The 136,954-nt window shown below is 34.2% G+C and overlaps 19 protein-coding genes, 1 long non-coding RNA gene and 2 other non-coding genes across 33 annotated transcripts; 9 read left to right on the forward strand and 13 right to left on the reverse strand.

The window, feature by feature from the left end:
- The first annotated feature begins 4,538 nt into the window (after positions 1–4,538).
- Positions 4,539–13,255, forward strand: LOC105164049 (respiratory burst oxidase protein F). The gene is made up of 14 exons (XM_011082597.3): positions 4,539–5,797; positions 5,906–6,065; positions 6,336–6,384; positions 7,223–7,336; positions 8,759–9,181; positions 10,071–10,457; positions 10,538–10,633; positions 10,799–10,914; positions 10,999–11,166; positions 11,254–11,413; positions 11,516–11,713; positions 11,795–11,923; positions 12,304–12,382; positions 12,468–13,255. The coding sequence occupies exons 1-14, from the start codon at positions 5,134–5,136 to the stop codon at positions 12,575–12,577; spliced, it is 2,853 nt and encodes a 950-aa protein (XP_011080899.1). The 5' UTR covers positions 4,539–5,133; the 3' UTR covers positions 12,578–13,255.
- Positions 13,256–16,050: 2,795 nt separating this feature from the next.
- LOC105164223 (late embryogenesis abundant protein At1g64065) lies at positions 16,051–16,849 on the forward strand. Its single transcript, XM_011082835.3, has one exon. It carries the CDS (start codon positions 16,144–16,146, stop codon positions 16,792–16,794), a length of 651 nt encoding a protein of 216 aa, XP_011081137.1. The 5' UTR covers positions 16,051–16,143; the 3' UTR covers positions 16,795–16,849.
- Positions 16,850–18,478: 1,629 nt separating this feature from the next.
- On the forward strand, positions 18,479–19,664 carry LOC105164048 (late embryogenesis abundant protein At1g64065). The gene has a single exon (XM_011082596.3). It carries the CDS (start codon positions 18,664–18,666, stop codon positions 19,339–19,341), a length of 678 nt encoding a protein of 225 aa, XP_011080898.1. The 5' UTR covers positions 18,479–18,663; the 3' UTR covers positions 19,342–19,664.
- A 4,811-nt stretch (positions 19,665–24,475) lies between these two features.
- On the reverse strand, positions 24,476–26,299 carry LOC105164222 (putative membrane-associated kinase regulator 2). The gene is made up of 2 exons (XM_020694274.2): positions 24,983–26,299; positions 24,476–24,857 (listed from the first exon to the last, which is right to left on the reverse strand). Exons 1-2 carry the CDS (start codon positions 26,202–26,204, stop codon positions 24,730–24,732), a joined length of 1,350 nt encoding a protein of 449 aa, XP_020549933.2. The 5' UTR covers positions 26,205–26,299; the 3' UTR covers positions 24,476–24,729.
- Positions 26,300–28,666: 2,367 nt separating this feature from the next.
- LOC105164046 (Metal-dependent phosphohydrolase) lies at positions 28,667–32,590 on the reverse strand. 2 transcript variants are annotated; one of them, XM_088881796.1, is made up of 7 exons: positions 32,264–32,590; positions 31,682–31,712; positions 30,924–30,942; positions 30,329–30,426; positions 29,635–29,733; positions 29,209–29,381; positions 28,667–28,986 (listed from the first exon to the last, which is right to left on the reverse strand). In XM_088881796.1, the coding sequence occupies exons 1-7, from the start codon at positions 32,426–32,428 to the stop codon at positions 28,909–28,911; spliced, it is 663 nt and encodes a 220-aa protein (XP_088737922.1). In that variant the 5' UTR covers positions 32,429–32,590; the 3' UTR covers positions 28,667–28,908. The 2 variants fall into 2 exon arrangements, with proteins under 2 accessions (XP_088737922.1, XP_011080896.3); XM_011082594.3 differs by having other exon boundaries at positions 28,667–28,995; positions 32,264–32,588.
- A 1,105-nt stretch (positions 32,591–33,695) lies between these two features.
- LOC105164045 (glycosyl hydrolase 5 family protein-like) lies at positions 33,696–35,790 on the reverse strand. Its single transcript, XM_011082593.2, has 3 exons — positions 35,080–35,790; positions 34,352–34,943; positions 33,696–34,188 (listed from the first exon to the last, which is right to left on the reverse strand). The coding sequence occupies exons 1-3, from the start codon at positions 35,659–35,661 to the stop codon at positions 33,755–33,757; spliced, it is 1,608 nt and encodes a 535-aa protein (XP_011080895.1). The 5' UTR covers positions 35,662–35,790; the 3' UTR covers positions 33,696–33,754.
- Positions 35,791–39,411: 3,621 nt separating this feature from the next.
- On the reverse strand, positions 39,412–43,491 carry LOC105164044 (glycosyl hydrolase 5 family protein-like). Of its 2 annotated transcripts, none has more exons than XM_020694567.2 (3): positions 42,775–43,491; positions 41,978–42,575; positions 39,412–40,163 (listed from the first exon to the last, which is right to left on the reverse strand). In XM_020694567.2, exons 1-3 carry the CDS (start codon positions 43,336–43,338, stop codon positions 39,817–39,819), a joined length of 1,509 nt encoding a protein of 502 aa, XP_020550226.1. In that variant the 5' UTR covers positions 43,339–43,491; the 3' UTR covers positions 39,412–39,816. The 2 variants fall into 2 exon arrangements, with proteins under 2 accessions (XP_020550226.1, XP_088737343.1); XM_088881217.1 differs by having other exon boundaries at positions 39,958–40,128.
- A 2,128-nt stretch (positions 43,492–45,619) lies between these two features.
- On the reverse strand, positions 45,620–48,621 carry LOC105164043 (Ribosomal protein L25/Gln-tRNA synthetase, anti-codon-binding domain-containing protein). Its single transcript, XM_011082591.3, has 3 exons — positions 48,112–48,621; positions 47,140–47,269; positions 45,620–45,954 (listed from the first exon to the last, which is right to left on the reverse strand). Exons 1-3 carry the CDS (start codon positions 48,532–48,534, stop codon positions 45,734–45,736), a joined length of 774 nt encoding a protein of 257 aa, XP_011080893.1. The 5' UTR covers positions 48,535–48,621; the 3' UTR covers positions 45,620–45,733.
- Positions 48,622–49,659: 1,038 nt separating this feature from the next.
- Positions 49,660–52,647, forward strand: LOC105164041 (reticulon-like protein B2). Its single transcript, XM_011082590.3, has 5 exons — positions 49,660–50,046; positions 51,265–51,445; positions 51,535–51,676; positions 52,008–52,077; positions 52,166–52,647. Exons 1-5 carry the CDS (start codon positions 49,836–49,838, stop codon positions 52,333–52,335), a joined length of 774 nt encoding a protein of 257 aa, XP_011080892.1. The 5' UTR covers positions 49,660–49,835; the 3' UTR covers positions 52,336–52,647.
- Positions 52,648–53,731: 1,084 nt separating this feature from the next.
- TRNAL-CAA (transfer RNA leucine (anticodon CAA)) lies at positions 53,732–53,815 on the forward strand. The gene has a single exon. It is a non-coding gene; the product is annotated as a tRNA-Leu (tRNA).
- Positions 53,816–54,153: 338 nt separating this feature from the next.
- LOC105164040 (uncharacterized) lies at positions 54,154–57,085 on the reverse strand. The gene is made up of 4 exons (XM_011082589.3): positions 56,709–57,085; positions 56,103–56,252; positions 55,323–55,394; positions 54,154–55,155 (listed from the first exon to the last, which is right to left on the reverse strand). Exons 1-4 carry the CDS (start codon positions 56,928–56,930, stop codon positions 54,487–54,489), a joined length of 1,113 nt encoding a protein of 370 aa, XP_011080891.1. The 5' UTR covers positions 56,931–57,085; the 3' UTR covers positions 54,154–54,486.
- Positions 57,086–59,184: 2,099 nt separating this feature from the next.
- On the reverse strand, positions 59,185–63,980 carry LOC105164039 (calcium-dependent protein kinase 1). 5 transcript variants are annotated; one of them, XR_016065998.1, is made up of 11 exons: positions 63,343–63,980; positions 62,544–62,687; positions 62,090–62,242; positions 61,632–61,747; positions 61,397–61,564; positions 61,098–61,225; positions 60,917–61,016; positions 60,265–60,463; positions 60,026–60,064; positions 59,711–59,909; positions 59,185–59,631 (listed from the first exon to the last, which is right to left on the reverse strand). XR_016065998.1 is itself a non-coding variant. In XM_088881852.1 (8 exons), the coding sequence occupies exons 1-8, from the start codon at positions 63,905–63,907 to the stop codon at positions 60,392–60,394; spliced, it is 1,446 nt and encodes a 481-aa protein (XP_088737978.1). In that variant the 5' UTR covers positions 63,908–63,980; the 3' UTR covers positions 60,066–60,391. The 5 variants fall into 5 exon arrangements, 1 of the variants encoding a protein (XP_088737978.1); XR_016066000.1 differs by lacking the exon at positions 60,026–60,064; XR_016065997.1 differs by lacking the exon at positions 60,026–60,064 and having other exon boundaries at positions 59,711–59,976.
- Positions 63,981–64,027: 47 nt separating this feature from the next.
- On the reverse strand, positions 64,028–64,099 carry TRNAG-UCC (transfer RNA glycine (anticodon UCC)). Its single transcript has one exon. It is a non-coding gene; the product is annotated as a tRNA-Gly (tRNA).
- Positions 64,100–65,604: 1,505 nt separating this feature from the next.
- LOC105164038 (aluminum-activated malate transporter 9) lies at positions 65,605–68,175 on the forward strand. Its single transcript, XM_011082586.3, has 6 exons — positions 65,605–66,033; positions 66,203–66,343; positions 66,421–66,690; positions 66,776–66,915; positions 66,994–67,140; positions 67,456–68,175. Exons 1-6 carry the CDS (start codon positions 65,739–65,741, stop codon positions 68,050–68,052), a joined length of 1,590 nt encoding a protein of 529 aa, XP_011080888.1. The 5' UTR covers positions 65,605–65,738; the 3' UTR covers positions 68,053–68,175.
- Positions 68,176–68,883: 708 nt separating this feature from the next.
- Positions 68,884–74,162, reverse strand: LOC105164037 (WRKY transcription factor). Of its 2 annotated transcripts, none has more exons than XM_011082585.3 (2): positions 73,992–74,162; positions 68,884–71,473 (listed from the first exon to the last, which is right to left on the reverse strand). In XM_011082585.3, the coding sequence occupies exon 2, from the start codon at positions 71,197–71,199 to the stop codon at positions 69,196–69,198; it is 2,004 nt and encodes a 667-aa protein (XP_011080887.1). In that variant the 5' UTR covers positions 71,200–71,473; positions 73,992–74,162; the 3' UTR covers positions 68,884–69,195. The 2 variants fall into 2 exon arrangements, with proteins under 2 accessions (XP_011080887.1, XP_011080886.1); XM_011082584.3 differs by having other exon boundaries at positions 68,884–71,478.
- Positions 74,163–79,363: 5,201 nt separating this feature from the next.
- LOC105164036 (dirigent protein) lies at positions 79,364–80,228 on the reverse strand. Its single transcript, XM_011082583.3, has one exon. It carries the CDS (start codon positions 80,099–80,101, stop codon positions 79,526–79,528), a length of 576 nt encoding a protein of 191 aa, XP_011080885.1. The 5' UTR covers positions 80,102–80,228; the 3' UTR covers positions 79,364–79,525.
- A 1,534-nt stretch (positions 80,229–81,762) lies between these two features.
- GPX2 (glutathione peroxidase 2) lies at positions 81,763–85,960 on the forward strand. Of its 2 annotated transcripts, XM_011082582.3 has the most exons (8): positions 81,763–81,926; positions 81,997–82,161; positions 83,163–83,239; positions 83,959–84,020; positions 84,103–84,221; positions 84,468–84,635; positions 84,728–84,765; positions 85,704–85,960. In XM_011082582.3, exons 2-7 carry the CDS (start codon positions 82,027–82,029, stop codon positions 84,755–84,757), a joined length of 591 nt encoding a protein of 196 aa, XP_011080884.1. In that variant the 5' UTR covers positions 81,763–81,926; positions 81,997–82,026; the 3' UTR covers positions 84,758–84,765; positions 85,704–85,960. The 2 variants fall into 2 exon arrangements, with proteins under 2 accessions (XP_011080884.1, XP_088737881.1); XM_088881755.1 differs by lacking the exon at positions 81,763–81,926 and having other exon boundaries at positions 81,947–82,161.
- Positions 85,961–87,187: 1,227 nt separating this feature from the next.
- Positions 87,188–89,038, forward strand: LOC105164221 (UDP-glycosyltransferase 83A1). The gene is made up of 2 exons (XM_011082833.3): positions 87,188–87,809; positions 87,997–89,038. The coding sequence occupies exons 1-2, from the start codon at positions 87,293–87,295 to the stop codon at positions 88,884–88,886; spliced, it is 1,407 nt and encodes a 468-aa protein (XP_011081135.1). The 5' UTR covers positions 87,188–87,292; the 3' UTR covers positions 88,887–89,038.
- Positions 89,039–92,653: 3,615 nt separating this feature from the next.
- Positions 92,654–93,483, reverse strand: LOC105164033 (dirigent protein). Its single transcript, XM_011082581.3, has one exon. It carries the CDS (start codon positions 93,437–93,439, stop codon positions 92,876–92,878), a length of 564 nt encoding a protein of 187 aa, XP_011080883.2. The 5' UTR covers positions 93,440–93,483; the 3' UTR covers positions 92,654–92,875.
- Positions 93,484–98,850: 5,367 nt separating this feature from the next.
- Positions 98,851–104,116, reverse strand: LOC105164032 (cation/H(+) antiporter 18-like). 2 transcript variants are annotated; one of them, XM_088882137.1, is made up of 4 exons: positions 103,905–104,116; positions 102,049–102,286; positions 100,330–101,328; positions 98,851–100,240 (listed from the first exon to the last, which is right to left on the reverse strand). In XM_088882137.1, the coding sequence occupies exons 2-4, from the start codon at positions 102,241–102,243 to the stop codon at positions 99,032–99,034; spliced, it is 2,403 nt and encodes an 800-aa protein (XP_088738263.1). In that variant the 5' UTR covers positions 102,244–102,286; positions 103,905–104,116; the 3' UTR covers positions 98,851–99,031. The 2 variants fall into 2 exon arrangements, with proteins under 2 accessions (XP_088738263.1, XP_088738264.1); XM_088882138.1 differs by lacking the exon at positions 103,905–104,116 and adding an exon at positions 103,681–103,831.
- Positions 104,117–117,545: 13,429 nt separating this feature from the next.
- Positions 117,546–122,661, forward strand: LOC105164031 (uncharacterized protein At5g41620). 3 transcript variants are annotated; one of them, XR_847982.3, is made up of 4 exons: positions 117,546–118,222; positions 119,086–119,211; positions 120,425–122,107; positions 122,434–122,661. XR_847982.3 is itself a non-coding variant. In XM_011082580.3 (3 exons), the coding sequence occupies exons 1-3, from the start codon at positions 117,815–117,817 to the stop codon at positions 121,958–121,960; spliced, it is 2,070 nt and encodes a 689-aa protein (XP_011080882.1). In that variant the 5' UTR covers positions 117,546–117,814; the 3' UTR covers positions 121,961–122,250. The 3 variants fall into 3 exon arrangements, 1 of the variants encoding a protein (XP_011080882.1); XR_847981.3 differs by having other exon boundaries at positions 122,437–122,661; XM_011082580.3 differs by lacking the exon at positions 122,434–122,661 and having other exon boundaries at positions 120,425–122,250.
- Positions 122,662–127,578: 4,917 nt separating this feature from the next.
- Positions 127,579–128,750, reverse strand: LOC148787891 (uncharacterized). The gene is made up of 2 exons (XR_016065815.1): positions 128,561–128,750; positions 127,579–127,918 (listed from the first exon to the last, which is right to left on the reverse strand). It is a non-coding gene; the product is annotated as an uncharacterized LOC148787891 (long non-coding RNA).
- Between the last annotated feature and the right edge of the window lie 8,204 nt (positions 128,751–136,954).

The raw sequence follows: 136,954 nt of genomic DNA on the forward strand, positions 1-136,954 counted from the left end.
TTTTTTATTTTTATTTTTGACATTATTTCATCAATTTTTTTTTATTTTCTCCCTCTTTTCATAACTGTGCACTCTTGTCAACTTTCACTTGCTTTAACTTCTTATAACTTTCTTAATTTATTTATTTTTAATATTTTAATTTCTTTAATTAAAATAAAAATATAATTTTAAAAATAAAAAATAATTTAAATAAATTATTTATTTATGCACACTCAATTGAATATGCCACACTATTAAATATATTACCTTATTGAGTCAATCCGGTATAATTTCCGTTAAATTTGATTATTACAATATTTGTGTTTCAAGTCTTGTTGATATTTGTGTGTTCCACGCGTTTGAAATTTCTCTACCTTTTAAAGTAATCCAATATAACGTATTAAATATATTTTCCGTTAATATGAAGAATATTAGTTGGTATTTACTTAAACCATAATCTTAATAATTAAAATATGAACCAATTATTGATGTGTGGGATATAACGTGTGACAATAGATAATTCCTATATTATTTCATTAATAAATCTCGCATATAGTTAAATGATTATGTGTATACAGATGTTAATCATTAGGCACATACTTGTGGATCAAATTAACCCTAAATAGCGAAAGCATATCGATTCACACTACAGATCAACCTCGTTTACAAGATCATGTCTTTTACAAATCACGAACACATTATATTTCTCGTCCATTCAAGATTACCCTACAAACATCTTCAAGATCTACCCCACGTTGATTCTTGCTCCAAATCTTGTACGCACCATATACCTTACTCACTTTTATGGATCACGACTAGAGTAATCCACTCATTTTATACACTTCAAATCCAAGAAGCCTATGGTGATGCTCCAAGAAAGAATGTAGAGAGAGAAAGGGGAGAGAGAAAGAGAATTGAAGAGATTATTGTGATGAACTGTATCACATCTGTGACTCCAACCTGTGATCTAATTTGATCACAATCATGTACTATATTTATAGGTATACATAACCTTATCCTAAGAGGAGCCCATATGTCAATGCCTAATTGAAAGACTATAAACTCTATCCTAGATAGGGCTTATTTTAGAGAAGTCCTTATCCCAACATGTATTTGGAAAACTCAAACTCTATCTCAAATATAGATGCACATTGGGTCACGGGTCCACTAACCCGACCCAATATCCAACACCGTGAAAAATGGGTAAAAACTTATTGGTGCTACCTTGTTATAAAATACTAGTAGTTAGGCGCTCTATCTTTGTGTCCATATAATAAATAATTATTTATATTTTAAACTATATTATAAATAAAAATAAAATATATGAACCAATATATTATATTTGTAAAAATAAATAAATAAATCAAATAAAATTAATTTAGGGATATCAACACATAAAAAAAAAGTAATGTGTGTGAAAATTTTATATTAATATAGATAGGTAGTATAAATAATATAGATGAGAAGAAGAATTTGGGTAGTAGCGGTTGAAAATACAACAGGATATTTTTGATAATTTAAAAATTAGTGTCATGGTGTAAGTAACCGCTATGTATGAGTAAAAATAAAATATTATTTTTTTACATAGTATAAATACATAAAAAAATCAAACTTATGTATATTAAGAATTTTTTTCTTCATACTTATTGAGGAAATCATAATAAATATTTTATATATAAAAGTAAAATGGTCACGGTTTAGAATTAAACGAAGTAAAGAAAAATAAAAAAAAATTGTTTAATACTTAATATTCATCAATTTATATTGGTTGGGAGGGCTTGACACTCTCATACGCGGGGAGGGTGCAAATTATTAAATCTGTACTCACAACTCTGAGTGTTTACTGGGCTTCAGCATTCATATTACTAAAAGGGGTTATTAAGAACATTGAGAAGCGCCTCTGGACTTTCTTATGGAAGGGAATGGGCAGCAGTGGTTACGCCAAAGTGGCATGGAAGGAGGTTTGTAAACCATTGGTTGAAGGAGGACAAGGGCTGAGGGATATTAGCACAATGAACTGTGCTCTCATTACAAAAAATTATGTGATATCATCCAGTGTGATAGGACTTCCATTTGGATTGATTGGCTATACCAGGGGCGACTATGTGATGCTTTAATATGGAGTATCCCTGATCATAGGGCTCGTGGGATTGGAAGAAAATGGTCCATTTGCGAACGTGGCTAAGACCAATGGTGGAACACCATATTGGAGATGGAGGTGACTTTTATTTCTGGAAGGACCCATGATATCAGCTCGGTCCTTTTATGGAGAGATTCCCGAGGGGGCCGATCACCCTTGGTTTTCATAAATCCATCAGACTTAGCTCTGTCATCCAGGGAGGTCAATGGTAGTGGCCTCTCATTACTAACATAGAGTACTTGGAGATTACTCATACGTTTCCACCGATTCATGGGGATAATGATCGAATTGTTTGGAGAGTTGCCGGTGGAATCCCGACGACCCAGGCTCTATACCGATTATTTGATCCACTAGGCCCTAAAGTAGGTTGGGCTTCACTACTTTCGGGCGCTTTAAAAATACCTCGCCAATGCCTTCACGCTATTAGACGAGTTGTACGCTTTGTGTGGCCTAATAGAGATTGGATGACAGATGTTGAGTGGGCTGCAAGGAAGTGGAGGAGTAAACATATCGTCAATGTGGCCTATCGCACATTACTGGGTGCGTGTATCTACCATATATGGAGAGAGAGAAATCTTAGACGATTTGAGCATACTGAGCGGTACCTGAATATTGTAGCTAGCTTAATTGTGGAGGATGTTAGACAGCGTATACTTAGCATTACCTTAACTAGCTCTGTTAGTACACATACACATTATAAATTGTGGCGCATCCCTTAGCTTGTCGAGAAAAACACTACCTGATTCATAATTGTTATATTATATCCTTTCATATTTATGAAAATTATATTTACCGAGCAATTTATACTATTTAAGGGAGAATCTATAAGATACATATCTTGGATGGTTAAATATATATTTACAAAAGTACCCTTAAATGTACTTATTTACTTACAAGATATTTTTTTATTTTTAAATAAACTAACTCTTTTAATAGTTTTGTTTTATGTTCATTCACATTTAATATTAATTCATTTTTTTATTTTTGAATAATTAATTATTATATTTTCAAAAATGTTATCAATAAATTAAAAATATAATAAATTATTATATTATGCACATGAATGGAATGTATATTTTAAAGCCGCATGTGAGCGAAAATATAATATGAGTTGCAGGGAAACAGAAACGGGCTAAAGTATAAGCAAGGCCCAAGCGAATCACTTGTTTGATTCATGGGTGGGTCATGCTCTCCACCTGACCCTTTGAGTTTCGGGTACGAAAATTGTTGTTCAAATCATGTTAAATTAATTACATAATAAATATATTATTTTGAATTATTTATTAAATATAAATTAAATATATTATATTTATCATATAAATAATTTAAATTTTACCAAATTTGATTTTGACAAAATTCGATGATAAATATATATATATATATATATATTAAATTTATAATCTTTCACATGTGCCATAATCTATATTATTTATTCTTGAAGAAAACTCTATTTGAATAATTAATTTAGATTCGAACATAGGTTTGGACTAAAAGTTTCAATTATATTCATCATTCTAGAAAATGATCATGTCTTTAAAGTTAATTCTCTATTAATAATTTCTTTTTCATACATATCTAAATTAATGAGTTGCTTATTTCATATTTTTTCTCTTTCATTTAGTATAATAGATATATGAATTATGTCCGTATTCAGTGTGCTTTGATCGTGAATATAAATAATAGATTTGCGATGTTCCATTCAAGCAACTAAGAAAAAATAAAAAAGAAAATATAATAAATTATGAACAACGTAAACTTTTATGTTTTGCTTAACTTTTTTGCATAATTTCACAACCTATCGTATAATTTTCTGCACTTATGTAAATTAATTTAAAAATATCGAATAGAAAGAACGAATACTACATCAAAACAATGTAAATATGCTTCTTTACACCATCCCTTTTGATGGTAATTCAACGGTGACATCTCCTTATAATATACACATACATCTATTTTATACATGATTATTCATAAAAAATATTCATGTGCTTACTAGAAAATACAACATAATTTAAAATAGAAAATTCAATTCGTTTTAGTCACTAATCTACTTCTCCTTGTCATATTTAAAGCGCTTATATTAGTAAATCAAATCGACTAATTTATTGTATTATTTTTTAATAAAATTTGAAGTTGGTGAAATATTCCGACATAAATAGCATGTTATGCAAAATATAAATCATCACCATATTTTAGAAACAAATAAAAGTGCAACATTTGACATCAAATCAAACTCACAAGTCACAAAAATAGGTAATAATAATAGAGTAATTTACATTTGGTTCCAGACAATCCACACCTCCAATTTATAAAAAAAAAAAGAAAAAGAAAGAAAAGTAGATTCCCTCGGCCATTTCTTGTTCCCTTTTCATCACTTCCCATTTCCCACCTTCACCTATACCTATCTCTCTCCACACTACTATTGTCTACGCGTCACCCCAATACACACACTCTCTCTCTCTAACATACATACATATATATAATAGTATATATAAAACACACACTCCATATACCCAGAACTATATTTTACACACACACACACACACATAGAGAGAGAGAGAGAGTGTGTTGTGTGTTAAAAATGGCACTACTGATCACCAACAAAACCACTTCTGATTGCGTTTTCTAGCTAACACATCTTTCCTTCCATCACACCGAAAAAAACAAACATATTTTTTAACAATACCACCAAAGTTGAGAGAAAATACTGACAATATTATTCATTCCCTATAGTACCAACACAGAAATTCAAACAAAATTAAGGCTTCAGTTTCAGTTTCTGCAGTGGGTTTCTTTCTTTGGTCCCCCTTTCATCTTTGCTCTTTCTACCTCCGCCTTGCATGTCCTTTTACATATATTCTTGACGCGTTTAGTTTGTTCTTACCCAATTTCGTTTCCTTTTTTTAGTATATATTGATTCTTTCAGGGACTATGTTTTTGTTCATAATCATCAAATTGTTATGCTGATATAAGAAGTTGAAGAATAGGAATCACATTTTTTGGTTGTTGGTTCAATGAGGGGGGTGGGCAAGCACGAGCGGCGGTGGGGATCAGATACCGTACCTGCCGGAAATTCGGTCAGCGGAGGATCGTCTCCTGGAACGGAGTATTCCGGAACTTCGGCCACGAATACGGCGGAGGAGTTCGTTGAAGTCACGCTCGATCTTCAGGACGATGATACCATCATCCTACGCAGCGTTGAACCGGCCACGGTCATCAACATCGACGGCAATGACGTCATCTCCGGAATCACAGGTGTCGAGACTCCGGCTCCGGCATCGGCGTCTACTTCCCGGTCTCCGACGATGCGGCGGAGCACATCCAACAAGCTGCTCCAGTTTTCTCAGGAGTTGAAAGCGGAAGCACTTGCGAAAGCGAAGCAGTTCTCGCAGGAGCTGAGGAGGTTTTCATGGAGCCACGGGCACTCGTCGCGGATACTTTCCGGCACCGGCGGATGCAGCAGCGGCTTGGACTCCGCGCTGGCGGCGAGGGCGATGCGCCGTCAGAGGGCGCAGCTGGATCGCACGCGCTCCGGCGCTCATAAAGCTCTCCAGGGGCTTAAATTCATCAGCAACTGCAAAAACAACCGCATCGACGCCTGGAACGAAGTCCAGAGAAATTTCGAGAAGCTCGCCAAAGACGGTTACCTCTATCGCGCTGATTTTGCACAATGCATAGGTTAATCTCATTACTTTCAACACATAATCTTCTTGATTAACGAGCTAATCTACGCCATTAATTACTGTTTTTTAACTCTCCTAATCATTGCATCTTACTTTAATCCAGGGATGAGAGACTCCAAGGAGTTCGCACTGGAATTATTCGATGCATTAAGCAGACGGAGAAGATTGAAGGTCGAGAAGATCAGCAGAGATGAGCTCTACGAGTTCTGGTCACAAATCACGGATCAAAGCTTCGACTCCAGGCTCCAGATTTTCTTCGACATGTACGTACACACCCTTTAGTTAATTAATTAATTAATTAAGCTAAATCATAAGTTAATTAATTGAGTAATTAGGCTACAGTAAAAAGTGGAAACGGAAATCAATGCTATTATGCAATAATTTAGGCAAGTGTCGGAAGAAAAGGCAAAAATTACTATGGGTTTCTTAAGACAGAAGAGTTTCGTACAAGTTGATTATTGAAATAATTAACTACCTTAGATAATCTAATGTTTTACTTAATTAATTAATAATTAATAATAATATGATTGCAGGGTGGACAAAAACGAAGATGGCCGCATCACCGAAGAGGAAGTTAAGGAGGTAACCCAAAATTTCTTTCTTTTCATTTAATTAATCAATCATTTTAATTTAAAATATTAATTAAAATAGTGGGTAATCACTCTTTTCATCAGAGTTTTAAATTAATGCAGTAATGATTAAGGGGGTAAACCACAGTCTGTGAGATTCCGGTCGCATAAACAACGTAGCCGCTGACCTTTTTATAGTATATAGTTAGATACAAGATAGGTATACTGAGATGGAATTTAGTGTTTTTTTTTTTTTTGCGTATTAAGATTTAGTGATGTAGTAGATAGGGGTACCCTGTGCTAGAAAAGTTGTTCATTTTAGGGGTTAGGCGTGACTAGGGACCGTACTTGAAATGTATTTTCTAACCAACAACTCCAATTCTTATTGGTATCATTGTCTTGGTCCAAAATATTATCTGTTTGGCTAAATAAATTATATTAATCAAAAGTGGGTTTATTTGGGTACCAAAGTAGTGTCAAATGTATCTTATCTTGGAATTGAATTCTCTGGATTGCACCTACCTCTCATTGAGGATTAAGTCATCTACTAGGGATTTGGTGGGGGTAAAATTGTAATTTGACTGTCACAATTCGACTTTTTTTTTTTTTTTTTCGGGTTTGAGATATGGTGTGGTTTATATTATTCAGTATATTTAAATATAAAAATTAATTGAATGTAAATAAACTAGAAAATAATACAAATATAGTAAATTTGTATTTATTTTGATGTGACTCAAATTTATAACTTTGGAAAAATCTTAGTAGTTAACAATTGGATGAGGAGGAACATCAAGAATGAATTAATTCACCGACCTCACCTTTGTTTTTTTTTCTTCTTATTTTACTTGTAGATTATTATGGTAAGTGCCTCTGCAAATAAGTTATCAAGATTAAAAGAACAGGCGGAGGAGTACGCAGCGTTGATCATGGAAGAGTTGGACCCCGAGGGGCTTGGCTACATTGAGGTACTTGCATGCTACTCCATTCCATAGCATTAATAAATTGCATTAATCAACACCAACCGCAGCACTTAGACAACGGCAGTATGAAAAATGGTTGCAACTAAAATTACGATGTTGGACTTTTGTTTCCAGAAAGTCAGTAGTTAGACGACGAATGAATGATCATTCGATCATCTTATTTGTTAATATTCGATTACAGTGTTGTTCAACTATACACGTTGAATAAAAAATAACACAGATTTTAAACACATAAACATAAAACCAATACAAATTCCAATACCCATACTTTGGTATTGTCGCAAGTAGAAAGTTGGATCAGCCAGGCAGATAATTAACAAAATACATTCAAAATAGAAAAACGAAATATTTTAATTTTAGTACGGTAAATTTTATAATTTAAAAAAAAAAAAGAAACTTGTGTATTTTGGTATAAACATATGTTGTTTATCCCGACAGTTCAACAACCCGCCTTTTTGCTTGACTTAGCGGGCGAGTATATATACTTTACGTTTACCAATTATTTTAGTGAGTAATTAATTGATGCTCTAATTTTTTTTTTAAAAAAAATCTAGTGAAATTTGTCAGTTATACTTCACGAGATGAGGATGATTAGTTTTGTATAAAATCGAATTTAGTCAGACATTCATTTGGGATTACAGTTGTGCGAAGATATAATATAGTTAAGTGAATGATGTCCTGACGTAGCTTAAATTCTTGATTAATTTTTTCTTGGAGGAAATGATTACTCACCTAACTCCTGTTAGTTGAGCTTGAGAAAAAGACCAAGTTGATGAAGAAAGTTTCAACATATGATTAAATCAACAGTTGATTTGGAAAACTTGGTAAAGGTTCTTGAGTGCTGTCATGTCTTATTTTAGAAAATTTTAGCACTCGTGTAAGCTGGAATTTGAATTGCATTGCCGTGTTCTTGTCTAGTGTGTGTTGGTAAATGAACAAGTTTGGTTTAATGTCAACAAGCCAATCAACTAAACACACAAATGGAATGATTATAGGAAATAGTAATTTTGCTAACTGTTTCATCCACGATTAGAATCAAATAAACCAGAATTAAAATATAGGTAAGACATTTTATTTTAATCTTTAAGGCCCAAATTTAAAAAGTAAAAAAAAAAAAAGCTCATAAAATCAAAGCCAAATTCAAGAATCAAGATCAAATCTTGCCTGCATGCGCTTGATTTACCATATTTGAGCAATGGATCTTATAAGCGAAGACTTTTTGGTTGTATCATTTCCCATGTGGACATTCTGTTTTCCATAGCAGGAAAGCGTGTTTTCAGCACTCAAACACATGTAGAAACATATGGTCCAACATTATTGCTTGATGTCCCTTTAAGGGAAAATCCGCATGATCCAACTTTTTATCACCATATCTCATGCATATTGTTTTGTCATACAATGATGCAGCTATGGCAGCTGGAAACACTATTGCTACAGAAGGACACATACCTAAACTACAGCCAAGCCCTGAGCTACACGAGCCAGGCCCTGAGCCAGAACCTTCATGGGCTCAGATACAGAGGGCGGTTTAAGAGAATGAGCTCAAAATTGATTTATTTCTTGCAAGAAAATTGGAGGAGAATTTGGGTCTTAACGCTCTGGATTATGATAATGATTGGGCTTTTCACTTGGAAATTCTATCAGTACAAACAGAAGAATGCGTTCAGGATCATGGGTTATTGCCTTCTCACGGCTAAGGGCGCAGCCGAGACTCTGAAATTCAACATGGCTCTCATATTATTGCCTGTGTGCAGGAACACCATTACTTGGCTGAGGTCCTCTAAGATGGGGTATTTTGTGCCCTTTGATGACAACATCAACTTTCACAAGGTATACATACACGGCCACAATTACTTTCCTGCATAAAGATTTTGTGAATCAGAATTGGAATAATGACACCTCATCAGCATTACAAGCATATGGCCCATGGGTATACTCGTAGAAGAAACATCCCTTTAATTACATACTATTTCAAGTTTAGTCTTAGTAATGAAGACTAAAAATAGGGAGACAACTTAGGGGAAAAAAATAAAATAAAACTTAAAATCACATGAGAAATATTCTTTGTGCCAACAACCAAAGTGTTCACAGCCATCACCTACACCTACTCATCATGATGCTTGTTATACTTTTTTTTCTTGTTTCATACGGTTATGCGTGGACCCACTGGCATGACTTTGTGAATAAGTCAGCTGTCATTATTTGATCCTTTGCAATGGAAGCCCGACATTTAGCAGGTCAACTTAGCGTCAAGCAGAAAATTTTGACATTTGCTGATTTACCTCTTCTCTCTCAGCCCTTTTTCTCTTTTATGCCTTGTCCATTGGTCAATTAGCCCGTGAAGTATTAATAATTACCAACAGCATAAGATTAAAACTTGTAATTATCTGTTTGATCATTCCAACACTAACCACGTGATAAAGTGCATTGAATTTGTTATATGATTAATTTGTGTTTGCCCAACTATAATTTGAGAATGGATTGAAATGGACAAAAGTAAAAATGAAGAATTGATTATCTGATTTATCTCAACAATGTTATCTATTTTAATTTGATTTGCTATTTAAATAAGGAGGACGAAATTGGTTCTCTGATTTACCATTATGTCATTGAGTTCTTGGTTTTAGAGTAAGTGCAATATATTTTTGTTTTTCAAAATATGAGAGTTCTGATCAGTTTTTGCCTTTACATTTTGGTGTTAAATATTGGATATGAGCAGACCATTGCTGCAGCCATTGTAATTGGTGTCATACTCCATGCTGGTAACCACCTTGCATGCGACTTTCCAAGGCTTATAAACGAACCGGATTCAACATACCGACTTTATATGATTGATGACTTTGGCAATCACAAGCCTAATTACATGGACCTTGTTAGAGGGATTGAGGGTGTGACGGGAATCCTGATGGTGATCTTCATGGCAATTGCTTTTACATTAGCAACACGGTGGTTCAGACGGAGTCTTATTAAGCTGCCTAAGCCATTAGACAGGCTCACCGGCTACAATGCCTTCTGGTACTCGCACCACCTGTTCGTCTTTGTCTACATCTTGCTCATCATCCATGGAGTTTTCCTTTATCTCGTCCACCACTGGTATAAAAAGACGGTATGGATATATATTCCCGAATTTTTCACTTGGAATCAGTAAAATTTAAGCTGATAGTTAAGATTTTCCTTTGGTTGCAGACATGGATGTATCTTGCGGTCCCTGTACTTCTTTATGCAGGAGAAAGGACCCTCAGATTCTTCCGCTCAGGTTTCTACAGTGTCCGGCTTTTGAAGGTGAGCACGAGCATGATGATTATCGTGCTCTCAATCTGATCAAGTTGATTAATGGACGAAGCTCTAGAGAAGACATGGTCTGAAATCGGTTACATGTGATGGACTCAGCATGTGGGACTTAAAGTTGATCAAATATCCTAACTATTTTCCTTTCTCCATCTTCAGGTTGCCATTTATCCAGGAAATGTCCTCACATTGCAAATGTCAAAGCCTCCACAGTTTAAATATAAGAGCGGACAATACATGTTTGTCCAGTGTCCAGCTGTTTCTCCATTCGAGTGGTAAATTACAATGACTATAACATATTCGAAACATTTTTATCTTTGTTTTTTATGTTGATAATGCTCTAAGTTGCAAATTCCCAGGCATCCGTTCTCAATTACCTCGGCCCCTGATGATGATTACCTTAGCATTCACATACGTCAGTTAGGTGACTGGACACATGAGCTTAAGAGGGTATTCGCTGAGGCATGTGAGCCTCCTGTTGGTGGGAAGAGTGGCCTACTCAGAGCTGATGAAACTACGAAGAAAAGGCACGCTTCTGTTTACATCACAGTATAAGCATGCTACTTGTAGATGTACTTTTCTTCCCATAATCTAAAATTTACCTCTAAATCCAGTTTGCCAAAGCTATTAATAGATGGGCCTTATGGAGCTCCAGCGCAAGACTATAGGAAATATGACGTCCTCTTACTTGTTGGTCTTGGAATCGGAGCAACTCCCTTCATCAGCATCCTAAAAGATTTACTCAACAATATTGTCAAAATGGAGGAGCAGGCTGTGAGTACATTTCTCTTTTCCTCGCCTTCTGATTCTCCTATATCTTCAATGTCCTAACTCATAAACCCGTTCAACTTAAGACAAACTGTTTATTCTTCGCAGGATTCAATATCAGATTTCAGCAGGTATTCGGACCAGAGTGCTGGTTCTTTTGACTCTTCATCTCACAACAAGGTTTCTCCTAAACGGAAGAAAACTCTGAGGACAACTAATGCTTACTTTTACTGGGTCACGAGAGAGCAGGGGTCATTTGATTGGTTCAAAGGCGTCATGAATGAAGTTGCCGAACTTGATCAAAGGGTAAATCAGCATGGTCAACACTGCATTTCTACTCAGGACTCATATATATTACTGATTACAACCTTGAATTATCGATTTTAGGGTGTTATCGAGATGCACAACTATTTAACTAGTGTCTATGAGGAAGGGGATGCACGTTCGGCTCTCATCACAATGGTTCAGGCACTTAACCATGCTAAAAATGGGGTCGATATCGTATCTGGAACAAGGGTAAGATCTTCATTCACTACAAGAAAATAGTTTAATAGCAGCAAAAAAAAATTAGCGTCGAGCTAATTAGCAAGTAAAATTCTCGTTGCTAATCTATATTACTTAATATAAGAAATCTATTTGCTAATGAATTTTGCAACTTAAATTTACTTGCTAACGAATTTAGTAAGGATTTGTTTAAACTATATATTAGATAATGTAGATTAGCAATGAAATTTTTGCTTGCTAATTAATCCGACATTGTTTTTAACATCAAATTTTTTCATAGCTATTGAATAATTTTCTTGTAGTGATGGTCCTAATCATACACACAATTCTACGTTTTCCACGACCAATATGAAAAAGCCATATATTTTTAATCATGCCACTGCTTCTAACAGGTCAGAACGCATTTTGCAAGGCCTAATTGGAAGAAAGTTCTCTCTAAGATCGGCACCAAACATGCCAATGCAAGAATAGGTCAGTATACCATTCACAATCTTGTCAAACTATATTTCAGTTTCTGTTACTGTTCATGTCTTATTGGTACTTACTTTCGGTGCAGGGGTCTTCTACTGTGGGGCACCAGTATTGGCAAAAGAACTCAACCAGATGTGCTACGAGTATAATCAGAAGGGCTCGACCAAATACGAATTCCACAAAGAGCATTTCTAAGAGACAACAACCACATGCCTAATAGCACTACCATTTTGTCCCATTTTTGGCTGACCCCTGAGTTAATATATACGAAGTCTCCCTTGCACACAGTATGCTGAAAAGAGAGGGCCAAAGTGTCAAAAATGCTACGAAGGAAATAATATTTGTATAGTCCTTGGTAGGAAATTAAGATAGCTAGAATTTACAGGAAATGTACACATACAAGTCTATATAATATATTTTGATTCTATAGTACAGTTTTTCATGAGCCAACATAACCAAAAATTGGTTGTGGGTGGCAAAATGGCTCAAAGATTTTGAATAAGGCGGCAACATCACGACGACCACTAAGCATCCGCCAGGCAGCAGTATCGAGCACGTGACAGCTGAATGACGAGGAAGATGTAAGTGCAGTACAGCATTAAGGGCATTGAGCTATCCTGATAATGGATTTGGAAAAGAGACATCTGTGGAAGAGATGAGGTTTGTCTTTGTGGATTTAGGGGACCGTTGCTTTGGTTCAAATCTTTCAATTATTAGAATTGGACCTCGTTTCTTTAGGTGGGGTAGAGACATCCTTGTACAACAGCATGCCTATGCTTTCCACTATGAAAAATATGCTGCCATTTTATTCCTGGTTTCGTGTTTTCTCCATGGAATAGAAGAAGAATACGTAAATGTGAAGTTCACAAGGGATCGCACGTTGTTCTGTGTTAATCTGTTAAAGAGCTTTTGATTAGGTTAAGATTGCAAGACTATATTGTATGCTGATGCAGTGCGGATGATATGTGTAAATAAAGGGATGGATAGTGCAGTTGATCTGCTATTACTTTTTACAAGAGGCCGTAGGACAAAAGCAACAAAAAAACAAAGGTGTAATATTGGTATCTTCTTTACTAATAAAGTGAACTTGTCCAAATAGATGACGTAGCTTTTATATACCCGTGTACTGTATTTATTGAATATAATAAAATACGTCAGCTGTATTCGAATATATTTGAAATTATGAATTTTAAATATTTAATTAAAAAAAATTCGATTTATTTGGACAATCCTAAATGGAAAGTATTTCGAATCCTTTAACACTAATTTTAATCTATCTTTTTCTTCTAATAATATCAATAGAGTTCAAATTATTATAATATGGTTTATTTGAAATTTATTTTTTAAATCATTCCCTCACTTTCATATTCATCCATTCAAATATAGCTTAATAGATTTAAGAAGAAAAAAAAAAAAAATCAAACCCCAGCCAAATCTTATGATGTTGAAATAATCTCAATAGGCCAATTATTAGAACCTTTTATACGTTTACCTATGCTTTACTAATATAGTTATCCCGGCACGTAATATTTATACATATATAATCAGATATATATGAGACATACGATACAGATTTTAAAACAAAAATCAATATATAGTTAAAGCGGACTAAGTGATTATCATGAATAAAAGTGGATATTAAATATAATAGTATGTTGGTAATTAAAAAAATGATGTGAACACACAAATCTTCAGTTGTAAATGAGAAACAACTTTTATTTTTACTAGCCATCGAGGCACGCTGTTCCAGCATGTATATAATAAATAATACATTACGTTTTAAAATATATTATGAATACATTATATATTTCTAAAAAAGAAAGAAAGAAAGCAACAACCAGAAAAAAAAAATCAACTTAGGGGTATTATTAGCATAACAATAAAGTTGGTGTTCTGCTGTCATAACCGCTGTTTGTGAGTGGGTAGTAATGGGCCTAATATATTATTGTAGCCCAGTAGAAGATTTTAGCTACTCCTGACAGCCCACTGGGCCTTGGATTTCCATTACCACTGCAGGGGTTAAATTGTCTGAATGAATGCATTCATTTCCCACATTGTAATATAATTTACTTCAAAATTCACATAATTAGGATGAAGTGATTCAAATTCGAGCAGCTCCATAAATTCTTCACCAATTTTGAAGAACTTTCCTACTTACGAAAAACAATACACATGTTTAATTAGCTAAATTGAGCTTGAATTTACTGTAGCTGAGCCCAATATCAATAATAGAGGCCCAATTTCATGGGATTACAAATTCTTCCATCCCACCATGGCTGGGTTAAATCTCTCCTCAACCTTTCTGTCCGAAGTTTTGAGTAGAAAATGGGAAAATTGTGGGCCGGATTCAATTGGGTCGAATATGAATTAATTATATAATAAGTGCAATACATTTGTTATAATATAAAAAAAATATAATTTATTTAAGCAATCAAAATTTTCAAAAGTAAGAACAATGTAATAATTACTTTCACTAATTATCATAGTAATATAAAAGCAATTTTGTTCAAATATTTATTTAAAGTGGGTAAATGATACATATTCTATTTGTTTAAGGACTTAAATGTGACATAATGTATAGTTGAAGTGAACAAATTAAGTTCACTTAACCCCAAAAATAGCAGAAATTTTCTTATTTAAAAATTTATTTGTCAAAATATTATAACATTTCATGTAAAAGTAATACACATAAGAGAGAGAAAAAAAAAATAACGAAATGGTTCTTGAATACATATTATATATATTGTCAACAATTAAAGAAGCCAAAAATATATCTTAGATGAAAATGAAACTATTGAATTCTTGGACCCTTCTTCTTCTACAACTGATGCTGCGTCTCAATAAATAAATAATGATAATAGTAATAATAATAAACATAAACATGGAAGAAAACGTAAACAGTACTAAAAGCGTAATGAATGAAAAGGAATAATAAAAGTGGAAAATTGAAAAGTCGTCAACGACTATAGTGATGCCAAGGAACGCGACACTTGATTGAGACCAGCTTTACGTGTGACTAATTAATTTTGAACATTAAAGAATCATGCATTTTATTAAATATCTTGATAGTAATATACTCCAGAATTAACCTTTTCCTCCTTGTTTTGATGGTTTTTTAATTTAATTAGCTGCCGGCATTGCCACTTGCTCAACTCATCCTCTATCTCCAATTCCACACACATCATCATCACATTTCTTCCACACACTTCCCTACCTACTTATTAATTATATATGTAGCTTAAGTTTTGGAAATAAGTACCCTTCTCCTTGCCAAAACTACAATAAAAACTTGATCATTCATTTTAATTTTTTATTCCAAATCATATTGCATCTTTTAAATATTAAATATATTAAATGATGTAATCTTTGATAAATGATTAGGAATGCTGTATTTTGTGAGAAATGACGCTTGACATTTCAGAAACCAGTCTTGTATTATCATCAGAATTAATTTTAGTTGTTCTAGGTACTATCCATGAAATACTGTCACTGTTTTAATATTTTCAAATTTGGAAAAAATTAGTGAAAAACACCAAAAGGGCAAAACAAACAAACAAAAAACAAGAATCTAAAAGGGTCAAACATAGAGAAAATAAAAATAGGGATGGTAGGGAGTGTGATATGAGGGAAGGGGAAAGAGTTTTCTAAGACATGTCTTGTGGGGGAGGGGAAGGAGTTTTTAAAAGACATGTGCTCTCTCTCTTAATACATACCATATATATATATATATCCGCAATTTCCCAAGCTAATAAACAAAGGAGATGGAGGAAGAAAGCCGTCTAAATCCACTAAAACCAGCAAGAAAATACCACACGTCCAACGAAACATTCGCGACGGACGAACTGATCAAGAATCCGTCGCCAAAACCCCAGACCCGTAGCAGCAAATGCTTGGTTTACATTCTCCTCGCCCTCGTCCTGCAAAGCATAGCCCTCCTAATATTCGGGCTCGTCGTGCTGAGAATCAAGACTCCCACTCTTCAGTTATCAGCCGTCGCTGTAAAAGACCTCCACAACGAACCCACGTCGCTAAATGTGACTTTTGTCGCTGAAGTTCGCCTGCACAACATGAACTTCGGCCGCTTCAAGTTCCGCGGCGGAAACACGACTTTCTTCTACGAGAAGGCGACGATTGGGGTGACGGGCATTTACGACGGACAAGTGGGCAGTCGAGAAAAGAGAGAAATGAATGTGAGCGTTAAGGTGATGGCGTCTGATCGTCAGCTGTCGGAGAATTCCATGGATTTTAGCAGAGATATCGATTTGGGTTTGATCAAACTGAGGAGTTTCGCCATGTTGAAAGGCGAAGTGCGTGTGGTGAAGATCATAAATCGGCATACAACTGCTGTTATGGATTGTAACATGGCTTTGAATTTGACGAGCCAAGCAATTCAGGATTTGTTGTGTCAATGAATAATGTAATCGTTTCATGATTTTAACAAGTTTTTTGTTAATTAGTAGCTCTTAATTAGTTTATTTTCGGGGATGTTTATATATATACTCATATACATTTCCGTTTCTGTAGAATGAATTTCTTGATTGTTGTGTACCTTTATATAGTTTATAGTTGGGCAAACATTATTTTCGGTCTCATATTTCAGGATTTGCACACTTCAGGAGTGGAAATCCTAACTTAGATCCGAATATATTAAATTTGAACTAATAACATTATAAATGTAATATACTTATCGTATCACATTTATTCTATGATTGATTTAGTTCGATTAAATTTAATTCGAGCAATTTTTTTTTCTTTTTGAGGTATTAGTTATGTAATTCTCATTAATATTTTTTTAAGTTACAAAACTCTCATTTCTAGTTTTTTGTTTTATTAGTATTTTTATGGAAACGGTCACGTGCCCTTTAACTTTTTGGCCTTTTAAATAATATTAGCAGAATTGATGAAAGACCTAAAAGTGAGATCCGTATTTTATAATTTCATAAGAAAATGAAACAAAAAGTGTATTTTGTGTATTTTGTGACCTTTACAAGAGTAATTATTGATACACTAGTAATCTAAGGTGTATTTTGATGAAATAATTTAGAATTTGAGGGTGATGACTTAGAAGAGTTTAGAATTGGTACCATTATGTTTATTTTGTGTTTTGAAGTGTTTTGTTTTGTATTTTGGAGATAGAGCGAGAAAAATAAAGATAAATAAGTATGTGTTGGAGATAGAATGTATATTTGGATTTATTTTTAGAGGTAATTTAAAATTCTTTAAAATAAGTGGTGTATGTTTGTTGTTGGAATTTGAGAGAAAAAAGTCACTATTTATTATCAAATTGTGTCTCTTTTATATATAAATATTGTATGTTTAATATTATCTCTTTCTTTGTTAAATTATGTTTCTTTTGTATTATATTCATAATTATAGATTTTTGGAAAACCCATTGATAAGAAGCAGGTGAGAGAGAAATAATATGTGACATCAGCCCAGAATGCTTCTTGAATTATTATTACCATATTTGACTCAGCAATTCCCACTTTCTCACTTGTCTTCTTTCATTTCCACACTTATGTTCCCTAGAATAGATTGCCGGATGCATTAGATCCCTTTCCCACCTATCTATACTTTTGTAGTTCGGATTAAATTTGAACTACTTAATATTCACGTACGAGTTAAGTATATGGTATTTTTTGTTAAAGTATCTCGGATCGATTATCAATCCAAAAAATTCAATGAATTATGGGACACTGGTTCAACCGTCGATCCAACCATGATCGAATCGATAATGTAATATATATGTAATAAATAATTATAAAAAAATAACCTTAATAATTAAATAATATAAATATACTTAAAAATTTTGTCTTTTAAATGTTTTCCTCTTTACAATTAGTATTTTTAATAATATATGCTTTCAATTAAGTAACATAAAATAGATATATAATAACCTAATACAACAAATATAATAATAAAAATATAAGAAATTCAAATAATAAAAGTCAAGGCACATTTTGGGTGTGGCTAAGAATTAAGAAATGAGAATTGAAGCCAAAAGAGACCAAAAATAGTTTTCCATGACTTATTTTGTACGTTAAGGTGTGATATCAATATATATCATCCCAGGAATAATGGAAGCTGCATTACTACCCTAAGTCCCAAGTCAATGTCTCTACGCGTCTAGAAGTTGTGCGACTTCAGACATTAACCCATGACCCCAACGCCACCCCCCACCCCCAAATCCCACCCCCTGACGATTCATTATCCTCTAAATTATATAAACAAAAGAAAGAACATATACTCAGAATTCTTCATTAACGAATGATCAGTCAGCCATGGCGGAGAAGAAAGAGCAAGTGAAGCCTCTCGCTCCCGCCGCCTACCGCATCAACATACACGACGACCACGCCGCTTCCGTTCCCTTGGAATTCGGCACGCGCCGCCATCGCAAATGCATCAGGTGCTGCGGCTGCTCAGCCGCTGTGCTACTGATTCTAGCCGTGATGATTATAATACTCATGTTCACGGTGTTCCATGTCAAGGATCCGGATATGAAGATGAACTCCGTGAAGGTTGACGGGCTGTCTCTACTCTACAGCAACAATACGGGCTTTCACCCGGGCCTGAACCTGACATTCGTGGCGGATGTTTCCATCAAAAACCCGAATGTGGCGTCGTTCAAGTTCGACAACACGACGACGTTCGTGTTCTACGACGGGGCTGTTGTGGGAGAGGTGAAGAGCCCGGCGGGACAGGCCCGGGCCCGGAGGACTCTTCGGATGAACGTGACGATTGATGTTGCGGTGGAGAAGGTGGTGGGAGTGGGGCGATTTAAGAGTGATTTTGAGGCAGGGATTTTTCCTGTGAGTACGTATACGAGGATTAGTGGGAAGGTGAGGATTACAGATATGATTAAGAGAAGTGTTGTTGTGAAAATGAACTGCACTATGAATGTGAATATGAGCAGTCAGGGCGTTGAAGATAGGAATTGCAGGAGACGAGTTTCTTTATAGTTCACGCTACCGCTCCGCTGTCAATTTATTCAAATTTGATTTGGGTAAGAATTTTTTATTTTGGTTTTGGGTATTGTTTAGACAGAGAAATTGTGAAGAAAGAATGCATTTAATTATCAAGAATTGCGTTGAGGAACTATAATAAGGTTCCAAATCTTAGAATTTACATGTCTTGTAGATTTCCTGATATGAATAGTTGTGATTAGTTTGGGGGATTGGGAGTCTTTACACCTCATAAAGATAATCCACAAATTAGTATCAAAGAATGTATATATGCATATGTTGTTGACTTGGATTTTAATGTTTTCATCTTTTTCTTTAAATCTTACAAATAAGTGGTGGAATAAGGGTTGGAAAACTAAATTAGAGTAACTGTCCTATAATAGGGGTGAGTGCAGGCTAATCCTTGTAAGTTAAGGAAATGGCCTGCCCTGGAGTTCCCAGGATCATACCTACCATACTTATGGTGTACTATGGATTGGTTTGAGTAGAATCAACCAGAATATATTTGATTATGTAATTTTATCATTTTGGCATGTTTGCTTTCTAGGATTGCGAAATAATTTTATAATTTTTTGACATTTCGTGATTTTGATATTTTTTTTGTGTCAGGATTAAATCATGTGCCCCTTGCGATTTTGACATTTTTATCCTTTATCTTTCTAAGGTTTGCAAAAAAATTCTATAACTTTTTGACATTTCGCAATTTTGGTCTTTCCTGTGTCAGATTTTGAAAACTTGCCAAAATAAATAATGTGTTATGTCATTTTTTTTGTTTAATTTTTCGTCCATCTTAGCAAAAGTGAACCAATTAAAAAGAGAACTCCAATTTTAAATGAATCACGTGAGGTTTATATGATTTATTCTGATAACTTTTCAAAATTCGACATTGCAAGGACCATATGTAAAAAAATTACAGGTATTTTACAATTCTAAAAAAATAAAGAAAATTAAAATATCAAAATTACATGACTAAAAATATGTTTAAGCCAGTCTTGATGCTTTGTACCAAATTAGAAGAATTAAAAGGGCCCTTATTCTTCCATGGAAGTGGGCCACTGATTTGGGCCATGGAAAGGAATCTTGTAATAGTTTAGGGCCTGACCCAATGAGATGTCACTGTTAAATGTTTGACTATGATGATAGTTTGGTTGGCTTAGTAGTAAAATTGCATCAAGCACCGACAAAATATTGGTCCAACAGTAAACGAATTGGCTGTTAAGATGAATTTTTGTTTATAAAGAAGGTTCAATACATTAGATTCATATTTGTTAGAAGAAGTTTAACTCTTTCGTACCCCGTTCGCCTCCATTTTAAGACATAAAAAAACGAAGTTGAAAATCCTTACTTTAAGAAAGATTTCAAAAATCCATTTTTCATGATCATCCTCATGGGGATTTCTTTGAATCTCGTCCCAAGATCAATATGGGGACCAAATTCCCTAATTATTATACATTAAAGACAACTAAAAAAGGATAGTTGGTATTAATATGTAATAATATTAAGGGTTGGGTAGCATGCAAGCATTCACATTTGACAATGAAATCCTAACAAGTTCATGAATCTGGTCCTAACCCCCCCATATTTCTACTCCATTTATATATGTGGTCTTCATTTTTGTTTTCTTTTGTGTTTTCCCTTTATTTTTGGCTCCAATGTGTTTTGTTGAGTCTTTTCAGAATAAGATCAATATCAGGTTAAGACTTTTCAAAATTAAATTTATGTTATATTTGATATTTTTTTTATATGTATCTAATTAAAAATGATAGAACGTGTGAAATCGTCTAATTACGTAATGCATATCATTTCGAGTACAACATCTACAGAACCAAGCTATCAATTAATTTCAAATGTGTTTAACAAATCATTATTTGTGAATGTTAGGATCAGAACATGCTACAAATATATATCCTACAAATATAAATAATTTCAAGAAAATCTTGAAGGAACCTGTTTTTTAGTACAATGGGAGCAATGGAGACACTTAGGTTTGAACTCATGATCCGAGTGGTTTTAGTTCAACTAATTAGAGCATAACTTTTATCTTATTATTTACTAATAGGGTAGGGGTATGAGTAGCTGCGCAGCTACTCCTCCATGCTCATAAAAAAGCTAACCCTAGTGGGCATTATTACATTTAAAATTAAAGACCTTATCTTTCTCAAACAATTATTAATTAATAGAATTACGACGAACAATCAATTAACGGTCCGCTCATTTATTACGAGACGCTTTTGTCTTTATTTAGCTTTAGTACGTTTTCGTATCTTTCACATTTTTCTTTTATATATATATAAAATACGTAGTTGATTATATTATTTGGAGCCATTTTAACTAAACTTATAAGCTTCTAAAAATAACTTATAAAATATTAACAAATTTATATATACATACAATATGTTCCATAATTTGATCTATTTACAAAAATCACTCTTGTATTTTGCATAATTACAGAAACCACCACCGACATCCAAAAAATAAGGGTCGTTTGTGTAAAAATATTGATGTTTTTGGGGAGCGCATGTGTAATTTTTCAAAAGATATGGGTGATTGTATAAATGATACTGACATTTCTAGTGAGATTTGTATAATTTTTCAAAAAGCATAACTAATTTGTATAAATATGTGATAAATCAGGAGATGTAGATATAATTACATAACATTTAATCTGAATAAATCTTTTCTAATATAGAAAAGTGGAATGGAATGACGGCTCACATGGTACTAAAAGAATGTCTTATTTTGAAAATAAAAGTAGTGAATTAATGTGAAGCAGAGGAGGATTTAATACTAGTAACTAACACTACTTCCACACATAAGACATGTGAGTGTAAATTGGATTGTTGCAATTAGGCATTTGGAGAGGATGAATAGACCTCCGTCACCAAACACCAGCTAATGATTTCACATGTCTATGGGTTAATTTAATGTAATTCTCCTCAGTCTGACAAAACATGTTTAAGATAAGATTCTTATTAATATTCCCAATTGAGAGCCCATTTAAGTGTAAGAATTTCGAGTAATTTTATAATCGTACAATGGAAAGCAAAGTGTTTAGTGATAACTAATGTGGAAATTATGTAAAAATTTCTACATCTTGTCATACATAATTTAATTGTTTGCTATTGTAATTCCTTACATCCCGAAGCCCTTTAATTATTGTCCAACTAACACAAATTTGAATGTCAATCAAGACAGATATTTATTGAGTCTATTAATAAGGACAGATCACTTTCAATCCGTCAAATTCTTATAATGTAATAACTATATTGGTGTGTAGTATGCAAGTATTCTTATAAACTATTTATAGTATTGATGGCATGCTCTAAGTAAAGCTATTTGAATTTGATGGGGATTATTTAGTAACCACCCCCCCCCCCCTAAAAGACCTATTTGCCCATTAAAAGGGCTAAAAATAGGGCAGGAGAAGACAAATTTAATCTGGCCACCCACCATTATGGACCAGAGTTATACTTATACCCTGTTTGGTAGCATCAAAATCAACGTCCTCATCTCCAATCACTTACTTACTGCACTCCCCCGTAATCAAAAAGCAACTTAGAGATGAGAGCGACATAAATGCCAAACCAAAAAGAAAAAACACCTCATGGCTTTTAGTTTCCGCCGTGTTTGGTTACAGCACTTCAATACACACTATTCGGACCCTCTCTCTTATCCCTTTGATCCAGACAACTTACAGATTCACTTGATTCTCATGGAAAGATTTGAAAAGTGATTTCAACTTATTGAAAAATATAATTTAAATTTAGAGTCGAAAAATTTTAAATTCTTTCAATTTAAGATGACCCGAATAAATACCATATAATTTATTATTAAGAATTTAAACTCCAGATTTTGAAATTCATCTATCCAAACGCAGCCTAGAATAATAATGCGCTGTTCAATAATCAGAAAATAAGTTCAGTCACACCTAAATCAATAAATAAGCTCAATGGCTTGTTTCAAAATGAAGACAGGGCAAAGTCCCTCCGGTTATCCATTTCCATTACCAAACAATTCCGGCAGCTCTGCCCACAACACTTTATTGTCCATAATCTCGTTCTTTGACACAACATATTTATGCTGAAAAGAAAGTCGGAAAGAAGGGGTAAAAACGCTACTGTTTGCGAGTGCGTGTCTCCGCTTTTCCCCACCCCGCCTGAGATTTCAACAGTAAAAACGCCATTTCACCGCCATCACCTTTTCCTTTTTCTCTCCCTTTATCTCCCGTTCATACTCATTTATTCCGAGGGCGAGGATTGATATGACGAATTGTACGGCAATGTTTTCCATCTTACTCAAACACTTCCTTCTTCAACTCTTTATTTAATCAAATTTAGGGATAATTACACTCTCATCCCCTAAAGTTTGGTATAATTATACATAAATTTCTTGTAATTTAAAAAATTACATTTAACATCATTAAAATTTACTTCCGTATAAAAATAAATCCCTCCGTCAATCAAAATTACCGAATTTGTTGATATTAACAAAAAAATAGAAAAACCTTATTACTCACTTATTATAAGTGAAATAAATCTTTTTATGATCAAATTACCCTCATACGTCTTTTCACGCGTTAATACATATGAGGCACGGTTAAGGGTATTTTAATTCGAAAAAAAATTATTTGACTTCCAATAAGTCAATCGAAGATAAATTGATATTCATTCACCTTTTTTGTTAATATCAGTAAATTCAATTAATTTTGGCCAACAGGGAATTTATTTGTTAGATAAAAGTAAACTTCAGGAGTGTTAAATGTAATTTCTCAAACTACAGAAAATTTATGTGTAATTACATCAAATTTCAGGAGAAGAGTGTATAATTATCACTAAAATTTATTTAAATTCAAAGAATAGCTTCTTATTTGCTTTAAAAATTTAATAAATTCTTTATAATCACATCTAAATATTTTATAAATCATAACACCATCTTCTTCGCATGCATGAATTTATAAAATATTAGAAATAAGTTTAGCTAATCCACCTCAAGTCGACGAGGCTAAAGTCCCAAGATATTCATTTTACGGGAAAATTCGACGTGGTTTATATTAATTTGTAGCGACATGAGCGGCGAATGATTAAAGAAACAGAAGAGGATGATATGGGGGGGTGAATGAAATAGAAGTTAGTTTAAAAAGAAGGAAGGAGAGGAGTAATAATTCATCACTCATTCCAAATCCACAATGCCCAAATCAAACCAACATAACTCAAAAGGACCATACCCCATAAGTTGCTTTTCTCCCTACCTATTTCTACCACTTTGACCTACACTACCGCTACCACTACTTTCTACTTTATTTTTTACATATATATATATATTATAATAATAATACAACAAAATAATATATATATATATATACTTACAATAATTATATCTATCCACCTACATCTTGGGCTCCTTAATCTTAGCATCCCCGGAATACGATGATGTTGAAGCTTTTGCAATAATCAGGGATTTCTCATAGGATGGATCACTCACTGAACGCCATAGGATTGAAGAAGATTCTACGTCTGGGATTTTGTAAAGAGGTTTATGTTAATTATGATTAATCAAATAAATCATTCATTCATAATGTCATTAATTCAAGAAATGTTTTTGAAATTCAAGAAAATAGAGAGTGAGGACAAAAATATACCTCTGGAGGCATTGAATGATTTCTTGCAGTGCAGAATGGCGCCTTGGATCCCATCCTGCAGCTGCAACAGCGAGTCGTCACGGCGGTTTGAGGTCGTCTTTCCAGGAGGGGACGCCGCCACGGCGGCGGGCGCGGACCGGCTTTTGCCCAGGCGCTTGCGCACCACTTTTAGCCCTGCCTGCAGATTGTTCGTCCCTTGTTTTACTGGAGTCTTGATGACATTGCTAGTCGCCGCCTCGGCCGAACTCTCTACTCCTTTCTCCCCCGCCGTACACGGCGGCGCTGCACAGCCCTTGGAACCTCCGCCGGGGAAGCTTAAGTGCCCGGAGAACTTCAGCTTCGAGACGCGAATGTAGAAAGGTTTGACCATTTTGAGGTACTTTTGCACCACTTCTTTGGCCAGCTTTTTCTCGTCGGAAGCGGCGGTTGTGTCTGAATCTTGAGCGCTGTGTTTGAGCCCTTTGCCGCCGGGGTTTTCTTTGGAGCTGGAATCTCTTGTGAACAAAGACACAAGCGGCACTTCCTCAACTTTAAACTTCACAGCTAAAAGCTTACCACGCACTTTCCCCTGATTCTCTTTCTCACCAATGCTCGGAGCGGCGGAAACTTGGGCAGTAGCCACCTCGTTCTTGTCAGCCTTTTCAAGACTAACTCCGTTGGCGGGTTTTGATTTCTTGAGCTTGAGCAAAAGCACACGAAATTTCGTCGCTGATTTCAGTAGAAAAACAGGGATTTTGGAGTTCTCCTCCGACCCATTCAACAAAATGCTTGAAGGCTCAATGGAGACCAAATTCCCCTTAAAAAAGAGCTCGTCTGAAGGCGAAAGCGTCACGTTTTCATCTGTACTCGTGACTGCAAATTTCAGCTCTCCTTCTTCTTCTTCATCATCGTCATTTTCCTGCACTGATATTTCGTCGGCGTCAGACCCACTTTCAGTTTCGTCTTCATTTTCCGTTTTCTGGGCTTTCCGCTTGGTTTCTGCTAAGTGTTCCTCCTCGGCGTCGCTTTCTTGTTCAGGAAGGGTGAATTCCAGGTCGAAGTAAGGCCCATCTTCGCCGTCAGAAGAGTAAGGGCAGGCGGCAGCAGAGGCGGAGGCAAGGACAGTCTTGGTGGTGGGGCGTGCATTGGGGGTGGACTCTGCAGTACTGAAGACGCCGGTGGTAGCTCCAGCAGCAGCGCCGCCACTGGAGCGCCAATACTTGAGTAAACTGAAGGCTTCCATGGTTGGGAGAGCCAGTATAGTTAGACGAAGTTCTTGCTCTGGAGAGATATATACTGGAGAGAGAGAGAGAGAGAGAGAGTGAGGGGGGGGGGGGGGGGGGATTTAAGGTAGTAGGAAGTGGGTAATGGAGGGAGACAACAGTGTGAGTGAAAGATAGTTTGCAGAGGGCTCTATTGTAGTAAAAGTAAAAACTACAGTTTGCCGAAATCCATGAGAAGGTTTTTTCTTCAAATCTATGAGAAGAGGTTAAAAGATATAACTCATTTTTTTTTTTAATCTATAGCGATAAATTATTTTAATTAAAATAATTTAATTATAATAATAATTATTATTACTAAATATTAATAATTAATAAAAATAATTATAACAATCATAAACAATATTAAATAAATGAAATTTAAACATAACCAACATTATGTGCATCAAACAAAACTAAAAGATATGATCTTTTGCCACAGTAATAATGTAATATATTACTAATAAAGGAGTTCATCATATCATCAATTACTCAAAATTTAAATATTAATTTCATTTTCACTAGGCTTAGTTAAGTGATAATAAATGCAATTATATTTTTTGTTTTATTTTGTCATTGGATTTTTCCTCGACTTGGCATAGGTTGCACATGTAAATTACATTTCTTTCTTTTTCTTTTTTTTTGAATGTACAAGGCGAAAACTTTTTACGGGTCACACTTAATATTTTGAAATTTTGATGGGATTCGATGCATTAATATCATATTTGTCTTTTGTGAATGATACAACATGCAAATACAAAAAATTGTGACCCTCATTTTATTATTATCATTATTTATTTCTTCAGATTAAATTATTAAAATGCATAAATAAAAAATTAACTAATTAAAAAATATATTACATTACAGTATAATTGACATTTATTCTAGAAAAAAAACCAAATATTCAGTAAATAAAATAACACTCATAATATATTCATTAAATATGTTATTAAAATAAAATCAACCCTTGTTGGACTATGGCAGGCAACTTATTTTGTTTATTTTTTATTTTTTTCGGGGTGGGGAGAGGGATAAATAAAAGCTTCATCATTTGATAGAAGATGGGAAAACATCAGAGTCATAAAAGAGGAGACTGGAAGTGGTATTGGCAAATAAGAGAAATTTCAACCTTTCTTGTTTGGTTAAAACCGCAACTAACTCTTCCAAGATTTATAAAGTCCATCACAACTCAAGTCTTTGATATTTCTGAAATTTGTATTCCATTTTTATTTCATTTCGTATATATATATATATATACATATTCTGTGTATAATTTTTTTTAAATAAAATTAATAATATAATTTTTATACATAATGAGTATATAAGATGAAATAAAAAGTTCAACACAAATTTGTAATGAAAAATTTAATCCGTACTCCAACTTGTGAAATGCATAAAATACAAATCTCCGATGCACATTGACTCCATTCCGATTGAAGCGTTGATTTCTTACCCGGGTTCGACAGATACTACATTCGGCGTGCAATACATTTATATAGTTAAATTGTTAACATATATTCCCACATTTTTTAAAATAAAAAAAAATGATATATAATAGACAATACACAAATATATGGATAATTGAGGTTTCTTTACACCAAAGCTGACTTGGTAAAAACATGAATGTTATGTACTTTTACAACCAAGGAAAAGAGTGAAAGGTGAGAAGTGAGAAGTGGGGGTTGGTTTGTATATTTGTGTGTGTATGTATATGTATGTGATGGGGCAGTATAGTCATGTGATGTTGCAGTGTGTCAGTAGTGAGTCAGTAGCTGCTGAAACGTAACGTATCACTCCATCTTCATTTATTATTGTTATTATTATTACAACATACATACATATATACATACATAGACATATAATGCACGAATGTGGCAAGAGAGCGACAATCCTTTCATTATGACCCTTTTTCAGATTATCCAAACAGTGTGTGTATATATATTATATATAGATTGAATTGAATACTCATAATAATACAAAAAGAAAGAGGAAAAGATTGATGAGAGCTTTTGGTCTCATCACTCTTTTTCAAACCATAACTTTCTTTTCCATCCTTTTTCTCAAAGTTATGCATATTTTCTGTTGATTGGACTCCCATGTTTCAGGTTTTTCTTTCTTTCCTTTTTTCCTTTATTTTCTGGATTGAGCTGTATTTTGAGAAAGATAAAATAAACTAAATTTCAGATGTCTATACAGTTCTTTTTCAAGAAAGATGGATGTAATTTAAAATTTACCATTTACATGTATGAACACGATTGGCATCCACAGCCGGTGAAAATTTTCAATGGACTGAATGAATTGTGTTGAGTTGATTGTAGAATAACCTATTGTTATCCCCACAGCTATATTTCATTCTTTTCGGGCATCAAGATGATCTGAAAAACAAAGTGCACAAATTGGTTGAGGGATGCACTTGATGTGTTTGCAGTCGTATGCTACTAGTATGTTTCTTTTCACCGCTATTATTGCAACTTAATAGTTGAGAAATATAAGTAGACAAGCAACTCAGTCATTTGGTTCGAATTAGATTACAACAAACATATCTAGTTTACAAGCACCAATTCTTCCATAAAGTTTCAAGTTTGATATTCCATTTTCAGGGTTGATGATGCGTATCTCGTTACTTTCTGCATTTTCGCTAGAATGAAATGCTGACATTGGAAGAGGGGGAAAAGGGAAGTACCTTCTTCAAGCCCTCCCGTCCCATTCTTCATAGAACTCTTCCAGGAACTCCTCCATGAATTTATGCCTTCTTTCCGCCCTTCTCTGACCAGCCTGACATGAGTTCGTCTCAAAACCCGTTTGTTTACACAAATATTGTATTCTTAAAGGTCAAATTCGTGTCAATGTTTAACATATGCTTTGTAATTTAACAAAAGGGAGAACAAGGTGCTGTAGCAATGCAGTAGGAGAATGCATATGCCTCAATCTTGAACCATCATGGTTGGGAAGAAAGGGCTCATTCTCCAACTTATAAGTACGACGAACCTTGGATTTCATTAATTTCTTCAACTTGAGAAGCTTCTCATGGAAATGATTCACGGTTGTCTGCTCATCTTTATTCATGTAGTTTTCCTTGGACAAATCTGATCGAGGTTTAATGTTGGGATCATGGAGCACCCTGTTCCTGCTTCCGCCGAAGGTAAAGCAACGAGCAATTCCTGTGAACAACTCTATCAGCATGATAACTATGGAGATCAACTAGACGTAAGGATCTAACTGTAACTAGGCATTTCAATTCTCATATTATTTCGGAATAAGATCAGCAAAAGAACAAAGAACATATCCACAACTGCATATTTTCAGGTGCGGGCGGTTATGGTTATGCCCATTTGCTTGTACAAAAACTTTCTTCCACATCCACCCCCTTTCCATCTTCCAATTTTGCACGTATCGACTAATGGTAATAATTACCTATAGCACCAATTGCATCAAGACGATCAGCATCTTGCACCACTCCAAATTCTGGATAATGTGTACCCGGCTTAAGCCCCCCAACTTCCTCTTTGAAACCTGAAAATTACAAAGCAGATTTGATTGTCTTGGCCAGGATAAACAGATAAACTGATTCATGCCATCACTAACATCGATGGTAAAGAAAATTCTTGATTTTTTGCATGGAACAAAAGCATGAACTGGTTTTGAAGAAGCAAAAAATGTCATCATGATATCTAATTATCAACAATGGAAATGCCACAAGCATAATAAATTACATGATTGAAAATGATAGCAACCAGTTCAGGAAGAATAGATGAAACAATAATGTTCAGTTCAGTGTGATGTATGTTTGTAGATGCAAATTGCTGCATGTCGATTGGAAAACTTACTCCTCCCTCTGTCCAACCAGTGAATGATCCTTAATTTCTAGTTTTACAATTCAGTTAGACTTCTAATGTATGGTTTGCAACTGAATTTAAGAACATGAAAAGATATCCTTCAATTTCCTGGACTCGACCAATCAAATGTATAAGGTGAGCTCTCATGCCTCCTACGCTAGAAGCAAAGGGAATGCAGAGGTTAAAAGGTCTAGCAAAATTAAAGTCAAATGTTACGCCAAATAGACATTCCTACACGTAACAATACCAGAAACTGCTTCAAGGAAGCCTACCCATTCCCTTTATGATGTTTAATATCCTCGTCTTGATATCGTCATCTACTCCTTGCTTTACAAGAAAGTCCTCAACAATCTTCCCTTCCGATGGATCTCTAGATATCACAAGATTGAAGAGGGAAAAAGATTAAAGAGGGGCCAGAGAGAGTAAAAGTGAATTACAGAGATATACTGCACGGAATTAAGTACCATTTTACAAAATTAGGAACATGCAAAGAAATTAATCTGGAAAGGATCAGCTAATACTTGGACTATTCACAATTTCAACTGTAAGCTTTCTATTTATAACTAAAAGGGAAGAAAGATATCTGGTACTTGAGTAACATGACTGAGCATTTTAGCTATGATATAATTCCATCAAATGCATAAAATTAAGTGATACATAATCTAAGTGTGTGGAGAATTGCAAGTTCTACACTTTGAACCAAGGATTTTTGTGATTCAATACACAATCGTTTCTTGACGGCTTTTTCTTCAAGAAAAAGCCACAAAAAGAGTTGCTTTTTATAGTTTCACATTATTATATAATTAAGATAGACAGAGTAGGACAAGAAGGAGGTCACTTAACAAGAACAAGAAGAATAACACCCACCTCATATATTTATAGTCCCCTGCAATTAAGCATCCAATAAAATACCATCAGTACATCAAAGATAATAACATTACAATCATACACTCCCACATATAATACCAAGAAGTATAGCGACAAAGGAAAATTTTGTTTAACGCAATTATGTAGAACATAAGTAGGGACTGAGCCATATTACCAGAAAATCCTTGATCAGGTGGTTGGGTATGAATGAATGTTTTAGGACAGCGCAAATACAAATAGTTGTTGGGAAAACATAGACACAAACCGTTAAATCAAACCCATTATAAACACACAGGCATTCAGATTGTAGAGTATGAGCTTGAGAAATGAGCTATGAGGAGAGCACCAAATGAGGTTGACTGGTCCAAATATCTGCAACAGAGCGCAAACACGTCCATAGAGAAAGCCCTGAATTTCTCGTCATTGTCTCAGGCTATCCTATGATACCAACCTCAGTTTTCTGAAGGCAAAGCCATTAGCACTAAAACTGACTACCAAATTGGTGTACTAGGCACATTGTCACTCTCTCAAAGAGTATAGCAGGACAGGAAACAAATGATACAGTATTTTAACAAGAATAGAATCATCAGAAAAGAAAAAAAGTCAAAGAGTAACTTAGTCCAGGGAAAGTGAGCCATTACTTTATCTTGCTAAGCCAACAAGAAACGAAAGGAAAACAATACCATGGTACTATTTTACATTGTTATTCATTGTTTGAGGCGTAATCAATAAGAGTTAAAGGAATAAAGCAGAATTACCTATGTCATGTAGAAGGGCAGCTAACTCCACCTGAAGAGGAAGAAGATCAAAATTCAACTTATAGACTCAGCTCAGACATGCTTGAAATGCAGGAGTCATATTTTACAATATGAAGATCGTCACAATACAACTTAAACCCCAATAAAATATTGCAAGTCGCATAAGCAAGCTACTTAATCACCTTTACATGTCTATCAACTAGGATTCATGAAAAATAAAACTGCTTAACACATTGAAAAGCTTTATTTACATGCTAGAACTAAACGAAAACAAAATGTGAACAATGCAGCAGTAAACACCGAATACAGAAATAATTCTTCGCCAATAGCATGCGCAAAACATAATAATTACTGGATAAATCACAACAATGAAATTAAGACAGCAACGTAGAAAAGCAGAAATTAACATCGAAAACAGGACAACTGCCTCTGCTAGTTCAATGTCTGCCATATTTATGCATCAAAATATACTCCCTCTATGAAAAATCACATTTTGAATTCATATATGCATTTATAATTAATCACACACAATGTTAAGATCAAATACAAATTGTGGCAGAATTAGGGGGATAATTGTCGTACAATGAGCATGGAATCGGGAGAAGTAGAAAGACCCTCTTCACGGGCAAGGGAAAGAGCGAGGTCCCGCACTCTAAAGGCGTGCGCAGCATCGTGGGACGCATCGTTGCCTTTCATGGCTGATTCCACCAATTTCTCCGCTTTTAGTATTATCTCACTCTTTCCCATTTTTCTCCTCGCTGTTCTTCCTCAAAGGTTCCTCTCTCAGTTGCTGCCGGATGAGTATTCGCCTGAGCGGCGAGCGGCTGCTGATCAGTTGGTCAGTGGTGGCGGCCGCTGTGAAACTTGTCCTGATTCTTGGATTAGATATTTCCCATTTTATGATATAGGGAAAAAAAATTTAAATAACTTTTCTAAATCTTTACAAAGCACGTTACTTTTTTTTTCCTCCATTTTTTAAATAAATTCCCTTGATATTTCAGTTAAAATTTAAAAGTTGATTGGGAAGTTACGCACATAACCCTCAATTGGACTAAATTTCATTATTTTATATATTGAAGGACTAAATCAATAAAAGACATACGTATATGATTAAAATTAATACTGAATAAAGTGAAAGGACTAAAAAAAATATTTTTTTTACTTTAAAGATATTAAATATAATATTTTCAAATTACAAATATTTTATGTATAATTATACTAAATTTTATATATATAATACATTTTAAATATATTATAATTGTCATATAATTAATTCATGTATAATTAGATGGAGTGAGGGTTGAAATTTAGCATGGCAACCTCAAGGGAGAACTCTGTCCCATGGTGTAAATACACAATAAATGCTGACTACAGGACATATGTATGTATGTATGTATGTGGATGTCAAAATGTGGACAGCATTGTCTGAAATTACCCATTCCCACGTCTATAATAATATATAACATATATGATTACACGTTAACAATAATTGAATGAGTGTGAGATCATACATATTTATATGAAATGCACTTCTGCATGACAACACAAATTAATGCCATCTCATTTTCTGTGCACAAAATGCATTACACATTTAATTATAAATTCGTTGAAATTTTTTATGCATTTCATCGAATTACCTCACGTATATGTATATAGTCTTTGTTACTTTATTAATAAATTTTTTGTAATAGAATATAATTTATCTGGTATTTTACTCAAAACATGTATACCAATTATATAAATGATATATATGATACATATTAAATAAAATAAAAAATTCAAATTGGCTAGCATAAATTAAATTAGCTGCAAAGTCATTGCATTGGGCATTGAGACGGTGGGCATCTTCTACCATATTTTGGTGTCATTAATTAATACGTATTTTTTTAAAAAATTAATAATTATAATTAAATTAATCTATAATTTGAAAATATGCTCGACCCAATACTCATATGGACCGAATATTGATATTAATATCAAAATGAGATAGAAGATCTTTCACCGTTGTTAACGGTTCTTATAAATTAATTTCTTCCATTACCAACATCTTATATTGTATAAATACAATTGTTGTCATACATTTGCCGGAACAAGCTTAAACCATTGTACTTCCGGATTATCATCACAAGTAGGAAAATCAACAAGATTGTCTCCGACACAGAGACATTTCTTGGTCACAAGTGTGGAGTTTGAAGCACTCCTTTCCAAGCACAAATACTTCCCTTCTCCATCTTGTGCACCCAAGTGAAGGCCAGAGCTCGACACATGCTTCCACTTGCTCCCATTGCTCGAGCAATCATCGGAAACACCGGCAACCTTGCCGTCTCCTGCCACCCCCAGGCACTGTGGACTGCCAGCCACCTTGATCGTGCCACCATCTTGGTGTTGATCCCAATGGCTCGCGGTTTTGCAGTTGGCTAAGACAATGTTAGTCTTGCCAATACGCACACATTGGCCGCTTTGCGGATGGAACATTATGTAGTAGGTCGGGCGATTAGTCTTCGGCTCTGAATGACGTAGCAATGTTAAGAATTCGTGAGATTATCTTGAGTTAATTAATAGTTTCACGAATGTATTGTAAAGTTACTTTGTATAACTAAGTGAGAGCAATCAATTACATAACAAGTACGCTTTAGAATGAAAAATAAACTTTATAGTAAGAATTATTACCTTGATTGAGTTGTCTTATAAGTTGCAATCTGTCTAGAAAAGCAGGATTCCTAGGACGATCCCAGTTAAGGTCATTGACTCCATAAACTTCTTCCAGATTAACTGTCCCCTCTCTGAGCATGTAGCTGCCTTGAAAAGTCCATAATGCCCAATCAATATCTGTCTCCGCCACAACTGCCAACAAGCAACTTATGTACCTATTGTCTGCCTCATTTGCACCTCTTTGGTCAATACCAAACTCACTCAGAAAAAGAGGAAAAGGGTTGTCGCCTGTTGTCAAGAAAACATAATTGTCTCGTGCTGTTTTGGCTGCAGCACCACATAGGTGGTTTGTCTCAGCGGCCCATTTGTCAGCAGGGGTGCCAAATGAATACCAATGTGCTTCGTAGACTAATTTGTTTTTCAGATTCACTCCCAATGGCTTTGCCTTCAAGAAACCAAGGTTGGTGTCGTAGGATAGCCCTGAGACGATGACGAGACAATCAGGATTTTCTTGGTGGACCGTCTTAGCTCCCTCTTGCATGTATTTATACCAGTCGGCCTCGTTCTGCCGGTCACCACGCAGTTCATTTCTAAGGCTCATACCTATTACCTACAAAATCAAGTTGTTCAAAGTCATGTAATTAGTTCAATTTGATCAAATATGATTTATATCTAAAATTTTCCATACAAGCCCCACAAATACACGCAAACAAACATATATGTATGTATATATACATAAGACTCACCACGGAATTACCCTTATACGTCCCTGCAACAGCAGCCAGGCCCTGGAGCCATTCCGTGGGATCAAACTCAGCATCGCCAAAGAACCCGTTGCCATCTGCGCCGCTACAACACCACTTCGGCTGGCTGACATGGTTATCTAGCACCACCATGACTTTATTCTTCCCAAGCTCATTAACCACAGCCTTGTGAACTTCCACCACATTCATGTTCAAGAACTGAGGGTTGTTCTTCATAATGCCTGCTTTTGCGTCTTTCAGGCCATATTTATCCAGGGATTCCGAAACCGTAAGCTTGCTGTAATCAGTCCTGGTGAACATAAACGTAGCCCATGTGAATCTCACGCAGTTGAAGCCCGTCGCAACTATCTGCCTTGCTATACAGCTCACGGGCTTCTTTTCCAGGCCTTCCACAATCATCGGCTGCAGGTGCGAAACCCAATTCACACAGGCTAACTTTACTCTTTTTCCAGACGCCTGATCGACTATCCATCTGGAATTTGTCGACAGGGTGCGTGAATCACAAAATGCAGCAATTTGCAGTAGAAATAACAGGAAAATGGCTTCAGTTCTTCTGCCTGCCATTTTTTCTAGCAAAGGGAGTTTACTTCTTTTCGAGTGTGATTGTCTTAGGTCTCATATATATATATATATAGGTAACATGTCCAAGACTTAGTAAATCTAGGAGCCTGTTAGAATCTTATCGAGCTTCATTTTATTCTTACCTTATACCAATTACAAGACAAGTGTAGTAAGATGGATTGCTTGGACAAAAATGTCATGAGGAAATAGCCTCGTTATTGTTCTTTTCTGTTAGAATGTATCGGTATGAACTGCTCAAATTCACGAATATAATTAAGTACAAGTTTTAGAAGGGGAGAAAATTGCTGCAAATGCACAATCAATGTGCAATTTTATATGTATAAAGGGTCGAATGAGGAGATGTTAATGGCAAAACGTTAACGTCATTCTTGTGAAAGCTCTGAAATGATTCCCGGGAGTTGGATCTGTATTTGTCAACTGTAATTAAATGAGTACTATAAAAGATACATGTTTCATTTATTGTGCTAATTAGTTTGACAACGTTGGCAGCAGTAAATGCACAAGAGCTTTGATTGAATTTTAAGGCTATTTTCTGGTAGGGATGCGCACCTCTTTTTTCTTTTTCTTTTTTTTTTATCATATTAATTCAATAAATTACAATAACTCACATAAAACGAGATAAATATCCACACATGTAATGAAACCCAAATTTTTGACCTCGAACTGTTCATGGGATAGGATATATATCAATAGTTTAACGGTTAAACTAAAACATCATTTGTAGAAATGTTTGCTTTGGGAACATGTAAGTAGTCCTACAGAAGAATGCAAAGCATTCTCGAGGAATTTCATTAGTTGGATCTTGAATTTGAGTGGAAAATAATGATGAGCGATTTCTTCTTTTTGGGTAAATGAGGAAAATAAGAGTTGTATGGATGAATGTGAGCATCATTGAGATTTATAATAATTCTGTAAATTGTAGAAATTTTCATAATTCTCATAATCAGTGTTTTGTTAGAATGGGAAGTCCAAATGACATCAATTTTCAGTGATTTCACATTTCCTCTTTGATTTCTTGGTTCATGCATGCACTAGAATAAAATTTAATTTTTTTTACCTATATTTTAAGCGCGTCATCGTGGTAAACAATAATTGTTAACCAAGATTAAATAAAATTTATACAATTTAGTTTATTCATCATGTCAAAAATAAAAGTTATGATAAATGTTTTAACCACATTTGTAAAATCCACAGCCCATAAGTTTATGTGGTTGTAGTCAATAATTTTTTAACAATGCAATTAGCTATGATTAAATATTACATTTCGTAAAATGATGTTTAAATATGATAATACGAGTAATTAATGGTAAGAAAATCAAAATGCTTCTTGAATGAATATGTATATCAATGCTGAAAGGTAAAAATAATGAAATAAATCAATTAAAAGCTGGAGGTATAGGATAGTTGGATAGATGAAGAATTCTGGGTTAATTATCGGTATAGCATGATTCATTTTTTATGTGGAAGTTCTAATAGCTGATCATAGCTACATTATATAATATTAGTGTACGGTAATGTCTTATCTCATATGCATAGACTATAAAAGGAAAAATTATAATTTTATTTCGATAAGTATAAAAGGTTGGTAATTTTAATTTTGTATAAATCTATTTTAACAGTCTTGTCCTGTAATTTAAAAAAAAATTACATATTGAGGATAAAAGTAACCAAAATTTGCTAAAATAGCCAAAAAGATGCACCGAATGAAGCTAGTCACTTGAGCTTTCTCAACCATGTTAGCAAATTCCTACCATTTTTATCTTTAATGTGTGAAATTTTTTAAATTACAGAATAAAATTGCTAAAATGAATTCGTATAGACTAAAACAGTATTTAGTCGTACTTACAAAATTAAAATTATAACATTCCTGCTATAATAATATATAGCGTAAATTTCATAACACCCCTTCAAGTTTAGCTAAAACTCCTTGTGTAAAAAAAATTATAAAAAAACCCCATGTTTTTTATAAAATATAGCAAAAAATTCCCTCTTTGTTAGAAATTAACTGAGAGTGTGTGACACTCGCCCATTGTGCGAGTAGACCTCATTTTTTGGCCTTTTTTTAGATTATTTTAAGTGTATATTGTCCATTTTGTCCATTTCTTTCACATTTAAATATATTTTTAAATTAATTTATTTATATTATTATTTTATTTAAATATACTTAGTTAATTTAAATTATTTATTGAGTCCAAATATATTACAATAAATTATAATTATTTATGAAATATATTAGTTTAATATAAAAATACCTACAAAGGATATAAATTTTCTAAAAATTAAAATTTTGAATTTAAAAAACATAATATAAATTTAATATACTAAAATTCACTTTCCAAATTAAAAATTTATATGCAATATAAAAAGTCACTTATAATAATTATATATTATTAACTCAATTAAATTTTTAGTTATTAAATATATTTTATTTATTAAATATCAAAATATCAAAAAAATAATATCAATTATTTTAAATTATATTATTTATCATAAATAATATTTCAATTCAATATTAAAATTTGAAAAAATTAAATTATTTTTACTTTACTTTTAAATATATATATATATATATATATTACCGTCTTCTCCGTCACCTGCCACGATGGAGGTCCCCCCCAGATTTGACTGTCGCCCCTTCTAGAAGGGCGGTAGGGCAACGAAAAAGGGCAACCTTGCCCTTGCTCCTTTGTGAGCGGGAGACAGCAACATCGCCCAGAATAGACTAACCGATGTCTGGACGGCGATTGACGCCACTCGCCATCTACAAATACATATAAATATATATCATATTATATATATAGTTTATTATATTTTATATATATTAGATATATATAGTGTATATGAATATGAATATATATATATATAAGTAAAAAAAATATATTTAAATTACTTAAAATGTAGACCGTTTATTTTTGACAATTGAAGATCAATAGTTACTATAAAAAGGGTATAACGGTCAATTTAGCAAAAAAATTAACGCTGTTAGGATTTACCTAATGGAAGGGAGAGTATGCAATATGTTAAAAAAATATAGGGGGTTTTTACTTAATTTTTTTAATACAGATGATATTTAGCTAAATTTTGAAGACACAATGGGGGTTTTTATCTCTTTTTTTTTTTTTTTTTTTAACCAAAACCACCTAGAGGTGGGGGGAGCTTTTCAGAGTCCCCAGTCCTTCTATATTAAAACGCCCAAAATAGTTACAACGGGGAGGGCTACCTCCCTAGAATTTCTAGTAAAGCTATAAATCAGGAGTACTACTCCCTTACAAATAGAGCAACAAAAAACAAGGAGTACTACTCCCTTACAGCAAAAGACCCGAACAGGTGTCGTATAAAAATTATGGCGAGTCAAAAAGGTTTTTGTTATCCCACCACGTCGTGGATCGCACAGCACCTGCAAATAAATCTGTACAAAAAGGTCAAGCCAGAGTGTGTGTAATGTTCCAAAAGGATAAATAATGAACATAAGTATTAACGTGGGGATCATGTCTGTATGGCTGTCAGCCTTTGTACCTGTGAGAGGAGTTCATAAGACCTGCGAAAGATATAGCAACTAACAACTAGATAAAGGAGAGGAAAAAATTGGTCTCAACGTCAACCATATGGGAGAGTAACCTCGAAGGAATCCATATAGGGACAATCACAAAAACAACACAGAAAAGCTCAGATAGGACAACATGAATCAGTGAAGAACTAGTCAGTAACGAAGTACCCCTAATTACATGAAAAGATATTTTAACTGAAATTAAAAGTATTAGTACTTCTAATTCTAATAGAAGGCAAGGAGCAGGCGTCCAGTCTAATCAAACCTTTAGGAATACCAGTGATATTGTCAGGAGATAAAATGGTGAGATGTTGGCTGAAACAGGCTTGGTTAGCAAAATAATCGGCCACTTGGTTACCCTCTCTAAAGATGTGTGATATCTTGAACTCAGTTTGGGATAGAAGCTCTCTAATTTGTTGCAGCAAGTTCTGAAGGTGCCATGGCCCTTTCGGGGTAAAATATAATTAAGGGAGGTAAGTAAGATGAGTCTCATAACATTTTATTGAACATTAGCTGAAATAAGCTTAAACTACTGAGTTTCTTGGCAATCCATGGAATCATCATCATCTACATCCAAACAAACACACTTCTTAGTTAAAACTCTTGACGATGAGTGAGTAGAGTCCCACTCCAAGCATAAATACTCCCCGTTCCCATCTTTGTTTGCCACCTGAAACTCGGAAATCGGAAGCCGATTCCCACTTGCTTCGCCTGCTCGAGCAATCCCGGGATAGCGTCGCCGGAATCCCATCCCCGGTTGCTGATAGACACAGTTCCGTGCCCTCCAACCGGATTGGAGTGCCACTCCCGTTGTGATTCCACCTGCTGAAATTCCGGCAGTCCGTTGCATGGAGCTCCGAATTATTATCCACCCGAGTGCACCGCCCGGTTGATGGATGGTACTGTATGTGGTATGTTGGACACGTTGAGTTAGGATCTACGTGAAAGATAGACAATATGTTACATCTAACATTAATTATATCAAACTAAACTCTTGTCTTAGTCATGAATTAGGCATTTTACTTTGGGTCGAGCTTCAATGTATAAAGTACTAATCAAAGTTAAGGAAAATAGTTTTGTCTAAATTTTTGCCGTATTTTTCTCAGAATAACGGTAGTATAAATCTAAAGTCTACCTATCAACGATCTTTAGACAAGCTTTATATTAATTTTATTAATATTTAAGAGTTTTACGATCTAGCCTCGATACATTCGAAATCCTAATATGTATGGATCTATAATTCAAATTGTAATAGAAACAACTTTTACATACCTAGTATTTACGATTTTTATATACTTATTTCTAAAAAGGCAAAATTGCAAAATTGATCCCGTAAGTATAGGGGGGTGGCAAAATTGGAACCATAACTACAGGACTGACAATTTTAGTCCTGTAAGTATTGATTTTTTAGCATTTGGGGCTTAGGGTTTCGACGTACACGTGCACAACTTAAACACCTGGGAGCTTGCGTGGCTATGACATGGCTAATGATGTGGCTTAGGCGGGAAAGAGACTGGCTATGGAAGTGTTGGCTTTCACGTTTTCATCTGGGCTTGGGCAAGAAATGGAGGGCCCGGCTGAGTCTCCGATGTCGGATTTCATTCACATGAAGTCTATGTCTTCCAGCTCAAGCGAACTGCACCAGGAGCTATGTGCACTGCGGATCCTCAAGAAATCTCCTTGGGCGACGAATTTGAGTTCCGCCATTCTGAATGGGGCAAAAGGGGAAGGTGGGGGCAGTGGGATTAGCGGCGATGGAGGGGCAATGATCACGTTCTCGTGGTACTGTGGGCTCGATTTTGTGGGTTTTGGTGGCTTGCCGGTGTTGAGATGGCGGAGCCGGGGAGGAGTTGTTGGGGGAGGAGGTGGGTGCAGGGGGTGGGTGGTGGTAACGTTTTTGAAGCGCTGGCTTTTGCTTCCATTTTTTAATAAAGAATTGAGTATTGATGAAGGCGGCGGTGGAGGTGGCGGGGGCGGCGGAGCTGTGGAGGACTGTTGGAATCGCTTGCTTTTGCTGGTTTTTTTTTAATAGATTATTGAAGGTGGAGAAGAATTCTGAGTGGCACGGTTGTAAATATCTCTACTTTACACTCTCTTCTTTCTCTACCTTTAACCTTTGTACAACGAAGCTATCCCTATCGTGATTTCTTTTGTTGTACCACTCTTCTTCCAGTGAATCGTTGAACATATTTCCACCAAAAACTGAAACTTTGCTGCTGGAGGCGGTGGCGGTGGCTTCAACGGCGGGGGTGGAGTAGGAGGTGCCGGAGGAGGCACTGATCGTTGGTTTTCTCTAATTTCAGTTTCATCCACATCATTAGCCACGTCATTAGCCACGTAAACTCCTATGTGTTTAAATTGCGCACGTGGACGTCGGAACCCTAAGCCCCAAATATCTCCGCCGCGTTTTTTGGCAATTTTGGTCGGAAGGATCAAAATTGCCAAAAAATCAATACTTACAGGACTAAAATTGCCAGTCTTGTAGTTACTGTCCCAATTTTGCCACCCCCTATACTTACGGGACCAATGTTGCAATTTTGCCTTCTAAAAATCTACCTAATTTAAGCATCAAAGATTATAATCGGAAATTCCTGATGTGATTCTGACCGTGATATGTCTTATAAGCTATTCAAGGCATACATTGCTGGTAGTAGATAGCAAGCCCTGGACACAAAAATACCTTAATCCGACGAATCGGTCCAACAATATCAATCATTAATACACAACAATTATGATATTTTAGTTAAATACCTCGGATTTGCTGTTGAATAAGGTGAAGTCTCTGAAGGAACTCCGGATTCCTAACAGAGCTCCAATTGAAGTCCAGCATCCCGTACGTCTCATCAGGCCCGTGAACCCCATGCTTAACATAATAGCTCCCCTGTAAAGCCCAAACACCCCAATCCAAGTCCATCTCCGCCAAATACCCCAAAAAGCAGCGCAAGAACAAATTCTCAGCCCGGACCACTCCCACCTGCTTAACTCCAAATTCACTTACAAACAAAGGAGCTGCATTCTGTCCCTCAGACAAGAATCCTGCTTGCCTCTGAATTCCCTGCCTGACACTATTACAGGTTTCAGCAAATATGTTGTTCAACCACATCTTTGTCTGCCCGGCAGTAAATGCGTATCGATGAATCTCGTACACTAATTTGTTCTTAAAGTTTAATTGTAATGGATTTTCCTTTAGGTAGGTGAAACTAAGATCATAGTGCAATCCTGGAATGATCACCAGAAGTCTTGGGTTTGCTTTCTGAATTCTCATTGCCCCGCTCTCCATGTATCCATGCCATACGCTAGCGTTTTGGAGCGGTCCACGAAGCTCGTTGCGCATGCTTATACCTACAACCTGCATTATGACAAAAACATACATGATCAAATCAAACCAATCATACCGTAAGTATAATAGTATCGACATGTGATTAGTCATTATGTCAAGTATAATAGACTTGTTGGATAGTTAATTCAAGTTTGATCAAACTCGGCTATAGATAGAACTCCCAACTTTTTTATAATATATCCAAATCTCCGAGCACGTGATCACCTACCATTGATGTATCTTTGTAAAGTTTGGCGACAATGGACAAACCTTGCAACCACTCCTTGGCATCAAAGTACTTGTCTCCGAAGAACCCATTCCCATCGTGCTCACCACAACACCACATGGGCTGGCTAACATGGTTATCAAGAACCACCATCACACCCTGTCTAACAAGCGCTTCAACCACAGCCCTTTGAGCATCGACAACAGTAACGTTCAGAAATCCAGGGTTGTTCACTGCTATCCCTTCCATGGCGTCTACAAGCCCAAGTCTGGTAAGAGATTGAGCCACCGTGAGGTTGGCGAATCGTGTGAACATGTAGGTGGCCCAAGTAAGCCTCACGCAGTTGAACCCCATTTCTGCTACGAGCCTCGCGATGCGGCCGGCGGGCTGCTTGTTGAGCCCTTCGGCTAACATGGGCTCGAGGTGGGCTGCCCAGTTGATGCAGATGAGCTTCACCCGGGCTCCGGTGGCCTCGTCGATGATCCATCTTGAGCGTGTTGAGAGGGGAAGAGAGCAGCAGAGGATTGGTAGAGACAGAATCAGCAGTTGTACGAGGATCTTGTACATGGTTTTCTTGTTTTTGTGAGGAAGAGCTGAAATGTTTCGACAGGATATAAAGAGGGGTGGGGGTGTAGGGGGTACTGATGTGGTTTGATTCGTCCAGCGACATTTGATCAGAACTGTATCCGCATCCCACCAAAGTTAGAACTTAATAAATTGCTTAAGATCTGTCACAACATAAGTTGAGATGGAGGTTAGGTAAATTTACCTAAGTTGGATTTAGTGGAATCTGAATATATGTGCAGTGTAATTGGTATACAATTATAAAAAAAAAAAAATTAATTATATGACAAGTATGTAATACTTGTTTTCTAATTGATTTGGTTAAGAATTTTCGATTTGGTGGATTAAGAATTGTCATGGTATTTAAGTTTTTGTTATATTTCTAATTACATCCTCATAACTTAGATTATATAACTAAGGAATCTAAAATTGTAGTTTGCTTTACTTTACATTCTGAATGTAGAGAATATAACAATCACATGTTTAAGGTAATGAGATGTTAATTAGATAGACTTATTATATAAAATAAGCTTGATGAATAATACTCTACGTTAAATTATACACAATATTTAACACCTAAAACTATATCAATTCTTTATACATTTCAGTATGTTAAAAATAGAAAACAAACTCCTAATATTTTATCAAACTAATTATTATTATTGTTTAGCAATTATCTTTGAGTTGTGTCATAATTTTTAAGTAAAAAAAAAATGATGGATGTAAAATATTTTTTTACATAATTTAAAGATAAACCTAAAGGACGATGCATGCAAAAATAATGCCAAAAGAATCTGTATTTTTTTTCTGCGGAATGATTCTTTTATATTCATAAATGTACATTATCCATCTCCATATGTTTGATCTGATTTTTAACTTTGAACAAAAATATATAATGTAGCCATACATAGTAGATTTGAATATTGTAATTAATCAGCTAGATATCGAGAAATCGAAAAGTTCTTGCAATTTTAAAATGGTAACGCCTATGTATGACTTACGCGAATCTGATATGATGTGTGGTTATTATATCACTTTTACATGATTTTGTAATAGTTTGGTTTTCGTTGATATTTATAGTTTTAATTCATTTTTGACAAATTATTTTGAACTATCAATTGAAATGTTGACGGGCACTAAGATCTATAGTATTCTATGAGTAGGATATATACCTAATTGTTACGAATATTTATTGAGTATGAATTTAAGGGAAATAACATTTTTTATATTATAAGTTAGATTTATTTTATTTTTGGTCCTATTCATTATGGGATTAACACTTCTAATATTATAACTTGTAAAAATTAATATTTTTTTTGTCTACAATTTAACAGTGTATGTCACGCCCTTAGCAAGTAGCCATGAAGAGGAATAATTGGTCCTTCTTCCAACAGTAGCATATGAATGGCCTACTTCTTCACTTGTGGAAGACGTGATTCTTTGTATTGCTTCTACATGACTTTAACTTACAGAAATATGAAAAAAATGCTGGGATTCAATTTTTGTGAGAGAAGAATTAATCCCCCTTCTGTTGCCCGAATTTCCTTTAAGATTTGCTTTTCTTCCTCAAATATAGTTACATCTTTTTCTCCAAAAATGGTCACAAACTACAAAACACGTCAATTTTTCCTCCTGCAAAATACTTAATACGGCACGTGACCTACGTTATTAAATTATAAATAAAAAAGTGAATAAAAATCAAAAGTACTAATTTTTGTTATAGGACCAAAAATACTATTTTCCCATAAATCTAAATAGAGTAATATCCATCCACTAGCGGGGACTAACTGATACCAGCTACCTGCAATGCTTTATTGACTCCACACAGTAGCCAATGGCGACTCCGTAATTTCATCTTTTTATTTTGTTAAATTATGAAAAACTTATTAAGGATCAGTTTCAAGAAGTTATCAAAATCAAGTGTAATTAACCAAAAATTTGAGATCTGAAACTATTCTGATTTCCAAATTTAAGTTTCCAGAACTTGTACAGAATCCACCAGATTCATTTCTTCCTCATCAATAATAATATATCATGGGCGTCGATTGAGCTGAGAAATGGTGTTCTAATCTTTTACTTCTCTATAACACAAAAGTTAAATAATTGATGCATGACAAAATTTGATATACCAATTTGATAACCAAATGTTGATGTTGAATAATTAATTATTTTTAGGCTAAGTCAGTCCCCAGTGCTACTAAAAATTTTCCAGAACAATTTGCTAATGAGAAGGGTTTCTTGTTATAGAGCTTCTCTCCATAGCCCCAATAAACTAAAACAAGTATTGCAAATTGTGAAAATAGAATGATTTTTCAGACACACGGGTTTACACCAGATAATGGATTTTGTTACAATCAAAATGGTTTCTAGCGATGGTATTGATTTGGAAATAGACAACTCACTTGGATTTCCTTTGGTCAGAAACCCTGGCACCCATGATCTTGCAGACAGCTTCATCCTTTGATCTTAGTAGCTTGAGAGCGGGATGAACTTTGAGGTCACCTGCAACGATCTTCTGGCCGACGTCCAGCTCGCTTAAATCCACATCAATGTAGGGAGGGATAATATCCGCAGGACAGAGATATTTGACGGTTCTTTTGATGATGTTCAATGCCGACCCTGCAGAATCAGCAAGGAAAGTTGCAGAACATGTAAGTAGAATAAGGGAAGAATGACAGTATATGTTTGCTTGTTAACAGAATGTTATAAGTAATTGATCCCTGGAAATTGTAGTAAATAAATAGATAAGAAGCAGAGGCAGGAAAAGAATGCAGATTTAATCATCAGCAGAAAAAACATTTTTGATGAACAAGTAGGCATGTTTTAAAGGGGTAAATAGATAAACAGGTAAAACATTGGAAAAAAAGTAGGAGATCCCATTGGTCAAGTACCCAATCAGCCACCATCCCCTGCCCTGTGAAGTAAAAAAGAAGTAAAGAGACATACTTTAGAAGTTAGACAGATGATTACTATTTCTTATGTTTTCTAATTCAATTTGAGTTTTGACTTTTTGAATTAAAATTTAAGTGAAACCCTTGAGAATCTTCAGCACTTCTAACAACATACTTTAGAAGTTAGAAGGGCTCTTCAGTCCAAAATCACTATTCTTCCAAGCCAGGGTTTTGCAAAACTATTATTCAAGCTCAGGCCTCAAACATGGTTAAGCTTTTGGCATTGTTCATATGATAAGGTGACACAGATGCTGAGATATAAAGTCAATGTCTTATGCATATACTACACCTGTTCGCAAATTCCAAGTAAATCACACATATTCACCTTTTTATGGCCAAAAAGATTTCTACTCTAGTAATAAATAATCACAAACTAAGTTCGTCTGGATCCTAATCCCAAATAAATCAGTCATTCTGGAAGATGTTGTCAAAACCTGTACTGCATCAGTGATCAAGCAAAAATGTTCGTGCAAGAAAGATTAAAGCCTTGTATGATACCAAGAAAGCCTAGGCCAAGCATGACAGCGGACAAGACTTGCAAGGCCTACCAAGAACCAGTTAAGAATCAATCATAAATTTGTCTATCTAACCCAGTTCTGCTTTTTAAACACAGCAAGTTGAATACATTTTTCAGTAAATTCTCCCTTCCATTTCATTTGCTCCAATAATATATAGACATTGCAAGTCAAAATTGAGAATCTAGGGTGATAGCAGCCATCTGAATTTGTTATTATGTATACAGTGGACATAATGTATCATATAAGACAATATTTAATCATATGCCAGCATATGTGAAAAAAGCATGGACCTGATTAAAGGTAAGAAAGCATAGGATATAATTTTTTCTTCATACCTTTTTTCAGGCCTGGAGAAACATCGTCTCCTCTGTATATAAGAGGAACATCAACCTTCAACCAAGCACTAGATGGAGCTCTTATGAACGTAACATTAAGCACTGCATCTGTCCCTGCATGAAGATGAAGCTGACACATATCAAGAAAGAATAGATCAGCGCATAACAAGAGTTAATAGTTTACAATTACATAGCATGATTGAAACAGTTAACTATGCTAAATCTCCAGTATCAACCACTCCTCAAATCAAACTCGGACAATATCTTAATTCTGCGTTCTTTATTGCATACTAACTTCACCAGTATTCTCTGCGTGGCCAAATAATATTTGTGATTGTACTAAATTTTTCACTTGCCTGACATTACTTTTTAATATTCACAAGTGCATATGAGTGGTTGGGAAAGAGGCGCCAACTCTTCATAGGCATTTATGAAAAACAAAGTCCTGAAGACTTTTAAAAAGCACACACATGCACCTAAAGACGTGTATATGCGTTATCCAAACCCATGAACATGCACATATATGCACACACACAATCTCAGTGGCTAGGTATGCATATCAAGCAGGCTAGGGCTAGACGATGCCACCAACACTTCCAATCTTGACAGCTATATCTCCCTGATAGATTTCATCAGTGCAAGTGCATTCCCATTTCTTCCTTTTACTCATTTTAGACTATGCTATGCTGTATTCTCTCAGTTCCAGGTGCATAAAGGGTTACTTAGATGGACAATTCAGACATATAGCACTTTTCAATCCTATAGCCATTTCAAGGCAGCATGAGCACGGCTGACAGCAGAAAGCCTGAACTTCTCACGATTTTCCAAACTACCAACAACGTTGTGAAAAACAATTCTTTAACAGCAATTAAATCCAATCCCGTTCACTCTAATTGGAAAGAAAACACATCAAAAAATATTATTTTCTAATTTCTAGCAATGAACACTGCATATTCAAAGCAACAGCCATACCTTCCGGGGCAAAACTCGGACTTTCTCAACAATCTCATTGGACCCGAACTCCGGCCGAACCTCGAGCTCAAAAAGCCTGGAGAGGAAGAAAGATTGACCCAGATGATTCACAAGCTTCTTTATCTGATTAGTCTGTACAGAAATGAGGCGCTTGTTGCCCCCGTGCTGGCCATCTTCCGCCTCGAAGACGATGCTGGGGACACGACCGGCTTTCCTCTCCTTTGCGGCGATGTTCTTGCCGGAAATAACGCGTGGGATCGCGTGGATGGTTTCATCGTATTTGGGATCAGGCCTGGGGAACCCGTCGAGGTAATAGAATTGTACTGGGGTGTCAATCTCTTGAAGGAGCGCGGCGGTGGAGAAGCGCCGGAGGTGGTGGAGAACGGCTGTGGTGGTCTGAGCTGCAGCTCGTCGGATCAGCATTGGGGCGGATTCAGTCTGTGTGCGCGTGTTTGGACTTTGGGGTTAAGGAGGGTTTTGAGAGACTGGGAAAATGGTGTGTAGTTACTAAAATTGGAAGTTGGAATGGAAAAGCCCATTTTTATAGTTTGGGTTTTTGATTTTTGGGCCTTAGGGAGGTAATACAATTGGGCCAGTAGAGCTCCCTTTCTAAATCTTACCATCACACTCTTTCTTCTTTTAACTCTAATTTAATTCCACGCTTACATAATTGATTTTTAAAAAACATATTTATAACTTTTCAATTGCTAATTTTGTAATTAATTACAAAATATAGATTGTAACTAAATTTTAAAAATAATTTTTTTTTAAAACATACTTGAGTCATTTTGATTTGTTCTGTTGTGTGTATTTGTCTTGTATGTATGTTGTATCATGTGGAATGTGTTTATTCCCCCTGGTTGTGTGGTGGAGGCTTTTATTTAGCATGAAGGATCAAGTAATTTGGGCTCGCGTCTATTAGCTTTAAACACCATGACCTTTGATGATTAGTTTCTTAATAATTCATTGTTGAACATGTTTCTAACCCAATTTAATTAATCCAAAATAAAAAAATAATCTTACACTCTCGGACCAATCTATCCAATTACAATGCGACCCAAATTTAACACGACGCTCATACGAATTTGCTTTAAACACATTTAAGGCCCAAATTTGTTATAAATTTTGGTTTGAGACCCAATTATTAATTAACTCATTTTGAATTTTTAATTGGTATTTATTCTAAAATTTTAATGTCAAAAAACAAAAATACTTCAAACTCTATATCATTATGAATGATCATCGAATTACAGATTCACAAACCCAACCTAATATCCAACAGGTATAATATTTCAAAGGGCACAAGAGGAAACCAAACAAAGCCTTAAATTTGGACAAAGTAGAGTATATAGTATGTATTTGAATGTGTGTAACAGGAACACGTAATATAGGTTTCTGGTACGTTCCATACGATGAAGACACCAATATTAAGTAATTAACTCTAACTTAACCACAAAGAAAAAATTAAATTAAAAAACAAACATTTGGAGAAATCTACACCTTAAAATGCGGACCCTCGTAATGTCGACGTCCCAGATTGAATCTCCCCATCCACGCGCACGCTCTCCTCCGGTCGCAATTAATAAATTGCACACCAGAATCTCATTTTCTCATTCCCACTTTCAAGATTCATTCATTCATTCAGTTGTTACACACACATCATCATCATCATCATCATCATCATCTGCGTGCATCTCTACTCTGTATAAATTTCCTCATCCGGGATGGCGGATCATCACAAGGAAGAGGAGAACAAGGGCGAGTCTTTGATCGACAAGGTTACTGACAAAATGCACGCCCATGATTCGTCTTCATCGTCATCGTCGTCGTCTTCGTCGGACTCTGATGATGACAGGAAGGCCCGGTTGAAGACCAAGGTCTATCGCCTCTTTGGCAGGGAGAAGCCTGTCCACAAAATCCTCGGAGGTGGCCAAGGTACGTTCAAAGAAAGACAAATATTATTACAAGCCATGATCAGAATTTTCAGTTTTTGTTGGATTTTGATATGGAATTTTACGAGTATATGAATAAGAGCGTGTTATGGATTCTGATTCGTATGTTGTTGGGTTCTGTGGATTTTGCAGTTTAACAGTCTCCTTTTTTTTTGTTATTAATTTTGATTGGGAGGAGGATGTAGCCTGCCATGGTGGTCATTTCTCGAAATTTTTGCCTTTTTGAGATGTGAAGTATGAACGTACTTCTAACTTTGCCATTTTTGGATATTGCAATTTTGTGTGAGTATCGAGAATATTATACTTTCCATGGCATTCTTAGGATCATTACTATCTTATTGTACTTCGCAATCTTTTCGGTATTAGACATTCTATTTTCTATTATTATATGTATCAGGGATTGTGTTATGGTCTTTTCTTCTTGTTCTCATTCCCTTTCCTTTTTTTTCTGTTTCTGTTTTTTTTTTTTTTTTTTTTTGTGTGTGTGCGTGCGCGCGCCCGCAAAACAGTGGAAACCGTTTTTTGTTTTTTTTTTTCTAGTTGTTTAAATTTGGTTTCATGAGATGCATCTGTAATTGGGTTCTGTTTGTTTCAATGGATGCGTGTTCTGGTACTGATTTAATATGGGAGCACATAACATGGAGCTTCCAATCTGAAGTTAGAATTGTACTTCTTAGTCATTCATTTTTCCTTGTGTTTTGCTCTTTTTTGCACTTCATATTTTTGGGATTCTTGATTATTTGAGATAGATCTAAGGTAGTCAATTGAATAAAGTGCATTTATTAATTTACCAACAGGATGTTCAATTCAGTGTGTAACTTTGAGTTACTTATTCGTGTTTGTGGAGCAAGAACTTATGGTTCATTCATAGCTTTTGGTTGGGTAAAGTTTGAAAGGTCTTTGTTTTCTTGGATATAAGTAGTCATTGAAGGGTGTGTTATCATGTTTAACTTTGTGTAAAACATCACTGCTGTTATAATTTTAGCTTTTGATTGCGTAAAGGATGATAATTTCTGCTTTGGTGGATTTAACGAATAACATATATCTGTCTGTTCAGCTTTCTGAGCTTAGAGGGCTGTGATACATTGGTGTCAAAAAAAAAAGGGAACATGAAATAATTTTATAAGACATCAGTATGCTATGTATGATGTTCAAGTAAAGATGTATGTAAGGTAGTAATTCGAATGTTCTGGATGGTCAGGTGCCGATGTGCTCCTATGGAGGGACAAGAAGGTGTCAGCAGGAGTGCTAGGTGGGGCTGCTGCTCTCTGGTTTTTGTTTGATGTACTCGAATACCACTTCCTGACGTTGATCTGTCATGGATTGATCCTTGGGCTGGTTGCTATGTTCTTGTTGTCAAATGCATCAACCTTTGTCAAAAAGTGAGCTACTGTCTTGTTCAGCAGTCATCTATTTTGATAGTTATCATTGTAACTAAATTATCTTTTGCATCTATTGTCTTTCTTTGTAGAGCTCCACCACGCATTCCAGAAGTTGTATTGCCAGAGGAGCCTGTTTTGAAGTTTGCATCTGCATTGAGGATTGAGATCAATCGAGTCTTTGCAGATCTGAGGGATATCGCATCTGGAAAGGACTTGAAGAAATTTCTCTATGTATGTAGTTTCTGTTCTCTAACCGAGCTATTAATCATTGATGCAAGCATGTTACCTGCTTTCAAACTGGGAAGTAATTTCTATTGTTACTCTAATTCTCCATATCTGAATGATGGGTGGTTGTCTAAATTTTACTGTAATTTTTAATGCAGCGAACTAAAATTTTTGCTTCTGATATGTCCATTTCAAGTGATACTAAGTACATTTTATGGCATAATTTTATGAATGTACAGCTATAAGTGAAGTCAACTGGTGCATCACCAGAGCTTCTCCTGCACAAGGATTTTGTATTAATGGATTTGTTCTTTTGTCCTGTGCCGTTATGGAGCAGGTAATTGGTGGCTTGTGGGTGTTGTCAGTTGTTGGCGGTATCTGTGACTTCATGACACTGATCTTCTCAAGTAATGTCTAATCACAGATGATAATAACTACTATAAATTTTCTCCATTGTGTACTGGGTTTTAATGCAAGTTTCATTGGTTTCAACAGTTACCTTGCTGCTATTCACTGTGCCGTTCCTCTATGAGAAGAATGAGGACCAGGTGGACTGTTATGCTGAGAAGGCAATAGCCGAGCTCAAGAAACAATACGCCGTGTTTGATGCTAAAGTTTTGAGCAAGATCCCTAGAGGGCCATTGAAAGATAAAAAGAGTGACTGAGCATATCTCTAGAATTGTCTATTTGTCGTAGATAATACAGTTCCAAGTTCACAAGACAGTGTGGTAGGATAGAAATTCTATGTTGCTTTTTCTTAGGATCTCAGATTGTCACCAGGATTAGTCTTGGATCATTATGAGACATCTCGGTGGATATCAGCAGCTGGATCATCGATGATCTTGTGTTTATGTGACTGCGTAGAAAACAGCATCATCCGTTGCGTATCTGTGAAGTGTAATGTTTTGCTTAATGTCCAGTTCTAGCAATAATTTATATATTTCCTCGAGTGAAAATTCTCGGTCTTTTCTGCTTCATTTTGAGCGTATAGATGGAACTTGGAACATGTGTTTTTTCCTCTTCAGTGCTCTGCGTTCTATGAAGTTAAATGCATCTGACTCTAATCTCATAGATGAGCATAAAGGTGCACAATGAGTTGGGTCAGTCACAGACCGGCCCGAAAAAGTTCAAGACAAAACCAACCTATTATTGTTTATGGCCGGTCTTGGGCAATTCTGGGTCTTTAAGTTGACCTCAATTGGGTTCATTTTTAAGTCACACCCTCAATTGGACAGGGTCGAATCAAGCATGTATCAAGTTCAAATGTGCTTGTTTAATTTTTTTTTAGTGATATTGAGTTTTTTTTTATAAATAATTACTTAAATTTATAATTATTCTTATAAATAGATAAATAATAATTTTAATCACAAGAAACTTTATATATAAAAAAATAATAGTTAAAAATATATAAAAACCAAACAGACCCGCCTCAGGCTAGTCTAGGTATTGATTCTTGAGACCTGAGTTTGGGTTGAATCAACTCATTTTTTAATTGGTTGAATCCAGTTTTGGGTTGGGTTAGTCCAACCTGTCCCACTGTTCATCTTAAGATAAGCAATTTGTTAGCTGCTAGTCTTGATGAGAAAAATGGAGTTATCATCGTCGATATTATCGTGTATAAAATATTTTAAGCACTGAATGCTTCAGATATGACATCAAAGTTGTAATATTATGAACTAACAACCTTCTAACAATAACATAAGATAGCAAAAAAATCTATTTTCTCATTCAGGTGTAAAATCGCTGACCAAATTCTAATCAAATGATTATATGTTTCTCATAACGGAATGCACTAAAGATTGAGTTTTAAGCATTACACTCAAAATGTTTTTCAGGTAAATTATTTACGACTCGATAAGAATAGTTAGTTACATAACAAGTGTTCAATTTAAACAAAATCTTATTTAATAGTCTTGGAACCGTAGTAGACTTGTAAATTATTTATCATGTAGACGTATTATTCTTGGATTCTACATTCTTTTAACTGAATGGGGGTGGGTGTGTTCTTTTCCTTGTATAACAAAGATACAATATGTAGTAGTGTCACAACCCCTTGCAAACGTCAGGATGGCCGAGTGGTCTAAGGCGCCAGACTCAAGTTCTGGTCCTCGTGAGAGGGCGTGGGTTCAAATCCCACTTCTGACAATTTCAATATGCTCTCTTTTTCCTTACCTTGAGTTCCAGTTAACAGAACACAACACCTCTGAGACGCTCACTAATTTGTTTAGTACTTCGAACTTGTGGGCTCTCTCTGACTCTTATTTATTTTAATATCTAAAAAACATGTTTGAACTTTCACTACTTTTACTGAACATAAGTGGGACCTGACCAGCCTTGCAGCTCGGTTTTTCATTGATTTGTCCGATTGTATGAGCTAAAGAAGCCAGACGTGATTAAAAGAAGCTTGGAAAGTCTAAATCGTGTGGCTTTCCTTTTCTCTTTGCCTACAGAAGAATTTTAAGACATAAGGAGAACGAGAGGAATTTGAGGAACATTCGTTCATTGTTCCATAACTCGGAGTTTCTAGTAAAATTTACAACTTGCACTACAGATGATTGACCTATTCAATATTACAACATGCAGATTACAACCTCATGTAAATTTCTGTTGGTTCCCATTCCTCAACTGGGCCAAGAAACGAAATGGCCAGGTTGTTTCATGCAACATATTATGCAGGACTGATTCTACCCGATCAAGGATTTGACTATCGCTTGTGTAATAATACTGTCTCTGCCCTATTCTTCCATCTCTGCTTGGGATTTCGAGGTCAACAGGCTACAGATTATGAACTAGTATGTGAAAAGAATACAGGTATTTCATTTCATCAAATCCAAAAATACGAAGCCGTTCCACAGGCTGTGCAAGAGCATGGATGGCAACAGATTCCTCGATCTCGCATAAGTTACACCCATCACGACCCCAAGAAAAATTAGTGGTAACATCCTTTGTACATTAAAATGTGCCAACGCAAAGGCAACTGAGCTGACTAAGATTGAGCACCACACAGGCATGTATTTAGTCAACGACGGCAGAAGAAAACCACGGAATACAATCTCCTCCCACAGAGGAGCACAGACAACAAGTACAAGTGCGTAAAGAGCCATTGCAATAGGATCCCGTGCTAAGATTGACTGCTCTACGCTGGAGAGAGCGACAGGAGTAGAAGGTAAGACAGGCAGCAAATCCAGGTTGAATTGTGAGAGACAGTTGACTAATGGAAACATGAGACATCCAAGCAAGACATCGACCAGCCAATTGCCTTTTAGGCTAAATTTGAACCAATCAGATGGAAGGGGACGAAACCGAGACAAACAGCGGTGAAGAATTAAAATTCCAGCAAGGCCTTCAGTTACATCTGTTAGAAGGCTGAAGAAAGCTTGTCCTCTAAAAGTTAGTGATTCCCTACTGAAGCCAACAACATGAGCTCCAAAGGGGATCATCCATGATCCCACAAACCAGAATGACACAATCCAAAGGAGTGTTACCTACATCACCATAATTTTAAACAAAGTGAAAAAAATATGTTAGTATCACCATTTTTTCTTCTTTCACTTGACACTAACATTCAAATGAGTTTATACTACTTTTACAAATTTCTGGCAAAAAGGGTTTCATAAACTTAGATTTATGTCATTTATAAGAGGAACCTTACCTGTAGGATGGTCTCTGCAGTCCATGGTACAGTCCACGGTCTCCCAATTACTCTAAACAGAGCACCCACAACCTGAAAAACAAATTTGATAAATACTTCTTTGATATATCCATCGCTTACACTCTTATTATATTTGGACATCCCTTGTAGTATTATGTACGCGGCATTCAAAAATAGAATTTTAGCATAAGGAGTTTTGGAAACTCTTTTTCTTTTTTTGTATTCATCTAATGTGTTCTTTTTCACATGTTAAGTTGATCATCTTGAAGCTCCCCGTCCAAATATTCCATAAAACATACATTTGTGGGTAGTGATGTACTATTCAATTTCAAAGTGGAAATAAGGTCCAAATTTTTAACACTAGACCTTGCAAAAAATGCTGCAGAATTTCATTATATCCTTTTCCATTTGCTTAGGAAGATAGGAAAAGGAAAATGACAATGTTATATGATTCTTCATGCAAAAAAATACTGATCCGCGAAGCCTTCCAGCAACAGTCATATTTTCTAACCTCAGCAGAGTGGCTATATGAGTTTTCTCTAAAAGAGTTACAATAAAAGAAATTATCTGATCCGTAAGAAGAATTCATATCAACTAATATTTTATCCTTCTACATAATGAGAAATAGTTACTCATTTTGCAACATGACCAGGTAAGAGTAAGATCAGGCTGCTACATATGTTAGGATATTACACATCCATCCTACCAACGTGTCATCATCAACAACAGACACCAGACGACTACCTTCAAGAACCATCAGACAGGGAAATGCATTCTAACCTCTCTAAGAGTTGTCGCCCAATTTCTTCTTTCAGAACTTGTTCTATTAACATCTGCCTTCTCTGACTCATGCAGAAGCTCCTCAGCAGACTCTGGATTTGGAGTTCCAGATGGAAACTCTTCATGCCGAAAGCATGAGATTTTCCACTTCTACAACACAGAGAACAGAACTCAACACCAGAATATATATAAAATGCCAGTTAGATTCACAGAGATACCTAATATCATGCATAAGCAAATCATAGCCATTCTTAAAGAATTCACCATTGTGTTTGCATGTTGCCTATGATCTATCATTGGATTTTTATGACTAGCATCAACTTACTTCTAACATAAATAAGTAACCTATGGAGATCCAGTTTTGTATTTTTAATACTTGAATAATTTCACGTTAAAAAACACAGTAAGGTCGATAAATGCATCAATCCACATGTAAACAAATAATTTCAGAGACACATAAGTAAAATCATATGACTAATAAAACCAAATCCTTATCTCAGCTACTTGTTAGATTCGACTACAACAATGAATCCAAGACTAGTACCCCAAGCATACGCAACTAGAAACGTAGTCATATATTCCTATAGATTTCCAGAAATTACTTACCTTGGTTGAGAACCTGTGATGAGTTTCGAGAACCCGAAAGGTCAAGGCAGGAGCAAAAGGCGATTTAGAGGTAAACCTCGAAGGGCTAAATCCAGGACTTGAGGCTGAGAGGTGAGGGCGCAGAGGTAGAGAATGAATGCAATTTGAACTCAGCATCAGATTAGTCTGAGACTGACTAGTAAAAGCCCTAAATTTCGGGACAGATAAACAGATTGAAATCATGGGTTTGATGCATTTTTCAAAGCAGAAAAACCCTAGTTCATCCCCAATTTGTTTCTGAATTCTCTTATGTGGTGTTGAAGTTGATGAGAGGATTCTTTCTTCCCAAATTTTTATGGTGGGAAGAGGAGATGTATTTTCATTTTTCTGCTTTTTCTTATATAATTATTATGCAACTTGTATTTGTCTTTATAGATCATTATTACAAATTTTTACTTTTAGGGATTATTTTATTTTGGAGTAAATTATCCTAACACTGTTTGTTTTTACAGTAAAATCTCTAAATATTAATAAACTTTCTAAAATAATAAAATTTTTCGGTCCCAACTTGGGCCTTTGTAAAAAATCATCAAATTCGATAAGATAATAAAATAATAATTTTTTGAAAAATTCTTTTATAAATATTAGGTCCCATTAAAACTTTAAATTAATAATTCATAAATATTACAATTATAAATATTATAGTAATTTACTAAAATATGAAGTCTGTAATGTTTTACGCATTTGATCATTCATAAATGATTTTGACTTTTAGATGAAAAGACATAGTTGGGTGTTATAAATTATTTTATTATCATATTGAGATTTATGTAGTATATGTTTCATTCATCATGCATGAATATATTTAATTGGTTATAATAGTTATTTAAGTGCAAAAAAATAAATGTAAACATGTATATTTAAGTAATTCCAATGAATTGATACATGTATCTATGAATATAATAGTTAATTGTATACAATAAATTGATATTATACATGAATATATTTAATTAGTTATAAAAAATTGATTGATGCATGAATATAATCAATAAAATATATATGAATTCACTTATTTTCAATACATGTGTACTAAATTTGCTGAATTTAAAAAGTCTCTCTTTTAATTAATAAAATATTAATTTATCGATAAATTAATATATCTCTAAATTAATAAAATTTCATGGTACCAAGATTATTAATTTATAGAAGTTTTACTGTATTTTTTAATTGATTTATCATTTTAATTCTACATAATTACTTTTGAAATTAAAGTTTTATACCACTTTAACCTCATCCTTGATGCTCCTTTGAAATGAGAGGTCTTGGCATAGAGTTGTTTCAACAAGCTCAACTTTTGCATCTCTGTTTCTTGGCATAGAGGCCTTCATCAATAGGCATTGGGTTCCATGTCCCCACAAATTCAGCTCAATCCAAGTCCGATCATAGGCCCTGCAATCCTATATCTCCTGATAAACGTGGTCTTTAGATGATAGGATTCGTTTATACCTTATCCAAACAAACTCTTATGCATACGGACAATGTCTTGATAGGGCCAGATTACGTGGCGTGTGACAAGTTGGTTTGGGCTCAGTTTATGTGATAGTCGTACAAGGCCCAAGATTAGGGCTTGGGCAAGGTGAGAAAAAGGTCCCAACTCTAAGAAGGAGATAGCCTATTTTTAAGATTTCTTACTAGTTTGACTTAAATCATAGACGAATTGGTTGCTATAGTCCCAGAAAAAAATTCTAATTCAATTTTTTTTTGATTCAAATTAAATTTGATTGAACCTAAACTAATTATATAATCTGTATAATATACTTATCATATAAATATTGTACAATTCAAAAAAAGATCAATCACATAGTGAATATATCACACTTGTTTTATGATTTGTTTTGTTCAGCCAAACCTAATTTAAGTAAGAATTCCCTTCCCAATAAGATGCAAAACAAATCATAACGACTACCTTTATTTATAAGGTTTTTGAAAAAAAAAGAAAAAAAGGTAAGGAGTCGCTATTTTATTTTTAAGATTTACACAAATTTCTTTTAAATTAATTACAAATTTGTCGTTACTAACATCTTATAAGCTCTGGAATCTTGTTCTATCAAAACATTTGAACAACTTATTTTATAAATAAGATCTTTTGAAAATATACTATAAGATGAATGGAGTTATAAGCTTATCCCGACACCAGCAAGAATGTGTCTCATTTATGAAACGCCAAGTAAGAGCAAAGTCATCAGCTTATATTATCCAAGGACAGTTTCAAACACTGGGTTTCTATTAGGCTGCTCTCTCTGTTTTGGGAGTTGCAATGAAAGCTGATTAATTTAAAGGAGCATGAACATGAAGGGCCGGCTTGGCTTTGTCAACTTCAACTTGTTTAAAGTTTCATATGAGAGCATCAAGTTTTGTTTTTGTTTAATGGTTTTGGTGGGTTGTCTTTGTACAATCATTCCTCTTAATCATCGTTTCTAGGTAAGCACAACACAGGTTAGCCATTGACTTGAGACAAATTCATAGAAATAAGTTAATGGACAATACGTGCACGTCACAAGTTCGGGTAGGCTTCCTTAAAATACAAAAACGCAATCACCTTCATTCCCTCTGTGTGTATGTGTGTGTCTGTTTGTTTGTTTGTTTGAGAGAGACGAGTATTAAGATGAATCAAAGTCAAGGGAATAGCAGCTCTGAGGATCGAATTCAGAGAGAGATAGACAAACTTGACCAAACCAACAAGAAACAGGAGCAGAGAATAAGGAACCTGGAAACAAAAGCTGTCCAGAATGTCAACTTGTATTTCATATTTCAAGCTGTCATCCTTGCCTCCATCACCATCACCTCCTCCACAAGCTGCCACGACTGGTGGATTCCCTTCACTCTTTCTCTTGTAGCAGCCATCACAAACTTGCTAAGCTTTCTTGCCACCATGTCAAAGGTTCTGAAATCAAGAGAAGAACTTGATCAGAATTTATCAGACATCGCATTCATGAAAATGTATCAAATTACAAGAGACCAACTCGGTCAAGTTTTGCCAGGGTCTCCCTTGACCCATCAAGGGAGTGAGATTGTTCGACCGAAGGCAGGCTTGGCAAAAAGGTGGAAACGCCGTCTGGTTGTTTACTCGTCTGTTGCCTTGTTTGTTGGCTTCAGCACTGTTGTAATGTACGGTTGCCGTAGCATTCTTTGTCGTCCCAGTAGCAGAAAATGTGTTAAACTCTGTTAATTGGTTGTATATAGTAAGTGTATATTTTGCTCATGAGCAAACTCTCCCATATGGAGTCACCTGCACAAAGTACAAATAAACAACAAGCATGTTCTTGCAGCAACATTACCTTTTAATCATCCTTGACAATACCAGCATTAAGTCACATCTAGTGAAAAGCATCAATTGTATTAGATGTGCATAATTTAGGAACTATTGACTTGTATTAGTTGCATATCCTAGCATCTAAACAGTACAACTGCACTACAACACAGTTTAATCCTAACAAGTCATTTGCAAGTAAACTATAGGCCAATCTCAACTGAGACAGATACGGACAAGAAAAGGAAAGTTTGGCGCTTTGGGTACCTAAAATGGAATTGAAATGATCTGTTGCACGAGCATTGCATGACTACAGAGCTAAAGAATACAAAGCTCATGGAAAGATGTGTACTGTTGGATCATCGGAATCACATTTTATATCTAATTTTGCGCTTCATTCATGGCCCAAGTCTGGGTTGCCTTTCCTCATCATTGCAACAAACTCGTCATAATTTATCTTCCCATCCTGCCATTGAACATAACAACGCATGATATACTAATGAGCAGTATATTAGAATTCTCTACAAGGTCAGCTCCCATGAGTGAGCATCTCATAGAGAAGGCCCTTCTCGTGTTAACTTCTTTCTAAAGAAATCTAATAATACTAAAATAACGGAGGACCATGAAGTTACTGGAAAACAATATGCTATAGGCAAACAAAACAGAATTGTCCAAACAAAATCATCTATAGGTGGATTAAGGAAAGTCTAACAGCAGTTTTTTGGCCTGAGTAGATGAGGATGGTCATAACATCTGGAATAACTTATATAGCAAAAAAGAAATCAAAAGAGAAAAGTTCTTTTTGCTGTTTCTTTCTAATTAAAATTTTGGTTTTAGTGTATGCTCGGGCCACAGCAAGTCATTTTGCATAAAGATGACCAGAAATTCTGGCCAAAGAAAGAAGGAAAAAGAGGTGTACATGGTCAGTATCTACTTCGGCAAGGATTTCCTTCATTGTTTTAGCATCACCCATGTTGTATTCATTCAATGCATGCTCCAATTCTTCCATGGTGATGTACCTAAATCACATGCCAGGATCAGAAAGCAGCCGATAATATCCAATATAATTGGCAGAAAAATTCACGAGAACCAAGTTGTACCCGCTCTTATCCTTGTCGAAATATTCAAATGCTTTGTCTAGTCGGTCTTCTCTCTCCACTCGGCTCATGTTCATTGTAGCTGTTATAAATTCAATGTAATCTATCGTTCCATTTCCATCTACATCAGCCTGGAATAACAACCCAATGCCAATATAGTCTACTACAACTTAGAAGCTCTTATGCATCTTATAGGACATTTAAAAAGCTTATAAACTTATCCAAGCAATACAATGATCTGGAAACAATAACTGAACTAAAATACAAGAGTTTTTATTTCTGAAAGGAATTAGAGATGGTACCGCTTCGATTAACTGCCTGACTACTGATTCGGAAAACTTCGTACCCAGCTTGGGCAGAGCAGTTTTTAATTCTTCGTAAGTAATTGTTCCACTATTATCTGTATCGAGGGATTTAAACATCTCCTTCAAGCCTATGATTTCTTCTTCAGACAGATTCTCGGCAATCACCTAGAAACAACACAGACATTTAAAATTCATTATAAGCCAGAAACGCAAATTGAGGCATATGTCTGACCTTAAGAGCGACTTGTTTGAACTTGTTCACTGCAACGAATTGCTTCATTCTAGTCAAGACAGCAACGTCAAGGGGCTTGTCAGATGCATCGCCATCCTCTCTCATCCATGGATGATCTGAGAATCCAAAGGTTGGGTTCATTGTATAAGTACTGATACTGAACCGTATTGATAGTGATACCATAAAAAAGAAAAACCAATAAATAAATAAGATAACTTTATTTGTGTTTATTGCACTGCAAAGATAAGTTACATTCATGTAATCTCCATGAATAGACATAGCTCCATGACAGCTGATCGCTCATATTTGAAAGAGGACACAAGATAAACACTTGTGTGATCAAGAAATAAAATATTCTGGGCGACCCAGGTCACGTATTGTAGAGTGCAGGGTCATACTGGTTTTACGTGCTCAAATATCTTATAGGTATTCTGATTTAATGAAGAGCAGAAACTTACTTAAGACTTCAACAGCAGTAGGCCGTTCTTTAGGGTCAGTGTGGAGCATCTTCTTCACAAGATCTTTCGCGCTGCTTGAAATTGATGGCCAAGGATCAGATGCGAAATTGAGATGTCCCCGCAAAACCGCAAGAAAAATGCCCCGCTCATTTGCTGGAAATAAATAAAAAGAAAAGATCATCGACATATCATAATTTGGTTATGAGATCCTAGGCGGACTCATTTCACCTTCCATTGATTAATCAAGCACCTCCAGGTGCCATGTGCAAATATTGAAAAAAGAAACAGATAAAGCATACATTTATTGAGCCTAAATATTTCATTAAGCAACTGTACAAAGTAAGCAGAAACTAAGAAGTGTACTCACAACCTAAGGTTAAAATAATGGCTCCTTCCTAAGCCCCTTTTCCCCCTTGGGTAGGGCTATCTTTTGTTATCATAGATCAAGACTTACCTCCTCGGAAGGGCGGGAAGCCACTGAGTAAAATATATAGCATCACTCCAGCACTCCAAATATCAGCTTCAGCACCATATTCTCGACGCAACACTTCTGGAGCCACATAGTATGCACTACCAACAAGATCTCTGAATACATCTCCTGCAATAATATATCATCTATGGGTATAGATCAATAGCATTTTGTCAAAAGAACTAGACAAAGCTACTTTGTCCCTGAGATATACCATAAAGCAGAGCAGTTCTCAGTGTAAAGGTGTGAACAGAACCACAAACACACACATGCACATAAAAGAATGATGGATGGGGTTTCAGAGTACAGACAGATATTATCATCAACATTTTGGTTGTGAAAACTGTTAGAAACACTACTTGCATACATTGTAATGCTGAACTTCTCATCCATGGCACAAAACATGGCGCATTGCCCCTTTTCTTAGCAGCGCTTTCATACAAAGTATCAGCAATCTCTGTCGAACCATGTTTTTAGCATGTCCAGTTTTCACATAATCTCATTTATAACAATCTCATAATCTCAATTAACATCTCCGTAAATTACATGTAACTGATACAAAAGACCAACAAAAATTCTTATAGGCATTTTATGGAATACAAGAACAAAGAACCATTTGAATCCTGAAACTTAAGTAAATGAAGTTCCAAATCCACCATTTCTCATACTCTTGAAATGATAAGGCATCCCAAACTATTAAAAGTTCATTAAATCCCTTTGACATCAATTCCACGAAATATAACCATACAAATCTGAACTAGCAATTTTAATCCTAAATTCTCACCAGGCTTGAAAAAAACTGACAACCCAAAATCAGTAGCCTTGAGTGGCGAATCCTCATCCGTACTCCAAAACAAGAAATTCTCAGGCTTCAAATCCCTATGCATAACCCCCATGGAATGGCACGTATGCACCAGCGTCACAATCTGCCGACACAGCCCCGCCGCCGCTCGCTCCGAATAATGCCCCTTTGCTATAATCCTATCAAAAAGCTCGCCGCCGGCGCACAACTCCATCACCAAATGCACATAATTTCTATCCTCAAACACTTCCTTCAACTCCACTATGTTCCGGTGGCCTGCGAGGTGATGCATGATCTGCACCTCGCGACGGACGTCGTCTAGGATTACGAGTTTCCGCGTGGCTATTGATTTGCAAGCAAAAGTCTGGCAAGTAACGCGGTGCGTAACGAGGTGGGTGACGCCGAACTGACCACGGCCGAGTTCTCGGCCGAAAGTGTAGGCGGAGTGGACGTCAGACATGGGGCGGCCAAGGACTCGGCCTGTTCCGCCGGTGAAGGGACGGCGTGAAGATGGGGGCCCGTCGGAGGTGCTGCCGTTGTTACCCATACTGTTTTGACTGCCAAGTCAAACTGTCGTCGCAGAACGGAGGTCACGAGTAGAAATTATTTACTGGAAATTAGTGTCAATAAAAAGTTAAACAAAATTAAAATAAAAGCAAAAGACATTTGCGTTTGCCGGGAGTCGAACCCGGGTCTATTGCTTGGAAGGCAATTATCCTAACCGTTGGACTACAAACGCTGCCTGATAATTTGTTATCAAATAAATTTTTACCAGTAATTGATTATTCACACAACCCATTCCTATCTTTATGTAATTATAAAAATCATGAATCCCAGCAAAAGGATAAGGATATTTTGTGCAATAATGCTGGCCTTTGGGGTGTACGTATAATTTTCTAAAAAGTATGGGTGGTTTATGTAAATAATGTTGACATTTTTGGATGGTGTATATGCAATTTTTTAAAAATTATGAATGATTTTGTAGAATAGACCATAAATTAGGGGATGTGGATGTACTTAGCCCTGGTTTAATTCATTTGGAAAACCAAAGATCAAAACATGGTTGGAAGAGTTATAAAAGTGTCCAGATATTGTGGAAGCCCACAAGAAAAATACAGGAAAAAGTGCTACTTGAACACTTGGAACTCATAGGTGTGGTACAGGAACAGGATCCTTGAGGTGTACATGAGTGGTCCTGGTCCTCATGCATCTTCACCACTCCATAAACACACAACAGAATCAAGAACCTTGGTAATTTGACAGAACTCCAATGATTTTTGACTCTCGCAGGCATCCAATTCTACCACAAGGTGAAGAGAATGTATTATTATGAAGCTGTGGTTAATCCATTTTAATGCGTGTTAGACGCGTATTATACATACTAATACACGGGCCATTTTCTTCACTCGCTCGTTATTCTCAATCTGTGTGAAAGTAAATACCATTTTTAACATTCATTTCCTTCTGATTCAAACAATACAATTTGGTTGGTCAGTATTAGGATCTTTTACGTACTTATGTCTGATTAGCATCACAGAGGAACCGAATAATATGCATGAATAGTTGCTTATGTCAAGATAGACCTATAAATTATAATAAACAAAATTGGGCATCCTCAAACATACGCATAACTCTTTACATCTTATGTTGGAGGGGGGGAATTATGTGCTTAGGTAAAAGGAGAGGCTGTTGGAGGAATGAAACATATTCCAATTACTATGATTGTAGCAAGTTGTTGTGTTAATGCACGTATTACGTAGGACAGTATTAGGCTCGTAGGCATCACATAAGATGTAATATTCCCGCATGGAGAATGATCAAGATGGCTTCTATTACCTGGTTTTAATGCATCGAATAGCTTAGTATGCCTCTGGAACATCAAAACTAAAAAAGCAAAAGTGTGCTCATATTATTGTTCTTTCTCGTCTGCATGACTTCAGTTTCTTACTTAGCATAAATGAAACTCTCATCTTTTCGTTCTGAGTGACATAAGAAGATATTTTCTTGAAGAACATGGAAAAGGAGTGCTGCAGGGTCGTGCAATATATTTAGATTCTAATTCTCTATCCATGCAACATTATTGAAGTTAAGCATCTTTTATCCATGTTTTTAACTCCATTTTTCCTTCTATTATTGCTGTATTATTCTTTTTAGCTGTGCATCACATCCTGACTCGACACGTTTTCTTCACCTAGTTGCATCAGCCACTTAGCAAATCCACTTCTTTAAATCACATTCAATCTTCTCTCAGTCGTTCCATCTCAATTTTCACTTACCCTTGTATGCTGATCATTGCTTGTTCGTCTCTTTATTACATCCTTGCCAGTTATAGGAGTGTCTAAGAAGACTTGGAAGAACTCATATTACTTCATTAGAGAATGAATGGCAAAAAGGGTAGTATTCAGATTGATATCCCTCCCATCACCAAAGCTAAACTATCAGAAACTACTAAGAAACACGAAGAAAAAGTTAGCATGTCATGCAAAAACTGCGTTCTGAGTGTGTGGGAGTTCTGCAAAGAAGACAGCAACAGAGTACTATTTTCACTTAAAGTGGGCCTTGCAGTTCTTCTTGTATCCCTGCTGATACTATGCCAAACACCATATCGAGTTTTTGGCGCCAATATCATTTGGTCAATTCTCACCGTCGCCATCATGTTTGAATATACAGTTGGTATGTGCATGCAGACCGCTATGCATACACACACAACTTTACATAGAATTCTTCATAGATCATGCAGTTCTATTATGTCTATCTATGTTACTAAAAGTGAGTCTTTCAGCGATAAAAATCAAATTAATAGTTACCTTAACTTTTAATGTCCGGCATTACGTTTGTGAAGGTGCGACATTTAACCGAGGATTCAACAGAGCAATTGGTAGCCTGATGGCTGGAGTCATGGCCATTGCTGTAGCAGAGTTGGCCCTGAGAACAGGACGAGTTGCTGAACCAATTATAATCGGTTTCAGCATCTTCATTGTTGGTATGAAGCTAACTCCTTCAACCCGAGATCTTAATATCCATGCACACACTAAGATACCTTGTTTTGACATGCTGCAGGAGCCGTAACATCATTCATGAAGCTGTGGCCATCACTAGTCCCGTACGAGTATGGATTCCGAGTCATTCTTTTCACCTACTGTTTAATCATCGTTTCTGGATATCGAATGGGAAACCCGATCAGAACAGCCATGGATCGGCTCTACTCTATTGCTATAGGAGGAATTGTAGCGGTCGTAGTGAATGTACTAGTTTTTCCCATATGGGCTGGGGAACAGTTACACAAGGAAATTGTCAGCAGCTTTGCCTCCGTAGCTGATGCACTTGAAGGTATTCTCAACTAAGTGAACTCCATTCGTTTATGTTTACATGCATGGCTTCAATCTTTCCAGTTTTTCCTTTCTTTGATTCTCAGAATGCGTAAGGAAGTACATAGAAGACGATGGATCAGACCATCCCGAGCTGACAAAGACGGTCATGGATGACTTCCCAGATGAACCTGCGTATAAAAAATGCCAATCTACATTAAACTCCTCAGCGAAACTAGAATCTTTGGTACTAATTGTCTTTGTCTGGACATGATGAAGCTATAGAATAACAAATATCTAATGTGTTTCTCGTTTTTCATTACAGGCTAATTCGGCTAAATGGGAGCCACCTCATGGGAGATTCCAGAACTTCTTCTATCCATGGTCGGAATATGTCAAAGTTGGCGCAGTCCTGCGATATTGTGCTTATGAGGTTATGGCAATCCATGGTGTACTACACTCAGAAATTCAGGTCTGTTGCTTGTCTCCTAACAGTAATTTCTGTAAGGAAAAACTTGTGAAGTTATGCTAAAAGTAATGAGGTCCTAACAACTTGGAACTCCCCGAAAAGGGCTTCTCAGCAAAGGTCCACAAAATTATCCGCATAGGAATTTATACCTTATGCTTGTTCTGATATGGTGCCCTGATTTTGGTGCACTTAAAACATAAGTAAATACCTTTCTGATTATTATTCCATGAATAAAAGCATCTAACTGAATACCGTTGCAACCAGATCAAAATGAGATCAGAGTAGCTGACGTATCGCTATTCTTCTGTGCAAGTTCAGGCCCCATATAACCTCAGAGTAGCATTCCAAAAAGAGATCCAAGATGCAGCAACCGAGGCTGCAGAGCTTGTCCGGTGCTTGGGAAAGGACATCTGCAACATGCGAAGAAGCCTCAAAACTCTCCTCCTCAAAAGGGTTCATAGCTCAACAGAAAGACTCCAACGTGCAATAGACGTGCACTCATACCTCCTCACGTCTGAGCCAACAGACACCTCATCTAAGCCACAGTGGACTCTCTCTCGCGCATTGTCATCTTCTTTTTCTAATCTCTCAAACCACATGGCTGAACTTGACAACAGACTCCTTAGACAAAATCCGGACCCCCAATCTCAGCCTTTAGACTCGTATCACGAGACTATGAGGAAGCAATCAAGAAGGTTGTATTCATGGCCATCAAGGGAAGTCGATGCTTTTGAAGAAGAGGGGTGTTTTAGCTCAGACTCAATTCCTAGAATGCGGGCACTTGAGACTACTGCTACACTATCGCTCGCAACATTTACATCGTTGCTCATCGAGTTTGTGGCTCGGCTCGATCACTTGGTTGAAGCAGTTGATCAACTCTCAAAGATGGCTAAATTTAAACAGGAAGCTCTCTAGATAGGAACATACTGTATCTGTTATGTAGCATAGTTACTGATTTTTGGCCACAAAGGATCAGTAATAACTTCTAAAACATCAAGGTGGTTCGGAAAAAAATTTCCTACAATGGTTTCAGATTCCTCTCTCTGTGCTGCATAATCTGAAATGATCCTCATGTAAGGTATTGGAATGCTTGCACGTGTTGAATACGGTTCGTCAATACCAGTGCAAGACTAAGAAAACGATAAACAAAGGAAAGAAGTCAATTTTTCTTGCATTGAAATTGGGCCATATTGTACAAGTAAACGCAGATTTTCCACCTTCCATCTGTCAATGCTACTCAATGGTTCATTTTTCTTTGTGCATCCTTTTTTTCTTCACTTGCTAGTTGCCTAACATCATTTCAAGAATCTATTCTTGTAATAGTGTCCGAACAAAGGGCATATCCAGCCTTATTCGCAGTTGTGGAACAACACTACACGGCGCACGCTGACCAAAAATCATAAATCATGGTCAGTTAAAATGGATGCAGCATCTTATATTTGCTTGTAGTATCTTCAAAATCTTCCCAAGTTGGGCACATTTTGAAAGAAAAAATCATTCACAAATGCTTTTGTTCTTCTCAAGTCGTTGTCCGACTTTTTTCGGATAGATGAGTTTGAATAAACAGGTCCCTAAATCAAGACCTTTATGCACAGAAAGGCATCAATGGTAGAGAAACAGCAAGTAACCGTTGTATGCAACATAGTCTGCGTGCACACGCACACATCACGCTGTGATTGTGTACAATCAACCTAGAACCTCAAAAGGGTTTGCCAAGAAATATTTACTCAGAAAATAGAAAGAAGCTTCACCAAAATGATAAGCATTAAAAACCTTATTTTTTTACAACAGAATATCTGTTTTGACCCAACACTGGCCACGAAACCAATAGAAAACAACAATAACTATTTACATAAATAATACAGGAACAAGCCACACACAAACAGTTCCAAGGTGCCGTGATTGCCAACATGTGCCTAAGTTGCAACAATGTCAAACACATAACAACAGAGTTTTTCATATTCAAACCACTAGACGACACGAAATGTAACAACAAAATTACATGTCTAATAACAGTGCTTCAGTGATAATATTAGAAAACAAGCTAGAAATTCCGTCTTACATCCAGGTCTTGTGTGTTGTGAAAGCCTTTTCTGGTTCTGGTGGACCAACCATGTCTCCGCTGCAAGCAACATTGATAACAGGACTGCCTGCAAACATTGCGATCAGATTCCCTCCATGCACCCTTCCTTCTGGGACCTTACCCAATGATGCGTTGCTTCCAACAGGCAGATGAGCTGGCTGGTCACCAAAATAATCCCAACTGCCGGTGCAAGTCACAACACTGTTCTCCATTTTTGCATTATCAACATTCATGTCCTCGACTGTGAAGATTGGATTCATCTTAACAGGTTGATTGACTTTAGATTCCTGGACGACAATTCCTATAGTTGCACCACCATGAACCCTTTTATCCTGAACCAGGGCACCATGAGAAGCGCAGAGTCCAGTTTTACCCCGAGCAAATGTGTTGCAAGGTACATCACCTTGGCCAAATTCAGAACCAGGGTGACCCCACAAGCATCTCTTCCCTCCTCCATGAGCCTTGCAGAAATCTGTGCTTCCTTGAGCACTTTTCCCACAACCTTCAAATTTGCATCTCTTGCCTCCACCATGACGAACACAAAAGTCAGTACGGCCCCTAGCACTCTTTGTACACTCTGGAACAGCACATCTTTTTCCACCCCCATGTGCTACACAAAAAAGGGTCCCTCCATGGACACTCTTTGGACAAACCCCACCTCCTTGGAACGAGCATCGTTTTCCTCCACCATGCCCTTTGCAGAAAGGGGTGCTTCCTTCTGCACCTTTATTGCACCCTGGATATGTGCAACGTTTGCCACCACCGTGAGCCTTGCAAAACATGGTGCTTCCTTGGGCCCCCTTTTTGCATTCAGGATACTGACATCGGCGACCACCTCCATGAGATATGCAAAGACCAGAAAGACCTTCAGCACTCTTTGTGCAGTTCTCTCTCTGGCATCTCTTGCCACCACCATGTCGAATGCACAACCCAGATTTTCCTCTGGCAGCTCGGGTGCAACCTTCGTTACTGCAGCGCCGACCACCACCATGGGCAATACAGAAATCTGTACGTCCTTCGGCACTCTTTGTACATCCTAAAAATTCACATCGTCGACCACCACCATGCGCCTTGCAGAATGCAGTTCGTCCCTCAGCTCCTTTGTGGCAGCCAGGGCGCTGACACCTGCGTCCACCACCATGAGCAATACAAAGACCAGATGCCCCTCTTGCTCCCTTAAAACATCCCTGAAACTGACACTGTTTAGTACTGCTACAACGCTGCTGTTGTGACTTTGTTATCCCGGAAGTACAGGTGACTGAGCTTTTTGGTGTTGTTACTGTGCTCGAGGAGAGACCTGGAGATGTTGGCTTGATTTGTCCCAGAGACTGGTCAAGAAAGTAAATGTTTTCCATGTTGGGTACAGTCTGCAATGGCAACAAGGGACTTCCTGTTGATACTTCATCTGTATTCAGACCTCCATATCCAGTAAACATCTTGGTAACATTTTCCGGTACATTGGGGCTCGGATGGACAGTTGTAATATCAGATACAGCAGGCCCACTGGAAAGGCTCAATTGCAGATCAACCTTAGGCCACACATTCTGTGATTTCAAATTAGAGTCGGCTGATTTTTCCATGCTTGATGATTTATCACTGCCAAGATGGAGAGTAAAGTCCAATTCTAGATCCATTGAGGACTCTTCTTCAGTTTCTTTAGCTGAAGACAACGAGGTGCCTGCAGTTGCTGTACTCCCTTTACTGTCTGATGAGCTTGATGAATGGCCAAGGTGGAGGCCTAGTGAAGATTTAGCTTGCTGATTTACAGGGCCACCTACAGAACTCCACTTCCGTTTGACTCCCTTTGGAGCAGAGATGAAGGGATTTGCAAAACCAGGTGAATCAAGTCGTAGGGTTGTGTCTGCACAATACACAACTTCAGCTCCAGCTCCTCCGATTTGGATGGAATTGCACAGATTCTTAAATGCATTTGATTGCGGGTTAGCAGCAAAACCCAGATTGTCGAATCTGGCATCCATGACCAAATAACTACAGTGCAACACTCTTATTTGAACCAAAACTCAGTTGCTAAAGAACAGTCTGCCTGACTTCCGGGTTTAAGGAAATTTAGCTACAAAACTAGGGTTAGATGTCTCCGAAAGAGCACATCCCACCCCCACTCACAAACCCCGAAGTATCACAACGATCCATTGTTTGTGAAAAGGTCTGAAATTTCCCCAATCACCAGCAGTTACACATGATACTTTTCAGATGAACATGAAGTCCGCCAATACAATATGGCAGCAGGTCATCCTGTTCTGCAAAGAATCATATTTTGTGGTCACTCGTCAGATACATGATTCCAATCAAAAGTGAGATCAAGTTGCATTGATAGCATGCTTCTCTGCAAACCTAATTTCTTGTTTCACCAACAATGAAAAATTGGTAATTTGGTATAATTTTGGCACTTTGCAAATCCATAACCACAACTCAAATTACAGAAAGATTGAAAATCATTAACTACCACTATAAACAACAGTGATTAATCAAACTTGTAAGCAAAGCAGTGACGAATATATATAGTTCTTAAGTCAAAACCATCCATGTTTCCAGGTTTATTCAGGTTATAGATGGAAAGACAGTTGAAAATTGAAAACTCAATGTCTCTACTTCAGCAAAAACCATTATTCCTCTCTGGCTTGTCCTCCTCAGGTCAATACTATTGTAATCACATTACACTTACCCAGATAAGTCATCCAGCAAAAGTCTCAACAAAACAGTATCCCATTACACATACATAAAACTACGTTAACTCCGGGATTAGTAGATCATCCCGCTAATATATTAGCAAAAATGTATACTGTTACCTTTTGGCTTTTCAAATTAAGGCAATCTGTCACACAGATCTAAAGAGCTAGCATGAATTTCTAACTAAAAATCATAAGGTAAGTAAGGTAGATTAACAGTTTGCACTTCTGCTTTAACTTTCAGGCAAATGGATTGAAGGAAATGACAACAAAGAAGCTCCATCAAGATCATGTGCAATGGACTGGTGATCTTGCATCAAAAGAGAGGGCTTCAATTCATATCAATGTGAGTGGGGAAACTGATCTCATGTTTGAATGAAAATGTCTTCTCACTTCTGTGTCTAATTATTTGATGCATGTAAGTGTACATATAAACGTAGAGAGCATCATCCCAAAAATATGCAGATGAACATATCCTGTAAGCAAACGGAAAAGAGAATGCGTATATACTATTTTTATATTCATTCAAGCATGCCGAAATCAAATGATAGTCTTTAAATAGTGAAAGAAGCGAGAATTGAAGTGCTACTTACTCCGAAAGGTGAGACAAATTGACACTTAAACAAAGTCTTAATAAAACCAAAAAATAAGCCATAGATCAACGGACTTCATTTAGTGGGACTGGTGGCTATCTATCTACATTAGCCAATTTCTTTACTTTTTGAAAGGAACAGCAAGACCAAGTTGACTATCAAGCAAAGATCTCACCAAGCACAAAGTTTAAAATCAAACTTTAGCCTGGGAAATTTCCGATGTGAAAGATACAATGTGTAACAATTGAGTTAGGAGTCAGTTATGTCTTGTACAAATTTGCTGATACCAATACAGTAAGATATGGACACAAAGATACGGAAATCAGGAAATCTACAATACAACACAGCTCGGATATGTTAAAACAAAGTAATAAATTCTCATTAGATTAAAAATAGTATAAGATATATCATTTATTAATCCCTATAAAAAATAGAATCATGTTATGCTTAAAAAGACTAAAGTGATGGAACATGTACACAAAAGCATTCAGACAATGTAGTTTAATTTTTTTTCTAATCAAAACAATGCAGTTTATTTAAGAATATATCATATTATAAATTTGTCTCACAATCATATTTATAATATTTTTACGCTTTTATACCTTTCAACAACATATTTCATAGTTTACTAGCTTTAGACATGTCCAATATCTGTGTTGAAATTATTAGATACGAGGATCAAATTGGCCAAGTTCTGATACATTGGATACACATCCAAGGAGTATCAGAGAGTTTTACATCCTATCGGAGTATCAGAGAGTTTTACATCCTATCGGAGTATCAGAGAGTTTTACATCCTATCGGAGTATCAGATCGGGTCACACATCTTTTTTAGAAGTATTTACATCATAGGGAGTCAGCCATACTTTGAAATCTTAAAGAGTAATATCATAATAAGTCAGTAAACTTAGTTACCTTTTTCCCAATTCTCTCATTTTCTAAATCAACTGGGAAACACTTCAACCTAACTCCTTCCGAAACTTAATTAACCATGGAAAACACTAGTCCAAAAAGTATTCAACTTAACCTTTCAAAATAACTAGCAACTAGTTTAGCAGATCTCTGCTAAAAACACCATGAACACAAAACCAGAAACAAACCAATCAATCAAATTCCACGTCACACAACACGCAGCCATGCTTAAAGAAATTCATACAGATAAACAAAAAAAAAAAACCACAAACACACACAACGGAAATAAGACATATGCTCGCCATATGTTCGTTTGCGACAGATGCGCCAGAAGAAAGGTCTGAATACGCAAAAAAGTCAAAAACCAAAAATCTTTTGAGCTAAACTAAAACTCCGTGAATGACCGATTAAGTTTCAGCTTCAAAACAAAAGCAGCTCAAACAAAAACAAAAAACCACATATTCGTAGAAAAATCCAGAACTCAACCACAGGAAATCCTTCAGACACATCAAATAGAAGGAATTTGACCAAAATCAATCGTTAAACCACAAATGATACGACAGATCGGTAAATTCTCACCTCTTGATTTCGATCAGTAACTCAGCTTATCAACAAAGACCAGAGATATTATGGATACAAGATATATATATATATATATATAACAAGAAAGAGAGGAGCTAGGGCTTCGTGAGCGCCGGCGAGGAACAAAAAATAGGGACAGGGATGTGCGATTTTGTTGATTTTCAAGCGTGTGTATCTATATATACGTCTGAATTTAGTGCGAGAACAAAATGGGGAAAATTATTAACGGATACTGACAAGGCGGCGCAGGATACAAACAAACGGCGTACGTTAAGCCAGGGTTACCTTATTAAGCTCTTATTAGCCCCCTTAATAATTACGTTTACACTCTCAGTGGAAAATACAATGTACATATCTCAATTAATGGTTTTTTGTTCACACATCACATTTAAATCAATTATATAATAATTAATCTATAATTTTTAAAATATAATCAATAACATCTTATTTGTAATTATAATGCTATTTAATTTGTTTAATTCAGCTCAATTTAATTTTAACAAAAATATCTTTTTGCCCCAATAAAATTTAGTTTAGTTGGTGAAGTTCATATTGCAAGACTAAGAGGTCATGGATTCGAACCCTATCAATGTGTGGATATTATTGTACTTTAATAGTAGTTGTTGATTATTATAATAGTCATTATTATTAATTATACATATTTGATATTAATAACTGATATACATTGATTGTTAGTATTCATAATATAACTGTAATCTATTCATAAAAACATCATTTTTCTTTATATATATATAGAATAGAAAGTCTAATTTCATCTTGATTAGTAGTTATGATGAATGGCTTCACATTTTCTTCTATTGAACTCTCTAACATATAGAATGTTGGTTGTCGTGCCCAATTAATTATTCCCAAATGTATGATTCATATAAAATCGTACAATTAAGTCGATGAAAACACTACCTGATTTATGATTGTTGTACTATATTTCTTCATATTTATGAAAATTACATTTACCGAAAAAAATCGAACAATTAAAAAAATCTATAAATTACCGTTCTTCAATCTCCACACCCCAAGTATAGTTTTTTCTGCCATAACATTTTTTTATAATTTTAAGCATTTCTATTTTACGATCTATATTCAATTCAAACATTAAACGACTATAATTAGAATCCCTCTAATGTTATTATTACAATACCAACAAAAACAAAATAAAAAAGAAAATCGAAATTAAAAATAGTAACGTGACTAACAATACCAACAAAACAAAAAGGAAAACTCATCATAGTACAATGTTTGTGCATAATTATATAGTTAAGTGAGTGAACATAGGTGGCTTTTCAGTCCAGGAACATCCACACCAGCACATGGTTTTCGGCGAAGCAATAATAATTTCTTTTTCTTTTTTCTTTTTGAGGAAAAAAGGTTGTGTGAAGATGCTTCGCAACAATGAAAGGTCACGTAGACTTTGCAGAGGGGGTCGTGGCGAAACGACGTAGGGTGGCCAAACTCCAACGTGACTTTTGGTGGTTATTATTTTAAATTTCTGTTGTGGCAAATTGTAATTGAGTCCTTCAAGAGTCGGGAGCGGCTCGTCACCGCTCGTGGTGCGGTGGGGTGGGCCACCGGTGACTGCTGTGCTAACAGGTTGGACCTGATTCCCCGCCCCAATGTAAACAACCCAGCCGCCTCCTTTTATTACTATTTTTATTTTTCTCTTTTTTTTTTTATCTACTTTAATATGTTCATAACGTTTCGAATTTAAACCTATTATTTAGATATTTATTAGTAGATTTTGCCTGTTCAAAAGAGTCTATTGTACAACCCTAATCCAGGATCAAGATCATCTCTTAGCTAGGGCCACTGAAATGCATAATAATAGGCTAGGGCCTTCTTTTGTAAATATTTTAATTTTTACTTTTTTTTATCCATTTTAATATCGTCATGTCTTGTCGAATTTAAAATTATCTATTCAGGTAATATTAGTAAAATTTATCTACTCCAAAAGTGTCTATTGCTGCTTGCATTTACTACATTTGGAGGAAACGAAATTTGGGACGCTTTATGGAGCAACCACCGAGCATCACAGCCATCATCATTATGGAAGATATTAGACAGGGATTATCAGTGTTAATTTATCTCGTTCTATTAGTTCATGTGCGTTATATAGATTATGGCGTATCCCTTGGCCTGTCGAGAGAGAAACCACCAGTTGAACATTGTTGTACTGTATGATTTTGTTTTATTAATGAAACTTATATTTACACACAAAAAAAAAAGTGTCTATTGCACAACTGAGTACGGAATTGGGAATTATGCCCAAGGGCTTCTAGCAAGGGGGACTGACAATGCACAATAAGCCTCATTTATAAAACCAGGTCTAGGGATCATTGACAGGCTTTGCTGCCTACCTTCTCCTTGAGACCAGAAGTACAACATTCTTCTATGATAGTTGAAACCTATACTTAAATAGCAATGAAAGAATAACATACTTTGCGAAGAGTTCGTATAATGGGTTTAGGGACTAGTTATAACTTTGTTAAAATAATATAATTTAAAATATATATATATAAAGTAGAAAATTATTTTTTTTAAAAAAATGGAGTAGCATGCACGTATCCATTTATGAGGATAAATATTAATTTTTATTTAATTTTTTGTAATATCAACAAATTTAATAAATTTTTACTAACGAATGTACCTATTTGTTAGAGGGATGCAAAATTTTAGAACTAAATGTAATATTGTAACTTTTCAAATTACAGAGAATGTATATATAGATATACTAAATTTTAAGAGGAGATAATGTAATTATTTCTAAAATACATGACGCAATTCCGTAGACATGATATGTATACGCGCAACAGATTTTGGAATTGAAAATCCAATCCAATCCCCCAATTGAGACGCCCGAGGCTGAAATTGGCACTGTTTGTTTGCGAAGGGTCGGAATGAAATTTTCGAAGCTTTTAAGGTCAAGTTGCACTAAAATAATGAAATATGCCGTGTGAATAACAGTCGAATAACCTAAATTAATTAGTATTTGTTGTGACATTGATTTCAGAAATAACCCCATTCTCTCTCTCTTTTAGGGAACATTTTAAAATGAATTCAATTTCTTTTTTAGTTCAAAACTTGCTTTATAGTATATTTATTTAGTATTTAGTAATTAGTACTAGTGACGTGGGCAAAAATTAATTTAGGACAAGAATGTCTACGTCCTTCAAGTATGAACCACAACATTATGAGTTTGGGTCCTATGAATATCCGTTGATATTTTATTTTTAATATTAGTGCGATAATGTCTTGTTTCTTTATTTACTTTGAATATGTTGGTTAATTTATAAATATATTAAAAAAATATGAGGGCAGGTAAAGTAAATAATCCATCAAGAATATTAGTTCATAAAAATATTTTATAAAATTATAATTCATAATCCAAAAAAGTATTTTGGTGTTTATCATAAAAATTGAATAAAAACCTAATGAAATGGACTCGTTAAATAAACGTTAAAATCAGGGAATATTAGTAATTTTTCAAACAACAATGAGATATTTGTAATTGTGCCAAATTTTAAGGGAGGTAGTTGTAAAAATTTGAATTTAAATATTATGATATAGCAATAAATAATATATAAAGAAAAACGGAGAATTTTGAGATATATTATCATAATATCTCAAAAAACTTGGAAAAAAATATCTTATAAAATGTAGGAATATTAAATAAATTTAAAATTAAAAAGGCTAAAATGTTGAGAGAGTGGGGGAAGCTGGAAAGGTGTAAGCTTGGAAAAAGATGGAGAGATGCCAAATGTCTAAAAGTTTAGGGGTAAAGAAGTATTCGAATGGCATCGGATTATCCTACTTCTTCATTCTAGGTCTCTGAAATGCGAGATAGAGGAGAATATGAATATTTTGCAGCCCCTAATGAAAACACGACTTTAATATCAATTGTGAATCCCCTTGAAAAGGAGTGGTGCACAAGGAGAATCAGAGAGTCTAAGTAGCAGGGAAGGGAAGAGGAACTCTCGTGTGATCATTCATACACAAGATTCCATCAACCACCTAAATTAATATCCTTCTCTCCTTTTTAGTAAATAAATATTTTAGTGTGATGTTTTATTATAGGATAATTACACACTCCTAAAATTTGATGTAATTATACGTAGATTTTCTGTGGTTTGAAAAATTATATCTAACACCCCTGATATTTGCTTTCCTCTAATAAATAAGTTCCTCATTAGTCAAAATTCAGTGAATTTGTTGATATTAACAAAAAAAATGATGAAAATTGATATTTACCCTTTATTGACTGATTACTGACTTATTGAGGTCAAGCAATTTTTTCAAACTAAATTACCCTTATAACGGTAAAAATATATCTCTTCATATGCATTGACGTGTGAGGACGTATGAGGTTAATTTAATCACAAAAAAATTTATTGGACCCAAAAGTCAGTAATAAGTCAATTAAGGGTTAATATAGATTCTTTTTGTTAATATCAACAAATTCGATGAATTCTGACTAATATAGGTACTTATTTGTTAGACGGAAGTAAACCTCAAATGTGTTAGATGTAATTTTTCAAATTACAAGGAGTATATATATAATTATACCAAACTTTAAGAAAGCAGAGTGTAATTATCCTTTTATTATATATATAATGCATGTTTTATACAATGTGGGTGTCGCACATGCCGTGTGCATCCATTTAAAATATAATATTTATTTATTTCTTGTAATTTTTTTATAGTTTTAATTTATTTCATCATTGAACAAATTTGTAGATGTATATGACTTACCTTGGCTCTAAAATAGTTTTGAAATATTTATAGTTGTAATTTACCTATTTATATAAGTTTAAGTGTCGTGATCTTAATATTTTCAGGTATTGAGTAATTGATGGCGGTGATTCCAAATCATAAATTGGGTTAGATCAGGTACCACTTGAACCGAGTAAATAGTGCACGGATCCTTGTACTATTTAGACACTTCGAGATCGTGTCAGGGTGTTTTGCGCTTTAAAAGCACTTCTCATTGGACCCCTGTCAGGCTGTCTCCACCCGAAGTGCACCCTTCTTGGACTCGCCTCAGTAGCACTCATGCCATTTTGACCCATAAATTTGAACTCAATTCATCTGGACCCACCCCCTACCCCTTAATTTGCAGCCTCCACGTGCTTATCAACGGTCAAATCTTTTTTTCATTGGAGTGAATTGATTATAATTAAATTATAAATCTCAATTATTAACAATTACAGTAGCAATTAACAAATTACTTATAAACACTAACATTTACTATATATTAAAATACTAATCATACAGAGAAACACATGTACGGAGAATATTAGAAGCAATGATGACTTCATATGTACGGGCCGGGCCTCGTTTCGGCACCTACAATTGGGTCTAGAAATTCCACATTTATATCAAATGACAAAGTTCTTTCGCTTAAATTCTTTTGTAATTAATTAAAGGACTTTCTCATAATTGGTAAGAAAACATAGACAGAGAAAGCTGAAATCCAAAGGAAAATAGCTTGGGAATTAGAAAATATCATTTTGCACTCTTTACCAACACTCATATAGCCTAATATCAGCCCGAAGCCTGAAGTAAACCTCTCCCTCGAAGGCATCAGTCATCAGAGTGGCCACCCCTCTCGCCATGAAAAACTCACCTGTCCCGCCAATCACCGAAATCTCCCGAGTCTTGTTCATCAATGGATCCGCCCCAGCAAAATTGATGGAGCCCTTGTGCTCGCTGGAGTTGAACACAAACGAAAACCCTAGCCATGCAGTGAATACATCTTTCTTGTCATATAGATAGAATCCTTGGGCCCGCCCCACCGCAGGCGAATGCAGATTGTTGTCCAACGTGATGGGATCGTCGAAAACGACCACGTTCCCAAAGTGATTTTGGCCAGCCAAGATTGTGGTGTTGCCCCACGCGGGAGCTCCAACGATGGCAGCCGTTGCATTCTTGGCGTTGTGCTCGTTGTAGAGTATGTCGTGGAAGTAGAACACCATTCTCTTGCACGGGCGGTGGCGGTTCCGAACTCTTGCTACAGTGGGCGTGGCTGACCAATCGAGGAGGAGGAGGAGGAGAATGGCGGCTGAGGTTAGGCTTTTTGATGCCATTTGTGCCATGCGTGGTGGCAACAACGATGGTTGTGTTAGTGGTGTAATCGAAAGAATGACTAAGAAAATGACTGGTGTGTAAATTATTTATAATGGCATTTGTGAGTGGCATGTAGGGATGGAAGTTGGTTCTTAGACATAATGTGCTTGACTTTTAAGGCACCATCTTGGGGCGAAAGTGAAAGTGAAAAGGTTGGGGAACAGTGGGCGATGGTTTAGGTTGTCTTGTAGTCCAAGAATTACCTAATCATTGTGTGTGGCTCACAATTCATGTTCCAACCTCTTAACTTTGATCGATTCTTTTGAGACCATATAAAATGGTATGTATAGCATGTTTTTATCCACAGTATGATAGAAACAAAATAAGAATGAAGACCATATATTATTGGGAAATTTTCGCTCCGGCTTAAATTCCGTCACATTTGAATCTATCTATATATATATATCATATGATAAGCGCAATATATTTTTTGTGTCATTGATGTATAATTTAATAAAAATGATTGATTACATAGCAAATATGATATAGTTATTTTATGATTGAATTGGTTCGATCAAATCTAATTCGAACAAGAATTTTCCATATATTATTTGCAATATTGAAGTAGGTGAAACTGCTACCTAATCTTCTCTTTCTTGTACAGAACATATTATATTTGTTTGCCTTAGATTTTTCATTACACTATTGTATTTGTTGGGCCAACTTATCTCATCTCAGTAACTGCTCTTCTTAGACTTATCCTAAATCTAGAAAAAGGCAATCTAGCCCATCACCGGCACCAAATTTGTTGTCCTAGATTATAGGAATAAATGCAATCTGCATTCTTATATAATATTTGGAACCCCTTAATAAAAAAAAAATAACAAACTTATGTTTTAAAAAATAAAGTAAATTAGTCCCAAATAACAATTAAAATAGAAGGTAGTTTACTTTATTTTTTAAAATATAAATAATTTATTATTTTTGAGTTTTTTTAGTTTTATTTTCATATCACAAGAGGATAAATTGCACGTAATCCTTAAATTATATTGGGTGAAAATATCAAACGAATTCTAAAGAGTAGATCGATATTCTATGATTATAGTTTTTTGGTCTACAGGATTTGAGTCCAATCATATATCGGATATACAATTCATATCAACAATGAGGTTATGTGTTCAAGTGCCATCAGTTATTAATTATAAGTTAATATAAATAATAAATATTTTCATATATTTAATTACTGTATAGTTATTGATAATTGAAATTCATAATAAAATAACGTTTTATAACTATACCCAACTGAATTACGTTTGTTTGTTGAAAAATCACATATATCCACCATAAAATGTTAACATCATTTATATAAATATTCCCTAATTTGTTAGAAAATTACATATATACTCCTTAGAAAATGTCGATAACATTGTACTAACTATTTTTACTTTTTGGTGAATCCCAGGAACAAAAGCCCATCAATAGTCTTACTGGGTTCTTATCCAAATTTTGATTAATAATGGTTGTATAAAGATATAATTGGACAAGGAAAATTTAATCCTTTGGGTCTGGGATGGACAGATAAAAATGGCCCAGATTACAATCCACCCATTATCCTAATACCAACGATGTCTTATTTATCTAAACTATTAAAATCATACGCAGTCTGATTTATATTAACAATGACACATTGTCATATGTTTTCATGCAACGGTTTGAATAGTTGAACATCGGCATCAAGCTAGCAGTAGCACAAACAGAAGCAGTTGTGCCTTAATGCCGGCCCTCCAAAATTGAATTAGCCGGTTGGTTCATCTACCCACGGCCACGAGTGGCGAATCCAGAGAAAAAAAACAAGTACAAATCGAGAAACAACAACCCTGTCCTTTTCCCTGTTGAGTGTTGACTAATCTTTGGTTGTTTTCAGGCAGTACAGCTCCCTACACAGAAAAGACAAATGTTTTTCTCCAGACCCATTACCTGGGCATCTCTTATCTGTCTTGGACTCGCCTTCTGGTTGCATTACAGCTACCCTGCTGCTAAAGATATGGCCGCGGAACCCTCCAAATCTATCTACGATTTCACTGTCAAGGTGGGTAGTTTAGATCCAATCGTTTCAAGATTGTGGTTTAGTTTTGATTTTGCTGGCCTACTTCGTTAATTTCCATCTACTGTCTGATAACTTTTGTGATTTGTGGTGTCCTTTCTAGTTTGTGGAGATTATGTTTTTTTTTTAAATGAATCGATCTCTTGTTGTCTGTTGAATAGGTAGTAGGAGAGGAAAAGTAGTTTCTTTTATGCATGGCAATTGGTTTGTTTCTTGATTTCTTATATCTGAGAATTCTTGGATTAGAAAGGATTTATGACGACTTTAGTAGTGAAACGAGGGGAAAATGAATGGTCATGACAGTTAACTTCAGTTGCCAAATTAGGAGCGTTGTGGGATTTGGACTTGCCGTGCATAGAAATAGAGGATCGCATTAAGCAAAACTTTGTCATTGCTTCAAAGGCATCTTCGTGCTGGGGTGAGATTTTGAGTGAGACATTCTCCAACCCAATCATTGCTGCAATAATAGTGCTTAAAATTGTGCCTCATTTGTCCAAACTTCGGCTGGCGTGTATTGGCATTCGATAAGGTCACATTTTGTAAGCTTGCAACCTGCCCTCTTGAGTTCAATTAAGTCAAAGACCACTGCTTAGTGAATCTCTGAGGTTTCTGCCGTCATTGGCTAACCAAAACCCGAACATGGGTTAATAATGAATAGTTGTTCATGCTCATCATGCAATTCCGAAAGCAAGAGTCTCATTTTTAGTTTCGGGTTGCATTGAAAAAATTGAGTTTTGTTTGGTCCAACTGGATAGTTTATTCCAAATGCAGGGAGCCTTTACAATCCCAGGGCAATTGAAAGGAGTGTGGTCAAATCATGGGGTGTTTATAACTAGATTATCCGTTCATGAATTTCTGTTATGGTCTCATGGTTCTCTTTTGTAATAGAATACTTTGTTAATGTTTAAAAGTAGTAGATTTCAGTTACTTTTTCAACATGGATCACTGCCTCTCATGTTCTGCGTGCTAAATAAATTGAAATACAGGATATTCATGGAAATGATGTGCCTTTGAGCAATTACCAAGGGAAGGTTCTTCTGATTGTCAATGTTGCTTCAAAATGGTAAATTGTCACATCTGCTGCTCTGAGATTTGTCGGCGTCCTCTTGAAGCTAAGCAGCTACCTGTGTCGAAGCTTTTACATACTTTGGTCTCCTTGTTTAGGCTACTACTCATCTCAGAAAATTTAAAAATTTTAGATCAATTATTGTTATTGGCTGCTATACTACCCATCCATTTTAGATCAATTTTAGATCAATTACCCATCCAATGATAGATTACTCCCGAATTTTTATTTGAATAGATATATTGCCCATTCATAAATGTAGATCACCTAGTTGGTCTTGACTGCATTTAGTAATTCTGGAAGGAACAAATATCTCGGTGCTATGTTATCCCAGTTTCACAGAAGATATAAGTTCTTTATGCAATATTGTCAAATCACATTTAGTGAAAAGTACAAGAGTTCAATGAAATAAAAGGAAGTAATTAGCTGACATTCTGAGAGGGAATTTACGCAGAAAATTATTTAGATGAAACCTAGAACGAATAGTGATATAATCTTAGAAAAGGTAAAATCATGGAGGCTGGTAAACTCGATCTTGCATGCGGGATGATGTTGAATTATATTTTCCTCGGAGATGCACCTTAGGTTTCTCCTCGAAGTCTCTATATTTCTTGTTTATCCATGTATTATGCATAGGACTCTCTGGTGCAAACTATGTTTGATGTTTCCTTAATCTAAGTCCAGCCATAACTCTGTACTCTTTTCCCTCTTTACAGTGGTTTAACGCAGTCAAATTACAAGGAGTTGAACGTTTTGTACGAGAAGTACAAAGATCAAGGTGTGTTTCCCAATTTTTGCTGTTCATAGACAATATAGAACTGTCTAAGGTGGTGTGTCAATGCCTTGTGTTTCCATTTTAGGTTTTGAGATTCTAGCATTTCCTTGCAATCAGTTTGCTTCCCAAGAACCAGGAACAAATGAGGAGATTCAAGAAACTGCATGCACTAGGTTTAAAGCTGAATTCCCAATTTTTGAGAAGGTATTCTTACTTGAATTAGGTGATAATCGTATTCCTTAGTACTTCTATAAAAGGCTATATCTTTTCTTCTAGGAAGGATATCAGAAAACTTTGAGAGTCAAGATTATCAACCGGCTGAAACTAGTACTATTGATTCATGTCATGATGGATAATTCAGCAACATATATACTGCTTAAACTGGTATTGTAGATTGATGTCATGATGGATAATTCAGCAACATATATACTGCTTAAACTGGTATTGTAGATTGATGTCAATGGAAAGAACACGGCACCCCTTTACAAGTTCTTGAAGTCGGAAAAAGGTGGCATACTTGTAGACGCTATCAAGTGGAATTTCACGAAGTTTCTGGTGAACAAAGAAGGAAAGGTTGTGCAGAGATACGCTCCTACAACATCACCACTTGCAATTGAGGTAGAATGTCTTCTTCATTACTTTGCGTCATTACTAGTTACATTTGCATCTGATTTGGTACTTTCTTTTTTGTGTTTCTTTTCCTCGTGCAGAAAGACATACAAAATCTTTTGGCTAAATGAGCATGCAGGTTTGCTTCTTTCCTCATTTTCATTCTGATAATGATCAGGAAACTGATTAAGAAATCTTCGTAGGGAAGTCATACAAGAAAAGGGGTTGAGAAATGTGGTTCTTTTGGGAATAAGATGTTATATAGACTCATAACCGGTATCGGAAGAAGAGAAACTCATGTATCACTGCATTATATAGGAAAATACATATGATGAAAAGTGATGAAGAATGCATATAACTTGTTCAACAAACGAAACACTCAATATAGAACATACCCTCAGGTTGCATTTCGACTTGGTGATTGTAGCTATGGCTTGATGATGGGAAAATAGCTTAGGATTTGAATCGATTGTCGCTTGAAATTATCCAAACAAACCCCTTCGAGCTGTTCGGTACAGACAGAATAAATTGTAACGGAAAGACTATTTTTATTTATTTTTTAATTTTACCAACCCTTTTCTCATCATTTTATATTAGAAATAAATAAGTTAATACTAAATTAATTTGAAAATTATTAAAAAATTCAAATTAAACCTGAAAACTTGTAAATAAAAATATGCATCAAACAGAAGCAATAAAGAAATATTTTTTTCGCTGCCAATATTTCAAATAAAAGAAGTGTTCTTTTATAGTAAACTAATGTTTCTAGGTAATATAATAAAATAAAATGAGTACCTTTTATTCTTTTTAGTCTTATACTTCCACTTGGACGGAAACAAATTGGGCTCCAAACGGTTTCATATACATCAAACTTTTACTTTCGTTCCATTTATTTTCCCTAACTAAACATGAGACTTTCTTATATGTATGCATATCTTTTCATTTTTTTTTTATCTTTGTTTTTCATCCGACCCAAACAAGCTCTTAATTCATGTCCTAAAATGTGCTTTCGTTGATATTACCTAGCTGCATTAATTAAGGAGGACTAATAAGAGTTTCTTTTCTGTTGAACTGCAGCAATGGCTGTCGACTCGCCTGCCTCTATAAAACAAAGTCATACATAATCTAGTAGCTCGCTGTCTCTGGAAATTTTGCACTGTGTTTGGACGGCAGCAATGTAATGCCTGTTGTATCTGATGCTTTGTTTGATGTGATGGAAAATGGAATGATACATGTTACTTAAGATGTTGCATTTGTATCTGGCCAATTGGTGAATGCTGAACATGTTTTGAATCTTGATGCTGAAATAAGATGCCTGAATTCAGTTGCTTTTACCTGTTGGATTGGACTGGAAACTCTTTGCTTGTGCAGCATACGTATCTGTATACATTGATTAGCATGGAACAGTTACTCAGATTGGCTTCATATGCAATTATTACATAGATAGATACTTCCCAACCATAGGAGTCTGCTAATTTGAACCAAGAAAGCGGCATCAATTTCTCATGTTTTTCTTCTTTGCAGACATTAGTTTACATCGTGGGACTCGTCTTCTAAGTATCTTTTGTTAATAATTATGGTGATACTCTCATACCCTCGTCTGTAAGAATCTCATGTTTGCGATTTTGTTGATAGTTATGACAATAATCTTATAACGTACGACAAGGTGGAAGAAAACAAAAATTAGTGTAATGAATCAGTTTGTCCATAAAAAATTGCTGAAATCACTTTCTAACTTGTATTTTCTGTAGACGTTGAGCAGAAATTGATAAACGCTATGGGCGTCCAATTTTTGGTTAATCAACCCAATCAAAAAAATTGGTTTTTAACAAATATCAAATGGAAATTTGGTTGGATTTTGTTTTCTTATGTTGGTTAATCGAACATATCGAATAACGAATTTGAAAAATGTACGAATATATATAAATATAATAAAAAATAATCTATAAATATTAAATATCTTAATATATATTTATAACAAAAAATAATAATTTTATAATTATACGTACTCAATTATTAGAATTATTAATAATTTATAACAAAATAACAAATAGATAACATAATTAATATATATATATATATTTTATAATTTTTAGTTTATTCGGTACAAAAATCGAACCGAACTGAAATAAGTTCGATTACTGAACCAAACCGAACATCTTGATTCGGTATCGATAAGCCATTTCAACATACCAAAATTTGGTTAATTGAACTTTCAGTCCGATTTGGTTAACCGAACTTTTAGTTCGATTTGATTAACCCAATTGTGAACATTCCAAATAAACGCCCCAAGCTATGCCTGTTGAAACTCTTTGGTAAAATCTCTTTTACTCGAGCCAGAAATAGTACAATGAATATCAAACTTAACGAAAGATTCCTCGTCATTTTGTAAGATAGCCATATACATCTCTACTTGTCTCATTGTTCATGTCCATTACAGTGTATCTTGTTTCGTGGAAAATGGCCGTTTTCCTTTGTCTTTAATGCAGTAAAATCCATATCTAAGCTTTGATCCCGACGAGTCACCCAATGTCTTTAAAACTATAGTATGGTAATAACATTACATCATGAATCTTTCAACTCCACCTCAGTGCATTGCCTGTTTCACGTGACATTGTAGCAGTCTATAAATATCATTGTATCTAGTGGAACATTGAACTGAATCAATGGCAGTGATTAAGGGCAAGAAGCCTCATGTACTGGCGGTGCCGTATCCAGCTCAAGGCCACGTTAAGCCGCTCATGAAACTGGCGCGCCTAATTGCCAGACATGGGATCAAGGTTACATTTGTTAACATAGAATGCATACATGAAAAGATTGTGGCAGCTGCGAAGATGTCTGGTAGTGAAGAGGAGGATGATCAGGAGGACGGCGACATAGTCCTGACCTCGATCCCTGATGGGAGAAGTCCTGAGGATGATCAAAACAACTCTTTTAAGCTGTTGGAAAGCCTTAGGAATACGATGCCTGGATTCTTGACAGGTTTGATTGAGAGTATTAACAGGTCTAACGGTGATGAGAGAGTTTCTTGTGTCATAGCTGATATTTCAATTGGGTGGATTTTGGAGACTGCTCAGAAGATGGGAGCGGAACCTGTTATCTTTTCACCACCTTCTGCTGCTGCCCTAGCCATAGTACTTCACAGTCCAGGGCTTTTGGAACAAGGGAATCTTGACTCAAATGGTACAATTAACCTATTCTTCACTCTTTTTTCTTTTTAATTTTGTGAAAACCAATTAAAATACAAATCCGTGAAAAAAGAAAATCCATATTGAGTACCTTGGATCTAGTAAATACATTTGGAAATGCACAAGCGGGATATATGCAATTTACATATTAATAAATATATGAATATTTTATCAAACTGCAGGAACCATCAAGAAAGATGAAATGATCAGCCTGTCGGACAACATACCCCCCTGGAGAAAAGATGAACTAGCGTGGAGCTTCCCCGCGGACTTAGAAACCCAAAAGATCTTCTTTGAATGTTCATTAAGAATCGAAAAGACAATAATCCAGACTAAGTGGTTGCTAAGCAACACCTGTTATGACCTTGAATCCTCAGCTTGTGATTTGATTCCAGGGTTCCTGCCCGTTGGACCATTACTAGAGACTAACAACCCGAAATCTTTGTCCAATTCTTGCAACTTCCACCCTGAGGACGCATCCTGTTTAAGCTGGTTGAACAATAAACCACCTGGATCAGTGGTTTATGTTTCTTTCGGCAGCTTAGCAGTTCTGTCTCAGCAACAGTTAGATGAGCTTGCACTCGGGCTGGAGCTTTCGGGCATGGCTTTTCTGTGGGTGGTCAGATCCGATCTTGCAAACGGTTCACGAGCTGTCTACCCGGGTGGCTTCCTGGAGAGAGTCGGCGAGCTTGGGAAGATCGTCGAATGGGCGCCTCAAGAGAGAGTTCTTTCTCATCCATCTGTCGCCTGTTTCCTGTCGCACTGCGGGTGGAACTCGACTCTGGAAGGTTTGAGCAATGGGGTGCCGTTTCTGTGTTGGCCTTATTTTGCTGATCAGCATCATAATCAGAATTACATCTGTGAGAAGTGGGAGATTGGGGTGAGAATTGATCCTGAAGAGAATGGGATGAGGACGAGGCATGAAATCAAGACAAAGATTGAGATGCTGTTTTCCGATGGTAGGTTTAAGGCAAATGCAATGAAAGTGAAGGAAATTATTGGGAAGAGTGTTGGGGAAGGGGGCTCTTCGTACAAGAATTTTAAGACATTTGTTGATCATCTCAGCAAATGAGGATGACTGTGCTGCATGTTGTCTTTGAATTTCTAAGGTTTGGTCATGTAATGTTGATTTTCGTATATCATCTCTTTTCTTGAATTGTAATGTTTTTGCATGTATCTTATACCTCATGATACCCACATCAAACAAAAAAGTTGAGATTTTAATTGACTGGGCATGACTTTAAATAATGTATTAAAATATCATTCACATTGAAGTTTGTATCTGATCAGGATTGAAAAAAATAATTAATTAAATTACTTCATGTTTGATTCCAAATTCATTTGGACTCAATTCATTATTTACAAAACTAAATTTACATTTAATAATTTTCAAATTTGACTCGACTTTGGTTCAATCATCAAAGAAATAATAAAATATATTTAAAAATATCATGCTACTCCAGCCCAATTTATATTTATAAATTATTAATTAATGAATTCGAGTTTAAATACTTGAGTTAAACCCAAGTATATGTCTCTGGGCCACAAACTTGCTCTTCTCTAACTCTATTGGGCCTCTGGGCTTGTACAAATGCACATCTCTCTCTCTCTCTCTCTCCAATCCAATCTAATAATTAGATGTAATGGTAAATTGGTAATATGCAAATCAAGGGGTATTAATGGAAATAAATAATGCTTGAGTACTTTTTCTATAATTTGGAAAGGATTTTCGAAAATATAAAATTCAGAAAGGTCATATTAAATTGGTAATGTTGTGTGTTGGAATTTTATAAATATGGGTATAAGATTTATTTATTTTATTTAAATGTATCTTATTTGAATTATTGATGTTAAATTATATAACGAATAATATATTATTAAAAAGTATTAAATGAAGAATTAAATAAAAAGAGGACTACCCTCCATTTGGCACTATATCACCTACTACATTAAATGATTGAGTTGGCAATTTCCCACAAAATACCCCCTCAACTTCTTTTGTTGAGAGCTTTTCTTGTTCGAAACACACATATAACTACTATTTTTATATAAGATAACATTAGATTTTATGTTATATATTATCACCTAAAGATGGTAAATGCCTCCAACTCCTCAATTAACTAAGAAAACAAACCAATATCTGTATCTTTACTGCTCGTTTCGATTCGACTCAATCTTGATTTAAATTCAAATACGTACAAATTCATATTGATCGTCGATCGAATCATTCTCTAAAATTTGTAATTAACATGTAATCGTACAACTACTGAATCTATAAATATTAGCCCCCATGCCCCATGCATGGCATGTACATTATTTTTATACACTTGCTCTATTTTATAACTTTTGATATGATTTTAATAATTTCGACATAGATTATATATTATATGTAATAAACTATATATAAATAATATAAACTTTTACATGTAATAAATATAATATTTTCAATTTATAATAGAAAATCTTAACTACTTTTTGAGCAATTTATCAAGTCATGATTTGCCACTTTGATTCACATCAATTATCAACTCATAAGCTCATTTATCTCCACAATTTTTTTTTTTATCTTTTTTCCTAATACAAAAAATCTTGTAAAGAGTTGGTAGAGAGTAGGTGGTGATGTGATCGCTTTGGTGGTACTGTATAAATTGTTTTTCGGTTATAGTGTAGGTGAACTTTTCCAGTTATCCTATTTTTCTTCAATTTAAGTACAAAATGTCACTACCAAAAAAAAAAAAATTAAAAAAAGACATTTGATGTATTATAATTGACTATGATTTAAAAATTACAGTAAATAAATACTATTTATTATAGTCAAATAAAATTAATGCGAAAATATTAATTTGACATCACAAAGCCCAATCTTATTAACTAATTCAAACATATTTTCATTTCAACATAAAATTTTTTATTTAAATTGAAAGTACATTCGTCATTATTTTTAGTTATGACTAATGTTTTTGCCTCTGTTACACGAACAACAACTAATAGTTAGGGGCTAGTCGTTGTTAATTAATACTCGTTACGTGTACTTTTTTTTATCCATTGTAATTATGTATACAGCTAATAAAGTGTTGTCTAATTGGTAAATATTATATCATGTTCTTGCCCTATGAACATGGATGCATATCTATTTTCATGGTAGTTTTTTATTATTATTCTTTAATTTTTAAAATTATTGAAATGTATTAGATAATATATTAAATTATACGTATAAATAAATAAATTGCAGATGCGCCAAATCAACCACTCTGGAATATTAAGATCGAAACCCACTGTGTTTTGTTTTATGTTTTTGTCTTCATTGCTTGGTTTAGTAAGCTTTTGTTATTTATTTAATTAAATAAATTGCTCTATACATCATTTGTTCTTTTAGCACGCTTCAAATTCATGATTTTAAAAACTATAACTCTCAACCACTTTCAAACATAATTTATAACAAGCCATTTATGTATATTCAAAGATAATTAATAAAAAAATTTTAAATATTTTTGCGTCCACAATTCTGATTTTGCTCCTATCATAGGGACATCGTCGACATTTTTTCGCCCGTCTTAGTATTAATAAAAATGTGACACTAATGCACGTTTCATCTCGGTTATATACGAGGACTTTATTCAATATATAAGTCATATATATTTTTAGGAGAAAACCATGATGTTCTAAACACAACACATAATACATTATCTAAATAGAATTTCGACCATATTGCACAACGTATAATTTAGCATCATTTGTCAAATGAGACTTTGCGTCCATTACAACCATCTCGTGGACTAATAATACTGATACATATCATAAATAATAAGTTTGAGTGATTTATAAGTTGCATAACTCCCTACCTAATCACATCCGATCAACCTGTATACAAAAAGAGGCGGCTACTAAATATGAAACCCCTCAATAGGAAATTAATATTGATTGTGTATGTTGTCAAATGACATCTCAAAAGAGTGGGTCACATAAACTTCACTATAATTATTGACACAATAAGTTCATAACTACATGAATAGAGTGGGACCACAGCTTTAGTCGCTGTGGTTTCTTCCATGAAAATCTCTCCAATTTATATATATACTTATATATACATTATCTTCATACTATTTTTGTTATTTTATTTATTAAATTTTTTAAAAGTGTAGTTAAAATTCTTTTAATCTTCCGATTTTTAACTATTTTTTATATTCTTAATGAAAATTTCAATTTACCAAATACCCCCCAAAAAAATCAGTAGTTATCAAATCCTAACTAACTAATGTTATATACATATATAGAAGAGAAAATATAATTTTAGTCTTATAAGTTATGGAGGGCTGTATTTTTGGTCCTGCACGAATTGATTTTCGCAATTTAGTCCTGTAACTTTGAAATTTTCATTTGGCCGAAAAATTACATGTAATTTGCACATGACTCAATTAATTACATTTCTAGTCCTGTAACTTAGAGGGCATTGACATTTTTAATCCTATAACTTTGGGGAATTGACATTTTTGGTCCTGCATAAATTTATTTATATGACTAAAATTGGAAGTAAATTGCAATTTCCTGCTAAGTTGGCTGGAAAAAAACTAAAATTACCAAAATTATAAAATTACAGGATTAAATTATCAAAATTAATTTGTACAGAACTAAAATTACCGTCCTCTTAAATTAAAAGACTAAAATTGCAATTATCCCTCCCTATCTTTCTCTCTATATATATAACCTTTATTAGGGATTTCGTTGTCTAGCTTCGCTAGCTGTCTATTTGAAATTCTCTTTTTGCCTTGAGATGATGTCTTTTTCGTAAAAGTCAATTGCAAGAATCTTGATTGGAATAAAATAAAAGAGCCATCTTAATTAAGAATGCAAAAGGTAGCAAATTTGATTGAAATTCCAGATATATTGAGTAAACAAATTGCTGATCATGATAATATTCCATGCATGGATGAGACAAATCACCCCCCAAATTGTTCTCACGTAACACAAAAACAAAGAAAAAGGACAAAACGGTAATAGAAACTTTGAAGCCATGAAGCACGGCTTATTAACGAGCTAGCGAGCCGGCTTATAAGCTTACCACTACCAGCACTCATACAACTGAATGTCAACACGAAGCCTAAAGTAGACATCTCCTTCGTATGCATCAGTCGACAAAGTGGCTATCCCTCGAGCCATGAAGAACTCTCCAGTCCCTCCAATTACCGAAATGTCCCTGGTCTTGTTCATCAACGGGTCCGCCCCCGCAAAGTTCAACGTCCCCACGTACTCCGTCGAGTTGAACAGAAACGAGAACCCCAGCCACGCGCCGTACGTGCTCCACTGGTCGTACAAATACATGCCCTGGGCCCGGCCCACCGGCGCCCCGTGGAAGTTGTTGTCCACCGTTATCGGGTCGTCGAACACCACCACGTCCCCGAAATTGTACGGCTTCGCCACGGCGGTCTTGTTGCCCCACTGTGGGGAGCCGACGATGGCGGAGGTTGCGTTGTGGTAATTGTGGCCGTTGAAAAGAACGTCGTGGAAGAAGAAGGTGAGTTCTCGGCAGGGGGACCGCCGGCGGGGTTTGCGGCTGTAGGCGGTGGGGGAGGAGGTGGAGATGAGGAGGCAAAGGAGAAGGGCTGCCGCTTGGGTTTTGGTAGCCATGATCGGTGTTGAAACTAGTCAGGAGTGAGGAGTGGGTAATGCATTGGTCTCATTATATAGTGTGTTGTAGGGGCAGGGGGGTTGGTGAGTATTTGTGCCCAAATTCGAAATTGATATGACTAGAAATTTTACTTCTACAATTATTTTAAAAAAAACAATACAACTTGTATATGTACGTACTTCCAAATGAGTTAGAAGGGTTTGGAATGTAATGAATCTTGATGTTGTACCTAATCTAGTTCATCTTTTTTTTAAAATAAAAGTATTGGAGCGTGAAATCTGACTCAACATTATATTTAAACATTTACGATGCAGACACCCATATATAAAGAATTGATTATAGTTCACAAATTCTCAAAATAATTCTTATTTTCTGCACAAATTTCACAGTTGTCACTAGATTTCTTGACAAATACAGTTATATATCTCACGGGGAAAATCACATTTTTGGCACATATGTTGCCGTATTTTTTAAGTCAGTCTCATCTGTTACAATTTTCTTACATTGCATCTCATAAATTGAAATTTTTCTCAATTTTAATCCTCACATGAATTTTTCATCCAGTAATTAACAAAGTCAATTAGCAGTCTCATGTATATATTTCCATATAATGTCAGCTTATTAATAGACGAAAAATACACGTAAAGGCAAAAATTGAGGAAAATTCAATATATAGAATATAACATGAGGAAAATGTAACAACGAAACTAAATTTTAAAAATATAAAATCTTAATATATGGGACAAAAAAAAATGCAATTTCTCTCTCACACAGTTCAATTCCTTGCAATGGTAGAGTGGTAGTGAGCAGCAGCATGAGGACCAGTCCCTACAGAGAAGAGTAAGAATTGGCAACTGCAGATGAACATATGCCAAAAGGAAATAGCAGTGGAAGATTGCAAACGTTCTACTTCAATTTCTCCATAATAGAAAAAGTGAGTTTTCCAAGTACACGTCTCTCCAGGAGAGGTGGGCGCGCTCACTCTTCAAGTCAAACTTTCTGACTTCTACTTTTCTATGTGTCTACCCTCGGAATTTACTTGCCACCCAACCCTTAAGATTGATACCTCAAATTTTTTTAATGATTTTGTCCAAATCAAGTTTGTTTAAATACTTATTTTGTGATTGATTATTTTTTTTAAATTATAAACTAACTATATCATAAATATATTATATTTATCATATGATTAATTCACGTTTGACCAAATTAGTGCCGAGGTAGAATTTCCCCAAATTTTTTATTTTAATGCAATTTACGCTTTTTAATATTATAAATATGCAAATTATCTTCTTATATAAAAAACATTAGCGATTTATCTTTCTATCTTTTTTAAAATAGAGTAATATTTTGCACATATTACATATCACATGGGGCTTTCTTATACTTTTTTCCCATAAGTTTTGAGTTAACAGAGATTTTAATCTTGCATGCACATAAATGTTTATCTATTTATATAATAATTTTGTAAGTTATTTTATTTTGGTTGTCGTCGAATATTGATGTGCTTGATAAGATCTTGAATATCTTGACGTAAAAGAATAATAATAATAATAATAAATCCTATGTGTCCATACTAAAGAGACAACCTCTTCAAAATTTAGAGAGATAGAAAGCCCTATAATTTAGTCGATAAATGGTCCAAAAAAATATTAAGATGTGCTCCCAAATTATATTTTGACCAAAAAAATATTGAATTTAATGATTTTAAATAACTCTATATTAAGTGAATTTTAAATCCAATGCAATCACTTGAAAACTAGTTTAAGATAACAAATCATGTGATTGATTGGGCCTCAATTTAATTGGGAAAATGGGCCAGAAGAGCTGGAGATTGCTTCAACTAATTAACTTATGATTTCGTGTCCCATAATACGGCCCAATTGTTTTCTCCTAGCGTAAGAGGGTATACTTTATAATTATGAATAATTACATTTACACTCCATTTGTTTATACAAATCGTCTCTGTTTTTTATTAGGGGTGGTTTCTATAATTTTTCAAAATGAATGAATGAAATGGGTAAAAGGTCAATAGGTCATAAAGTGTATAATTATTCCTTACTATAAGAAGTTAAATATACTTATCTTTTATCGTTCCTCGAATCTAATTGACATTTAATGATCATAATTATCAGTGATCGACGTGAGAATCAAATTTGTCCAAGTGATTTAGATGTTTTTGTCTCAAAACGATTACTAATGCAATTGTTATACAATGGCAATCTCCGACAATTTCTTCCAATCAATCAGGGGAATGATCCTCTCCGTTTCTTGATTATCGTACACCAAATGATGAATGATTGTCACATAATTTTCTGGATGAAATATAGACTAAAATATGAAGTGATGAGACCCCCATTTGGTAATTCCTCCATTGATAAATGGATAGGGCATCATTTTGTGTTGAATTTGGTGGTCATTGTATGATGGTGATACCCTTCTTTTACCACTTTCTTTGCTTTCTTACATACATCTTTTAGGTCTATACTGCAATTATAGCATGAGGTTTAAATATATCTTCAGGGACTGGTTTGCAATTTTGTTTTATTTTTTCGATGAGTCGATTATAATTATATCATAAAATCTTAATTATTATCAATTATAATAATCGATATATTATTCATCAGCATTAAATATGTATAATTAATCAATAATTATTATGACAATAGACCTGTAACTTGTATTAAAATAAAATAATACAGACATCAGTGGAACTCGAATCTATGATTATACTCGTAGAGTCTCAATCTTGTTGGCTAAACGATGCTTCATTGCCCAAAATCTTTCATTTTGGGATATATAAAGACTTGTACGAAAATAAAATAAAATAAACTTTACGATAAAATCGAAATTTAATAATACTTGCAAAAATAGCGAGAAGTAGAAGGAAATTAAAATAAAATCTTTCACAAAAATGACTTTTATGAACAACTTAATTCTTCTCACAGCCTTTTCTTCAGCAAGAGAACGGACTTTCACATCAGACTTTTGCCCACACCATTTTTCTATTTTTGGTGAAATAAGCTTAGGACTTTTGAGCCTCACCATGGTTTGTGCGATTTCACACTATTTTGATAAAATCGTGTTACGTGGGAACCATCATAAATAGTTTGGTCTGATGCGGTTCCAATGGTTCTTAAACTTTTTATGGGGGATTTTAGGGAAATTGTGCTTAAAAAATCATCCAACTTTTTAAACTATGGAATGGAATATATCTGAACAACTTATAGGAGGGATTGGTACGTATTAAATTACGTTGATGGATTTGGATCTGACCGGAAAATTTAAAAAAAGAATTTGAAATGAAATCGTATTATAATATTTGAAATCCAGCGATATATAATAAAATATATCAAGAAAATTTAAAATTATTAAAATAAATTTGAAGAATTTGTAACTATAGATTTAAAATCCAACTATATCAAATTCATTAATTCAAAAATAACCTGAATGAATTTGGATAAAAATAGAACAAATTTAATAATGGAATAAAGATATAAAATAAATGGTTTTAATATATCATTCTTATGTATGCCAATGGAATAAAGAAAGAAACTGAATCAATACTTTCCAAATCATTCATCCAAATGTTTCGTAAATACACAGTAATGAGCTTCAAAATTAAAAGGAAAATAGAAAAAAACACTACATGAAATCTAATTACATAAAAAAAATATTATTTTAGAATGTTAAGTTAATTATAAACTTATTTTTTGGTCGGTTTTATATATTTAAATTTCTAATAAAAATATTTATTATTTAAAAGAAAAGTATACATATTGAAAAATATACAACGAGTAATAATTTAACGTATTTAAAATAATATATATTTTATGACTAACGAATATTGTAAATGTAATTTTATTAAAAGTCGTTTTAAGTATTATAAAAAAAGAATAATTTATTCTCAGTATATTTAAAATAGTTAAAATCATGATAAGAAAATGAATGACTAATCTCATATTTGTCCCAATGTGCATTTCTAGGAAAATGGGTATTTCTAATTCTAATTTATACCCAGTATATATTTTGGTATTGTATTTTGATGAGGTAAGCATTATCGAAAAATCAAATTAATATTTTATAATTTTAAGTATATAAATAATATAGGAAGAGCGAGTAGGCATGGTTTATTTCGAGCGTCTGAATATCTATTATAGTAGAGATTTTAAATTAATTAAAGAGCTCGATTTTATTGGACGGCGCGAATAATTTGATTTTTCTATATTCTTGAAAACATCATCACGACAGCACAAATCAAAACAGACAAAGTTCTAAAATCAAACAAAAGTGTTGACACTGAGAATCCGAATCGTTGGGAAATGGCAGCCATTGTTGGTGGAGCACTTGTTCACGATATTTCATTCATCATAATCATTGGCATTTTGTATAGATTAAAAAGCGACCAGTTCTAGTTTTCCAACATCTTTATTAATATATATGTTTATAATCGAGGACTTTATGTGCAATAATTATATTTCGATCAATAATATCAAATAAATTAAATTTAATTACCAATTACTATTAAGTAGACAACTTCTACTATGCAATAGAACAACATCCAACGCATATGGCAGGGTTCGAATACATAACTTTTAAAAACATGGGGCTTTAACTTCGCTAACTAAACTATGCCTTATTGGCTCCTTAAATATTTATACTAATATATTTATTTAACTCAAATAGTTCACTTTAATTTTTAGCCCCTAATATATTATTATGTTTGTTCCAAATTTTCACCAATGTATATCACTCGCTCTGCTTTTAATCATATATTAATTTTAATTTTTAAATTTTATGACAAATCTATCTGATTATATGCTTGCAAATACTACATGTCACGGCAACCGATTAAATTAAAGGGGGAAAAAAAATCTCTACTATGTTGGGTGCAGTAGTTAGGTGTTCTTCACTAAGTTCATAATATTATTTGGTCCAAACTCAGCTAGAATTGAAAAGTAAATTAGTGTATGATTATCTTATTATATATTGTTTCTCTAATCATCATTGTAGTTCACACTTTTTAAATTAAAAGTTTTGGATGAAATTACTAAAAATTTAAGAGATGATGATGATGATTTAATTAATTTGAATATTATAAATTTTCATTATGTACTTTTTAAAATAAACTGATTTATGTTTATTTTTATGTCACATTTGGTTATGTAACGCATGCTTATTTTATATTTTATTTTAATATTTTTATATTATATATTTTAATTTTATGAGAAATTAAAAATATATATTATATATAGTTGTGTCAGTACTATCTAGTGTTCTAAATTTTTTCAATATTATTTGTGTCGTCATGTTCATATTGTATCGTGTTCATAATATCGATATATTCGTATCCATGCATCATAGATCCAGAAGATAAATCATGTATGTTTTTCGATAATTACCGTAAATAATGTACGAGGAATACCACTTCGTCTAGATTTTTATTATATACTTCAAAATGAGACAGACGTACAGTACGAGGACGTACATACGTACATACATACATATATATAATTATATATCATCAAGAAACTAAGAGTATTTATCTACACCATTAATTCCTTGATTTTTGTTTAACCATTTTGCTACACTAATTAACATGAATCATACTCCCCTTCCTTAGTTTCCCCTTCTCTCAAAGAAGTCAATGAGTCCCCAGTCAGCTGTCTCCGGTATTGCTGCACCACCAGCACTGATGCCGTTGTTGAGAAATCCGGAGAGATCAGCATGCTTGCTATTGGTCCCAGTTCCGGACACTCGCTCCTCTTGTTAACAGATGAAAATATTTGACCCTCTGGGATTCTTCCCACCAGAAACAGATTGCATCGGCTGTGTGTCTGAATCTCATCAACAACCTCATCCGCATTGCTTACCACAACCTCTTTGAATGTGATTGAGCTATCCTTTGATGCTTTCTGCTTGAAATCTGAGATGAACTCTTCGTTGTTTGATCTCGTTTCTGGATCGTATTGATCGATATCTAGTTGCACGCTCTCTTCGACGACCTTGGGGTCGATGACAAAGTGAACAATGTTCAGACTGATTCCGGGATGCTCGGCCATGAGAGCACCGTATGAGACTGCTTCACGGTCGTCGGGGCCACCAAAGAAGATGGCTGTAATGGTGTAGTCCACGTTGCTTGCTGATACATGTGCTGTTCCACCGAGCCCTCGGTCGACCAAGATGCCGACCGAGCATGGGGAGTGCTCGAGGACCTTGCGGTTCACGTACCTCAACTCAGCCCGTGTAGTCTCGAACTGTCCGTCAAGCCTCTGGTGCTTATGGAATGGGAGAATGATCATTGCTGTCCTCTTTGTCTCTGCGCTGGCGCATATGTCCTCATGCATGGTAGACATCGGCGAGATTGCTGTTGTTGGGCTGATTGACACTTGGCAAAGCTGCTGGAATGCCTCAAATGCCACGACGAGGTGATTTGGATCGTTTTCCTGCCCTTTCTTCCAAAAGGGCAGTCCGTTCTTTCTTGCCTTATGGACCATCAGTATTGCGGATGATCTTTCGGTGAGCTCCATCAGGTGCATTGCGTAGACACGGAGTCTGCCCCTACTTGCAGTACCACGTGAAGCCTCCATGAGATTAATCAACGTCGGTATGGATCTAGTGCTGTGGAAACAGGTCAAGAGTCGGAGTTGGCTGCTGGCTTCCTTCCTCTGAACAGTTCTGTGCCTGTATTCTGATTTCGCCATTCGAGCGGGCTTGTATATGGCCATAACGGTAGGTGTAGTTATGAATGTAGTGACTAGAGCCATTAGAACCATGATGGCAAAGGCCTGATCATTCAGAACCTAGAATGTGAAGATGAATCAGACGTCAGATGAAAGATCTTGCAAATTGAAAAGGGAGTAGTTAATTGTTGAATAGTAGTTTAGCTTACCCCTCGGTCTCTTCCGATGTTGAGGACAATGAGCTCCACCAAACCTTTAGTGTTCATCAGGAAACCAAGGGTCAGTGCCTCTCTAAGAGGAACCTTGCAGAGGCGTGCAACAACAACGGTGCCGACAATCTTCCCGAAACAGGCTGTGGCTATAACCAAAGCAAGAAGACCCCATGACTGAACCCCTCTAATGGTTGCTACATCTGTTTTCAGTCCACTTGATACAAAGTATAGAGGAAGGAACAGACCGGATACGAGATCCTCAACTTTTTCCACAAGGGCTCCGGCAAACGGTCCCTCTTTTGGGACGATAACTCCAAGCACAAAAGCCCCAAAGAGGGCATGAATTCCAATAGTATCAGTGACCAATCCAGCAGCCAAAACAGCAACCAATGTAGCACATACATATACCTCGTTCACCGACTCACCCTCAGAGCGTCGCGCCATCCATCTGAAAATTGGGGGACCGACAAGTATGCATAAGATTACGAAGCCAAGCCCACACAAGAAGACCCACAGCGAAAGAATTGGAGAACGGCCCGTGCCTGATAGGGAGATTGCAAGAGCTAGCAGAATCCATGCAGCCACATCATTGACTGCAGCCGCCGACATAGCCATTCTACCAACATCAGTGGTTAAAAGCTTAAGTTCAGCCAGAATACGAGCCAAGACGGGAAAGGCGGTGATAGAAAGGGCCACTCCCATGAACACCAGAAAGGGACCTTCACTTACATCCTTGGAAATAGTGGCCCTGAGGGCGAATGATGTCCCAATTCCTAAAGCGAAGGGGAAAGAGATTCCCGCAAGGGCAATGTTTAATGCTTTCTTCCCAGTTCGTCGAAGAGCCTTTGGATCCAGCTCAAGGCCAACAAGAAACAGAAAGAATAGGAGGCCAAGGTTGGCAAGGGTATCCAGAACTGGAAGGCTTCTGGGGGGGAAAACAGCGTTAAGATATTTCTTGTTGCGGCCTAGAGCTGATGGACCAAGTAAAATTCCCCCCTGCCAAGAAAGCATCACAAGTCAAAACTCTAATCAGAATTACATAGTAAAGAATCGTGTTTGTCTCACATGAAAATGGATGATGTACTAGCTTCCTTCTGGTTTTTATTGTTACAGATTTACATATTGACGAGTAAGGCGGTTGCAAGCTAATTACCACCTAAATACATTACACGTATGTTCTCTTCGTTTGTGCATTGTAAACGTTGAATAAGAATTCCATGAGGATACTGCAATTCGTGTAGATGAGAGAAAAAAGAGAAAGTGGACATTGAAAAGTCAGAAAATTTTTACTCGAACAAGAAAAACAAACACAAAAACAATACAATTTAACTAAGTTAATTTGCCAACACAGAAGCTTTTCTATCTCTATTAGCTCATCATAACTACAGCAACACTTTAATAAAGGAACCTCATGGTGGCATTTATTTAGTAGTACCCATGATTTAACTTTCTCATGTAACATCGAACATCAGAGGGCCAATGAACTTAATATTCTATTAAGCAAAGAAAAGGCGAGCAATGAAGACTGCAGAGTGTGATGCCTAAAGAAACAACTATGGCACTAGAAAAGGCATTTCTTAGTTAAAAAGCATCTAAGGAATCAAGAAAAGTCGACCCCTCAAATAGAAAAAGCAAAATCTATTGAAAAATCAGAATATGCTGAACATGGTTGCGGCAATAGACGAAATAGGAAAAAAAAACGAAAAAGAGACTCACAATAATCTCAGCAATAACACGCGGCTGCCGTAGTGGCCTGAGGAGATATGCGAGTATGCGAGTCAGCACCACCACCAGGCATATTTGTATGATCACGAGAGGAAGTGCGAAATGGAGAGGATCATCCCCTTGGAAGACCCCGTTTGAGGTGGCCTTCATGGGCGGCGGACATTTGGCTGCTGCATTGGTAGCCATTTCACCACCAGAAATAAACTAGAAGCAGCTTATCTCAATTGGCCTGCATGTTTTCATTGTTATATACTTATCAGATTCATACAACACAGGAAAAGAATCAAATTGTTTGATATAACAGCATCCAAACCCAAGTTGTCGAGTTTAGAATTCCTTATCTAAATTCAAAGTCAGCCTTGGATAATCACGCCGTAGTAATGATTATTACTAACATTCTATAATTGAAAAAAACTCATTATTATACGGCAATCTTATGTTTTCGCTAGCTAACTTCCACGCAACTAATACAAAGGATACAGAAGTTTCAATTTGAAGTCTATAAAAATGCATGGATTGACTAAAATAAGGGAAACAAAGACTAAATCAGAAGAGAGCTGTCTATCATGGAAAAATGTGGTCTGATTCCTAACCTGCCAAGTTTTCGGTCAATTATAATGTATAATGGTGTCTATCTTGGGCAGACCTAACCTCATCCAATGAGGCTAAGAATCGTTGCAATTTTTCGTTTCTTATTTCACATCCACCCCCATACAGGATCCATTTATATTAGCAAATAAGAAAATCAAAGAGTTCGACCATATCTATGTTACTCATATAACAAATGCATTATGTGATTGACGTAAAATTTTAAGAGAGTGATCAATCACATAACCAAATATAATAATACTTCCCCTGACGCATTCTTGGATGAAACTAGAAGTACTGTTTATTTAACATTTGATTCATTGACTCCAGGTTGTGTAACATACAAGTCTTCCAGGAAAGAGGGGGATATTCCAATTACTATAGATGTCTGAAAATGATAACAACCGTAAAAAATATTCAATCAAGAAAAGCAAAACTAACTGAAAGTTGTAATAAACGGTCACCACGTCACGATATATAAGGTATGGTATCTAGTGCCAGGGACAAGGCCCAGAAAAAAAAAATAGTTAAATCAGGTAATTTCCATTGTAGAACCCCAATGTTGACCTATCCAAATAAATTATTACCAAAATTTTCATGGAAATATAGTCCCATGTTAATAAATGCAACACTGAGTGGCAAGCTTGTCTTTTACTACCAAGATTCAACTCATTGATTAACCTGCGACTACGACCCAACTACGTGTCTCCATGCTTCTGCGAAACCACGTCAAAACTTACACCTTGCTCTTTTACGTAGGCGAAAATTCTAATTCCAATTGAGTTTAGTAAAATCTGAACTGAATACAATATATTTACCTGTTCGTTAGTGTAAAATTCAAAAAAAGATTATTACATTTAGTTCAGTCAAACTTAGATTTGATAAGAATTTTCGTATTCTGCATTCTCATTTCCAACGAAAATTCCTGAAATTCATCATCCCCCATTCTTGTAATACCTCTTCACAGCCTGTTACTGTAACTATATCTTAAATTACAAATATGTATACTGAACCTTTACGTATGAAGAGACGTACAGGATATAAAGATAACAAAACGGCGACGGACGATCCAACCGTCGCAGCGCACATCAAGAAAAGGGAGGAACTTTGTCCCAGCCCTCCCGATATTTGTTCAAATCCAGACTTCCCCTCGACGTGGGTCGTGTGTGTTTTTGGGCAAGACAGCTTCTTTCTTACACATCATAGTGCGTGTACGTGTGTGTGTGTATGTAAACAGAGAGAGAGAGAATTGAGGAAACCTGAATTGTGGAAAAATGTTGAGGCAGGATTTCAAGAGAGGTCGTCCATCACCACCGCAACAGTTTCCAAAATATCACGAATGCCCGCTTATTTAATTAGTGCTTTAATTTTCTCAAGAATGGATGGAAGAGAGAGAGATGGAGACAAAGCAGTTGCTCCACTGATTGTGGAGGACTACAAAATCTAGAGAGAGGGAGAGAGAGACGTTGGCAGGTGGTGATGAACTCCGGAGCCTCCCATTGTTGCGTATTTGTAGAGCGGGGAATTAGTGCGTGTTTCCAATAATGCCCTTACATTGGAATTTGAAAATTGATTTTTATTAAATATATTTTAAAAATTAATAAATTACTATAAATCACATAAAATAAACAAATATTTTATATTTAATAGAATTTGAATAATAATTTCAAACTTATTTATAGAGGTACACTAAAAGAAACTGATAGAATCGCATTTTGTACTTATTTCATATAATATTTCAGCCTATTTTGTGATCAAATACTCCTAATTAAATATTATTTTGCAGCATTAGGACAAAAGAATTGGAAAATAAAGAAAAGCACCAAAATGAAAATTCAAACAAGACTCAAACTCAAATTTTGGCAAGAGTTTGGAACTGCTTGGACTACCTCTGATGAAGGAAGAGTTTAACTAGGATTATAATTTTATCTTTATAAGTCTTTTAGTTCAACTAGGAATCTACTTCTAATCCTAGTAGAACTAGGTATCTAGCTATTATAAATAGGTGATGTAATTCACTTTAAGAGAAAACTTTTGAACTCTTTTATTTCTCTACGTTTTTATATTATTTTGCTTTTCATGCGTTCGTCCATGAGCATGTCTAGCTAAATCTCTCATTCCGGTTGAAGACTTGGTGAACGCTTAAATCCAACGGGTTGTGAGATCTAATTTATGCTTTCTACTTTTATTCATATTGGTATTTGTGTTGTTCTCTGTGCTTTTATTACAAATAATCTGATTTATTGTCAAGAATATTTGCCTAGCTAATTGAACTTTCAAATTCGTAATTGTTTGTTTAGTTCGATAACTAGTGGTAACACAATATAATTGATTATGTAGAAGTTTTTGATTATGTTGTGGGAATGCACAATCTAACTTAAATAAATCCTCGTAGGAATTTATTGGTTAGAATTGGGCCTTTCTAGTTCTTAATGCTGTTGGTAAATTAAATCTTGAGGACGTTCCCAAGGTTGTTTACTGATTAGGGATTTAGTCAACGGACGTTTCTTGGTTATCCACAAGGTAAGGAAAGGTAAGGTTGTTAGGTCGTACCAATGGCCATAACCAATTTATCTATCATAAATAATTGTTATCTTTGCATCTATGATCAACCGTGGAATTAAGCGTGATCCTGTCTTTGACTGGAATACTCTTCTCTTATATTTATCTCTTCTAATTTTTTAGTTTTATTCTTTTTCACAATCAAAACTCCCCCTAATTATTTTCGTTTTTGAAGGAATTAATTTAAAACCAATCTCTGTGGATTCGACTCTACTCACACATCTACAAAAGTGTTCGTAAGAATTATTTTTGGTGGATTCGACACCCATCAGAAACCATTACACTTCATGTCAAAAAACGTCAAATCTATATATCATAAAATGTAAAAATTAAGATCCATCATGCATCAACATATTTAAATAGACTTTTTTAATTTTATTTATTCATGTAAAAAATATTCTCTATATTTATTTAAGATTAGACAAGTGTGTGATAATTTATCTTTATTTAAAAGATTCGTTAATTCAATTTTTTTATACAATTTTAAATTTAAACTTTAATGTAAAAAATTAATTAATTTTTGTTATTTGCCACTTAAAAAAATTATTTATATTAGATTTGGATAAGTGTACCACTGATTATCTTTATTCAAAAACTCACTAATTTTTCTAAATGAATTAGATAGCAAAATAATTTCAATTAATTTTCATGCTCAGTATACTTTTTTATTTTTATATTTATTAATTGCATTAATTTTAAATTTTAGATTATTTATTATTTTACTTATCTTTTATAAAAATACAATTTTTTCGTGCCTTAGCACGGTTACTAGCTAGCTCTTTAATATTTCAATTAATTGTTTCTAACTATTTTCTTTGTGAGAGTTATTTCAAGTGGTTTAACTATAAGTTATTTTTTATTTTAAATTTTATTATATTTTTATTTAATATATACATATTTTATATACCAGAATAACATTAACCTATTTTATTTAAAAAAAATTGTACACATAATATGTATATGTATATTAAATAGAATAAAACAATAAAAATTTCCAATAATAATATTCATATAGACCCTAAAGTTCAGTAATTATTTATTACCATAAGTCTCTTCATCATAATTAATATGTGGATTACAATAATATTATTTAAATATGTGGCGTAGATTAATATTTCTTGTTTGATAATCGGACATGGGAAAAATCATGAAAGTGAAAGTTTTCATACTATAGATTTGATAACACGACTTTAAAGCTTTTAAAGTGAGCAACTTTTGGTATATGAACTGACAGTCGTATTTTCTGTGTGGCACAGAGAACATTACGTAATCTTGTACTGTGCAAAAAGTCAAAAAACGCTATATATTAACATTGGTAATTCGTGTTTGTCTGTGATATAAGTGGTGGTGAAATCCTAGTCTAAGCTAGAACTCTTCCCATTACAGATAAGTCAAATAGTTCTAAAATAAGGCCTGTTTGGCTGATGCGGTATTCGCTCGGTTTCCACAACAAAATTGTTCAACTGTCGTGATTGGTCGGTCTAATTTAAAAATTGGTGATAATTATTCGTTCTTTCCGAAATTTAGTGTAATTATACGTAAATTTCTTATGATTTTAAAAAAATTACATCTAATACCTTTGAGGTTTGCTTTCGTCTAATAAATAAATTTCTTTATTAATCAAAATAAATTAAATTTGTTGATATTAACAACAAAATTAGATAAAAATTTATTACTGATAAAATGAAAAATTATATGTAATTACATCAAATCTAAAAAATGTGGTGTATAATTATCCCTTTAAAACTATCAGCAAACCAACAGCAGCAAAGTTCTGTTTGTTCAAGCAATAAAGTTGAAACATCATAATTAATTAGAAGTTGCAGGTTTGAATTTTATCGATGTGCATAATATATTTTATTTTTTATTCATTTGGGTGTAATGTATATGGTATAATGTATGCCATTCATTAAAAATAAATAAATAAACTAACATTAGATACAACATTAGAAGTCGAATGTCCAACTTAATTTATGGTGTCCAACATTAATGATTGTCTATTTTTTTAAGATTATGTTTAATGATTTCACAATTATTAACTAGACACCTGATCAGATGGACTGCATGAAATCATCTCGAGACCAATTCTAATGTTCCACCTGCATTATTGCCCACTTTAAATATATATCTATGATTTTATTGTTTTTCAGTGTAGATAAAAATAAATTAAACGACTCCAACTCTAATCATTATTATCATATTAGGGTATATCGTTAGTCTTGTAAACCATTTACATGAGTACTTACAGATTATCTACCAACGCAACTTGAACATCGATAAAGAGAATAAGATTCACAATCATCTAATCAGAAGTAATCCGTTTTTAACAGTTGAACCAAGATGTATCAGTTGAACGACATGTTTCACTACATGTTTATTGTTTTCTTTTCTTTCTTTTTCTTTGCAATAAAAGTCGGTTGGTTACTATGTCATTCGATTAGGGGTGAGCATTTACATAAGGTTGTTTGGGTCACAACCTGATCCAAACCGGTTTGGATAAATCAAGTCGGATAAATTTTATAATTTTTTGGGTTTTGGTTTACTTGAACCCAGTTTGAATAGAATGAGTCTGTTATAGGGTAGAGATGAATATCCGATTGGGTAAATCGAGTACACTACATTTAATTAAAAAATAAAAAATAGAATTATTTATTATTACGAATAAAATAATAAAGTAAAAAGGAGAATGATATATGAATTAGTGGATTTATTTATCAAGTTATTGATATTACGAATTGAATTGTTTTGTTTATTAATTTGAATTAATTGTGATGTTATACAATTTTTCAACTTAATAAATCGATATCATAATTTATATTAAAATTTTGAATAATATTTTAAAAATAAAGTCTCACCATGCGTACAAATTACAATTTATAAGTATAAAATTTTCCAAAAAAAAATACTTGCTTTTAAATGTATGTTTGATGCTTCTAATTTTCTTCACATATAAATTAAAAAAAAAAAGTACTCGATTTCGGGTACCCGATTTTATTAGATTTGTCTCGGACAGTCAAATATACTACCCAATAAAGTCGAGTCCCTGATCCTAAAAATCCGAAACCCAAAAAACCCGATCCGCACCCACCACTACATTCGATACATTCGAATTCAAATATTAATTCAATACATCGACATTTTTAAATCAATATATACATATAACGTAAACTAATAAATAAGACATTATTATAAAAAGTAAATTATATATATGATAAACAAGACAGTATTATTGAACCTGCATTATTATGAATTTTATATCATAATTAAGGCTATAAGATTGCTGTACTTAAGTCTTACAGACAACTATTTGTGTAATATAACGAATTGAGTGTCGTAGCTTTTTTGCTCGAACTGTTATTTCTCATGACTCTCATTGTACTAAAACTCCAACCCATTGTCTCTTTTCTTTGCTTTGCATCAAAAGACACTGATACGAGTTTTAACATCATATGCATCACATCCATAATATACATAATCAGCTCTGTTCTAATGAGGGTTTGAATCCGTCTCTATTTGTTATCCCCATATTTCAGACAGTTGACTTATCATCTCACAGAAATATATATATATATATATATATATCACAAACTATAAATTCTGGCAATGATGAGAAATCTAAAAATTGTGTTTGATTGGGGTTAAAAGGTGGAAGTAAAAATAAATGTATAAGAGATAGTTTGGTGTTTGGTGTTTGGTTAGGAGGAAGAGATGGATGTGAAGTAAAATTCGATGTATCCCGTAGTCCAATTTTATTTTCATCCGAAATTAGGCGGAAGAGTGAAAGTATAAGGTCAAAAAAACAAAAATGTATAGTTTTTATTTTTATTTACTCTGTTATCCATATATATCTATGTATATAATTTTTCTCCAATTCTTTTCTCTTTCCCGTTGATAATATTGTACATAATTACTAGTAAAACAATAATAAAATCGTTGGAGATGAGTGCCTTCTTCAATGCGTTTGTGCATGATATACAAAGTTGTTTTTGGTACCAACAAAAGTATCGATGTGTGAATTCAAATTCGTTAGTCAAAAATATTGTTAGTAATTTTTATTTGATTTAAATTTTTAAACAGTTTAGAATAAATGAACAATACTCATTTTGATAAATTTTTTATTAATAAAAAATATTTTTGTTCTTATTTGATAAAGTTTTTATTAATAAGGTTTTTAAATTTTTGATAAACTAAAATTACATTAATATAATATTAATTCATTTATTTTCTAATACAAAATGAAAGAAAGGGTTATTCAGTATAATTACAAAAAATTAATCTTTTTTTGTCAATCTATTTTCCTCGTACCAAATAAATGGAAGTATTTGAAATTTATTTCCCTTCAAATCATACCAAAAGATTTGAAGGAAAACTATTATTCTTTTCTCCCCCTCTCCCTTCCACTCCTCCTCCCCTTTTCACTTCTCTTTCCCTTCCACTTGCACCAAATTATTCTTTTTTTTTTTTTAGAAAATTGAACTATATACATAAGTTTGATCAATTATTGATACAATAAAAAATAAGTGATAAGTACATCACCTTTAATCTAAGGTTTCATGTAAACCTTCTATGGTTTATGAAATACTTATGACTTTTGTTTTTATCTAACAAATAGAAATCTCAATTAGTTAAAATTCACTGAATTTGCTGATATTGACAAAAAATTTGAATAAAAATTCATATTTAACCTCGAATGATTTATTACTGACTCTCATACATCTTCACACTTACTAATGCAAATAAGAAGACATATCTTCATTCTTATAAAGACACGTAATTTGGTAATTATTTGACTTGCAATAAGTAAGTAACAATCATTCTAAGGGTAATTAAATTTGGTTTTTCATGTCAATCTTTTTACTAATATTGACAAAATTCAGTGATTTTGACTAATAAATAAAGTGTATTGTAATTATCCATAAAATAATAAAATTATAATAAATATATATAAATGAGACAAATAAATACACGCGCATTTAATGGGACTTAAAATTTTAATCCCGTACTTATTTGTAACATATCAATCTTATCCCGTAGACAAAGATATAATTGACGTATTTTATTGTCCCAAAAATCAATTTCTCCTTCCCCACCCCAATTAATATATATATATATATAGTTTCATTATTCAACATGAAATTGTTCTATTCAAGTGTAGTTTGGTCAAGCTCCTAATTACATAGAAAATTGGTCGAATGATTGTGATAATTTTTTTAAAATTATGTATAATTATGAAATAAATATAATTTACTTGTAATATAAACTTATTATTTATTAAATAATTCGGACTAAATTTTCTCATTGGACAATCCTAAAATTAGTCAATGTTGTTTGGATAATAATGAAAATTGTTAATACATGTTGAAAATGAAACTACACTATATATGAAGATAAGGTGATTATTGTTCGATCTTTATGCCAACAAAATGTCCAGCAGACTATTTCTACGAATGCGGTTTTGATTAGAAAATTAAGGTGTATATATTGACACATGACGGTATCAATATAAAATTATGGGTACGAGTTTCATCAAATACGTGAATATTTATTTTATCTATATAAATTTATTATTATTTATGATATTATAATTATTCAAAGATATGTTAAATTATTAATTAATATTTTAATAAAATAATAAATAGGGGTAACTATACTCTCCTCTCTTGAGATATAGTGTAATTATATGTAAATTTTCTATGATTTGGAATATTGCATTTAGTACTCCTACTATTTGTTTTAGTCTAACAAATAAGTTTCTCATATCAGTAAAAATTCATTAATTGCTGATATTGAATGAAAATTGATACCTCCCATCGATTAACTTATTGCAGGTCAGATAATTTTTTTTTTTGACTAACTTACCCTTACAACGGTAAAGATATACCTCCTTACATTCATTAACATGTGACGATGTATGAGAATAATTTAGTTATAAAAAGATTTATTTGACCTGTAATAAATAAATAATAAGTCAATCGAAAATAAGTATAGATTTTTAACCTATTCTTTTATTAGTATCAACAAATTTAATGAATTTTGACTAACGGATATATTTATTTATTAGATGGAAACAAACCTTAATGATGCTAAATGTAATTTTCCAAACCACAAGGATTTTACATGTAATTACGCAAAAACTTAGGGGATGAAAGTATAAGTATCTCTAATATATATATATATATATATATATATATTAATTCCAAACACTCCAAGATCAGTACATTTCCATATAGTTGAAGCAGGTCAATCCAATCCAACCTAATAATATTAGTGTGAGATCTGACCGTCTGATCTTTTTTGAATCGACAGTCCCCAATTACTCGCAATACAAAATTCAAAAGTAAAACTCGAGATAGGATATAATTTAAAATCGGACAGGAGTAGGGGTGTCGAATCTCTTGCTTTAGAAAACTATAATTCATTGCAATGATAGGAATCTAAGTTATAATTCCAATAATATCATAATAAAATTGGTAGTTGATGACTATAGTAATTATTTATATAGATATAATAAAGTTGAGGAACATGACCTTTGGGTTACATTTTCCTTCACGTATGCTCAAATAAATCATGTGTAGCGTCATTTCTTAGTCATTAACAAATTTTTATTGTTATCCAAACATGCCCGACCGCTGACTAATTTTGGGGTTTGTTAAAAATACATTGAAAGTTGGAACCAATAGAATTGAAGAGCCTTGATACTATCTGAACTCATACATGTATATTCGTGGGTCCCATGAAACACGTACCCATATGAACCTATTGTCAAATTATTTTATAATATTTTATCGAATGTCTTCTTAATTGACTAATTCTGGCATTGAATCCAGTCCAGTAGAATATTTAAATGTTCAAATTTCTCCATATTATTAGTGCCAAAATTGAAAAAATTTGCATTTGATCTTGATTTGATTACTGATCGAATCGAAGTCACTTAACTGAATCAAACACCAAGTATATACTCTTGTTTTCACTTAAATGAAAATCGAGCCGGGAAGTATATTAAATTAAAATTTTCGTTTAAATTAAATCAAACTCAAAAAGCAACTTCTATTGATCGGATAATTTAATTTATTATTGGATCCTATTTATAAGTGCATAATAGGTGTTCACCAAAAATTAATGACCTGGCACAAAGATTCGTATATACTCTCGTTGACTATTTTAAGATCCTAATATAGGAATGTTATATAATAATACAAGTTTTCCACTTCAAGAAATGAAGCGTGGGTGCCATATGTAATAACAAGTTGACTAAATTTCCCTTGGATATGTAGACATGCATGTGCCATCAAACATTATTTTACTATTCTGGGATTAATATTTAGCTAAATTTTCTTTTAAAATTATAAAGTATTTAGCTAAAAATTTAAAATAGAAACTAATAAATCCCGAGAGGTGATATTAGGTATAAGTAATTATAAAAAGTTATTAACTTATTCTTTATTTTTTTACAAATTCATTTAGTATCGACCATAGTAAATATAAAATCATAAGTACTAATATGTATAAGCTCGTTAAGTTTATTTATTCAGATACTTTGAAAGCATAATTATGAAATAAGATATAATATATTATATATTTAAAAATGTTAAAGTTAGAGCGTAGGGAAGCAGTAAGCTTGAACGAAGGAAGAATGGAAATTCATAATGAGATTTCTTTGATAAACCAGAAAAAACACAGAATTGAATTGATAAGCAGTTGTACAGAGTCTGTATATAAAAGTAAAGGATAACATATTAACTGCCAAGAACAAGAAAATAAAGAAGAAGAAAGAAAGAAGAAAGTAGCCAACAGATAAGTAAAAGCACATTTCATCAAATGCGCTTTTATAAGTAAACACGAGACTAAAAAATACAAAAGGGCCACTGTTCATCATCTTCAATTCTTCAGCATACTGCAACCTTCCTCCATTACTCTGCAACATTGGCCTTCTTCTAAGTCTTCAGATTGAAAGTTAACAGCCTCCCTGCAAATTGGACTTGCATCAAACGTGATCAAGCCCAATTTGGAGACCAGAAATAGGAATGAATTACTGGGAAGCGATTTGGTGAACAAGTCTGCAAGTTGCTGCTTTGAGCTAACATATATAGGTAAAATAAGGCCTTCCTTGTACTTGTCTCTTACCACATGACAATCAATCTGAACGTGTTTTGTTCTCTCATGAAACACGGGATTTTCTGTGATGTGAATAGCTGCTTTGTTATCACAGTAAAAGGCCACTGGAGTTTGAACATTGATTCCCAAATCCTTAAGCACATTATTGATCCAGGTAATTTCACATACGGTAGATGCCATACTTCTGTAATCTGCTTCTGCAGATGACCTGGATACTGTGTTTTGCTTTTTAGTCTTCCAGGATACAGGACTAGTTCCCAACATTATGCAATATCCAGTTGTAGATCTTCTTGTAAGTTGACATGATGCCCAATCTGCATCAGAATAAGCTTTCAGTTTGAAGTCATTATTAACAGGGAAAAACAAACCTGAAGAATGAGTGCCTCTGAGATATCTGATCAGGTACATAGCTGCATTCCAGTGTTGTTTGCAAGGGTGCTGGATGTGTTGACTAAGCTGTTGTGTTGCATAGCTGATCTCAGGTCTTGTGAAACCAAGGTATAGAAGTCTTCCCACAAGCCTTCTATACCTTGAAGGATCTTGTAATGCTCCTTCAGATTCTGTCACAAACTTGAAGTTAGCAGGAAAAGGAGTAGATACAGTTTTTCCTGTTTCAAGGCCTATGTCTTTGATAATGTCTAAAGCATACTTATTTTGTGTCACTACTATGGCTTGTTCAGATCTAGCTAACTCCAGCCCCAAGAAATACTTAGCTTCACCTAAGTCCTTTATGGTGAACAGCTCATTTAAATACAACTTAACTTCTTGTATAGAGTTCATAGTGACAGCAGTAACCAAGATATCATCAACATACACTAGTAAAGCTACAAAATCAATACTAGTGCCCTTTGTAAAGAGACAGTAATCATATTTGGATTGAATGAATCCTAAAGCCTTGATCTTTTCAGTGAATTCTTCATTCCACTGTCTTGAAGCTTGCTTTAAACCATAAAGAGACTTCTTAAGTCTACATACTTTTCCTTCAGGCACATGATACCCTTTAGGGGGTTGCATGTAAATGTCTTCATTCAAGTTTCCATGAAGGAATGCATTATTGACATCTAGGTGGTGTAATAACCAACCTTTTGCAGCTGCTATAGCTAAAAGAAGTCTTACTGTAATTGTTTGGCTACAGGGGCAAAACAATCAGTGTAGTCAATTCCTTCAATTTAATTAAAACCCTTTGCTACTAACCTGGCTTTGTGTCTCTCAATGGATCCATCAGATTTCAGTTTAATTTTGTATACCCATCTGCATCCTATGGGTAATTTTCCTTCAGGTAGTGAAGCAATTTCCCATGTATTATTCTTTTCTAATGCATTGATCTCTTGCCTCATAGCAACTCTCCACTCTTCCTGTTTTTGTGCCTCACTGTATGTTTTAGGTTCTTGTATCAAATTTAGATTTTCAACAAAACAGCTGTAATTGGAGTTAATTTTAATGTCAGTAGGCAATGTCATTTTTGTAACTTTATTACAAACAAAATCATTCATCCACATTGGTTTGTTTGAAGGTCTGGTGGATCTTCTAAGTTGTATAGGGGAATCAGTAACAATATGAGGCTCACCATCCCTTTTAACATCAGTTTCTTGATCCGCCCCCTTAGACGGCAGCAATTATCTTTCTTGGGCAAGATCTATGATATTTGCACTGGGGGCTAGACAAAAGATTGGTTTCATTGATGGTACTTGTCCAAAACCTACTCAGGATCAGGCTGAGATTGAGCAATGGCAAAAGACAGATTGTATGGTGATTACATGGATTCTGAATTCGATATCAAAAAATATTGTCGAGGCATTTTTATACACTACATCTGCAAGAGATCTTTGGCTCGAACTTGAGTCTAGATTTGGAGAAAGTAATGGTCCCCTACTCTATCAAATTCAGATAGAAATAGGGCCCATTTCACAAAACAACAATTCAGTAGCTATCTACTACACCAACTTAAAGAGGCTGTGGGATGAACTTGCAGCTCTAGATCCAATACCTTCTTGCAGTTGTGGAGCTGGAAAGAAAATAGCAGAAAAGATTGTTTCAACACAGTTGATACAGTTCTTGGTAGGTCTCAGCGATGCCTATGATCATGTGCGCAATCAGATGCTCTTGATGGATCCTTTACCCTCTATTGGTAAGGCCTATTCCATGATTGCTAGAGTTGAAAAACAAAGACAGCTTAATTCTGGAGTCCATGGTTTCGATAGAGAAGAAATTATGACAGTACAAACTCAAGTTTCAAGAAAATAGGGATTCATGAAAAGAAAATCTTTTGCTGATAATAGACAAATGTACTGTGAATACTGCAAGAAAAATGGTCATATCAAGGATAATTATTTCGAATTAAAGGGATTCCCAGATTGGTATAAGGATCTAATCGAACAGGAAAGAAAAATGGCAAGCAACCCATAAACAGAGCCTTGAATATGCAATGAGGAAAGGGAGAAAGGAGTTGTCATACTGTTCTTGATGAAAATAGCATATCTGAAATCTTCAGAAAAGAGCTCAAGAAAGCACTTCAGAATCAAGAACTAAGCCAAGACCTTTCAAACCTGGTGGATTATGAAGATTTTGCAGGTAATTCATTCTCCCTCAATAATTTCAATGACATTGATAATTGCTCTTGGATTATAGATAGTGGTGCTTCAACACATATGTGCATGAATCGAAGTCTTTTTAAATCTTTACAACCATTGAAAAACAAGAGTTTTATCAAATTACCTAATGGTTCATCCTGTGAAGTTGAACATGCTGGTAACATTGACATATCTCAGCATATTATACTTGAAGATGTTTTGTATGTTCCTGTTTTTAACTACAACCTCTTATCTGTTAGTAAACTGTGTGCTTCAGGCCATTTAAGTGTTATATTCCTTAAAGAGCAATGTCTTGTGCAGGACCTTGTGACTAGGAAGGTCATTGCAATAGGTAGACAATGAGGAAAGCTCTGATACCATGTTAAAGTTAGAGCGCAGGGAAGCAGTAAGCTTGAACGAAGGAAGAATGGAAATTCATGGTGAGATTTCTTTGATAAACCAGAAAAGATACAGAATTGAATTGATAAGCAGTTGGTCAGAGTCTGTATAAAAGTAAAGGATAACAGATTAAACTGCCAAGAACAAGAAAAAATAAAGAAGAAGAAAGAAAGAAGAAAGAAGAAAGTAGCCAACGGACAAGTAAAAGTGCATTTCATCAAATGCACTTTTATAAGTAAACACGAGACTAAAAAATACAAAAGGGCCATTGTTCATCATCTTCAATTCTTCAGCATACTGCAACCTTCCTCCATTACTCTGCAACATTGGCCTTCTTCCAAGTCTTCAGATTGAAAGTTAACAAAAAATATCTTATAAAACATACAACTTATAAGATATTTTAAGTAAGGTCAATATAATAACACTACATCCACAAATATGTTGGAAAAACATTTAAAGTAGAATCCAGCCTAGTAAAAGAAGGGATCAATAATGTTATGTGTCATTTCAGAAATTAGGTTAGTCATCGATAGCTTAAACTAGGTAGGGAAATCTGTCAAGGCCCAATTTAGTTGGTCCTTTATCTCTGGGAAACGCCAAAGAATTCATGGGCCCAAGAATGGAAATTGGCCTGCTTAAGTGCCTCCAGAAATTCACAGCCCAGCTGAAATGAATAACGGGCCATTATTGGATGTTACGATGCCTTTCTTTCCATAAGAAAAAGTTCGATTTAGAGGGTATTCGGTAAGTTTATAAGATTTCAAACATTTTATAAAAATATTAAAAAGTGTAAAATAATTTTTTTAATTTTTTATAATATTAAAAAATAAGATATTAAGAATTTATATGTCCTGTTATTTTGATGGTATTAACTACAAAATTGTGTGGTAGACATGAGTTGCATCTGCATTAGCCCAAACAAATGATCTGGCCCTCTACCTCTTGGAAATTCTAGCAAAATATAAAATTGCATAACTCTTTCTTACATGATTTAATCTTTGAAATTGCAAGATTCTTTTTGTTGATTTTGGAAAAATGTGTTTTCAACACTAACCCCTCTTAACTGAATAGTAGAATTTTTATGGGATGAATCAATTAAGGTGGGAGTGGGAGCAGAGAGGCATACGAGGAAAATTAGTGTACGGACGCCAAGGAACAGGACCACAAGCGTATCCCGTGCTGGCTGCTCTGTCCTAATAGCTTAGCTTAGCTTAGCTATTCACACTGAGTAGGTCCCTCTCCAACAGGCATGATCATTTCAGTCACCTACTGCTTTTTCTTGACAACAAATCCATGGACTCCGCCCATCAAACACCAAAATCAAAACCCACAAAAGAAGCAATGAAAGAGAAGGAAAAGTCAAGAAAAAACCTTTTTCTCTCACTAGCTCAACAAGTCTAGAAAAAGTACAAGAATCTCTGCAGTAAACAGTGATCAGGAAAGCAGTAGCAAGTAAATCTAGATGGGCAAGGCAAGTAAGTGGGAAAGAGGAAAAAGAAACTATTTTTGAGGAGAGAGGAGAGATGAAAAGTGGGGAAGGGCCAGCGGAAAAGCGAGAAAATTTAGGGGAAAAGTTGAGGAGAGTGGGGAAAAGAGGGGGACAAACCACTCCAGTGGCCTCTTTTTGGAGACCTAAAGAATTAAAACTCTTGGCAGCGGCTGCGGCTCCTCATACTGGTGGTGGTGGCAGAGAAGAATTGCAAGATAATACTAGTCGTATTAAAGACATCCCTTTTCGTGTTGCTGTTGTTTCTGCAAGAAAACTTGCTGCCACCCTTTGGGAACTCCACCATTACAAGCTCCCACTTGATACAATGCACCACGGCGCCGGTGTCCCTCTTCCGCGCCTGCGCCGCCTCCACCACCAGCAGCTTTACAAGGATAGGGGTGGCCCTGAACCCCTTGATCCTTCACCTGGCTCACCCGACTTGGTAAAGGGTTCAAGATTCTTCTTTTGATCTTCTTTTTAGATGTTAGAAAGCATAAAAGTCATTTCTTTTTGTCTTAGCATGTTGGTACCTGTAATCTCCTCTATCATAACCTGATTGCTCTTTGTTGGAATTTTACATTTAGGGTTAGGTTTTTGTTGATCAGGTTTTTGTGTTTTTTGATGAGTGGTAATATGGGTTCAGAATTGTAGTTTTGGATGGTCCATGTGGAATTCTGGTGAAATTGTCAGGATTCTGGTGGTGGTTGATGTTATTATTTTGGGAAGTGATAATGGGTTTCTTTGTTATTCTTATGCTTGGATAGCACAAGTATAGGAAAAAAATGTCTTTATGTATCTTGCTGTTCTGATTGGTTTTACATGGTTTAATTAATCGCCTATTCTGGTCAGAACAGTACAATTTGGTTGGGCTGGAATCACAAATCAGCCTGTCCTATTGGTCCGAGTGTGATCTGGAGGGCTTCTTGTCCTAACTCTTGACTCAGAGTCAAAGTTAATATTTAAACATTGAGTTCTTCTAATAAGGGCTTGTCTAGGTTTTACATTATATACCCTTTGCTCAAAGCTCTACAGAGGTTGTGGGGATGTGAAAACCAGCATATCTTAAGGTCTGCAGAATTTGATGTAAAAATGCATTTTCAGAAATAAGTTTTGCCGACATGATAAAAATCTTGAGTAATCTCATTTAATAATAAGGTGTGAGAATTGTGCTTCACATTTGTGTTTCAAATGTTTTTATTGGTAAATGCTGAGAAGATTGAATTGATGCCCATCAAAGTCACTGCTTTCAACTTGCCAAGTTCCAGATTTTCTTCACTGAAATTTTCTTGTTGTTTCTAATGCCAGCCAGGAAGTTCTAGCAGTTTGAGAAGGCATGTTGCCGCATCACTAATGCAACATCATCGGTCGGCTGAGAGGAGTAATCATGCTATACAACCTGTGTCGCCAGCAAGTTATGGCAGTTCAATGGAGGTACAACCATAGAGTACTTCCAATTGCCTTGATTATTCCTTAGTTGAGGATATTTGATCTGAAACTGAGCAAAGTAATGCATTTTTTACTATCTATATTTGGTTTTGCTTTTTTGCTTTGTTTATGGGAATGCTGAAATTCTTGGTTTTAATTTGTTGTCTAGAACCACTGTGCTCTGTGCACCTCTTCATACTTCAGCATTATGACATTTTCAGATCGGTAGCTGGAATTTTCTTCAGAGCCTCTGTTTTAAGTGTTCTTCTTTATTTATTATTATTGTTTTCTTGTTATACTGAATTCTGATATATATATATATATATGTGTGTGTGTGCGTAGATGACAAAGTTAATAATGCAATATAGTTACCCTGGTGTACAAGAAACCAAAGTTTTTTTTATATTCTTTTATTGTAGTGAGTCATGATTTTGGAATTGAAGGTGGATTGCGGGGATCCCATCATGATAGCTAGAGATTACCTTTTCTGTTTCATTTCACGATCTTTTCTCTTGTACAGAAGCTTCATAGATGATCGCTGTTACCCTCAGTGTGCTCTGAATTGTTTTTCTCTCGTCTAAGAAACTTTTCGTTTCTTCAGCTTGTTTATGAATAAATCAGCTCCTTTCTGAACAACTCAATGGATGTCATGTGAATGCATACCAATAATGCACTTTGCTATAAAATTTTCTGCAAGTACACGATGCAATCTCATGAGAATGGCAACTTTTTCATGTAAGTTATTGACTGTTATGAGACAGGTTTTACGGTCCACTAGATAACAAGTACATACAGCTCAGTTGTGTTATATCTAAGTATCCAAATTTGTCTTGTTCTCTCCAATTGCTTGTATGTCTATTTGTGTATCTTAAAGAAACGCTAGGTTCCTCCATAAACCTGCTCAAAGCTCGAAAGGAGTATAAGACCAGTCCTCCTCCATTTATGGGATTGACTTTCTTATGTCTTTCTTGCTTCAGTTACTGTATGATATTGTACTTTGACGAGGAAAAAGACCAATAAAGAAACAAGAAGCAGATGAAGAGTGCTACGTGTCTTTGATTTATGATGATATATCCTTCTTATGTCTCTTTTTATTCCTTCTTCGGACCAGTAATAGTGTAATACTCTATCGCAGAAAACAAGTAGTAGCTTTGCTCTATAGTCTGTTGAAGATGTACTTGGTTCTAGATTATGTTTATCAAGTACTTGTCTATTGCAGATTGCACCCTATAACCCAGCAGTTACTCCTACCAGCTCTGTTGAATTAAAAGGGAGAGCTGGCGAGACAAGTTACAGCTTAAGGACATCGACAGAACTGCTTAAAGTTTTAAATCGTATATGGAGCCTGGAAGAGCAGCATGTGTCTAACATGTCTCTCGTCAAAGCACTGAAGAAGGAGTTAGATCATGCCCGTTCCCAGATTAAAGTATTAGTGAGAGAGCAGCAAGCCGATCGACATGAAATGGACGAACTAATGAAGCAGATCACAGAAGAAAAACTAGTTAGGAAGAACAAGGAGCAGGATAGGATCAGCGCGGCTATTCAGTCTATGAGGGATGAACTTGAGGATGAAAGGAAGTTGAGGAAGCGCTCTGAGAGTCTGCACAGAAAGTTAGCCCGTGAGCTTTATGAAGTCAAAACAAATCTTGCTAATGTTTCTAAAGAGCTGGAGAGTGAAAGGAATTCGCGCCATCTCTTGGAAGACCTTTGTGACGAGTTTGCATTGGGAATAAGAGATTATGAGAAAGAGATGCATGGGCTGAGACAAAAGTCCGATAAGGATTGGACAGAGAGAGCTGATCGTGATCAGCTGATTCTTCATGTATCTGAATCATGGCTTGATGAGCGGATGCAGATGAAGTTGCAAACAGGGCATGGCTTTGGAGAAACAAAGTCCACTGTGGACAAATTGAGCTCCGAAATCGAAGCTTTTCTCCAGGCTAAAAGAAGTAGTCACACCAAGATTAACAGCAACCAAGTGCCAAGGGATCCCACTCTCCACAGAAGTTCTCTGGAATCAATCCCACTGAATATGGCCGTTAGTGCTCCTCAAGACGAGGATGATGATGATGACGACTCTGCAGGTAGTGATTCTAATTGCTTTGAGTTAGAAAAAACTAGCGAATCTATCCTGAAACCTCGGGCACATGAAAACCAGAAAAATCAGAGCAACGAAAGTTCAAAGCAGAAGCAGGTAAAGAAAAAAGTCGTGTCATCTGAGAGGGCAGCCGGTCTGAGTCCGTCCAGTTTGCAGGTGAAGTTCGAAGAGCAGATGGCTCAAGCCATGTCACATAATGAAACTACAAAACAGGGTGAAGATGCAGAGATCCCAGCAACCGGGCAAGGCAATCCAGCTGAAAACAGCATTTCACATAAGCCTGAAAGATGCGATGCAGCCAAAGAAACTACTTCTGACAGGAAGTATGAGTCGGAGGGAATCAGTGGACTGAACTCAAATTACATGATCGAAAACCTAATCAGAAACCACTATCTGTTGTCTGAAAGTGCGAACAAGCAAGCTGACAATGACTATGGGGTGGCTTCTTCTTCCATATGGAGGAGCCAACCAAGTCCAGTAAGACAATGGACAGAAAAACTACCATCCCATGATCGCGACACATCTGAGACGTCTTCAAAACTGCCTCCGGACTTAAAGGAGAACACTTTGAAGGCAAAGCTGTTTGAAGCAAGAACAAGAGGTCAACGGTCACGATCACGTCTGAAAGCTCCCGTCCTCCCTTCAAGAAACGAATAACTTGAGCACTTGTATACGTAACCTTGAGCTTTTCATATGTTTCTTGAGAGATTCTGCCTGTGAATATAATGCTGTAGCCCAGGTGAGATCCAGTGGTGACTATCCCTATCCTGTTGTTGTGCCGGCAAAATTATGGTCCGGATAGAGGTGAGTAAATCACTGTTGTATTTTCTGAGATGTCCAGAGCAATCTAAATCTGCTTTTCGACCGTAAACGTAATTTCTTGTGTTGTTTGATCCCTTTGTCAATAATCATTTGGATTTAAATTTCACTTAAATATTTCGACGAAAGTATCTTGTAGTTTGCGATGAATTCATTATATCCATTAAATAATCTTTTAGTTTGTTCATTAATCTTAAGAGGTTTGGTATTGAAATTTACATTCTACTGCATTTATATATCAATATAAATTAAAGTAGCGTAATTATTATTTTTTCAAATATAATGGGGCTTGAATGTCATATGTAATGTAGCAGGTGGTGAAGTGGTAACCTACCACTGGGAAGATGTACTGAAGACAGAGGGATTGGAGCATGAGTCATTTATTAACTGGGTAGGGGACTGCTGGATGGATATAAAGACGAGGGTATGAGTCTTACCCTATCCATTAACACTTGTAAATTCTGAACTCATATTATATGTAAAAAAATTAACTTTAAATCTCAAGGAAATGGAATTATTGTAAGATTAGCTAGTTCAAAGAGATGGTTATTTTAGGAAAGAAATATGTACATTGGAGGGCATTTTATTAGTGATAAAATATCAAATAATAATTTAAAGTTTGCTACTAAAAATATATATTAAGTAATTTTTTTATAATATAATTATCAGTGATCAAAATTAATGTCCATAAAATTATTAATAGATAATTAGTGACAACAAATAATTAATTATTGTTACTAGGTTGTCAGTTGTCACTATCTGTCGCTAAATACTTTTAGTGACAATTATATGCACAATTTTTTGTCACTAAATTTTACTAATGTTAATGTAATAAAAGTTGAAAATTCATTATTATGACAAAATAACTTTTTATCATTAAATATATATTATTAGTGATAGTATCAAAATTACCACTTGCAAATTTTATTTTTTATTTTTTATTTTGTTGTAGTCTTCTCTCTCTCTTTTTCTTTTTTTTTTTTCTTTAAAAATAGTGATACAGTTTGCAAAGTACTTCAATTAGGAGTTCACTTACTAAGAGGATGTTTGGCTAAGTTTATAAATTAACTTTTAAAAATATCTTATAAGATGTTAGAGAACTCATAAGCTTCAATAAAATGTTTGACTGATTTTTTTTAAAAGAGTTTATAAAATTTCAAAATAATATATTTTGAATCTTATAAGCTTTTAAAAAAATTAAGGGCCTGTTTGGTAACTTTTTCTATAAGATCATAAGACAAAAGTATTCCTAATTATACATTCACATACTCTCCTCACTCTCTCTCTCTCTCTCTCTAACACACACATTTTCTCTCTCTAGGATTTAAATTTTTTTTACAATTTAATTTTTCTAACATTCGTAAAAGAGAAAATACTTAATTATTTAATAATAAAGTATTATAGTTAAATAAAAAAAAGATTGGTACTGATATTATATTTACTAAGAAGTCTAAATTCAAGATATTATAAATTATACGACTAAATTAAAAATTATTGCATTAACAAAGAAAATATAAACTATATATCTAAATTAATATTCGACTAGCATGAATGTACATATATATTATTTTTATTCGTCATTTTTTTTATTGTAAAAAGATAATCTATCAAATTTTTATTTTGAATTAAATTAATGTGTACTATTTATAAAAGCATTTTTAAAAAATTTAAAGCAAAATATGTCAAAAAGTAACGACTTGTTTGATTCTAATACTAGCATGCATATTTTAATCATTTTATCTATAAAAGACATTATCATGCCGAACACCCTAACATCTTATAAGATTTTTTCACATAAATATTTTATAAGGTTTCACATCTTATTTTATCCAAATACTTTAAAAGCTTATTTTTAGAATAAAATCCAACATTTAATAAACTTTTAAAACAGCTTATAAAATATTTTAAAAAAACTTAGCTAAAACAACCCCTAAGTAATTAGTAATTAGAGCAGACTACACAACTTAAATTTTTATTATATTTGTTACAAATTACTCAACATAGCCCACAACAAATTGATGAATGTTATTAAAAAAACATTTAGAGAAGTTTATTAACAATACAAGAAAAAAAATAATATGAAGAATAAAATATCGAGTAAAAAAAATTATTAAAAAGAGGTATTAAATAAAGGTGAATTGCATAACACCCCATGTATTTTAAAAGAGTAGCACGAAACCCCCTATATATATTATGTTTATAGACAAAAACTCCTTTATTGTTTAAAAGTCAGTAAAATATCCCTTCTTTATTAGAAATTAATGGAGACTGCATTTCACACACCTAAAATGAGAGTGGTCATCGTTTTTTACCTTTTTAGGGTTATTCTATGTGTGCTAAAATATATTTTAATAAATGAAATATTATTGGTTATTTTAAAATACTAATTAATTTAAATATATTTTAATAAATTATATTATTTATAAAATATATTAATTAAATACCAAAATACCTAAAAATATAAAAATTTTAAATTAAAAATCACCATACAGAAATGAATATACTAAAACTCACATTTATATTTAAATATTGATGTATATATATATATATATATTAATTATTATTAACTAAATTAAATTATTATTTAACTTAAATATATTTAAATAAAATATATTAATTAAACATAAAAATATTATATTGTTTTTTTTAAATTCTATTATTTAATATAAAGAATTGTTTAAATTAAATTATCATTATAAGTATTTTAATAAATTTTTATTATTTTTAAAAAAATTGAAATATTATTATTTTTACTTATTTTTTAAAACAAAAATTGGCCGCCTCTTTGCCTCTGGCCGCCACCCATGCTTCGTCGCCCACCACAGACCACCATCGACCTGGATCTGGGTGATGGCGACGAAACCCTTAATTTGGACGACAATCACCCCCTTCAGCAGGACGTTGCCCCTTGTGCGTTGGGTGATAGCGATGTCACCCAATTATGAGCAGCGTTTGCATCGCCTGAGGTTGCGGCGATGCATCGCTGCTACCTCTGTTATATATATATATATATATATATATATATATATATATACTATATTATATATATAATTGTTTATATATAAAAATAAAATATATATTTAAATTACTTTAAATCGGACTGTTGATTTTTTAACTGTTGAAAATCAAGGGTTATCATAACAAGGGTATAACGGATAATTCTATAAAGATTTTAACACCGTTAAGCCTAATTAATAGAAGGAAAGAGTGTGCATAATTTTTAAAACCACAAGGAATTATTTATTTTTTTTTATGCAAAAGATTTTTTAGCTAAAATTTTAAAACACGGGGGTTTATGCAATTTATCCTTTAAATAACAAAAAAATATTGCTTTGACACACTAATGGCTCTCATACGTTAACAATCACTAAAACAAAATTTATTATTTGAAAGGCCATGTATTAAAGTCCTAATAAATTAAATAAAATTAATGTAAAAGTTTAGATTATTCATCATGACACATTAATGTTTCAGCAGCACCCATAAAAATAACGCCAACACACGTTGCATGATCAGAATTAATAATTATTTATTTTTAATTATAAGAATGAATTATAATTAAATATTATATTTTTTTGGTGAGACACCAAGTTGTTTCTAGCTGGGTTCTCACTTTTAAAAATTACTGAGATATATAATTTATTTAAATGCTCATTATTAATAATTAGTGGTGTAGATACAGTCGCAGACAAAACAAGTTATCCCGTAATGTGATCTGTGACAAATTTGTAATTAAATATATCCTACTAAATAATTTAAACTTATGTAACACATTAAAATTCTCAATACTTAACATTAGTAATTCTTTACAATTTTCATACTTTAACATATTATTATTCTTATTTTATGTCGCGCAAAGTGTAATGAGAAATCAATGAGATCTCAACCTAAAGGTTGATCAAAAAATCCCATAACATACTATGAGTTCATGCGTTTGAGTCCCATTAAATGATGTAATTACGATTTTTTAAAAAACATTAACCAAGAACAAGCATTATTGAAGGTCAAACTTAAATTTCAACTTTACTAGAAAAGCCACCTCATAATTAGATAAATTCAGCAGATGTATATAATGACATTATCCTAAAAAAAGTTGTGATTATTAATTATCTAATTTGATTACCCCTCTAATCTTCTCCTAATCAGTCGGAACATCTGGACCCATAGAATAAAGCAAAATCTACGATTAACCTCACTGTCCCCCACAAATCAATAGTCAAATCAAACCCAAAAAATAATATATCCAAAACACAGATGACCTAAATAAAAGAAATAAAAAAAATTCACAAGCAATCAAAATTTCCCCAAAAAAAAAAAAGAAAAAAGAAAATCTCCAATGGTGCGTGCACGGAGAAAATTAAGTATACATAGAGTTGGTTTGTTTTAAGAGTGGCAGATGGTATCATGCATCTTGTGGCTAAATACAAGTTATTTTCATGACTAAGTACCTACTTTACTCTATATCTTTCATTAATCTAATTCTCTTATGCTGATTATATATATGATTTACGGTTTATTAAAAAATTGAAGATATTATAGAAACAATATTTTCATTCAATTGTTTTAGATAAAAGATTATAATCCCTCACAAATCTACTTGTACTTTTCTTTTTTCACTTGAAGAAACACTAGCAATATTGTAGTAATTTTTTTCTTTGGAAGTGAAAATGACATATATGAACTGTTATTTATTAAATCAATCAATTATAATAATTAATGTAACAATAATCAATAAATATAAAATACATATACTAATCATCAATATCAGATAAATATGATCTAATTATCCGTTTTTATTAAAATAGGATAATATCCCACAAATTATGAGTTCAAACCTCGTTATTTTAAAATGATAGAGGCTCAATTTTGCTAATTGAATTAGGCATGGTTGACAGGTAGTTGTAGTTATATGCATATGTTTTTCCATGGAAAGATTCTGTTTAGAGAAAGGAGAAAACCAGAGGAGCACAAGCAACCTTTTCTGCTTCATCGCAATGCCAGGAAAAAGCCCACCTCATCATCCATCTTTCTTTTTAATTATTGTGTTTTTTTTTTGTGTTCTTCCTTTTTCCTCACTTTCTCTATTTTTAGGGTTTCTTTCAAAGATTCTCATAATCCCAGATGTTCGTATATCGTCATTTCAAATCTCGCACAATATAATTAATTTAGCATACGACAGTTTATTCGAACGATAAGATTGTTGCCTCGTAATATCAGAACTTGTAGGTTTGGATCCGATAATTAGAAATAAATACATATTTATTTTTATAATAATTTCTTGTTTATGTTATTCTTGTATCAAATTATCACGATATATTTGATCAAATTTTAATAATCAATCATAGTATAAATAATAAGTAAATAAATTAAATGTGGCAATTAATGATGGGAATGAATTGAGTTTGTGTCGTCTCTAACAGATCTTTTGTAGTTCCATGAATGATCCAGCAGGCAAATTAAGTAAACATTTGAATCCAAATCTAATAATTAAAATTGGAAGTAGGATTTATGGACAGAAAAACAAAAAAAAGAATACAGGAAATAAAAAAATAATTGAAGACTTCAAGATGAAGGCTGCAGGCGGGCGCTGGGTAGCAGTTGGATACAGAGATCAAGGGGATGAGGACATTTTGGTAATTGTGATGATGTCCAAAGACATGCCTGGGAACTTGTTGCTAGCTAGCAGTGAGCAACCCCCAAGAAGCCACTGTCGTGTCGATGATGAGAATATCTCCTTGACAAAACCCTAAATCTCTTCATTGCAACTCTGCACATTCCTCAACATCCATCAATTTTCTGCAAGCAAATTTACTACAAGTATAATTTGTCTAACATAGAAGCTTTTAACCAGAACAAAGGAGTAACAACGTTAATCCATGATGTCAACATCAGTTTAGGTAATAATTATTAATTAATCATCGTATTAGCCAGCTGCAAAATCATAACCCTAAACCCTAGCTGATGCAGCTTTCAAAGAAAATAAGTCAGGTGATGTAGTTTAACATCAAGAACCATTTTTCAGGCACAAGAAATGGACAAAAGAGACAAGCCCTCAAGTTAAAAATGAAATCTTGATGGATATAAATGAATAACCGCATCGATCGATCAAAGTTAGAACGGAAAACCTAAATCTTGAAACGTAGTCAGTAATTAATGAGCTAAGGGTGGATGAAAAATCCAATAAAAAGGGAGCTCCCTTCAGTCCAAGTACAGCAAGTTTAAGGTTCAACCTAGCTCCCGCATCATTCACTCGGCTACTGAGCGGAATCGAACGTTCCTCCGCTCAGTATTTGGATGAATGAGTCGGCAGCAAATTGAACCCTATTGCCCCTATATTTGGACCGAAGAAAGCTCTCTATGAATTATCAACCCATTCTTGAACACCTTTCAAGTATTAATTTCACATGAATCAAATATTAAAATACATAGAAAATTTGCCTCAAGAAGCATGGAAACCACTCTTCTTTTCACTACAACACTCTTTTTCTTTGAGAGTTGAACATCCACATAGAAATGTATGTGGTGGATGGTAGGGAATTGGTGGAGAGGAAGAGGGAGGAATTTTGTGTATTTTTAGTGCCTCTCAAGGAAGAAGCTCTCCGTATATTTTAGGTGGAACCTTTGGCATTATATAGCCAAGGAAAGATGGGCTTTGGACAATTAATTCATATATTATATAGTCAAATTAAATAGGACTAAATTATATTGGCATCAAACCCTTCATGCTAAGTTTAATTATACAAATATTTTATGTTTTTTTATAAAATTACAAACACACTTCTTGCTAGTTGTAATTACAAGTATACACCATTTATTCTGTATCAAAATTTTACACAAACACTCCTAAAATACACTACATTAATATCCTCTCAGGGGAAGCATACTTATAATTTTATAGATAATTGGGGAGTATTGTTGTAATTAGACAAATTTTGGGGGGTCCTTGTGTAATTTTCCACCCAATTAAATAATATGTATCAATTTACAAGAAATGCTGGGAGACAACAAGCCCATATGTGTCCTATTCCCAAAGAAGAATTAATTAAGAGATTCTAATTAATTAAATTCAAGAAAAGACTGATTATAATTAAGATTAATGCATCCCTTTCCTTCAGCACATCCCTTACACCACTCCACACTTTACATATATTCCTTTAACACACATCACAGGATTTGTGCATTAGTCCCATGATGTTAAAGATGCTCCTTTCCAGGAACTAATAATTAAGTTAATAAATTCGATTAATGCAAAAAGTGCTACAGAAATCCTTCATAATTTTCTGGATCGAACTCTTATCTTTTATAAGGTTCCCACTTGTTCGACTAAGAGACATCCTTTTTAGTTCAAACCCTAATTTGAGGATTCCATATTTATAGGCTGTCTATTAAGTAATATTATTGTACATGAGTTCTTGCCCAGCTAGCTAGGTTAATTTTTACACAGTTGGTAAGAGAACATGCCACCCTGTACGTACGTGTATATATATATAATTAAACTCTATGTACTAATCACAGCACGTGTGTCAGATAACAAAGGTTGTAAGTCATATTATATGCAATAAGCACCAGTTAAGTACACAGTTCAGCATTAATTGTATTAATCCAAGAACTAAGGTACATGGTATCCATGTTCTTAAATTAGCTCAAAACAAAGGTTTATGTGCTGTATACATTGTACAGTTTCCATAATTGGAAAAACACCTTTTAGACATATGGGCATCATATTTTGAGTGTTGTCTATTTTCCAATAAAATTGCCAGGAGCTTTGGGAACAGCCCAAAATTAAAAATCTAATTAAATTTGATTTGATTATTTATTTAAATTTTTAATTTAGGAATATAATAAATGTATTCTTTTGGGTGCAGGTGAATTATTTAATAAGTCGAAAGCAAATAATGTTCGCGTGCAATTAGGGCAAATCTTATAAGTCACGACAAAATATAAAAAAAATACACTTTTCAAACTATATTACAGAAAATTTAATAATAGAAAATGGATCAAAGGAGATTCTGTTCTCCGCAGAGTTGAATTAAAATTAAATTGAGAATGAAGAACCTCTAAACAGAGCTCGTCATATTGAAAATACACAGAGAAACAACATCAAGATATATATAATTATTATAAATTCCACATTAAATGAATTTGAAGGAGATGTATCAAAATTCAAGTACAACGAGTCTGAAAAATATAAATTAATTAATTGACTTGATCACAAATATATATATATATATATGCCACCTTAATATTCAAATACAATAATTGAAACGAGATTGAGAATTAGATGATTTGTAAATAAAGAAAAAAAAAAAAAAAGAGATGATGTGATCAAAGGCATATATACAAGAAAAAAGGGAGAAATAGAGGGAATGGGGCTAATAATGGGAATGAGAAAATAATAGAGGGGGGAGTTTAGGGTATTGTGGGGGGAGATCACATCAGATTCTCTCTTGTCATTACAAAATTACATTGAATGTCTTGTCAAACCAAAAAGGCTGCCCACCTCATCACTACTTCTTCCCATTTTCATTACAATTTCATTTCTATCACATCTCCCATCCCATCCCATCTCTCCACCAATTCCACAATTTCCATTATTACATGTTCATTTCTTTAAAGTTAATTAATTACATCATATATACGCAGTCCCCAATTATTATATTATATTTCAGGAATAATCTTACACTACAATTTGGAGTTATTTTTGGACAACCCGGATATATGCAATAAGCCTAACAAAAACAAAAATGAAATAAGAAAGAAATACTATATATATACGACCCCTTTGGTTTGAAAGAGGAGCAATCATACCTCCAATGTGAGAGGTAAATATCTATATAATTATTAAAAAAAAATATATCTAAATTTACTTTTTATTTTATTATTTTTTAAAAAAATATATAATCAAATAGTAATTTTAATATTTTCTAATAACCTTACAACTATATTTTTTTCTGTTAACTACTCACTATTTCACATCTATCTCACATATTTATTATAATTTTTTTTTATAATTTCATATCAAAATTCTTTCTATATACTCGCATAAATCGCTAGTCACGATAATTTGCGATTAACATTTTGAAAAGTCACTCATGGATTTGAGAGCAATGTTGCTTATTACTTTGTGTAAACATGTGTTGTCCGAAAGCTTTATGTAATTTTTTTTTTCTTTATTTCCTTTACACAATGTCTTTCTGTGTCTTCTGCTTTATAAATATAATAAAATACGAAACATTTTGGTACCCCCATTTGACGATGTTGCTTGGGGACAATTAATTCATAATTTTTGTTGGTTATTACACCGTATCCTTTTTGAATTATTCGTTGATAACTTTTACCCTGCTGCATGCCATCGCCATCTGCAATTGATGTCCGTTTGTTTTGAAAATTAATTAATCACTAATAATTATATACATGTATGCATACTTTTATTTAAATTATTTAAAATTAAATAGAATATGTTTGATATTTTTTGTATTATTAATAATATAAATAAAATAATAAGTTAATGTACACATTAGATTTATAAAAAATTATGACTAAAAAAATTAATGATATAATGCTAAAAGAATACTAAAAATCTCGTTACACAATCATAATTAGTTAATATTTGGTACAAATTTTTATTTTTAATTATAATAATGAATCATAATAAAAGACCATATTCTTGTAGTGCTTGCACATTATATACTTTATTAAAAGATAATAAAAATCTTTAATCTGGTCATTTTTCATAAAGAAAAACGTTCCTCAAGTGGTGTGGACAATGTCCACGATTTGATATTTCTGTGTTGTATATACTATTTTAATTATATTTTTATTTTTTTGGTAATAATAAAAAAATAAACCAGAAGAATTATGACCCCCCTTTGTAGACGGGCGGAAAATGAAATTAACGTCTGCAGCACCACCGAAGCAATACAGACACAGACACAGACAGAGACACAATACAATGTATGACTCAGTGGAGAAATGGGGGTGGGTTGGTTGTCCCATGAATGAAATGACCCTCCACCTCCCCTCTTTCTTTCTCCTTTCTCTCCCTTCCTTCCCCACTATTGCTTTGAATAATTGCCCCTCATGTATTTTAAAATTTTAACTGAAAAATTCTGTATTAAAAAAAATAGGTAATTTTTTTTTTAAAAAAATAATATGCACTATCTCCTTTCATTAGTTTTTCTTAATAGTGTTAATTTTTTTACTGAGTCCTCCATTATTAATAATAATCATTAATCTTTAATAGTTAAAAAATAAAATAGTTCTAATTTCAATTTGTAGATAATTAATAATCGTCATAATTTTTAATTGCAACTAATATTTTGACATTATTTATAGAAATAGTAATTAATTGTTAATGATTGCCGATCTATAGCTAATTAATAATCATTATGATTTTTTACTGTTAATTATGGTAATTATTCAGATAAAGGAATTTTGTCCCCAAACCCAAATTCTAACATAAAACCATTTATAAAGAAGTGTTATATGTAAACCATTAGGCTGTATGGGGAGTATTTGTTTTGGAGGGATGTGTGAGTTTTATTTCAATCCAATTTTACAGCACAAGGAAAAGTAAATGGAAACTCTTAAGCTTTGTCTGTTCAACCCCCCTTTTACAGGACAGGCCGCGCAGCATATAATGCTCCCACACTGTCACTCACTACTCAATACATCCCTTCAAACCGATTTCATTTTAGTGTAAATTTCAGCTACTTTTTTTTTTTTTTTTTTAAGTTTATCATAATTATGAATGCTCCATATTGTTTGAAATATTATAAATATTTCTATCAAATAAAAAATAATTACATAGCTCTTAGTCAGTGAAGTTAAAAATTTTACCCTTACTGATTTTTTTTAAAAAATATTTGATAAATGTAAATGTGGATAAATAAATATTTGATAGGGAATATTAGTTCATAATTTTTTTTTTGAAAAATATATAAAATTTTCAATTTATACTGTAAAAGGGCATTTTGGTAAAATCAACACAAAATTGGATGAAAATCTAACAGAATGGGCTCGATGTTAGATGGACGCTAAAATCAAAGTGGTATTTGTAATTTTTCAAATTATGAGAAGATATTTATAATTATGTCAAAATCGCATAAGATGTGAATGTAATTTATCTTTATTTTTAATTTATTAAATTTATATAAAAAAAAAAGGTGGACAACATTGCATTAATTATTATATTGATGGATGGGATTGGAGAAATTATTCTCTTGGAGCTCACAAGTCTGTAGAATATAATTCTGCTGAGAAATAATTGGAATTTTGGTGCATGATGATGGGGTAGGGTAGGGTTGGGCTACTACCAATACCATCCCATGCATGCATGCCCCATTTCTTGAATATTTTGCACCTATTTCTTTTGTCTCTTATCAACCATCTTATCACATCTAACTATGGATATGCCAGAATTATTTTTTCCAGATTCAATTTTTATTGCAAGTTTTGTTACTCCTTATATAATTATATTTAATATCTATACGGCCGGCGCCTACAAAAATTATATGATTTATTTTTAAAATAAGGATAAATTACACTCACCTCTTCTTAATCTTGGCATAATTATAAATACTTTCTCATTGTTTGAAAATTATAAATACTTTTGTAATATTAATGTCCGTATAACAACGAGTCCATTCCGTTAGGTTTTGATCCAATTTTTGTATTGATCTCATCAAAATGCCCTTTTGCAGTATAAATTAAAATTTTCTATATTTTAAAAAAAATTAAAATATTTTTATGAACTAATATTCCCTATGAAATATTATTTTACCCACCCAAAATTTCTTTTACATTTTTTCAAATATTTTTTTTATTTCTTAAAAAGTTTTAGTAAGGGTAAAATAGTAATGTTCACTTCACCGTCTAGGAGCAACATAATTATTTTTCATTTGAAGGGATACTTGTAATTTTTCAAATAATAAGAGGGTATTCGTAATTATACTAAACTTTAGGATAAGTGGCTGTAATTTACTCTTAAAATAAAATTGTAAATATTATAGGTATATATTACACAATATTTTCCTCCAATTTATATTCTTCGATTTTGGTTCCAATTAGATTTTGCATGCCCCTGGCCTATTAAAGAAAATCGAATTAGAAGAGCCAAGAAGTCTCTAATATATATAATACTTCAAAATTTAAGTCAGTCAATGAAGAATAAAATTAATTAAGCCAATATAATACTTCAAATTTTAATCGAGTAAATATTAAACTTGTATGAAAAAAAAATATTCTTGGGGTGTTTATAAGGGGACAAAAAAACGGACATATATAATAATAAAAACAAAAATGACAATATTTTATTTATTTATATCTCTTACTTTTTCCATTTGGACTAAAGAAAAGAAGAAGAAAAAAGACTCAAGAAAATGCATAGATTCTGGAAATGCTTTTCAGAGAAATAGATTTTATAAGGATGTAATAAAAAAGGGTACGTAGTGCTCATTTTAGTATAGATAATAAAGTACAACCAAGAGATGTACCTCATGAAACCTTATTCTAAAGTTGTAGCTACCGTACTATATTTTATCTCATCATTAAATTCCTCATGTCGGAGATTAGTAATAAAAATTGGGAATAATTACGCTCTCTTTCTATGAGATTTGATATAATTACACTTAAATTTCTTATAATTTGAAAAATTACATCTAATACCCATGGAGTTTGTTTTTCACATAATAAATAAGTTACTCTGTTAGTTAAAATTCACCAAATTTACTGATATTAACAATAAAAATTGGAGAAAAATCTATTTTTATCCCCAATTGACTTGTCACTGGCTTATAGCAGGTCATATAAATCCTTTTGTGATCAAATTAGCCTCATACTTCTTCACGCGTTAATGCATGTGAGGATATATATTTTCACCATTATAAGGGTAGTTTAGTTCAAAAACAATTATTTGACCTGCAATAAGTCAGTTTTAAGTTAATTAAGGGTAAATATCAATTTTCATTCAATTTCTTTTGTTAATATCAATAAATTCAGTGAATTTGGACTAATAAGGGACTTATTTATTAGATAAAAGTAAATTTCATAGATATTAAATATAATTTCTTAAATTACACAAGATCTATATATAAATAAAACTAAATTTTAAGGAAGGAGGGTATAATTATCCTAAAAATTGGAAAAATACACCCAGAATGCTACATTTATTATTTCATTCCAAAGCACATATGCATGATGAGGGGACATGCCAGCACTTGACTTTTTGGCTGTTTCAAGAATCAATTAAGAATATTTTAATTACAACTAATAATACATATATGATAAACTATTTAAATGACCCATAAATAAAAGGTAGGGTAGTCAAGGAAAAAGGTCCCATTTAATTATCCTAATTTAGCAATATTTAAGGATGTTGATAAGAATCAAACTTGTGGTTATCAACTTTAGACGTAGCTAGCTAGATCTAGAGAGAAATTCAAACTCTCGTCGAGTTCCAATAAATTAAAATTAATTAAATAATCAATATATTATATTTATTATGTGATTAGTATATAATTTAAAAAAATACATAATAATCAATCACTTGGTGCAATATAATTGGTTCGACATGGTACTTAAATAAGATCAGGACACATGAATATATGTTGGTCTTTGTGAATTTGACACTATTCCCTTATTCTTGAGATGTTAAATTGGGATCAAGATGGAGATGTAGTTCAATAATGGGTTCATCATACGGATTATTGGAAGAGAAATGCACTTTAAGTGATGTGATTTGAAATGAAATTTTAAAGAAAATTATTGCTTATTCCACAAGTAGACCCTAATTTTGTTGTTGTATGGTGCATCTTTCATGAATTGGGACATGCTTGTCCATCCAAACTAGGATGCCATGCACACACTATTGTAATTTCCTTTTTTCATCAAGTTATAGGGGCCATATGAATTTGGGGGGGTGGATGGGTGCCAAGATTGCTACAAATGTACATATGAATTTGAAACAATTATATATGTTGGTCTTCTTTTTCCTGTCTTCTTTAACATCGAAAAAGAAAAAAAGGAAAAAAGAAAAAAGCACAAGGTGCATCCTTGAAATGGTTAGTTACAATTACATCTTCTTTATTTACACCTGACCCGCTTTTGTTAGAATTTGGATGAAAAATATTGATATAAACAAAAAAATTACATAATTTTTTAAGTTTTGCCTTTCATTTTATATTTCATGTATATTTTTATATTTATAAGAGATAAATGTAATTTTATATTTTCAAATGAAGTCTAAATATAATTAATCTTTTTCAAAATAGAAACTAGTCCATGGCCTTCGTGTACAAGTTGTAGCTAGGGGTTTTATAAAATAATTTTTAAATTGCCACTTTTAAAATCAAAATTAAAGGTGCGATTTGACGGTTTTAATGCTTATAACAAAAATCAAGAAATACAATAAGTGTTTGTATGTAGCAAGTAAGAAAAACCAATATTATGGATCATAGACTTCCAACACTCTCCACAATTTTAAGCAGATCAAAATATAAAATCATATATATTAATCAAATAAAGGCCAATAGTTGATTTTAAAGAGAATAGAGATAAAAGGTAGAAAGACAGAACAAAGAAAGTGGTAAGAGAGAAAAGAGAGAAGAGGAAAAGAGGGGAGAGGGGGGGAATAGGGGATAAAAAATAAATGAAAAATTAAGACAATCATCAAATGAGCATAAAAGTTGAATGATCTTTGATAGCGTGGACTTTGTAATATGGATCTTTAATAGCGTATGCATATTGAAATTATATAATTTGACTATTAAATTCTTCTAAAAGATTATTTATTCTATTGGATTATTATATATAATTTAAAAAATTAATTATATT

This window comes from Sesamum indicum, linkage group LG6, assembly GCF_026168435.1.
Source record: "Sesamum indicum cultivar Baizhima isolate 11 linkage group LG6, ASM2616843v1, whole genome shotgun sequence".
Classification (NCBI taxonomy): Eukaryota; Viridiplantae; Streptophyta; class Magnoliopsida; order Lamiales; family Pedaliaceae; genus Sesamum; species Sesamum indicum.

What these genes read in the sequence shown, in the direction of transcription:
- LOC105164049 (XM_011082597.3), top strand. Translation starts at nt 5,134, where the DNA reads ATGAGGGGGGTGGGCAAGCACGAGCGGCGGTGGGGATCAGATACCGTA. An exon ending in TGATTTTGCACAATGCATAG is followed by an intron (nt 5,798 to 5,905) that starts GTTAATCTCATT and finishes ACTTTAATCCAG; the next exon opens with GGATGAGAGACTCCAAGGAG. An exon ending in GATGAAACTACGAAGAAAAG is followed by an intron (nt 11,167 to 11,253) that starts GCACGCTTCTGT and finishes CTCTAAATCCAG; the next exon opens with TTTGCCAAAGCTATTAATAG.
- LOC105164223 (XM_011082835.3), top strand. Translation starts at nt 16,144, where the DNA reads ATGGAGGAAGAAAGCCGTCTAAATCCACTAAAACCAGCAAGAAAATAC.
- LOC105164048 (XM_011082596.3), top strand. Translation starts at nt 18,664, where the DNA reads ATGGCGGAGAAGAAAGAGCAAGTGAAGCCTCTCGCTCCCGCCGCCTAC.
- LOC105164222 (XM_020694274.2), bottom strand. Translation starts at nt 26,204, where the DNA reads ATGGAAGCCTTCAGTTTACTCAAGTATTGGCGCTCCAGTGGCGGCGCT. An exon ending in ATCATTCAATGCCTCCAGAG is followed by an intron (nt 24,858 to 24,982) that starts GTATATTTTTGT and finishes ACAAAATCCCAG; the next exon opens with ACGTAGAATCTTCTTCAATC.
- LOC105164046 (XM_011082594.3), bottom strand. Translation starts at nt 32,428, where the DNA reads ATGGGAAAGAGTGAGATAATACTAAAAGCGGAGAAATTGGTGGAATCA. An exon ending in CTCCCGATTCCATGCTCATT is followed by an intron (nt 31,713 to 32,263) that starts GTACGACAATTA and finishes CTTCCTCTTCAG; the next exon opens with GTGGAGTTAGCTGCCCTTCT. An exon ending in AAACATCATAAAGGGAATGG is followed by an intron (nt 29,734 to 30,328) that starts GTAGGCTTCCTT and finishes TGTAATTTTCAG; the next exon opens with GTTTCAAAGAGGAAGTTGGG.
- LOC105164045 (XM_011082593.2), bottom strand. Translation starts at nt 35,661, where the DNA reads ATGGCAGGCAGAAGAACTGAAGCCATTTTCCTGTTATTTCTACTGCAA. An exon ending in CGTATAAGGGTAATTCCGTG is followed by an intron (nt 34,944 to 35,079) that starts GTGAGTCTTATG and finishes TTGATTTTGTAG; the next exon opens with GTAATAGGTATGAGCCTTAG. An exon ending in TATAAGACAACTCAATCAAG is followed by an intron (nt 34,189 to 34,351) that starts GTAATAATTCTT and finishes TACGTCATTCAG; the next exon opens with AGCCGAAGACTAATCGCCCG.
- LOC105164044 (XM_020694567.2), bottom strand. Translation starts at nt 43,338, where the DNA reads ATGTACAAGATCCTCGTACAACTGCTGATTCTGTCTCTACCAATCCTC. An exon ending in TTTACAAAGATACATCAATG is followed by an intron (nt 42,576 to 42,774) that starts GTAGGTGATCAC and finishes GTCATAATGCAG; the next exon opens with GTTGTAGGTATAAGCATGCG. An exon ending in TATTCAACAGCAAATCCGAG is followed by an intron (nt 40,164 to 41,977) that starts GTATTTAACTAA and finishes TCTTTCACGTAG; the next exon opens with ATCCTAACTCAACGTGTCCA.
- LOC105164043 (XM_011082591.3), bottom strand. Translation starts at nt 48,534, where the DNA reads ATGCTGATCCGACGAGCTGCAGCTCAGACCACCACAGCCGTTCTCCAC. An exon ending in TCCGAGTTTTGCCCCGGAAG is followed by an intron (nt 47,270 to 48,111) that starts GTATGGCTGTTG and finishes GATATGTGTCAG; the next exon opens with CTTCATCTTCATGCAGGGAC. An exon ending in TTCTCCAGGCCTGAAAAAAG is followed by an intron (nt 45,955 to 47,139) that starts GTATGAAGAAAA and finishes CTGATTCTGCAG; the next exon opens with GGTCGGCATTGAACATCATC.
- LOC105164041 (XM_011082590.3), top strand. Translation starts at nt 49,836, where the DNA reads ATGGCGGATCATCACAAGGAAGAGGAGAACAAGGGCGAGTCTTTGATC. An exon ending in AATCCTCGGAGGTGGCCAAG is followed by an intron (nt 50,047 to 51,264) that starts GTACGTTCAAAG and finishes CTGGATGGTCAG; the next exon opens with GTGCCGATGTGCTCCTATGG. An exon ending in CATGACACTGATCTTCTCAA is followed by an intron (nt 52,078 to 52,165) that starts GTAATGTCTAAT and finishes TGGTTTCAACAG; the next exon opens with TTACCTTGCTGCTATTCACT.
- LOC105164040 (XM_011082589.3), bottom strand. Translation starts at nt 56,930, where the DNA reads ATGATTTCAATCTGTTTATCTGTCCCGAAATTTAGGGCTTTTACTAGT. An exon ending in ATCACAGGTTCTCAACCAAG is followed by an intron (nt 56,253 to 56,708) that starts GTAAGTAATTTC and finishes TCTGTGTTGTAG; the next exon opens with AAGTGGAAAATCTCATGCTT. An exon ending in GGGCGACAACTCTTAGAGAG is followed by an intron (nt 55,395 to 56,102) that starts GTTAGAATGCAT and finishes TTTGTTTTTCAG; the next exon opens with GTTGTGGGTGCTCTGTTTAG.
- LOC105164039 (XM_088881852.1), bottom strand. Translation starts at nt 63,907, where the DNA reads ATGGGTAACAACGGCAGCACCTCCGACGGGCCCCCATCTTCACGCCGT. An exon ending in GTCAGTTTTTTTCAAGCCTG is followed by an intron (nt 62,688 to 63,342) that starts GTGAGAATTTAG and finishes ATATTATTGCAG; the next exon opens with GAGATGTATTCAGAGATCTT. An exon ending in CTTCCCGCCCTTCCGAGGAG is followed by an intron (nt 62,243 to 62,543) that starts GTAAGTCTTGAT and finishes ATTTATTTCCAG; the next exon opens with CAAATGAGCGGGGCATTTTT.
- LOC105164038 (XM_011082586.3), top strand. Translation starts at nt 65,739, where the DNA reads ATGAATGGCAAAAAGGGTAGTATTCAGATTGATATCCCTCCCATCACC. An exon ending in TTTCAGCATCTTCATTGTTG is followed by an intron (nt 66,344 to 66,420) that starts GTATGAAGCTAA and finishes GACATGCTGCAG; the next exon opens with GAGCCGTAACATCATTCATG. An exon ending in CAGCGAAACTAGAATCTTTG is followed by an intron (nt 66,916 to 66,993) that starts GTACTAATTGTC and finishes TTTTCATTACAG; the next exon opens with GCTAATTCGGCTAAATGGGA.
- LOC105164037 (XM_011082585.3), bottom strand. Translation starts at nt 71,199, where the DNA reads ATGGATGCCAGATTCGACAATCTGGGTTTTGCTGCTAACCCGCAATCA.
- LOC105164036 (XM_011082583.3), bottom strand. Translation starts at nt 80,101, where the DNA reads ATGGCACAAATGGCATCAAAAAGCCTAACCTCAGCCGCCATTCTCCTC.
- GPX2 (XM_011082582.3), top strand. Translation starts at nt 82,027, where the DNA reads ATGTTTTTCTCCAGACCCATTACCTGGGCATCTCTTATCTGTCTTGGA. An exon ending in GTCAATGTTGCTTCAAAATG is followed by an intron (nt 83,240 to 83,958) that starts GTAAATTGTCAC and finishes CCCTCTTTACAG; the next exon opens with TGGTTTAACGCAGTCAAATT. An exon ending in AATTCCCAATTTTTGAGAAG is followed by an intron (nt 84,222 to 84,467) that starts GTATTCTTACTT and finishes CTGGTATTGTAG; the next exon opens with ATTGATGTCAATGGAAAGAA.
- LOC105164221 (XM_011082833.3), top strand. Translation starts at nt 87,293, where the DNA reads ATGGCAGTGATTAAGGGCAAGAAGCCTCATGTACTGGCGGTGCCGTAT. An exon ending in AGGGAATCTTGACTCAAATG is followed by an intron (nt 87,810 to 87,996) that starts GTACAATTAACC and finishes ATCAAACTGCAG; the next exon opens with GAACCATCAAGAAAGATGAA.
- LOC105164033 (XM_011082581.3), bottom strand. Translation starts at nt 93,439, where the DNA reads ATGGCTACCAAAACCCAAGCGGCAGCCCTTCTCCTTTGCCTCCTCATC.
- LOC105164032 (XM_088882137.1), bottom strand. Translation starts at nt 102,243, where the DNA reads ATGGCTACCAATGCAGCAGCCAAATGTCCGCCGCCCATGAAGGCCACC. An exon ending in GTGTTATTGCTGAGATTATT is followed by an intron (nt 101,329 to 102,048) that starts GTGAGTCTCTTT and finishes CTTTCTTGGCAG; the next exon opens with GGGGGAATTTTACTTGGTCC. An exon ending in ACATCGGAAGAGACCGAGGG is followed by an intron (nt 100,241 to 100,329) that starts GTAAGCTAAACT and finishes TTCACATTCTAG; the next exon opens with GTTCTGAATGATCAGGCCTT.
- LOC105164031 (XM_011082580.3), top strand. Translation starts at nt 117,815, where the DNA reads ATGAAAAGTGGGGAAGGGCCAGCGGAAAAGCGAGAAAATTTAGGGGAA. An exon ending in CACCTGGCTCACCCGACTTG is followed by an intron (nt 118,223 to 119,085) that starts GTAAAGGGTTCA and finishes TTCTAATGCCAG; the next exon opens with CCAGGAAGTTCTAGCAGTTT. An exon ending in GTTATGGCAGTTCAATGGAG is followed by an intron (nt 119,212 to 120,424) that starts GTACAACCATAG and finishes TGTCTATTGCAG; the next exon opens with ATTGCACCCTATAACCCAGC.